Here is a 144,179-nt window from a genome sequence, read left to right on the forward strand (position 1 = left end):
CGCCACTCATTGGCCACTATTATTACCTACACCCTGCACCACAACTTGGCAAAGAATAATAATAATAATAATGATAATGATAATAATAATAATAATAATAAAGAACCTATGGCTTGAGCCCTGAACGCCTTCAAGATTCCCAGACCATCATTCGCTGAGAGTTCTCTCTTTTCCCCATGGACAAAGGCTATGTGCACAGAATTCTTCAAGGTAGTGTTCCAGGCAATGGACAAGGCTTCACTTAGTTTGCCAGAGAGAAGCTAGAAGAGTGAGATTCCATTTAAAGGACTAGAAAGTGCCAGCCAAAAGAAGAAACTGCTTCCTTCACAGAGGCAGCTACACTTTTGAACATGCATCTCTGGATTAGAGATCAGCTGACAACTCGGAGCCATGAGTTGAAGATAGCAGATCACATGTGAGGAGCCTGGGTCACTGAGTCACCACTGGAGGAAAGGTTCCCCCATCTAGGAATGCTTTGATTAAATGGGGGTAAATTGGCCCCAAAGAAAATCCATGAACTGTTAACACAATGCCAAGTTTGATACTGAAATCCAAGGCTGTTACTTAATACCTTTTTGAGGACCTTCAGGGCTCTGCCCCTGCACACGTGAACTGACCAAACACAAACCAGAAGCCTCCAGGGGAGAGAGGTCTCTGTGACCTTTGCAGCCAGGATTAGGCTTCCACCCTGTTGAAGGCAATTATAATTCAAGAGAATGAGCCTCACCCTGGGCTGTGGGCATGAGTCGTCTACTGCAGTGTGCCCCACCATTATGCCTGTCCAGCTCATGGGTAGAGAATACATAATGGCATGGAGCTGCTTTGATCTCAGAGGCTTCCTGCAGAATTGGGTTAAGATTAGAGTGGTCAGAGCTCATGGGTGATCTCTGGCTGCAATCGGTGTTTTCCACTTATCCAAATGCACTGGGCAGATAATATCACTATTTGTGCAGTGAGCAGAGCAAAGTTAGACAGTTCTGGTCTTCCCTCGTCCACTCACCCTGCCCCAGCCCTCAGAAGCAGTTTTCTCATTTTTGAGATAAGATGCAAGTCTCCACGGGTTTCCTGAGGAGGTTCTGATACTGTAAAGATGAAAAAAAAGCTAGCCAAAAGATTTTTTGCTCAAGTTAGTCAGTGAGAAGACCAGACTGATTGCACAAACCAATGAAGTGCTCAAGTCACCTCCAGGAGAGACCAGTTCTCTGAAGTTACAAACACTGAGTTTGGTAGTACTTATACATATCTGGACAGGTCCACTCGTCATTTGAGAACATTGTAGATCTTCTCCCAAAAGAACAAAAGTGAGCCCCCTAAACTCTCATTCCATGGCTTGATTTTAAGGAACAGTCACTTAAGGGCTTCCCTGGTAGCTCAGACGGTATAGAATCTGCCTGCAATGCAGGAGACCCAGGTCACTTAAAAGTTGCATCAAAATCCCTCAATCTCAAGTGACTGTCTCAGAACATATTATAAGCATTTCAGAAGGACACAGAACAACTTCAAAGGGAAATCATGGATGGTTTGAAAACACTTATTTTAAAGAAAGCCTAAAACTGCTATCCCAAGAAGCTATGGGTGAGATGGAGGAAAAGAGTGGAAAATAAAAGAACAGGAAAAAATGCTTGACAACTTGAAAACACAAATGAAAGAGGCTTTCCATGGTAAAGAGAGCCCATTAAAATCACTGAAACTGCACTAAAGACAATGTTTGACTGATTTCTCTAGAGATTACATGGTTGATGGCAACTTGAAATTAGATAAAGAAAAAAGCAGAAACTTGAGAACTCTCTGGACTGTCAATCAGAAGGATTGACAAACTGTCAATCAGTTTGAAGGATGTTTCGAGAGAACAGCATCGAAACATGTATATTATCTAGGGTGAAACAGATCACCAGCCCAGACTGGATGCATGAGACAAGTGCTCGGGCCTGGTGCACTGGGAAGACCCAGAGGAATCAGGTGGAGAGGGAGGTGGGAGGGGGGATCGGGATGGGGAATACTTGTAAATCCATGGCTGATTCATGTCAATGTATGACAAAAACCACTACAATATTGTAAAGTAATTAGCCTCCAACTAATAAAAATAAATGGAAAAAAAAAAACTCAATTAGCTATCTTTCTCACTAAAAAAAAAAAGAAAAAAAGAAAAAGAAGTCAGTTTAAAGGAATCCACTGACCCTGACAAATATTTCCTTAAAAAGGTTTGAAGGAGAAAAACCAACATGACTATTTAAAAAGTGAAGAAAATTAAATGAACAAATCACTTACAGTTCAAATGAATGCTCTCCAAAGGAGACAAAGTCTTTGCAGGCTGAAAATAGTTTGAAAGTGAAGTCCAAAAACTTCAGCTAAAACTTCAAATAGTGTCTGAACTATGTTAAGAATTAAGAATGTGTGATGCAAATTTGCAGAAAACCAATCAAGGAGAGAATTTACTGCATATAAATTGAGAAGAAATGTCCCAAAGTGCACAAAAATATTAGTCATATACATCAGAAGGATGATCCCTAGAAGGGATGGCCTTGAAAAAGAGCTGGAAAGAAGCACTTCCTTTTATCAAAGCTGGATTGTCTCCCATGAGAAAAAAAGCTCAAGAAAGTTGTACAGCAGCTGAAGGTACAAGTCCATCCCAAACTCCCTAACTACCCTTCCCTCTCCAACCCTCCCACCAGCAACCATAAATTCCTTCTCTAAGTCTGTGAGTCTCTTCCTATTTTGTAAATTCATTTGTATCATTTCTTTTTAGATTCCACATATAATGGAACTCTGCTCAATGTTATGTGGGGCCTGGATGGTAGGGGGTCTTGGGGGAGAATGGATACATATGGCTTTGTATGGCTTTGTTATTCACCTGAAACTATTACAACATTGTTAATCGGTTATAACTCAATACAAAATAAAAAGTTAAAAAAAAAAAGAAAGAAAGTTACTTAGCTAAGAAGATTAATTGGCTGGAGCAGTTTAAATCCAGCTTTTCCTAAGTTGCCCACACTGTTCCACATGCAGCCCTGGACAGAAGTAGAAGAGTATCAGGAGATTCTGAATCATCAGGTCCCCAAGGAAGGCGGAGGGTTAGGCTCAGAGGGCTCAGGCATGAGCATCATCTTAGGTTCAAGTTTACACTGCCAGCTCCTAAACATCCACAGCAGGATATCTGACTGTTTTCTCTCTTTAAAAATAATTTAATTAAATCTCTTTTCAGTTTAACTGCTTTTACTTAATTGATGCTACCTTTGCTCAAATTGAAGTTTGACAGAATTATAATTCCTAAGAGAGTGTTTTGCAAATCTAGATGAATATAATACAATTCTTATGGGCAACAGACCATTAGACTTTCTAGAATTAGATCCATATAAGAATTGTACTTAGATTGAACTAAATGTTCCACTATTATTTAATCCATAATTGAGTTTTCATATGATCAGGAAGAGATATTTAAATCAAGAAAGATCATTTATATATGCTATGAACTGTCAGAACAAATTAGTAAAAAAAAACAAAAAACAAAACATTCAGTAAGTTTAGATTTAAAAATAATGTAAAACAAGAACCCCATCAAAAACAAAACCCCAAACAAAACTGAACAAAACATCACCTTCAACTAAACCTATTAGATTTCCCATTAGTTTAGCAATAATTTCATAGGTTAATTTAGGGCAGATAATACTTTGTTCGTGGCGTTTTGCTTCTTAAATGTCTCTGAATTTTATAGTCAAAAGCTTGCCCTTAAAAAAACCCAAAAAACCCTTATCCTTCTCACCCTGAACAGTTCCCATTTTTTTTTTTTAACTCACCTCTCTTTTGCTACCATTACTGGGAGGTATCAGGTCCTCACATCACCTGCTCAACTCACCTAGTAATCAATCAGCCTTCCTCTCTCTCAGTTGTTGCTCAGTCGTATCTGACTTTTTGCGACCCTATGGACTCCAGCATGCCAGGCTTCCTTGTCCATCACCAACTACTGGAGCCTGCTCAAACTTACGTCCGTAGAGTCCATGATGCCATCCAACCATCTCCTCTGCTGGCCCCTTCTCCTGCTGTCAATCTTAGGAAGCATCAAGGGTCTTTTCCAGTGAGTCAGTTCTTCGCATCAAGTGGGCAAAGTATTGGGGTTTCAGCTTCAGCATTAGTCCTTTCAATGAATATTTAGGACTGATTTGCTTTAGGACTGACTGGTTTGATCTTCTTGCAGACCAAAGAACTCTCAAGAGTCTTCTCCAACACATTTCAAAAGCATGAATTCTTCGGCACTCAGCTTTCTTTTGAGTCCAACTCTCACATCCACACATGACTACTAGAAAAACCATAGCTTTGACTATACGGACCTTTGTTGGCAAAGTAATGTCTCTGCCTTTTAATATGCTGTCTAGGTTGGTCATAGCTGTTCTTCCAAGGAGCAAGTGTCTTAATTTCATGGCTGCAGTCACCATCTGCAGTGATTTTGGAGCCCAAGAAAATAAAGTCTGTCATTGTTTCCCCATCTATTTGCCATGAAGTGATGGGACCAGATGCCATGATCTTAGTTTTTTTGAATGTTGAGTTTTAAGCCAAGTTTTTCACTCTCCTCTTTCACTTTCATCAAGAGGCTCTTTAGTTCTTTGCTTTCTGCCAAAAGGGTGGTGTTATCTGTATATCTGAGGTTATTGTTATTTCTCCCAGAAATCTTGATTCCAGCTTGTGCTTCATCCAGTCTGGCATTTTGCATAACGTACTCTGCATGTAAGTTAAATAAGCAGGGTGACAGTATACAGCCTTGACGTACTCCTTTCCCAATTTGGAACCAGTCTGTTGTTCCATGTCCAATTCTAACTGTTGCTTCTTGACCCGCATAGATTTCTCAGGAGGCAGGTAAGGTAGTCTGGTATTCCCCTGGGAATATGTGGTAATCCCAGGTAAGGTGGTCTGGAATTCCCAATTTCCATCTTGAATTCCCCAATTCTCTTTAAGAATTTTCCAGTTTGTTTTGATCCACAAAGTTTTTGGCATAGTCAATAAAGCAGATGCTTTTCTGGAAGTCTCTTGCTTTTTCGATGATCCAGTGGATGTTGGCAAATTGATCTCTGGTTCCTCTGCCTTTTCTAAAACCAGCTTGAACATCTGGAAGTTCACCTTCACATACTATTGGAGCCTGGCTTGGAGAATTTTTAGCATTACTTTACTGGCATGTGAGAGGAGTGCAATTGTATAGTAGTTTTGAACATTCTTTGACATTGCCTTTCTTTGGGATTGGAATGAAAACTGACCTTTTCCAGTCCTGTGGCCACTGCGGAGTTTTCCAAATTTATTAACATTTACTATGTGGCGGGCATTATCTCACCTAATTCCCACAGCAATCATGAATGGTAATTTAATTATCTTCACCCACATTACTTATGCTTTCAAAGCTTCCTTAGCTTCCTAATTACTTTCAGCATATTTTTCAGCCCTCTTTCACCCAAACGCAAGTTAATTTTTAACCCTTCTTCATTAATCCTCTTAACCCGTATTATTCTATTCAAACCCAAAGGTTCTGTTCCCTCTATATTCCTTGCACTTTTCCTTTTCAAAAATTGAGGTACAATTGACATATAATCACTTTAACATTCCCTACAGTTAAACGATTTTTTCTTCTTGTGGTGAGAACTTTTCAGATCTACTCTTAGCCACTTTCAAGTATACAGTAGTGTTGTTAACTTCCTTGTGATTTTCTGCACCTTGAGTCTCTGCAGGCTGAATTCTAAACATACTCTTTTCTCTCAATACAACCACCTTGTGTATAAAACCTCTGGCAGCTCCCTACTAAACTCTTAGTTCTTTATTCCTCTGACATTTACTTTTAACTTGTTATATTCTTTTGATTTTTGTGTTGAGGACAGGGATGGAAACTTATCTATGTTGTTACTACAGCCTCTTTTGTATTATATTGTTCTCAATAAATGTGTAGAATGAGTTTATACAACTCTTCAAATTTGATTTTATGTTGAAAATTATGCCTTGAATTTATGTTGATAACTATATATATTAAGAATGATATTAAAGGGACTTCCCTAGTGGTCCAATATTTAAGACTCCATGTTCCCAATGCAGGGGGCCTGGTTCAATCCCTGGTCAGGGAACTAGATCCTGCATGCTGCAACTAAGAGCCTGCATGCCGCAATGAAGACTTAACACTACCCCTGTCAAAACAATGATATACATAAGAACACACATAGTTTTGGCTCTCTACAACTTCATATATTATTTTTAACTATAGATTTTTTTTCTATAGATTTGATTATAGATTTTCAGAGTCTGTCTCCCAGTTAAACTATAAGAACTGGAACCATACCATCCCCTTCAGCTTTCGTTAGTAAACAACCAAGCATCAAGCACCATGGTATATATAAATGCTTTTTGACAAAATGAGGAAAAATACCTGGGGCCTATTAGCGACAATGAGTCTTCAAGTTCAAGTGATGGCAAAACAACTTCTGGAATGAAGGTAAGTTGTATATCATTTCTGTATTACAGTACAGTATAACTTTTAATAACTAAACTCCCCATCATATTTTTTAGATCACTTTCAGATCCTGCCACCTTCTCAAGCTTTTAATATTAAATATTTCTTAATTCACTCTAAGTCAATGATAAACTAGATCATAAACATTTTCATTTATCTTAGCGTATATTATAGCCATCACTGCTTTGATCATAAAATTATTGATGTCAATTACATATTAAATACACCAATAAAATTAGACCCCTGGAATGAAAACAGAGATCTAAACAGCCACTTAGTATTTTATATATATACAAAATCACAAAGGAAAATTTTTTGGTAGGAAAAGTCATAAGGAATGAGAGAAAAGAGCTAATACATGAGAAAGAGGAATGTTATTTCAGCATGTTTTAACTTAGCATTTAAAATGATACTATATACTGACATCCAAATGGCCTATTAATTCAATACTAAACGTGGAAACATACTCTGCTAGGATCATGAAGTCTTGCAGGTAGCATTGCGGCGATTTTTCTTCCTTTACATGGACACTTTAATGGATGACCTTTAAAGAATACTAAATGATAACGGCGCAGAAATGCACCGGCTGCGACGGACTGCGCAGATGACACCACCCTTCTGGCAGAAAGTGAAGAGGAACTAAAAAGCCTCTTGATGAAAGTGAAAGAGGAGAGTGAAAAAGTTGGCTTAAAGCTCAGCATTCAGAAAACTAAGATCATGGCATCTGGTCCCATCACTCCATGGCAAACAGATGGGGAAACCGTAGAGACAGTGGCTGACTATTTTTTGGGGCTCCAAAATCACTGCAGACGGTGATTGCAGCCATGAAATTAAAAGATGCTCACTCCTTGGAAGGAAAGTTATGACCAACCTAGACAGCGTATTAAAAAGCAGAGACATTACTTTGCCAACAAAGGTCCATCTGGTCAAGGCTATGGTTTTTCCAGTGGTCATGTATGGATGTGAGAGTTGGACTATAAAGAAAGCTGAGCACCGAAGAATTGATGCTTTTGAACTGTGGTGTTGGAGAAGACTCTTGAGATCCCCTTTGACTGCAAGGAGATCCAACTAGTCCATCCTAAAGGAGATCAGTCCTGGGTGTTCATTGGAAGGACTGATGCTGAAGCTGAAGTTCCAATACTTTGGCCACCTGATGTGAAGAGTTGACTCATTGGAAAAGACCCTGATAATGGGAGGGATTGGGGGTAGGAGGAGAAGGGGACGACAGAGAATGAGATGGCTGGATGGCATCACCGACTCGACGGACATGACTTTGAGTAAACTCCGGGAGCTGGTGATGGACAGGGAGGCCTGGCATGCTGCGATTCATGGGGTCGCAAAGAGTCGGACATGACTGAGCAACTAAACTGAACTGAACTAACACTGAACACAAAGAACTGGAGAATTTGTCTTTGTACTCTTTGGCCAAGATCCCAGAAGTCCACATAACTTACCAAACTGGAGGCAGTGGAAAAACAATTTGACTTTTTTGATTATATAAATCCATTAATTTAGTCACATTTCTAGTAAAAATGGGGTACTACTTTTTAAAAAGAAAACTAGACCTTAAATAATATAAGCTAACCAGATTCCTCATTCATTCAACAAATGCATATTGAATACCTGCTGCCGCTGCGGCTGCTAAGTCGCTTCAGTCGTGTCTGACTCTGTGTGACCCCATAGACGTCAGCCCACCAGGCTCCCCCATCCCTGGGATTCTCCAGGCAAGAACACTGGAGTGGGTTGCCATTTCCTTCTCCAATGCATGAAAGTGAAAAGTGAAAGTTAAGTCACTCAGTCGTGTCTGACTCTTCACGACCCCATGGACTGCAGCCCACCAGGCTCCTCCGTCCATGGGATTTTCCAGGCAAGAGTACTGCAGTGGGGTGCCATTGCCTTCTCCCTTCTACTTACCATGTACCAAATGCTGGGGTGACAATGATGAAGATGACTAACAAGGTCTCTCCTTTTAAGGAAGACAGGCCTTAAATAATTGCATACAAAGAATTTTATTACAGCTTTGAAGGAGTTCCATGTACTTCTCACTCTGACCTCAATCTGAGTGAGTGCAGTAACATGATGCTGGCTGGCATAAGGAAAGAGAGTTATGTAATACATAATGAGAGCATATATAATGAAACATTAAGTCAAAGAGAACATCTGGGAAGACCGTGACGTCTTAAACTTTCTAGGAACTAAAAGAAAACTACAGTACAGAAAGTAAGGAGGAGGGTCAATTAAAATGAAGCTGGAGAGTGAAGCAGGCACAGACTGAAGATCCCTAAGTAGGAAGGAGGGACTTTAAGGTTCACCATACCACACAGAGCTTTGAAAATCATATTAGGATTTTGATTTATGAGTTAGAAAAGAATTGGTTAATAAGTGACAGCCTTCACTGGGAATAAAGTGAGTCATAAGTAATTAAGTAAATTAGTTTCGGGAAGTTGATCTAGAGAATTCTTCTCAGACAAAAGATGAACGGTTTTAGATTTTAAAAGTTGAGTAGGTAAATAAATCCATTTATTGCACACCTGTATGTATGAATACAATGCAATGTATTTAAACATCACCCACTTCTCCCTGAAATCCAACCACTGTTTCTAAACTGACAAGGAAATGGGGAAGGTGACTAGAGTACAACATACACATGATTAGCAGTGTTACTGCCTTAGAGTATAAATATAGGCTTTCGAGAGACTTTAACAACTTTCCAGGAATATTCTCACTGCCCTCTTCATTTTGATAACTAATAAATTTCAAGGTAGTTTCAAAAGAAGTCTTTAGGCCTACTCTTCCCTACCATCTTCAACCCTGGCCTATTAACTCCATGTGATGAGGTTTAATAATTTCACTACAAATGGAATGTGGACGAGTATACAATCATTATCCCAAATAAGATAATGGATACAAACATTGAGTAAGTATAAAATCTACCTTTTATTTAAGATGAGGCAAATCTGAAATACCATAATGTTAAACCCCAAGAGTAAGATGACCCATAAACATTGCTTTACCATGAAATTTAAGTAACTGCTCTGTACTGAAAAATACGCAAAAAAGGAGGGAGTACTCATAAATAATTTAAAAAGGTGCTCACATTTGTCACTCTAAACTAAAAAAAAATTCATGTTTTTAAATATCATTTTGAAAAAGCACTATGAACCAACCCCTCAATGTAAAAATAAATGTATTGGGGGAAGTTAGGTGAAGGGTACCTGAAACTTCTCATACTATCATTGCAACTTCTTCTGAATCTAAAATTATTTAAAAATAAAAGGTTGAAAAAAATATACTTGGCTTCAGATTACTTACTTTAATCAATGTAGAATTTAGTGGTAAATTAAGAAAAAAAAGTTAAAACAATGAAATCCAGAGTGAAATTTTAAAGCAGAAGTCATGTAAAGTTATGCAAAAAGGATTTAAAGCATTAGGTTCAAATACTGAATATACCATCTATTTGGAGAAGGAAATGGCAACCCACTCAGTGTTTTCGCCTGGAGAACTCCATGGACAGAGGAGCCTGGGGGTCTTAAGTCCACGGGGTCGCAAAGAGTTGGACATGACTGAAGCGACTTAGCACAGTACATACCATCCACTAGCTGAGTGACCTACAACACACCATTTAAGCTTTCAAGATTACTGTGAAAGTCAAATGAGATATGTGGAAACAAAGTTTGTAAATTGTAAAGCCTTGTAAAAATGCTGTTAGTGATTCAAATTTCCTAGCTTAAAATTCCTTTTCGTAAAGATCTGTCCTCATTTCATATCATGTTATCTTTCAACAGAACAAGAACGCACTTCAAAAATGGTATTCAAACAAGGAAATACAGCAACTCAGTTTATTACATGCAGATTCTTCTGCATTGATGCTAACAGTTCACTGGTCCAAAATTACTAAAATACTTAAAAAACTATACATTATGTAAACAAAACATAAATAAGACAGCATAGTTCTTTGTACATATAGTTTAGTACAGGTTGTTAAGGATTTAGGGATATGTACAATTTTACACAATGGACTGCATTTTCACAATGCATAAATATATATATATCTATTTTTTTTACAGAAACAAAAATATTATTCCACTAAAGACACAGAATATCGTATTGGAGATACACGCTGCAACAGTCCAAATTCAAGAAACATGTCAATGCAAGTGTGCAAAACCCTAGCTTATTCCAAACTAGTCAAACTTGACTGTTCAATTTATGTCATACAGACAGGTAAATCCTGTCTATTTTAAACAAATAACCTTTGAAAACATACTCATACCAATGAGTGAAATGGAACAGATTTTTCCCTCCCCAAGAAAAACAAAGCCTTGTTGCAAGCTAATGAAAAGATACATTAACACGCACACAAACTATGTATAGTATGTTTTCAACAGTATAATAAACAGTTAAAATTTTTATGGGAGTCAAAACAATGCCCCATTATTTAAAAACTGGCTCGTTTAGTCTAAATTCAAGATGCAGCTGTGTCAGGCTTCTCTAAGCCAGATGACTGAAAAGCAGGGAAGACAGAGGCAGGATTTCGACTGGCAGATACAATTTGAGACAGTGATGGAGAGGCTGAAGAAACCTTAGATGGTGGAGTATTTATGGTATTCAAAATGGCTCCTTCTGGGCTGACCAATAATTTTTTGACTGATGTGTCCAAATGAAATACTGAAGTGTTACTTGGCAGTGGAGGATTACTAGAACAAATGGCAGAAACTAAAGATGTCTTAGCCAAAAGAGTTGCTGGAGGAGACTTAATTACTGAAGTCAGTGACACTGTTGGTACAGGAGGTGGAACAGAAACTTTAGCAGTTGGGCTTATGATTTGTGGTGCTGCAGGTACTGTGGATAGAGAACTTGCATTCCCAAGAGAGTTTACAATTTTTGTAGAGCTTTTTAGATAATGTTTTACAGGTTGCCCACTTAAGGAATTATTTGATGCTAGTGTGATCTTCTGGGCCAGGTTATCTACTGGTGTAGGCTGAGTGCCTTGGCCATTATTAAGAACTAAGGGAGGTCCATATTTTGGATTAGTAGATATAAGAAGAACATGGCTGCCAGCTCCAAGACCTTGTGGTGGAACAATAAACCGGGCTCCATTAATCATGATCTGAGTACCAGGTGCCAAAGGTGTACTGGTATTGATGATTATTTTTTGCTGAATACAAGGTTCACTGAACTGACTCCCTATTACACTAGTTACATTTGATGGTGCTGTAGCAGTGTGAATGGCAGTGACACCTGGAGTAGAACTGTAACTAGGGGTTGATTTTAAGAAAGCAGGGGACATTTGCTGGTTTGGCAGAGAAGCAAAATTGGAAATGTTAATTATTTTACCTGGATTTGGTGAAAGGGACGGCAATTCAGTTTGAGGTTTATTTGTGTTTATATTTGTTGGCACTGTAGTTGAAACCCCTGGTGACTGCAACTGGACCGAAGTCCGAGATTGTCTTTTAGAAAGAGATACAGAACGTGTGGCTCCTGGTGCTGTTGCTGCTTGTGGAACTGTGTTGATTGTTTTAGGGGACACAGTCACAGGTGTAGGCAAGGCAACCGTAACAGGGATTTGCAAAGCTGATGTTAAACATTTCGGAGACACTGTTGGTTGTGTAGTTGAAATCAGAACAGATGATGCAAGATGTCCTGTTTTCACAGTTGATATAGCCACAGTGTTTCCGAGATTTGACGTGCAAATTCTGTTTGACAAACTAGGCATAATTCTTGAAGAGGTATCATTTCCACTGACTAAAACAGGAGGTCGTGTCCCAACTGAGGCAGAGGTTGAGGTCACTGAAACAGAACCCAAAGATACATTTGCTCCTGTTCCTGAAAACATGTTTACTGTTCTTGAAGCAGAAACCACTGATTCATTAACAGGAGTAATATTTTGACTCATAAAATTTGAGCTTACTGGAATTGAACTGCCACTTGTTGACAATGGTAAAACATAGCCCTTGCTACTTTTTTCTTCTCCTTTTGAGGTTACATTTTGCAGTATGTTAATTGATGGCAGAGCTGGCACACTGCCTGAAGTATTAACAATTGCTTGGCCTATGTTTAGCCCAATTTTCACATCTTTTATCTGAGACACAGTTGGTGATGAATTTATTTTTATTGGTGTTCCCACTGTAGATGGAATTAGTACTATCTGGGGCTGTTCTGGAGACTTAACATATGTTTTACTCAATGGAGAAGGAAGAGCTTGTTTTAATGGTTCTGCTACAATGGTTGGGGTTGAAGTGCCACTGGGAATTGCAGCATTTATAAAAACTAATTTCTGGGCAGAAACAGCTGGAGATGTTGGTGCTGGTGCCACATTAATCGAAGTTCCACTGCCAGAAGAAAGAACAGATGGAGCTGACACCAGCATAAGTTTCTGCACTGGAGTCCCACTGATAGTATCTCCACTTGCTGCTGCTGTTGCGTCTGTTCTTGTAACAGGGTAACTTTTTGTGACATAATCTACTTGTTGATGTTTCGCTGGTGTACGAATAACATTTGAACTGGTTTGTCCAAAATTTCCTGTTGATATGCTAATTACACTTACCGAACTATTTGCTGTTGATGGTAATAGAGTGCTGGAAGAAACAGAGGACTTTAAGGGAGAGGAAGGCATGGGTGAAGTTTTATCTATCGTATGGCCCAAATTACCACTGCAGGAAGGTTGGCTTAATGTAAATTTAAGATTTTTCCCCGTGGATGGATTAAAGCCAGCTGGAATGGAAACAGAAGTAGGTGCTTGGCCAAAAGATGGGAGACTAGATGTAGCAGTTGTTCCAGCTACCGACGGAAAAGCAGATGATGAGGAAGCTGATGACTTTGGTACCAGAAATGCCTGAAGCTGAGGAGCAATAGTAAAAACTGAACCTGAAGATAAACTGCTGGGTGAACTCTGATCTGGATTGGTCTGCACTTTTACAACTCCAGTGTTTCCACCTCGTGTCCTAACAAGAATTGACTGTGAATCTCTTATACACACAGTTTTCAGTTCTTGCTTTGCTTCAGAAGAATCAGCAGTTTGTTGTGCAAAACAGTTGAGGGAACTACCGGGATTTGTAGATCCATTTAGTGTTGTTGCTGATAACTGAGGCTGAACTGTTGAGGAAGTGGTGGGTGAAGCAATGGGCTGTGGGAATGCGGCGGCTGAAACTGTGTTCTTGACTTTTCCTGCCTCACTCTGGCTAGTCTTAACTGGTGGTGCTAACAAATTACTTATGGAGGTTACAGGTGTCAAAGACTGTGGTCTAGCACTACTCACATTTGACAAAGGGGTAACTGTCTTGTTGAAAGCTGTATTAGATAGTTGGGTAGAAACAGTTCCTGTTGGACTGACAAGAACTGATGGTAAAGAAGAATTTACATTTGCTGTCTGTGGGAAAGATGAACCATGTTGTTCTGTACCTTTTTGTTGAAGTGGTGGTATTTCTTTTGCAACTGCTTTCCCTTCCTTGTGCTGAATCACAAAACTCTTAGGCAGAATGAGAACCTGTTGCATAATTTTTTCTCCTGATTTAGGATCTAGCATAGGTTGCATCTGAATCTTTACAGAGCTGTTATGAAGATCTATGGGCAACCACTGACCACAGGGCATTTTGTATACCATCTGTAAAGGACCTTTTGTACTGGTGTGGCAGGTCAATGCTGGCTTTATGGGGCTTGCTTCTGGAGGAGACATAACTGGCTTTTCCACAGCAGGGGCATTTCTACCTGTGGAAGGGGGCAGTTGATTTGTTAAGGTCACTTTGTTCCCAATATTCTTTGCAAGCAAGGCCTGAATAGGTTTGGTCCCTTTCTGGAGAGTAGACAGTGGTGTTGAATCCAATGAGGCAAACGACTCCGGAAACAGTGGCTCTGTATGCTTTGATTCATTCAAACAGTCCATCTGCACATCACCTTCTACATTCTCAACCACTGTCTCATTTGTGCTTAACTTAGCTTTCTTCCTTGGGGAAAGCTCTTTTGTGCTATCATCCAGGTAACTAATTTGCTTGGACTGTCGTTTAAGTGTTTTAGGCAGTGTCTTTAGATCTTTAGAAGGCAATTCCTTTTTCAACAACTTACTTCTGGCCATAGGAAAAACTATTTCTGACAATTTCATATCATCTGAAAATGATAAAAACAAGCGTTTTGTTTATATAACACAACTGAATAGCAATGATAAGATCAATTATAAAAAAGAAAGTCAATCTTTGAACCAGTAATTTATTAAAAAAACTGTAGTGTGATTCAAAAGTCTCAGTACCATTGATGGAAATTAAGGTAAGGAGACCTTTGACATGGTAATCCTGATTTTGTAACCATTCCCAAGAACAACATATTATTAATGAGGAAATTATTTTTGGTCAGATTCTGCTGCCAATACAAGTGTAAAAGGAAACTTTACAACTTGAGATACTCAAGCCAGCAATTAGGGCTCAGAATTTAGAGTAGACTAGTACTCTACTAGTCTACTTTTCTCTTTCTAGACAGAGAAATCTTCATATCAAAGAGAGATGTTTCTCCCTATTTTCTTTTTTTTTTAGAGATAGACTCTAAAGAATAAAAAACATTCATTTTTTCTGCTGTTCAATTATTCCTACAGTAAAAAATTTATGTTCATATCTGGTCAAACTGGGCTGATGAGAAGTTATATCTTTTCAATTCACCAAAGACGTGAAATGTAATAGGTTAATACATTAAGCACAAATTTTCATACCTATTAGATAACTAAGGAAAGTTATTTAACTGGATTTACAGAATAATATAATCTGACAAATTGAAAGGAATTAAAGATAATCTTATCCAGCCTCCTTATAAGAATGAGGTGTCCACTCTAGTCTCATTAGGTCATCAACATAAAAAACAAAAACCAAAACCACTTCACTTTATTAAAGACTTGCCAAGTTTCATTTAAGCAAACACCAGATATATTGTTTCAAAAATAATAACAATAAAAAGAAGAGAGTACACCTATTTCAAAGGGATTGTATATTAACGATGTGTGGTCTCTACTGAGCAATAACATGCCTATAGTTTGGAGTCAGATACTGGTTCCAGAAACTCCTAGAACAGTAATAATGACTCCAAAGAACCTTTAATAAGACATTAGCACACCTTCAAACATAATAAATTTCCCCAATCAATAAACCTCATTAACCAGACTATCTTCTATCTCCACAAAAGACTAAAATTTCTCTTTGTGCCTGTAGTGTTCATTTAGAGAAAGTCTGAATGCCTACCTGAATCAAAATGATCCTTCTCCAGGATATCTAGAGGTTCTGTGGTGTCTATAGATTTGCTACTGATTTCTACTTTAGGGGTTTCTCTTCCAAGATCTCCTTCACCTTCTTCACTAGTCCACAGTTCTCTAGCAAATTTATCATGATCAGGCTGTCTTCTAAAGTCATCATAGTCTTTCTTTAGGCGACTCCTGAAATAAAATATTCAGCATAAAAATACATATGTGCTAATCTCTTGGAAGCTAAAGTAACTCAACATTTCAAACTATTTATTTCAGTATTTTCAATTAAGTCACTAAACCTATGTTTTAATCAAGTGTGTGTAAGATTTTTTTAGAGAGAGACTCTAAAGAATAAAAAACATTCATTTTTTTCTGCTGTTCAATTATTCCTGCTGTCCAATTAATCCAATGATGATTGTTCAAGAAGACACAACATAGGGTATAGGCATAGGAAACTTAAAGATTGTATCTGTAAAGTATTTGCACATACCACCCACTGTCATTCTAAAGGCTACTGGGAGACCTATTAAATGTGAAAATGTGAAAAAGATTAACTTTTTTTTCCAACTGCACTGACAGAAACAGACTTGAAATAGTCTTAAAATTCATTATAATATTGTTTAAAAGGTCACTTAAAAGTGTTAAACAAAAAATTCTAAGAAACAGTATCTATTATTTTTGACTCCTCCAAGGAGTAACAACAAAAATAATCCTTCGTTTAATACTGAAAGCAATCCTATCTAAACCTTGGGTCTCACTAGAACTTTTTTTTTAAATTAAGTATAGGGAAACAAAGCTGGAAAATGATTTTTCACATAAAAACATAGTACTTACATTTCTATGACATTACAAGAGATAGAAACATTCCAAGTGATTGCATGGTATTTTAGTAATCCTTTATTATTCATTTGCTTTCAATTGAGTTTCTCTATTCTACTTTAACCTCTGTTTATTTTGTTTGTTTAAAAAAAATCTGAACATACATTCTCCAATTTACTTTTGCTACAAATCCCTGTCTGTGCATACCGGAGTATAAATCTCACCTCTGTCACTTAACAGTTGTAAGACTTTGGACAAGTTTCTTAAACTTTCTAATCATCAGTTTACTTATGTGTACAAAGATACAAAGATACTTATCTTATAGTATGTGTGGCACATAAATATTTAACAAATGTTAGTTAATAATTACTCTCAATTTATTTATGTTTCAATGATTGCTTAAGGGTTTTACAGAGCAGATGATAGCTGTAAGATAATAGACTGGATTATCAAAGGATAACTAAATTTAATTTCCTTTTAGAACTATCTAAATGGGGATAGTACAAAGTTTCTCCTTTCTCAGTCTTCTTTCTCACCTTGGCTAAAGACTTTGCTGCTTATTTCACAGAAAATGGAAGAAGCAATCAGACAAGAACTTTCATATGTTCACACCTTGTCTGCAACTTAAAACCTTCATCTGTACTCATATTTCCCATCTAACCCCTCATATTCTCTAAGCTAACCCCTCCACAACTTATGCATCCTCCCTCAACTAGTCAAGAATCTCCAAAGTACCTTCCATTGTCTGATCCATTTCTGCCTCTCTATTTGATCATTTACACCAGTATACAAACATGTTATTTCTCCCAGGAAGAAAAACAAACAAGGACAAAATTAAAGCACTCTCTCTTGACTCCAACTTGTCCTTCCAGGTACTGCCCTATTTCTCTGCTCTACTTTTACAGAAAAACTCCAATTCCTTACCCCTCATTCTCTTCAAAAGACGAAGACTTTTACCCTCATTTTCCTCAGTTCATCATGAGTAGTTTCCTTTTTGAAACTTTTTACCTGTTTCTAAGACATCACTATTTCTCTTGGTTATGCGCCTATCTTGCTGAATACTCCTCCTCAGTCTCTTCTGCTGAGTCCTACCATCTCCACCACATCTAAACACTGGAATGTCCCAGGGTTCAGTCTCTCTTAACTGTGCTCATACACTAGATGATTTCTATTATCTCATAGCTTAAGTATAATCTATATCCTGACAACCCCCAAATTTATACCTTCAGTCTGGCTTACTCCCTTGAATTGCCACTCATATACTAAACTGCTTATTCAGTATCTCCAATTAGATGGCTGAAAGGCATATCAAACTTAATATGTTGAAATCCTAACTCCTCAATCCATCCCCTCCCCAAAATTCTTTGTTTCCTCTATCTCAACTAATGGCAATTTCATTACTCTAGCTGTTTAGATAAAAATATTGGGCACCACCTTTTTCTCATTTTTTTCTGACACTCCATATGCAAGTCTTAGGGAAATTCCACCAGTCCTACTTTCAAGATATATCCAGAATTCAACCACTCTTTACTGTTTGCATTGCTACTATTGTCGTCCAAGCCACTATCATTTTTCACCTGGACTACTGCTAAGCATAACTGATTTCCTGCCTGTATATTTGTCCCACTCTAATCTCAACTAAGCAGGCAGAGAGAATGCTTTAAAAAAAGTCAGATCATGTAATTCCTCTGTTTAAAACCCTTCAAAGGCTTCTTGTCTCAGAGTAAAAGCCAAACTCCTTAAATTCCTATATGGTCTGGCTGTGCTTTTGTTATTAAGTTATTTACGACTCTTCACTACCCGTGGACTGTAGCGTGCCAGGCTCCTCTGTCCTCCACTATCTCCCAGAGTTTGCTCAAATTCATGTCCACTGAGTTGATGATGTTATTTAACCATCTCATCCTCTGAAGCCCTGCTTCTGATGAAGGTCCAATACTTTGGCCACCTGATGCAAAGAGCTGACTGATTGGAAAAGATGTGATCTGGCTACCTTTCTCTGTATTTCTCTGACTCTAGACTCTTACCATTTCCCTCCTCATTCACTCAGCTTTGCTTATTCTCACCCCTTTGCATTTCCTATAAATGTCAAACATGCTTTCAACCTTAGAGCTTCTGCATCTTAGATATCCACATGGTTCTCTCCCCTATTTCCTTCAGGTCTCTTTTCAAACACCAACTCATCAAGGAAACTTTACCCAACACCCTGTAAAGAGCAATCATCATCCCATCTAAACCAAGCATTTCTTTCTTTTTTAAAAAGTATTTATTTATTTTTGGCTGTGTTGGGTCTTTGTTGCCGCACTTGGGCCTTCTCTAGTTACGGTGAGTGAGGGCTTCTTTCTACTTGTGATGCATGGGCTTCTCATTGCAGTGGTTTCTCTTGTTGAGAAGCATGGGCCCTAGGGTGTGCAGGCTTCAGTACTTGAAACACATGGGCCCTAGAGTGTGGTGGCTTCAATAGCTGTGGCTCATGGGCTTCACTGCTCCAAAGCATGTGAAATCTTCCTGGACCAGGGATTAAACCTGTGTCCCCTGCACTGGCAGGTGGATTTTTAACCACTGGACCACCAAGGAAGTAAAAAACAAGCTTTTTTTTTTTTTTTCCTGTATAGCACAGTGAACTATATTCAATATCCTGTGATAAACCATTATGAAAAAGACAAAAAAGAATACAGTGTATAGATGAGTCACTTTGCTGTATAGCAGAAATCAACACAACATTGTAAATCAACTGTACTTGAATAAAATACAAGTAAAACATTTTAATTATAGGATAATTGCTTTACAATATGGTGTTGGCTTCTGCCTTACATTAACATGAATCAACCATAGGTGTACATAAGTTCCTTTCCTCGTGAACCTCCCTCCCACCTCATCCCACCCCTCTAGTTGTCACAGAGCACCTGATTTGAGTTCCCTGCGTCATGCAGCAAATTTCTACTGCCTATCTATTTTACATATTGTAATTTATATGCAAAACAAGTATATCTTATTCCCTTAAACCAGCTTCATTTTTCTTCACAGCATTTATCATCATCTGACATTTGAGTTTGTCTGAATAGACATAACTAGTAAGGAGATTCAATCAACAACAACAACAAAATCTCTAGACATTTCTCCAAAGACAAATTGCCAATAAGCACTTAAAAAATGTACTCAATTTCACTAATTATTAGGGAAGTGGAAATCCAAACTACAATATACTATATATATATATATAGTATATTGTATACATGTATACAACATACAAATTGTATTTATTATACATACATATACATAATACATATTATACGTACACATTCATGTATATTGTATATATACAATATATACATATATACACAATATATACCACATTATACTCATTAGGATGGCTATTAAAAAACCAGAAAATAACAAATGCTGGTTAGGATGTGGAGAAACTGGAACTCTTGTACACTTATGATGTACACTATAGAAAACAATGTGGTAGTTCCTCAAAAAATCAGGTTTATGATGTCTATCTTCTTTGTGAAATGTACCTTCTATCATTTAAAATATTCATCTTTGTTTCATTTAGAAAAAAATTAAAAGTAGAATTGCCATAGTTCACTTCTAGGTATACATCCCCAACATTTGAAAGCAAGGTCTTAGACATTTGTACACCCATGTACACAGCAGCATTATTCATAATAACTAAAACATGAAAAGCCTCTCAAATGCCCATTACAGATGAATGAATAAGTAAAATGTGGTATATGCATAAAGTGCAATATTCAGTTCAGTCACTCAGTCGTGTCCGACTCTTTGTGACTCCATGGACTGCAGCTTGCCAGGCATCCCTGTCCATTATCAACTCCTGGAGTTTACGCAAACTCATGTCCATTGAGTCAGTGATGCCATCCAACCATCTCATCCTGTCCCCTCATCTCATTTTGTCCCCTTCTCCTCCTGCCTTCAATCTTTCCCAGCAACAGTGTCTTTTCAAATGAGTCTTTTTTTTTTTTAATTCAGTCTTTAAAAGGAAGTAAACTCTACAACATAGATGAACCTTGAAAACATTATGCTAAGTGAAATAAAGACAGTCACGAAAAGACAATTATTTTATATTATATGATGTACTTAGAGTAGTCAAAATCACAGACACAGAAAGTACAATGGTGGTTGCTAGGGGATGGGGGAAGGAAGATACAGAGTTTCAGTTTCACAAGATGAAGAGTTCTAGAGATAGATGGGCTGAGAGAAACACAACATTATGAATGTTAAAAAAAAGCGGTATTAAATATACCACTGAACCAAACACTTAAAACTAGTTAAGATGGTGAATTTTATTTGTGCATTTTACCACAATGAAAAAAACTGGGGGAAAAATAATATAAACCACACAGTAGGGGTTTTGTTTAATTAACATTACCTTGTCAGGACTTAGGAAGTGCCCTGCACACAGGCTCAAAAATATCTGAATTACAAATCAACGGGACACTACTAATTCCAGGACATCTTCCATAATCATAAAGTAAGAGTATTAAACTAAGTAAAACAGATAATAAAGCTTTATTTACCTGTTTCTTTGAAAAGCTTTCATTAACTTTGGTTCCCATGGCAACAATTCGTTTAAAAGACGTATCAGTGTACTATGTAATTCTTTTACAGCTTGCCTCCGATGATACCATTTGCCCTAAAAACACAATTTGAAAAGTAAATCCTTTAGATTTAATCTAGAAGTCAACACCAAGACTTATTTTCTGAGTAAAAAAACAAAACAAAATGCTGATACCCATCAAATAAGTAATATCTCTTCTTCAGAAGGTTGCAGAAAGGAGAAAAATGTCCTATAATAAATCTTCTTCGATATACTTCAGAGATTTTCAACTATACAGGAGAAATCTAAAACCCATTTAATCAAACCAGGACATAAAAAGTTTTTTAAAGTTTCTAACTGGGTCAATTATAAATATTCAATAAATCACGAAAATGCATGTAAAGATACAAACATTCACATAATTATGTCAATTATATGACTCATTTCTGTAATGTTTCTGTAATTTTTCCAAAAGGCTGGGGGAAAAAAGAAAGAGAAAAACCTAAATTGTTATCATGTCCAAAAGCAGTCCTCTTAACAAACTTCCTTAGGAAATTTTACAATTATTTTAAAATGTTTTAAAATGAAAAGCAAACAAGTGGTCACCATTTCCATTATTTTCATGCTATAATAGGGGATAACAATTTGACACCCCCCCCATCTGCTAAGTATTATCCTAAGTATTTCATTCATACATGGAGAGAAAGAGACAGGGAGAGAGATAGGGAGAGAGAGATTGAGTGAGCATGAGTGTGTACACGAAATAGCAGTTACAAAAACCTTCTAAAGTGTGTGCATTTTTAGTCTTACTTAACAAATGATGAAGCTAAGGGTCAGGGAGATTAAATGACTTGTTTAAAGGCTCTCTGACTTAAACCAATATCTGCCTGTTGGTGTAGTCCAAGTTCTAAAACTAGCTATATCACTACCTCTTAAAAACTGTATCACATAAATTCAGTCTGACACAGGTTACAAAAACCTCTAGTAAGATATATTTCACAGTACCCATAAAATTATCTGTATACCATAGGAACAATAAGATTATAGAAGTTATATCCTTAGGTAAGCAACTTCTCCACATCTATCAACATTACCACCACTATCATTATTATCATTTACTGTTATATAACCATGTTGTAATTTTTATTTGGTAAACAGCTTTGAGATATAATTTACATACCACACCATCCACTCACTTTACTTCTTTTACAACAAAAACATACAAGTATATGTCACAGATCACATTTAACCTGTATAAAACTAGATTTCATCCCACAGGAACTCTGAGTCATATTTGCATACAGGCAGAACATTAAGGCAGAAAAATAACCACTCCCGAGAGTAAAGCATATACTAATCTGTGCATAAAATTCCCAACTTTATTTGTGTCTTCTTAGCAGCATAACAACGGAGAAGGCAATGGCACCCCACTCCAGTACTCTTGCCTGGAAAATCCCATGGATGGAGGAGCCTGGTAGGCTGCGGTCCATGGGGTTGCTAAGAGTTGGACACGACTGAGAGACTTCACTTTCACTTTTCACTTTCACACATTGGAGAAGGAAATGGCAACCCACTCCAGTGTTCTTGCTTGGAGAATCCCAGGGATGGGGGAGCCTGGTGGGCTGCCATCTATGGGATCACACAGAGTCGGACACGACTGAAGTGACTTACCAGCAGCAGCAGCATAAGAAATCATAGTATGTGAAAAAATTTTAAGAAAAGTTAATTTTTATTTCATATAATATACTAACCTGAACAGGTATCTTGTCAAAAGCTTTCTAAAAGGATCCAACTAACAAGAAGTTCTACCTCAAGTTATTTTTCTCAAAGGAATGTTATGAGGTAGTATAAAGTGCTTATTCTAACCCATGAAAGTAAAACTATTAGACTATGAACAATAAAATTGAGCCAAAAAATACTTTTAACCTATGGAAAGCTATCTGAGGAAGATGAAAAGGTAGATGATAGTCACCCTAAATCCTTTTTGGAATGAGGCAAGATTTTGTTTCAATAAAAAATAGAAAACAGGTAGATGGAGAAGACTTTTCCCTTTAACAAGGCGTATTAACAACATTCCTTTTTCTACATCTCAACTTCTATTTGGTTCAAAAATGAAATGGTGAGTGTGGAAATAAACTTTACCTAAGCTAACGAGGGAAAGTCGCTTAGTCATGTCCAACTCTTTGCGACCCTATGGACTATATAGTCCATGGAATTATACAGGCCAGAATACTGGAGAGGGTGTTTCCTTCTTCAGGGGATCTTCCCAACCCAGGTATTGAACCCAGGTCTCCCGCATTGCAGGCAGATTTTTAACCAGCTGAGCCACCAGGAAGATGATGCCATTAAAAATGCTGCACTCAATATGCCAGGAAATTTGGAGAACTCAGCAGTGGTCACAGGACTAGAAAAGGTCAGCTTTCACTCCAATCCCAAAGAAAGGCAATGCCAAAGAATGTTCAAACTACTGCACAATTGCACTCATCTCACATGCTAGCAAAGTAATGCTCAAAATTCTCCAAGCCAGGCTTCAACACTACATGAACTGTGAACTTCCAGATGTTCAAGCTAGATTCAGAAAAGGCAGAGGAACCAGAGATCAAATTGCCAACATCCCTTGAAACATAGAAAAAGCAAGAGAGCTCCAGAAAAACATCTACTTCTGCTTTATTAACTACGCCAAAGGCTTTGACTGTGTGGATCACAATGAACTGTGGAAAATTCTTCAAGAGATGGGAATACCAGACAACCTAACCTACCTCCTGAAAAATCTGTATACGGGTCAAGAAGCAACAGTTAGAATCAGACATGGAACAACAGACTGGTTCCAAATTGGGAAAGGAATACCTCAAGGCTGTATATTTCACCCTGCTTGTTTAACTTAAATGCAGAGTACATCATACAAAATGCCAGGCTGAATGAAGCACAAGCTGGGATAAAGATTTCCAGGAGAAATATCAATAACCTCAGATACAGAGAAAATACTCACCCTTATGGCAGAAAGCAAAGAGGAACTAAAGAGCCTTTTGATGAAAATGAAAGAGAAGAATGAAAACATTGGCTTAAAACTCAACATTCAGAAAACTATGATCATGGCATTTGGTCCCATCATTTCATGGCAAATACAATGGGCAAACAGTAGCAACAGTGAGAGACTATTTTTGGGGGGCTCCAAAATCACTGCAGATGGTGACTGCAGCTGTGAAATTAAAAGATGCTTGCTCCTTGGAAGAAAAGCTATGACCAACCTAGACAGCATATTAAAAGGCAGAGACATTACTTTGCCAACAAAGGTCCATATGGTCAAAGCTATGGTTTTTCCAGTAGTCATGTATGGATGTAAGAGTTGGTGTGAGAGTTAGACCATAAAGAAAACTAAGTGCCAAAGAATTTATGCTTTTGAACTATGGTGTTGGAGAGGACTCTTGAGAGTCCCTTGGACTGCAAGGAGATCAAATCAGTCAATCCTAAAGGAAATCAGTCCTGAATATTCATTGGAAGGACTGATGCTGAAGCTCAAACTCCAATACTTTGGCCACCTGATGTGAAGAACTGACTCATTGGAAAAGACCCTGATGCTGGGAAAGACTGAAGGCAGGAGAAGGGGACGGCAGAGGAGAAGATGGTTGGATGGCATCACCAACTAGATGGATATGAATCTGAGAAAGCTCCCTGAGTTGGTGATGGACAGGGAGGCTTGTAGTCCTCAAGTCCATGGGATCATAAAGAGTCAGACATGACTGAGCAACTGAACTAAACTGAACTGAAGCTAAGGAGAGCAGAAAGAGGAAAGATACAAGGAATGAAGCAGGTGAGAATATGCTCTTCCTGGTACAATTAAGTGGAAAAGCGTTAAAAGACTAGCGGGTGCCAACATGCTGAATTCCTTATTGTGCGTGCAAGCTAAGTCACTTCAGTTGTGTCAGACTGTTTGCGACCCTATGAACTGTATAGCCCACCAGGCTCCTCTGTCCATGAGATTCTCTAGGCAAGAATACTGGAGTGGACAGCCATGCCTTCCCCCAGGTTATTAACTGGGAATTAATATGAAGAAGAATGACAGATTTAAGTTAACCTAGGCAGTATGGTTGCTGTATAAGTTAGCAAAGTGGTGGTGGAGTAGAGAATACAGAACTAACAGAATTGCAGGATTTCAGGACTAGGTAGTTGAGACATATGAAGTGGAGACTGTGTAACTGGATACTATTTAAAGACATTTATCAGCTCTGTTTGTGCCTTGATTAAATTACAATATTAATTTTTATAGGAAAGAATTTGAAACATATTAGGAAGACTTTACATTTTGATTTTATTTTGGTTACTAAATTTTAATTAATCTAATGCCCAGAAAATATATGACTGAACTAACAGCACACAGGGAAGGGGTCATATAAATTCAATAGAGAACAGAGTTCTAACTTTCGTATAAATCTGTTTCACCCCCTGACCTGTTTGTAAATGTCTAAAGCCTTTTAAATTTATATATTTTTTTGGTCTTTCTTCCCTTTCTTTAGTCTACATATTTCAACTTGGGGTAGTGATGGTGTGGCTACTAATTTATATTTGAAAACGCCTATTTAATCACTCTGTATTTGAAAAAAAGTTTATTATTTTCTAACACAAGTTACAGAAAGTAAAGGCTGATTAAATTTTTGACTAGAAGATACACATAAAGGATATAATGACCTCAACAAAAGGGCATCCCTATACCTGCCATGGGGTATGTGTGTTATCGATCAAAAGGTGGGACATGTTTTAAAAAAAATTCAGACTCACTGCTCTGGGACTGGTGTTTGATGCAGTAATGTACTTTAATCACTTGACAGTAAAAGAGAAACTCACACTGCTCTTTTCATTTATTATCTTATTTGGTCAATATAACCCAAACGGATTTAAAATAGTATGTTCTTTTCTACCCAGTGCTGATCTCAAAAGCATCACAGTATACAATGGAACTAATGTAGAGAAGTTATGAATTTTTAAATAAAGTTAGCCAAATGGTAATAATCTGACTTAACTTAGATCTAATATAAAACAAAAATCTATTTAAAATCAAACAAGTATTTCCTGAACCTTCAATCAGATTAACTGAAAGTCAGCAATAGCTTTTCTGACTGGCCAACTTTATATACACAGATAAAGGAAAAACTACCATGCTTCTAGGATGAAATTTTTAAAGCTAAAAGGGAACTTAGCAGATATAATTTTACATATGGAAAATGTCTAAGGTAAACAGAGAAGTACTTGTAGGTGGGAGAAGACTTTAGAACTTTAGATCTCCTGAATGCTAAAATCCACTTTCCTTCCACTGCACAAAGTCACTTCTCCTGGCCTGCATACAGACAGTTCCTAAAGAAGAGACTGTATTGTGTAATTCCTATATTTACATATCTCTGTGATGCAAATATTAAAATCTCTAAAATTTACTTTAATTAAAATAGTACTTAAAACTATGGTGATCTAAAGTTTAAAAGTGAATTAAAAAACAAGGAAAACAGCAAGCTCCCCATCTCTAAATACATGAGAGAATATTGACACAATGAAAATCAGAAAGGCTCTTACAATCTTCATCTGCACCGATCAATACAGAATAAAAGATAAAGATGGTAGGTAGACCAAAAATTCAGAGATGAGCTAACATCTATCCTACTCAAACTCTTCCAGAAAATTGCAGAGCAAGGTAAACTTCCAAACTCATTCTATGAGGCCACCATCACCCTAATACCAAAACCAGACAAGGATGCCACAAAAAAAGAAAACTACAGGCCAATATCACTGATGAACATAGATGCAAAAATCCTTAATAAAATTCTAGCAAACAGAATCCAACAACATATTAAAAAGATCAACATCATGACCAAGTGTGCTTTATCCCAGGGATGCAAGGATTCTTTAATATTTGCAAATCAATCAATGCGATACATCACATTAACAAACTAAAAGATAAAAACCATAAGATTATCTTAATAGATAGAGAAAGCCTTTGACAAAATTCAACATCCATTTATGATAAAAACTCTCCAGAAAGCAGGCATAGAAGGAACATACCTCAACATAATAAAAGCCATATATGATAAACCTGCTGCAAACATTATCCTGAATGGTGAAAAATTGAAAGCATTTCCCCTAAAGTCAGGAACAAGACAAGGATGCCCACTGTCACCACTACTATTCAATGTAGTTTTGGAAGTTTTAGCCACAGCATTCAGAGAAGAAAAAGAAATAAAAGGAATCCAGATTGGAAAAGAAGAAGTAAAACTCTGCAGATGACATGATCCTCTACATAGAAAACCCTAAAGACTCCACCAGAAAATTACTAGAGCTAATCAGTGAATATAGTAAAGCTGCAGGATATAAAATTAACACACAGAAATCTCTTGCATTCCTATACACTAATGAGAAAACAGAAAGAAACAATTCCATTCACCATTGCAATGAAAAGAATAAAATACTTAGGAATAAGTCTACCTAAAGAAACAAAAGACTTATATACAGAAAACTATAAAACACTGATGAAAGAAATCAAAGATGATACAAATAGATGGAGAAATATACCATGTTCATGGATCAGAAGAATCAACATAGTGAAAATGAGTATACTACCCAAAGGAATCTATAGATTCAATGCAATCCCTATCAAGCTACCAACGGTATTTTTCAGAGAACTAGAACAAATAATTTCACGATTTGTATGGAAATGCAAAAAACCTCAAATAGCCAAAGTAATCTTGAGAAAGAAGAATGGAACTGGAGAAATCAACCTGCCTGGCTTCAGGCTCTACTACAAAGCTACAGTCATCAAGACAGTATGGTACCGGCACAAAGACAGAAACATAGATCAATGGAACAAAATAGAAAGCCCAGAGATAAATCCACGTACCTATGGAGACCGTATCTTTGATGAAGGAGGCAAGAATACACAGTGGAGAAAAGACAATCTCTTTAACAAGTGGTGCTGGGAAAACTGGTTAACCACTTGTAAAAGAATGAAACTGGAACACTTTCTAGAACTAACACCCAAAAAAGATGTCCTTTTCATTATAGGGGACTGGAATGAAAAAGTAGGAAGTCAAGAAACACCTGGAGTAACAGGTAGATTTGGCTTTGGAGTACAGAATGAAGCAGGGCAAAGGATAATAGAGTTCTGCCAAGAGAACGCACTGGTCATAGCAAACACCATCTTCCAACAACACAAGAGATGACTCTACACATGGACATCACCAGATGGTTAACACTGAAATTAGACTGATTATATTCTTTGCAGCCAAAGATGGAGAAGCTCTATACAGTCAGCAAAAACAAGACCGGGAGCTGACTGTGGCTCAGATCATGAACTCCTTATTGCCAAATTCAGACTTAAATTGAAGAAAGTGGTGAAAACCACTAGACCATTCAGCTATGACCTAAATCAAATCCCTTATGACTATACAGTGGAAATGAGAAATAGATTTAAGGGACTAGATCTGATAGAGTGCCTGATGAACTATGGATGGAGCTTTGTGACACTGTACAGGAGACAGGAATCAAGACCACCCCCAATAAAAAGAAATGCAAAAAAGCAAAATGGCTGTCTGAGGAGGCCTTGCAAATAGCTGGGAAAAGAAGAGAAGTGAAAAGCAAAGGAGAAAAGGAAAGATATATCCATTTGAATGCAGAGTTCCAAAGAATAGCAAGGAGAGATAAAAAAGCCTTCCTCAGCGATCAATGCAAAGAAATAGAGGGAAACAATAGAATGGGAAAGACTAGATCTCTTCAAGAAAATTAGAGATACCAAGGGAACATTTCATGCAAGATGGGCTCAATAAAGAAGAGAAATGGTAGGGACCTAACAGAAGCAGAAGATATTAAGAAGAGGTGGCGAGAATACACAGAGAACTGTACAAAAAAGATCTTCATGACCCAGATAATCACGATGGTGTGATCACTCACCTAGAGCCAGACATCCTGGAATGTGGAGTTAAGTGGGCCTTAGGAAGCATCACTACGAACAAAGCTAGTGGATGTGATGGAATTCCAGTTGAGCTATTTCAAATCCTGAAAGATGATGCTGTGAAAGTGCTGCACTCAATATGCCAGCAAATTTGGAAAACTCAGCAGTGGCCATAGGACTGGAAAAGGTCAGTTTTCATTCCAATCCCAAAGAAAGGCAATGCCAAAGAATGCTCAAACTACCATACAGTTGCACTCATCTCACACGCTAGTAAAGTAATGCTCAAAATTCTCCAAGACAGGCTTCAGCAATATATGAACCGTGAACTTCCAGATGTTCAATCTGGTTTTAGAAAAGGCAGAGGAACCAGAGATCAAATTGCCAACATCTGCTGGATCATCAAAAAACCAAGAGAGTTCCAGAAAAACATCAATCTCTGCTTCATTGACTACGCCAAAGCCTTTGACTGTGTGGATCTCAATAAACTGGGGAAAAATTCTGAAAGAGATGGGAATACCAGACCACCTGACCTGCCTCTTGAGAAACCTGTATGCAAGTCAGGAAGCAACAGTTAGAACTGGGCATGGAACAACAGACTGGTTCCAAATAGGAAAAGGAGTATGTCAAGGCTGTATATTGTCACCCTGCTTATTTAACTTATATGCAGAGTACATCATGAGAAACACTGGGCTGGAGGAAGCACAAGCTGGAATCAAGAGTGCTGGGAGAAATATCAATAACCTCAGATATGCAGATGACACCACCCTTATGGCAGAAAGTGAAGAAGAACTAAAGAGCCTCTTGATGAAAGTGAAAAAGGAGAGTGAAAAAGTTGGCTTAAAGCTCAGCATTCAGAAAACTAAGATCATGGCATCTGGTCCCATCACTTCATGGAAAATAGATGGGGAAACAGTAGAAACAGTGGCTGACTATTTTTTGGGGCTCCAAAATCACTGCAGACGGTGATTGCAGCCATGAAATTAAAAGATGCTCACTCCGTGGAAGGAAAGTTATGATCAACCTAGACAGCATATTAAAAAGCAGAGACATTACTTTGTCAACAAAGGTCCGTCTAGTCAAGGCTATGGTTTTTCCAGTGGTCACATATGGATGTGAGAGTTGGACTGTGAAGAAAGCTGAGCGCCGAAGAATTGATGCTTTTGAACTGTGGTGTTGGAGAAGACTCTTGAGAGTTCCTTGGGCTGCAAGGAGATCCAACCAGTCCATCCTGAAGGAGATCAATCCTGGGTGTTCATTGGAAAGACTGATGCTGAAGCTGAAACTCCAGAACTTTGGCTACTTCATGTGAAGAGCTGACTCACTAGAAAAGACCCTGATGCTGGGACAGATTGGTGGCAGGAGGAGAAGGGGATGACAGAGGATGACATGGTTGGATGGCATCACCGACTCGATGGAGTTCACTCGAGTGAACTCAGGAGTTGGTGATGGACAGGGAGGCCTGGCGTGCTTTGATTCATGGGGCCGTAAAGAGTCGGACACGACTGAGCGACTGAACTGAACTGAGAACACTTTCTAACACCACCACAAAAATAAACTCAAAATGTATTAAAGATCTAAACATCAGACCAGAAACTATAAAACTCCTAGAGGAAAACATAGGCAAAACACTCTCTGACGTAAATCATAGCACGATCCTCTACGACCCACCTCTCAGAGTAATGCAAATAAAAGCAAAAATAAACAAATGGGACCTAATTAAACTTAAAAGCTTTTGCACAACGAAGGAAACTATAAGCAAGGTGAAAAGACAGTCTTCAGAATGGGAGAAATTAATAGCAAATGAAGCAACTGATAAAGAATTAATCTCAAAAATATACAAGCAACTCCTGCAGCTCAATTCCAGGAAAATAAGCTACCCAATGAAAAAATGGGCCAAAGAACTAAACAGACATTTCTCCAAAGAAGACATATAGATGGCTAACAAACACATGAAAAGATGCTCAACAGCACTCATTATCAGAGAAATGCAAATCAAAACCACAATGAGGTACCATTTCACGCCGGTCAGAATGGCTGCTATCAAAAACTCTCCAAACGATAAATGCTGGAGAGGGTGCGGAGAAAAGGGAACCCTCTCACTGTTGGTGGAAATGCAAATTAGTACAGCCATTATGGAGAAGAGCGTGGAGATTCCTTAAAAAACTGGAAATAGAACTGCCATATGACCCAGCAATTCCACTGCTGGGCATACACACCAAGGAAACCAGAATGGAAAGAGACACATGTACCCCAATGTTCATCGCAACACTGTTTACAATAGCCAGGACATGGAAGCAACCTAGATGTCCATTGGCAGACGAATGGATAACAAAGCTCTGGTACATATACACGATGGAATATTACTCAGCTACTAAAAAGCATGCATTTGAATCAGTTCTAATGAGGTGGATGAAACTGGAGCCTATTATACAGAGCTAAGAAAGAAAGAAAAACACCAGAAAAGTCAGAAAAGAAAAAGTCAGAAAGAAAAACACCAATACAGTATATTAACGCATATATATGCAATTTAGAAAAATGGTAACGATGACCCCTATATGAGAGACAGCGAAAGAGACACATGTAAAGAACAGATTTTTGAACTCTGTGGGAGAAGGTGAGGGTGGGATGATTTGAGAGGATAGCATTGAAACGTGTATTACCATATGTGAAACAGATCGCCAGTCCAGGTTTGATACATGAGACAGGGTGCTCAGGGCTGGTGCACTGGGATGACGCTGAGGGATGGGATGGGGAGGGAGGTGGGAGGGAGGTTCAGGATGGGGAACACATGTACACCCATGGCTGATTCATGTGAATGTATGGCAAAAATCACAATACTATAAAGTAATTAGTCTCCAATTAAAATAAAAAAGAAAAGAAACAGAAAAAAATAAAGATGGTAGGTAGAAAGATTAAGGAGTAAATGGTTATTTGTGGAACAGTGTTATAACTGTTTCTATAATAAAATTATATATATATAATAAAATTATAAAAAAAAATAATACATTCAATAAGCTTTACATATATGAGTTTAGTCCTGACTTTTCTTTATAAACAGGTATGTCAATATGGGGATAAATGAACCATTTCTAATAATTAGAATTCTATTTTCAGGAATAAAAAATGTTTCCAAAATAATCCCAATGTATTACATGAACTTAATAATCCAAATATTTACTGATGGTCACTTTAAAAAGAAGAGAGTGATATATCTTTCTTTTATAAATTTACTATAAAGTTTAACATAAAGTATGAATTCTAGCACACACCATGGAACCAAAAGTATACAATATGATCTAAATTTGAGGCTTACCTTGCAATATTTTCTCATCCAATGTCCACAGCAGCTGTAGATTGCCAGCTCCCTTTCCATGAGATGGCTCAACTGGCAAATACTAAAGGTTTTATAACCTGATAGGGATTACTACAACAAGGAGTTCGTCTATGGTCACAAGATAAGTGCTTTATTATATTATGCAGTTTTATAAGCTTTGTAATGTGATATGTTAATAACCTAAGGAACCACAAGAGAAAAGATACTCTGAAAAAACTTACAAAACTACACAATATTGTAAAATGGAAAGCTAAGTCTGTGTGTGTGAAATGAGTGGGGAGGGAAACTTACCTTACAACTAAAGAAAAACTCCATTCTGCTGCAGTAATCTGGGATGGGTATGACAGACCAGCATTAATACTGGCTGGGGTGTTGCGAGGAGAGGGAATTGGCAATCTACTGATGCTGGGGACACTGAACATCTAGAAGGAAGAAAAGAGGAAAACAAATAAATTCTAGATTTATTAAATGTCTCATCACTATGGATCTTTTGCACATTTAATAAGTTTAGATACTCTGAATATTAGGTGAAAGTAATTGGTTTATACAATTCATTCTGTTACTTATAGATTTTCTTACACCGATTTCTAAACAAAATCGATATCAACCGTTGTATGAAGAAAAAGATTATCGTATATAAATAAGTAAAGAATATTTTTTAAATTGAAATGGTATTATTGTGATGATAAAAATAAAATTTTTATTAAAAAGAAGAGTACAAAAACAAAATGTATATGAAAAAGGCATCACTGCTCTTTCTACATGCTTCTACTTACACGTGTTGTTGGAGCATAGAAACAGGGATCATAAAACAGAGCATTTTTTGTTATAGGCTTGGTACTTGTCACAGACATAAATCATATGGTGGAAAGGGATTATAATAATACATCATGCTTTTCCAATAAAATTCAAATAGCTTTTAGAAAAGTCAAATGGATTTATATGTAAACATGTCTTATTTAAAAACATTAGGAATATCCAAAGTTAGGTTGCAAATAATTTAATGGAAATGGACATAGCACAAATTAACTGGAATTAAGCATTTTAATAATTTAATTATTTCACATTCTCCTTAATCTAAGTAACAGTAAATGAAAAGGTAACAAGTATTTACTTTTTTTTCTTATTGCTCACCTAAAGACACTACCACTGTATTAATATATTCCTACATATTCACAGTTTTGGGGGTAAAATACCACATTCATCTTGGTGGTATACAGTCTCTTGAAAAAGCACGTTAGACAATACAGTGAAGTGTTTGAATATTAGCATGGAAGAAGTTAAAAAAAGCATTTTAACATTACCAGAGGTCTTAATATGAACTATTCTATCATATACTAGTGTTTGCTCTTTAGGAACTCTTAATACTAACTCAATAGGAAACATAAGCATTTAACGATATCCAACACTGCGCAGCATGTACAATGTTTCCATTGTATTTCTAAATGAGCATTTAACTAGAAAGCATGATGATAAACAACTACATCAGTGATAATACTGGAAGTTTCAATGTCACTTGACTTTGTAGAGACAGTGGACAGATCACATTCCCAGTGAAGTAGTCATTATTACCGGGGAAGAAAATCTAACAATGTGGATATAACTGATGGTATGTAACCACTTCCATTCATAAAGAAGAAAAAATCCTGGACTAGATATTAACTACTGGGTAGTATCTGAATCTGACCCTTTTTAGTAAATTGGTGGTAGCAAAGAGGTTAATAACGTTTAATCAAATCTATACCTGTTACAAGAAAAGTGGGTTCTCAAGCAATTCACAGCACAATCTGAATCACTAAGTAATGCTACATTGGTAACATCAGAGCATAAAAAGTTCCATGTAAGTGAAATTAAGACTGGGGATATACTAAAAGCAGGGTCAGTATTCTACTTATTTTTGCCTTCTCAGGCTCAATTACAATACCCAGCACACAGTAGGTCCACAGTAAGTATTAAAACCACAGAAGTAAATTTCTTAGCTGAGATTTTCTACTTAGCTGAAAAGATTTTTAAAAATTGAAAAAAACATTCCTAAAATACATGTCTTCCAGATTTTCTGAGCACACAATGAATATAATTTAACTCTTACTGACTTGTTCATCATTATGAACAAGCCACTGTTTCATATTTTAAAGCAGTGACGCTAGGGATTACAGGGCTATAACCTATATTCCTATACTAAGTGGTTATTGATTACTGTTAATTTTGGACCCTAAAATCTTCTTTGTTTTTTAAATTGTCTATCAGTATTTCATGCAATTAAATCTGCCTTAAAATACTTTTGTCCTAATTAACAGCACTTACTACAACTAGTTAGCATTGTATCTTCATTAAAAGAAACTGGTTCTGTACAAGGAGATATACATATATATATATATTTTCTTTTTCTATTTTAAAGTGCTGGAGATCCATATGTGGACTCTGTCTTCTATTTAGACTCATTTTTATTCTTTGGTAGATCTGGATTAATTTTCCTTTAATATATAGTGTATCACTTTTACCTTCATATCTATAGAGTATAATAAGATGGTAGGGAAGTTTTATTAGTGTTTAATCTTCTCTATTGTTTGGATAATATTCTTCCCTAGTTCACAAAAGGTATTAAACTATTCCAGCTTTAAATTTTGGGGGCTTTCCAAAGATTTTGATTTCTTCTGTAATATAAATAAACAGAATGATGTGAAGTTCATTTTTTGGTCTCAAGCACCTCATGGATTTAAATTCAATTTGTCAGAACTCTTGTCAGTGAAAGGCAGTAGAGTTAAATAGAAATAGATAAATTAAATAGAAAATAATAAAAATTTACTTGGGGCTTTGAAAAATATTTGGCATTTAAACTTACTTATATTTGAGTAAGTGTGTATGATATGTAATTCAAAACAGTTTAAGGCAAATTATAAAAGCTGCAATATGAAGCTCTAACTATAGAAGGATCTGTCACCTAGTTCAATTCTTCCTTGAAGTTCACTCCATGCTGAGAACATGCAGTATTAATTCTCTGGCTGATGTAAAAAATATAAAACACTTTACCTTTTTAATTGGAACTTTCATTGGGAGAAAACAGGTTCAAATATTACTTTTAAGAAAGCTTCCCTGATGGGATACAGACTACACCAAATTCCAGTAAGTGGAAACAGTAAGCACTATTAATAGGAGTTAATATCCAGTTCTCAGTTGAGCAGAGTAGTTATTAAATGTCAAAAAAAAAAAAAAAAAAAAGGCCCCAAAATGAGACCTACCAGAGATAAATGAAGATAATGCATTCTCAGATGATTTGGTGACTACAGTCAATTGAAGCTTTGTCTTACTAGCCAGTTATTGTTCTGGTTCATGTTTCCCATCATCTAGTTCTCTTTCCTTACTACTATTTTGAGTATGTCAGTTAATATCTGATTCTTCATAAAGTCCATATGTTACCTACCCTTCTACCCTTACTCCCAAATAATACATAAACATGTCATTAAATGAGTGAAGCAAGTGTCTAGAAGTAGTGACTCCTGAATTTAAAAATGGCTTGAAAATCAAAGATCAAGTCTTTTATAAAAAGAACAGGAGTCAACCCAACCAATCCTGATTAAAGATTTATCCTCAGGATTGGGGAGAAAAAGCTTAAGCTCTAAAGTGAATTCCTTGAGGATAAAGACTTCCAGTCTCTGAGTGTCTACCAAGTTCCTTGGTGTTATGTACAGTACAAGACCACAATGAGGAAGTATGTGCCTAATGAATAAGACTAGAATATGACAGGTAAAGGAACTTATTTATTATACAGGATTTCTAAAAGGTTATTTTAATTTTTTGAAAGCTTTAAATATAACTATTTAACAGCAAAGCATCTTTCCCCCTACACCTGAGAGTTTTTTTCAGTTCTGTTAACCTTTATCAAAAGATCTAGAATAAGAAAATAAGATACATAATGATGTAATCATAAAAAACTTATTTAAGGATAATTTAGATGTTGCTGCAATCTCTGCGTGACACTTGAGGCCAGATAATTCTTTGTTGTGGGGGGCTATCATGTGCATTGTAAGATTATACAATGTAGAATATTTTTAGTAGCACTACTGGCCTCTATCCATTAAGTGCCAGTACCACCTCTTCAACTATGTCAATCAAATATATCTTCAGACATTGCCAAAGTCTCATAGCTGGGGTGCAAAATCATTCCTCATTGATAACCATTGGCTTGTACAAAACTCTGACAAAAACTAGGGTGTAATCATCTTTGATCTAAGCTTCTGATTTCTCTAATGTTTGATCTATTAATGCATAGCCTTGGGTTAAGAGAAGTCCTATTATTATGAATTTAAATTATTTCAAGGACATAGTAAAGATTAATTTTATTCATGACTTGTAATTTCTTTCTAATTCTCTTAAAACATGTCTTACAAAAAAAACTATGCCTTTTGACATGCTGTAATTGTTGCATGTGTATTTTTGGATGTTTTTGAAAGTTAACAATGTCACAAATACTTCCATATAGTAACAATGATCTACAAATATTTTATCAGCCTTATGACATATCACTGTTAACATTATTGCTCTCTCTACTATGAGAGAGACATTGAACATAATATTGTGTAAGTTACTTTTGGGGGGATAGGGGAGTAGTGTGCAAAATGGGGAGGATAAAAGTTAAATACTAACTAGGACTACAGGACCAAAGAGAACAGTTTTACAGCTTTTATTACATACTGAATGTGAAATCTGGAAATATCTGAAGTCTTAAAACCTGCTCGGTGCTGAGGTGCTTAACTGCTAAAAGGTATATTAGAAAGATATGGTATTATATTTTAAATTTTAGTTTATCTATATTGATGACTATCATTTATCATGTTGTAGTCCAGACAAGGTTTCTTTTCTTACATCTTTTTGTTTTCTGCCAAATGTTCACTTTTCCATATACCCCATCTCTACACTGACTTTTCATTATCAAAAAGACTGAAAACTCTTTTAAGATCTAAGCAATAATATAAAACATAAGGAAATTATGCAAATATGAGAGAAAAGGGTCACATGAAAAATTAAGAAACAGAATAATCATTTCTGTATTAGTCTTACAAAAATCTATCAAGTTTGATTATTTATACAGCAAAAATGTTTAATAAATTTCAAATATAATAGGATCAGGAAAATTTATCAATATCTTAGGTGTAAAACTATCTTTCTGGAAAACAAATACATTTCCAAAGTACAACTTTTATCTCGTGATTAAACTCACGAAGATAAAAACAATAAAATATCATGATGTCTTCTTTAGAGCACTAAAAAAACCCCCTATAATCTAAATAATGATGAGACAGACAAAAATTAAAAGGATTTTGTCAAACTATATAATTCTATTTATCTCTGTCAGATGTCTCACTTTAAACAAAACTCAGGTGGGTAATTGGTATGGCACTGGAAGATGTAAAGGACATTGATTCCTCTTTGAATAAACCTTTAAATGAAGTAATGGGATCAAGTGAACTAAAGTAAACTCAAGAAAATTAAATCATTTATTTCTCTCTTCACACTATAAATCGTAAGTAGAATTAACTGTCCTGCAGTAATGAGTAAACAATCCAGATTTTAAAAGACTAACTCTTCCAGTACAATGGGCAGTTCAGGCAAAACCTCCAAGAGATTAAGAAAGCTTTTTTGATGGAACGCTGACCTGGATGAGGAAATGGGGTAATTCTTCCTTGTTGCTTTGGTAAGAAAAACATTTTGAAATGCCCTGTAGAGAAGCTTCCCAAAACAACCAGGTGTTTAAATGAATCCATGTTAAAAACCCTCTATCACATAAGTAATTTCTATCTTTAGTAATGACATTTATGACAACCAAAAGTTTATAGGGAATATACATCTTCTTTGTTATTGAAGCCATTATTATGGATATGAAAGTTGATGATGAACAGAGCTATTTTGACATTATTTTTCACAGTGATATCCTCTTAAGAAGAACAATATTAATAACTTCATTTGTCTGGCAATGGTGAAGGAAGCTCACTATGCAAGGAATAAACAAAATGGTTATCACTATCACCAAGTTCATACATTTCATTATTAATAAAATCTCTCAGGTCCTTACCATGAGCCCAATTTTGACAATATGGCTACTTGCTTTGCAACCGACAGTGTATGAGGTAGGGCAAGTAAATGGACACACAGAAGAAATGACAGACTGACAATGAAGAGACAGAACAAAAGCAAGCAAAGAAACAAAAACCTTCAAAATATATAACCTAAAGGCCTATCTGTGAATGTTTAATAAGACTTACTGACATCAGTAGAGTTTTAGGGTATGAGTACAATTATGGATATCCATAATGATCCCTGAGTTATCAAGAAAGGGTTCAATTATGTTCAGTATAGTACCAGGAGGCAGGGAAATCTTTTTCATTAAATGATTAAAGTAAGGATTTTAGTACTAAATGTCTAGGTTTTTTAGAAAATTCAGTCAAGTGGAACCTCTACTCCCAATGATGACAAACTAGTATTCAATACCAACATAAAAGTTCAATAAAGTTTACCACACTCAGTATCAGCTTTTGTAAAAAATAAGGAATGACACTGAGATGCAAACTTTTACTATTCCTTTATTCCTGGCCATTTCATTGATTAAGGTAAGTTATTCATGAAAACAATTTTTTAGTCAGTTTATTTTAGGGCAAGTAGCCTGTATACTGGTAATCTCAATTATTCCCAATAAGTAAAGTTCAAAGAATTTCTATTTCTTGAGGAGCAGAAAACATATTTTAAAACTAATATGCAAATACTAAGGGTTAGGACAAGTCAAAAATTTAGAGACACAAAATCTAAACAATTAAAACCCATACATAACCTAAAATTTTCTGATAAACATACCCCCAAGTACTATAGAGTCAAATATTTGTAATTTATATTTTCTTTTACTCTTATAATTACTTCTGTGAAGGAAGGCAATATGCTAATCCCTTATACTACCAATGGAAATGAGGTGGATGGCTTACAGAAAAACTCTAGGATGCTTGGAAAAGTCTTTTTGTCTGACACTACATACCATAAGTAAGCACATAAGCCTATTATGCTTTGAACTATTAATTAAAAACAAAATCCTAATTTATAATATGAGAACAAATTAAGATGAATGTTATTGTTTAACTGCAGTTAATAAAAAACAAATAACAAATTTACCTAACAGAATTCTGTTTAGAGTCATGAAGTATGGACAAGTCACTAAAAATAAATGGCTTCTGCAAAAAAACTAAATATCCTGATTAAAAGATTTTTTTTCCTATTAAATAATAGAATCAATCCTTTAAAAACATACACATAAAATACATTAAAAAAACACTGGTTGAGGAAAAAATATTTTAATATAGTTTGAGAAATATATCACAGAGGTTGTTTTAAAACAACACGTAGGGTTCATTCCACACCAAGAGATTGCTGACATATTCAAAACAAAACAAAGCAAAACAAAACAGATAACCTCTCACAGTCTTATAATGATCTAAACCATTTTTAATGGAAATAATTCTAAAAGTTTTCTGCATTCTCAGATTATATATTTTACACAAAGTGTACTGAACATGATGCTTTCTTAATGCATTTGATGGCTATCCTTATATTATCTCATCTCTTAGATTATAGCCAATAGTCTCAGGGGTATCATGTGAGAGACTTCTGAAATGCTTAAGGCTGTTTTACCTCTGTATTAAATGATCTCAGAGTACTTTAATTTCCTTCCTTCAGAGTGCTACCAATATGTCCTTTCTGAACAACATATAAAATGAGTATTACAAATCTGCTGATATGAATGAAGCTTGCTGTACCTCTAACCTTATTATCATACACAATTCTAGATTAACAGGTTCTGAACAAATTCCTAAATGTGGTTTCATGACATTCCTGAGGCATAAAATAAAGGGATTTTTAAAAATAGTGACTGATTTTTTTTTCAATGCTTAAAGCCTTCTCCATTTATTTATTGGTGTTTATGTTTCAAATCTATGATATAATAGAACTATAAGTGTCAGTTAAATGGGTACTACTGATTTAATATATAACATAACTGAGTATTTTACCAAGTGCTGGGTGAATAAAAATAAAGCCCTTTATACTGTATTCTCTGAAGAATAGTTAAAAGCGAAGGTAAAGATTAATTGTGAATTTAGTATAGTGAAAGTTAAAAGAAGACCTTTAGATGCTAAAGGTTCTTAAGATATACTGTTAAGCATGTATCAAAAACATCTGGGGCAAGATTAAATAATTTACATGTTATTTATGTCAGAGCTAATCCATTAAAAGCATATAATTATTAATTAAGAATATCTGTAAGGTAAACACTACCCCAAAACTACCAGTCAGAATAACAACCAACCAGTATATTGGGAAATACATAAAACTAAACCTGATAGAAACCAGGCAAACAAAATTAATTTACTTGCCCCAGCACCATGTTTGTCTATTAAAAGTGAAAACTAGACCACATAGGAAAAATAAAATAAACATCTTTCTATTTTTCAAGCAAATTTATATGTAATTCAGGACAACAAGATTTAAAAAGGCTTTAGAAAAAGCAGGAATAAATTTTAATGCTGACAATAATAGATAGAACTTTTGGATCAACACCTACCGATTTTTTTCTATTGTTTTCCAGATCTTTGAGTTCATTCTCGATTTTTGTGATTAATTCCCTGAGTTCATCAAGATTAGTGCAAATAAGCTAAAATAAAACACAAAAACACAGCTTGATAACACATAATATAAAACACCCAAAATGTGGTAACAGAAGTTGTTTTAACACACATTGAATTCACAATTATTTGTCTTTGTAACAGTAAAATGCAAAGAAAGCTCCACAGTTTGATATTTTAAAAGATATTTACTTGTTATGATGTATGAACTTCAGGCTTAGTATAAAATTAGCTGAAATTTCAACATTGGTGGTTTCATCCCACGTCCCCATCTTTCACTTTGCTTTATAATCCAGGTTTTGTTTTTTTTTTTAAACATTCTTAACTTTCAGCCCAGAATGACAAAGATCTGGAAACTCACCCTAGATTTCACAAGTTACTGGATCACCTTTATGAAATGTTTCATCAAGCAGTCTCCGAGCAGGTGAATAAATGCACCCCTGGAGAACTATTGTTTTACTTCTGCTTTGGTTGTTAACTATATAACTTAACAAATTGTATCATTGCTGTTGGGACTGCTAATAAAGAGGGGCTCCAACTATATGAATATATTGAAAGAAGTTAATGAAATTAAGTGTACATTCTTTATATGATCTTAGTAGTCTTTAATAAAACCAGATCCAAAGATAGCATCTATTGCCTTTCATAAGTGTGTGGTTCACTTTATTTCACTTTGGTAATATTGGCAAATGGTCAAAACAATTGGTCTTTAATTATTAATTAATAATCAAACAAGTTTGGCTTAACTGCTAAATATTTAAACAGTGAAGCATCAGCAACATAACAAAAATATTAGCAACTACATTTTAGTTCTTGTAAAATTATACTGAATGTTTCAATCAGTTTGATAATATTCAACTTTTTTCCTAAAATAATTTAAGCTTATATTTTTAAAAATCTGTTGTGAAAAAGAAATAGAAGATTTCTAAAACAGAACTGCAATCACACACAGGGGAAAAGTTTTAGATTTAATGAGAGTCTTATAATGTATATACTGTATAAATGAAAAATACTATACTTATAAAGCTATTAATTCATTAATTTTTTATTAGTTTCATGTTTTTTAAATTCATTAATTTCTGGTAAGGGCACTGTTTTCCTAAAAGGCATATTTTCTTTTAAAAGAAAATGAACAAAAACAACAAAGCAAAAGAGGATTACAACAAGATCATTCCTAGTGACTACTATGTGACAAAACGGGGAGACTAGGAGCCTCCACACTTTAAATTGAACCATATGAAATGTTGATATGCCTTTGATCTACAAAAAAGACAATATGGTTCAACCTAAAAGACTAAGAAAGAATTATCACAGATAATATAAATTATACTTAGTATTAACAATGATTAGAAACATCTACATAATTTCAAACTCACAGAACTGACACAGCAAGGAAAACGTGTATTTAAGTAACCCAAATTAACAATTTCAGAGTAGAAAACATCAGTATAACAACTAAATAGTAGGATATTACTGCTGACACATTATACACATTTCCATTTGCCAAATCTAGAATTATGGAAGAAATGCTGATGGTTAAGTAGTGAAGTGGCTAATTATGTAAGTGACTTTAGAACTAGATAATGTCTTCAACTTCTATCAGAACCATGTTGGCCATACACCAGGTTTCTAGTAAGTACTCAATGGGAACTAAACTTGTATAATCTGCTATTATGACTACCATATCAAATTTGCCATGGAGCTTGCAAATGGTTACATCCCTTTCACTGAACTTGGTGTACTAGTTAATGACATGGCATGGATTTCTCATTTGTACATATGGCAAAGCTCAGAGCAATTTTCACTTGCATTTTCACTTAGCTGTCTCATTATACATGGAGTAAGGGTACATTTTGTTTGTACTTTGTAGAAACTTACAGTAACAATGAAAATATATACCCCAATACCTGAACACATCCTAAAAAATTTAAGATCTTTTAACTAGCAATTAGTCATGAGATCAGAAAATATTTATATTTCATTTAAGGAAATAGATAACATAGTTTTGAAGTCAAACTAGGAATGATTTCTCTACCTTAAGAGCTATATATTTAAAAAATACTTTCCTAGTTAGTAAGCTGTATTAAATCAGTGCTTCTCAAATGTCAATGAGCAGTAGTCACTTGGGAATCTTGTTAAAATGAGGTTTTTGATTTAGTAGGTCTGAGGTGGGACCTAGGATTCTACATTTGTAACAAGTTCCCAGGTATGGGCTGCAAATCTCACATTTTTGGGCAATTATGTACTAAATGATTATGAATTACAAATCTGCATGGTCACAGAAACATTTGGTAGCATGGAGCTAAACGAGTACAAAATTTTAGAAGATTTATCTTTAAATAGGGGATGGAATACTGAATTAAAAGCACCAATGTTCAATGTTAATACACAAACGTTCCTTAAATGCCATGATTCAAACATAAATTTTATTGAATTGAGGGTTAAAATATTTTTAGCAATATTTACTTTGAACTTATCTTAAAGTGACTTAATACCTACCTAACAATTTATACTCTTTAAGTACTAATATATACCTCCCTCTACATAAATATGTAATATATATACTCCAAATATAGAGTCAAGGTATTAGAAAATTCTTGTATGGGAACATTATTCTAAATTTGTTACTTATCATTTTGAGGTTATATTTTGAGGGAAAAATAATTATGTCATAATTATCATTTTGAGGTTATATTTTAAGGGAAAAATAATTATGTCAATTCTGTCATTTATACACTCTTCTCTTTACAAAGTAAGGTGTATGTGTGTGTGGCTTTTTTTTGTGTGTGCAGGCTTTAAATTCAACTTAATTTCAAATGATGCTTTTAAAAACAAAATCAATCCAATAAAAGAAGTTCACTTTAACAAGGAGAACATGAATTTTTTTGAACAAAGCAAAAGCACGTTATTAAGACCTCCTTCTCATTACCTTAAATTTGGGGGAAAGAAAATCTAGGGCTAAGTGCCTCCAAGGGTGAAAGAAAGCTCCACAGCAGCAGGACACACTGCCAACACTCAAAGAGGTTTTCAGTCATATTGCAGAGGTTAACAAGAAGAGTTTTATCTCCCAGGAAGAACCTCTTCAAGGCTGTTAAACTCTCCCTCAAATTAATCTTTCGCTTGGTGCAATTCGTGACAGAGTCACAAAATCATAAATCTTAGAGCTGAAAGGGACCAAAAGGAAAAAAAAAAGTAATATGGTCCAAACCTTGGCCAAGGCTAAAGAGGGGTACCTCCAATTCACAAGCTAGTTTAACAGAGATGCAGTGACCAAAGATGACACACTCATAGAGGGATACCATGGAACCTAGGACTCCTCTTCCTCTTACATCATTTTCTTTAAGGGTTCTAAGCAAAATAAAACAAATTAAAAAAAAAACTAACAATAATTTGAACGTGTATTATAGTTATGAGCGTCACAGGTGGCGCAAGTAGTAAAGAATTCGCCTGCCAGTGCAGGAGCCATAAGAGATGCAGGTACTATTCCTGGGTGGGGAAGATCCCCTGGAGAAGAGAATGGCAACCCACTTCAGCACTGTCTGTAAAATCCCATGGACAGAGGAGCCTGGTGGGCTACAGTCCATGGGGTCGCAAAGAGTCGGACAGGACTGAATGACTGAGCACCACATTATAGTTTTAGGAATTAATTTATATCTAAGCTTTTATATCTATTAAATGTAAATATTAAAAGGCCCTCTCTCCAACTCAAGAAGCAGAAAATGTGTGTATGTAGTCTATAGAAATAAGTGTATATGGTGGAGAAGGGGAGGTCCTGTGGAGATCAAAAGAACTCCATAATCACATCTCAGAAAAATTACAAAGTAAATCACTATTTTAAGCTATATATTATGTCCTTCGGGTATAAATTTAATAGGTTTGAGAGATATTTACTTTATTTGTTCCAAAAAGAACATAAGTAAGATAACATACAAAAGTAAAATATGGTAAATTACATTAAAAAGCAAAGGGAAATGCAGAAGTCAAAATGAATATGTCCAAATAAAATGGATCATGTTCACTACCATTCTAATAAAACATTCCAATAATTTATTATAAAATTATAAGCAAAACAATAAATGCATGGTGTAAATTCAAAATCTATATTATATTTAAACTAAGATTATATTGACATCTGTTCAAACTATTAGGACAGGAACATTCCTTCTCACTTCTTATGATCATCATATCAGCAATAATGACTACTTCAAAACCTGCAAATAAAGGTATCATGTGCAACATGACAAGTCTGATTAATAAATCAAAACATTTTTATACCACTATATGAGTAAAAACTGGTGTTTCTTTCAAGGCACAATATATAAAAATGGAAAAAAATTTCAGGGGGAAGTAAAATTACATGATGTTAAAAGTGAAACAAAAAGCTGAAGCTGAAAATGCTCATCATGAGAGGCAGCAATTCAAAATAACAATATAATCAAAAGGTCCTTAACTCTGTGAGGCAGAAAATTCTAATTTTAATTTTGATCCCAAATTGTCACATTGAGGATAGTATTTTATCTCATACCCCTTAGTTTCTCCATTGGTTAAATGGAGCAACAGAGTTTTTTTCAGAGGTATGTTAAGGATCAGTGAGTTTATGCTTATGCTAAAAAACAATACTTCTATATAAATCTTAGTCAACACCTGGATTCTGGATTTCCTCTGCAAAGAAGCCTTTAGACTAAATCACACACATGGATAGGAGCAAGCACACATGACATGGAAGATTTCCGTTACCAATAAAAAGCAGAGTCATGGTAACTAAGGCTCTTAAATTATTTTAAAACTGTATCTCATTGAGACTTGACAAACTACATTTTAGGAATATTTTCTATGACTCTGTTATAACTGTGCACAGAAAGAAAATTCACATAATATTAGACTTCTCTTTCAAATATTAAACATATTAATATTCTTGGTAAAAGCTAATTTTATTAAGAAAATCAATATTTACTTTTCAATCTAACAGTCTTCCTTGTACTAAAAAAACTACAGTTTTCTGTACTGATACAGAAAAACAAAAAAATAATCTAGTGAATTTAACAAAGTAATCAGTAAAATTGTTAAATCTGACACAAAAGCTTAAATCACCCACATGCTGAAGACTAAAAATATTTTCTGACTTTTTGCAACTATTGCTAAGCAAAAACATGGCAACTTCCCCTATATGCCAAATGTATAACTCTCGATAGCACTATAGTAAGAAGGGCTAAGCACAGGTTTTTCCCCCTAATATAATGATGCAAATAATACTAATTGGTTTTTCACTTTTCAAATACTTGCAGGCTTAATGATGAAATCTGACCAAATCTGAGACTTATTCCAAGATCTTAAGTTGCTGGGGAAAGTGGTAAAGGTCAGTAATAGATGCCTTTAAACCAATAATTAATTTTCCTACTCATAAGTACAGTACTGTCTGAAGCATCTGACATGCTTGTTTGAAAAATAAGATAATAAAACATTAAGTCCTATCACTTAATCCTAACAACAACCTTATGAGGTGGGAACTATTATTATTACTCCACTGTACACATGAGAAATTCGAAGCTTTGAGCAGTTAAGTTACAGAATTAATGCTAAGGTGGCGTTCTAACCCAAGTAGCCTGGTTCCAGAATCCACATGCTTAAGCACTACCCAGATTAGTAATATTTATCTAGACCCTCTGAATCAAGGATGGACGATTAGAGGATGAAACCCAGGATTTTTCATTTTTAATAAAAGTATAAGTTTCTTTTTATGCCACTGAACATTTGAGAACCACTGATATAACTCCTAGGAAAAACTGGTACAGATATGGTCAGTCTCATTATAATATACACACAAATATAAATACAACAAGCCTTTGACTGCTTACAGTGTATACTTTAAATAGGGGTGGGATGATTATTGCCTTGTCCTGAAGTATAGGTATCACTTGTTTATATGAATAAACATGGATTCTTCCTGAAGCAAACAGGCTTACACATTTCATCTAGCTAAAAAAAAATCAACAACTATCAAATTAAAAAGTATTTGAAGTCAAAGACAGGGTTTACTTTTTCAATTCACCAGAACCTTAAAAAAAACAAAACAAAACAAAACAAAACAAAACAACTTCATGCAATTTAATCCCTGGATATGTTTCTGAAGTGCTAGATGTCATATTGTTAAAGCTTTTTGAGAATGAAATAAATTCACTTCTTTGTTTTATAATAACCAGTCTTCTTACATGTGGGAGACTTTCAAATAATTGAAGAAACTATCACAGAATTATTTTGAGAGGCAAAACTGTAAGTTCTGCATGTAACAAAAAACTTTACTAGTGACTAATATTATCTCCTATTCTTTGCTTATTTGAAGCAAATGACCTATATCTTGGGAGACGGCTGTCAATTTTCTTTCTCAATACTACCATGGTATTTAAATTATAAATTAGGCATAAGAACCCCTGTTCTCATAAGTCTATTCCCCATCCCTAGCCCCTCCCCCTGCCAACACACAGCCCTGCCCTCTTTCCAGAACACCTTAAGAACCAGGAAGAGGACGTTGTTTATTTTAAACAGTTCAATTCAGCAAAACATGTACTTTTGACCTTCAGTTTCTGAATGGTAAGCAAATTGTCAGTAACTAACTAAAAGCATCACTTAAGACAATGTTTTTCATACTTTTTTGCCCAGAACTCATGGTCAAAAATACATTTTACACTGGATGTCAGTAAACACACACAATGCAAACCAAAGTTTTATGAAATAACATTACCTTTACTATATTTGACACACTCTTAAAATTTCTATTTTAACTGTGTTACCTTAAAAAAGAAATGCTGGCCATGTAATATCCTAAATTAATTTTCATGCCTCATTAATGAGTACCACCTTCAATTAAAGAAAAACAATACTTTATGCAGTGTTACTACATATAAAAATCATTCATTTAATATAGTCATGAAGGCAAATATCAACAATGGACCAGATTTGTCTTGAGATTCATATTCCCAGGATGAATACTTCGGGGTATTAAGGAAAAAAAAATAAGTGGGAGAAGCACAAAATCAGCAGAAGAATGAATAACGATATACTATTGTAGCATTAAATAAGGCACACAAGCAATGGTAGAAAGGTCTCTAAATAAACAGTAAATACTTTTTTTTTCTTTTTACTGAATATGCTGGAACCAGGGTTACTTTATATAAAAGGATTCTGTAGAAATTATTCATCCTAAGGATGTCATTAAAAATATTCTAAAATACTAAGAGAAAAACGTGTCTATTTTCTTTATTGTTCATTTAAAAGTATTAAATTTGACCAATTAGTAACTTCCATTAAAAAAAAACACTTCCAAAATAGAAATTTTACTTAAAAAAAAGGATGTGTCTACATTTTTGGATATATGTAATTGCTAAACTCATATTACATATTACCAATATTTTCAGTTATTGCTCCTTTATTTTCTTCTTTGTTATACTCACAGAAATTCATTTTAACATCACTTATATTTTTTGGAACTGTTAGTTTTATAACCTAAACCAGAAATAGATAGGACACACTACTACAAGAAAATTTTTAGAGAGTCATTTGTTGTAGAAAACTCATCTTTTATATAAAGTAGAAAATAAAAGTATTATTTAATTAAGGTAAACTTCTCTGCTTATTCCAGTATCAGCTTCAAACAGAAAACTCTTCACATAATCACCCAGCAGAACATAAAAGTACTTTTTTCTTTTTGCAGAAATGTTTAAAAACCATTCAGTTAATATTCTCTCTGAAGGTCATATATAACTGTTAAGGAAAAAAACCTGTTTTTTAAGTTAATAAATCTATCATTTCTACAGTGCCCAAAGAAATTAAAATAGATTACCTAGGCAATATTAGCATGTACAAACTAGAGTTTGTTCTTGGAAGACTTTCATTCACACATTTATATATATGTGTGTGTATATATATGTGTGTATATATATACACACATACACTACATGCTATACTGTAGTTAACAGTTTAACATATTTCTCTTAAACCCCTTCCATAAGATAGCATAGCATAAAAAAAACACAGATTTTTTTAATATCAAGAGACAAAAAGAGAGGTAAAAATTTCTGAAATACTAGCAGATTAAATCATGGCTATGTCTGCACTTGCAGGGAAGAAGCCATAGTAGGAAATATTTCATTGAAGTATCGTGTCTTACGGCAGAACTTGGCCAGTCTCTTGAGGAACAATGTAAATACCAATACAAAAAATTAAACTAAAAAACTTTGAGACAAAATTGAAACATTTACCTGAAATTCTGGTACAGTAGGTGACTTTGTGACAGTTTTCCTCTTCTTTGTGATTGCTTTTTTAGATATGGATTTTTTTCCTTTCAAGATTAAAAGAGAAAAGCTTCATAATGCTGTTTATAGCATTTCATTAACAAAAAGCAAATTACATAGAACCTTGAAAGTTAAATTATAACTAACAGATGGCTTCTAGTGAGTCAAATAAAAATGATGAATCAAAACAAGCCCCAGCAAAAGCAAACATCAAACTATAACTACCCATAACAGACATATTAACAAATGGTGTTTTCTTTATATAAAAGCCAAACTATTATATAATCTCTAATGTGTTGCACGGTACCAGAATTTATTACAATAAGGTTTGGAAAATAAAAAGTCATATTACTACTGCTTAGTTAAAATATAACTCACAACTTAAAATGAGGTTACATAAGGGGGAAAAAACCTTACCTTTAACGACTTCTGTAGTCAGGAACTTGCACAGAACTATACTCTGAAGACTATGGTCTTTATTCAACCTAACGTGAAAATCCTCTCAGTAGCTTAGGAAACAAGATTTTCCTTCTATCTCTTTAGCTCTGCACTCACCTAATGGGCTGCTCTTCGCAGTATTCAATAACCAGTTTTAAAACAAGGTAAACATTTCCCTTTAAAGTGCACCTCATCATTTGTGCAATCAGAAACCACAGGGAAAAATAAATCCATAGTCTTAAAGAATTTCAGTTTATAGCATAAAGTATATATAATCTACAATATCTATTTAACCAGACTAAAGAAATACATGCATACATACAGCCTCTATCTTATTTTAGTAAGGAACATATTAAAATAAATGTTTTTCCCCCATTTATAATTGGAAAATCAATTAATAAATTATTTATTTAACAAACACGAGATACAGTACAATTTATGGGGACAACAAAGAATTATAAAATGGAAACCTTGCCCTCCAAAAGTTTACAATGTAAGGGGATAAAAAATTAAAGTTAATTTTAGCTCACAATCATTTGTATGCTAAAATCAGTTTAAAAACTACTATTTTTTCAAAAGAGAAAATTGCTATACTACATAATCCCTATCATTCTTTTCTAAATATTTTCTTAATAGATATGATGATTTTGCATGAAAACAATTTGATTGCAGCATTTTATTCAAGTCATAAGCACATTCTAGTTTACAATATAACTGTATTTTCTTTTGTATTTTTTAAATCAGATCACAGAACTGTAATTTGAATCATTTCTAACTTTGACTCAATAGAATCCAAGTATACCACACTTGAACTACTGCAAATTTTCAACTGCTGAGATTCACAAGGGTTTTAGTGTTACCTGCTACTGACTTTTGCCTTTAATTAAATTTAAGAACCTAACATATATTTTCTTTTCTCATTACTCTTATTTGCTTATGTGCTCACACAGTACAAATATTAGAACTAAATTTAGACAAAAATAGGTAAGTGGGTGGGCTGCTTCAGCAATATCCAAGAAGTGATTCCTAGGTGGTGCTACTGCTAAAGAATCCACCTGCCAATGCAGGAGATGCAAGGGACGTGGGTTCAATCCCTGGGTCTGGAAGATCCCCTGGAGTAGGAAGTGGTTACCCACTCCAGTCTTCTTGCCTTGAAAATCCCATAGACAGAGGAGCCTGGCAGGCTACAGTCCATGGGGACCACAAAGAGCTGGACATGACTGAGCACTATCATACTATATAAATAAACAGCTAATAACTGATTTCTAAACTGGGGGCAATAGGTAACTCTCAAGTGGACTGATGAATCTGAACACCAAAATGTCTCTCCTCTGAGACACGCTACCTTTACTATTATTGAAAGTTTATAGGAAAAGATTTAATTGCTTGCTGACTTAAGACAGTTTGAAGAAAATGAAATTCTTCCTCATTCCTATTCCCCACCCCTCAGAACTCCTCTAACTAGTTTTTTAAAAATAATTTGATTTTGTATTTACTTATTTGTAAGCACAAGAGGACATTTTTGATATTTCCAATCAATTTGATATTGTTGCCACAGAGACACTAAACGTAGGTAATAAATTCTCAATTAACTCTAACAACCACTCTATTTGAATAAATTAAGCAGCTGAGGTGGTTACTGGGTACCTCTTTTCATCATGTCATTTAGATAACTTAAATGTTATTAAGAAACTGGAAGTAGTATTGGGTAGTAGTTTTAAGAATTGAGTTTTGGAACTAAACTACCTGGATTGGAATTTCAGCTCTAACCACTTACAAGCTGCAAGACCTTGAGCAAATTATTTTATTTCCTTGTGCAGCTTCACTAAAACAGGGATAATAATATCACCAACTTTGTGAGTATTATACAAGTTAAAGCATGCTAAGAGTTTAGACTACTATTAGGCAGAGGGTAAATTATCAACACATGTTAGTGGCTTTCATCTGCCTTAGACACATTGTGATAAGAGTTTAAACAAAATGTTAATTATTTTTTAAACTTCTTCAATTTATTTTATTAACTTACTCCTTCATTTTAATTCTTCTTGCTCTGATGTTCTCTATGTTACCACTCAACTTTGTACATATATCAATTAATGTAACACCTACTATACAGTGTTACAATTATCTGTTTACATGTTTCTCTTCCTTACTAGATTAGGAATTACTGATAACAAAAATCCCATTATTCATTTTGTATACAAGTTAAGATCCTTAAATATAAGAATCCTACTCTTCATCAGAAACATTCAGGCTGGGGGTAGGAAAAGGGAGGCAGGTAACTGTTTACAATTCTGAGTCCACTTTATAATGAGGAAAACACTGACAAAGAATTTAAATAATTTACACAATTTAACAAAGAGTTTCACAACATGACCTAGGAATGGTAGTAACGAAACTAACATTTATTGAGCACTTACTATGTGTCAGACACTTAGTAAGGTGATAAATAAATTATCTCAGTTAGTTCTGAAAACAACCTTCCAAGGTAAGCAAACCTCAATTTTAAAGTGGGATAAATGAAGATCAAAACGTTACTTAACTTACTTAAGTGTTACACTATAATAAGTAATCCCCACAGCCAGGGACTCTTAACTCCAAAGTTCATGCTCTTTCCATTATATAATTCTAACCTCTTAAAAATCATAGTTACCTATTGATTCCTACCATGTGCCAGGCACCATGCAAGGTATCATGCATTTGCTATTCCATTAATTTTTGTGAAACTACAGCAAGATAAGTATTAGTTCATTTTTCACAGAGAAATAAACAGGCTATAAGCAGATAAATCAATTAACAGAGAACTTATAACTAATATGCACTGAAGCACCTATATGTACTACATATGTCTCACTTCAAAGCTGTGTTCTTTTTATGGTATAATACTGCATTTCTTCAGACTTTCTGCAGGGATGTAATTTGTATTTGACTGGTTTCAGAACATTCCTTTAATTAGGGTTATAAGATTTGCATATTCACTATTACTTAACATCTTTGTCCTCAATGGAACAATATGAATACAAAGTTTCCTGTATTCATCAATAAAAACTAACTGCTACTGTTCATTAACTATTGCTTTTAAAATGGAGAATGGAATACTATAAAACCACATAGCCTTTATTTGGTAATCTGTTTTTGCTCCAGGGCAACCCACTCCAGTATTCTTACCTGGGAAACCAATGGACAGAGAAGCCTTGCAGGCTACACAGTCCATAGTGTCACAGAGCTGGAAATGACTAAAAAACAACAAGCTAAATAGAGGGCAAACTTGATCATACCAGAGTTTTATACACCCACTGCCCTAAGTCACCTGGTCTCATAAAATATAACTGTCAGAAATCAATTTAAAACATATAAAAAATTTCAACACAATTCCTGAGCCTAAAACATAGACATGGCAAAAAGTATTAACATGCACCTCAAAATGGAAAAGGAAACCTAAATATGGCCTCCTAAATAATGATATAAGCACAACCTAATGAAGATTTTAAAAATTATGCTTAGATCAGCTCTAGAAGGAAGCCTAACTTAGCAGGGAAAGACAGAATTAAAAATATAGATTTATACTATAACATAGTCATAGAATTGTAGTTGTCGAGAATAAGGAGATACACTTCATCAGAAAAATTAAGGTGACTATCATTCCCAATCCAACTCTTTCCTCAGTCTCTTATTCTTCATTTTTACCTTCACCTGGTATCGCTGCCTGTTATTCACTCCTTGGCTCCTTGAACTACTCAGATTTCCACTTCAATGCTCCTAGATTCAGCATTCTCATATTTAAAAACTATTCAACACATATACTTCTGTCTCAGTACTTTTATTTTAGGGATCCTGATGTGAATGAATACTAAGACATTGATTACTATACTAAGACACTGATCACTGTTAAAAATAGAAACCCAATGGCATTTGTATTATCAGCAATTCTGGCAAGTGCCTGTTAGACTATAAAGTCACAGGAAGCCTAAATATGATTTTTACTTACTAAATGTCCGTATCTTGGCTAATATATTATTTTTTTAAGTTGGCATTTTACTTTTATTTATTTATTCTAAGACTTAGACGAGACTTAAAAGGCCTAGAATAGTGCCTGGTACACAGTAAGCGTTATAAGAGTACGGGCTTTTTGGGGGTGGGGGAAGTAGAAGGCATTAAAATAAAAGGCCATGGAATATAATCAATTCTTTCACTCCTGTATCTTATTATCTTGAGTTGGTTCTCTAAGAATTTTCTCCATAAAGACACATATCTATAGTAATATTAGCACAGAATTATACAGATGTTTCAAAAATACGGGCCTGGGCTTATTTGATTATACAATATAATCAAATATTGTAGATTACATTACTTTCTCAATCATTCCCTAAAAGCAGCTCATTACTTTTTGCACATTTGATTTATTTTATTTCAACCTCATTTCCCAGACTGTATTCCTGATTCAATTATCTAAAACAGCACCACAAACCCAGAAAGACATCACCCCCAATGGCATATTTTCCATCATTCAAACACCTTCTAAACCGTCAACTTTTTCCTTAAGTTTTTCTCTAATTACTCTACTTTTTCTCAGTGACACTTTGCTTATTTATACTCCAGGTTTTGCTCACTTATTAACTACTTTTCATCTACCCAATCCCCCTTATTCTTCAAAGTCCTTCATCCTCTATAAAATCATACTATAGAACACATTGATCTATCCTCTCTGACCTTTGATTGTATGGTCTTTACCATATACTTAACAATTATTAAATGAGGTTATTTACTAATTTTGAATCTTAATTTCTTCACCTATAAGAAAATAACAACACTTACCCTGTTTATTTTAATTGGTTTAGATGAACTACACAAAATGATCTGGTTGAAAATAATGACCACGTAAGTAGGGAAAAACCTTCCAAGCCAAACTGGTTGAAATAAATGACTTAAAAATACCACAAGCTTTTTCATAACAGTCAGTGTATTGTGAATCATTTCTGTTTAGTTTTTCAGGTTTTATAAAAAATCCTCTCATTTTAAAATTTATAACTCATTTCAGTCAACTCTATTTGCTCTATACAATCTACAATATTATGTTACTGAAAACAACCAAAATGTCCATTAAGGAGGCTAGTTAAATGAACTACACAATACACGTAACAGAATCCTAGGCACTCATTTAAAATGATGGTACAGAGATCTATTTATTGCACAAGATGTTCATGGTAAACTGTCATGTGGCGAAAAAAGCAGACAGCAAAATGGTATGTGTAGTATAATCCTATTCAAAAATAAAAGTGTTTTGAAAGAATATGAAAATACATGTTAAACAGTAAATCTTAGTTATTAATATATCTTGGAGAATCATATCATGTGTGTTCATTGATTCATTCAATAGATTCCTACACAATGTGTCAGTTACTGTGCTAAGTATTAGGGAGCAAAACCAAAAATAATCCTTCTACTCTCAAGGATGTTATAGAAATGAGGGGAGACAAGCATCAAAATAACCTAGAAATAAATGCAACTATTAAGAATAAATTTTATAAATAAGTATTATGAATGAGAAGTATCTGGTGCTGTAAGTATGCACAACTGGGAAAAATGACAATGTTTTTATTTCTATAATGTTTCTAAGAATAAGGAACAGGTTTAAATAATTGAAAATAAATTCAAAATTTACAAAGCAGAAGGAGGGCTCCCCTGATGGCTCAGTGGTAAACAATCCACCTGCCAGTGGAGGAGACACAGGTTCAATCCCTGATCTGGGAAGATGCCACATGCTGCGGAGCAACTAAGCCCGTGCACCACAACTACTGAGTCCATGTGCCCTAGAACCTGTGCTCTGTAACTAGAGAAGCCAGTGCAATGAGAAGTCGGTGCACTGCCACTAGAGAGCAGCCCCTGCTTGCTGCAACTAGGGAGAAGCCTGCACAACAATAAAGACCCAGAACAGCCATACATACACAAATTAAAAACAAAATTATATTTTAAAAAAGCAGAAAGAAAAGTCTAATTCTGAAAATAGACTAAAATGTTTACAGGTCACAAAACTGCCTCAGTGCACTAAAATTGGCAAATCATTTTCACCCAATTTGTCTTTGTGCCTTCTACTAAAAATCATCTGCCATTACAATAAGAAGGTTTTACTGAACTGAAGATTCCACCAAAATTTTAGGCATGTGTAATCAACAGAAAATGGACCAGGTTGACTACATAAATCCAGACCAACCACATTTAGTCCACCCTAAGTAGAGGTTCATAAATCAGCCATGGATGACACAGCTTATCCCAAAGCATATTCTACAGCAAGGGTCCCCAACCCCTGGGCTTCAGGTTGGAACTGGTGCAGGGACTGGTACTGGTTCTTGGCTTGGTAGGAACTGGGCTGTACAGCGAGTGGCAAGTGAGAAAAGCTTCATCCGCCACTCCCCACCCTTCCTTACCATGTGAACCATCACCCTCCCCAGCTACTCCCACCCCCAACCATGGAAAAAGTGTCTTCCCTGGTGCCAAAAAAGCTTGGGAACTGCTGTTCTACAGAATACTATTACATGAAAAAAAAGTTCTATATTCAAGTAAACTTGAAAAATACTAGGTTAAACAAAATTAAACAGTTTTCTTCAAGATTTTCTGGAGTCCTTAATACACCAGCTTAGAATCATATATGTGTATTTCTGAAGTCCAAGTTTCTGAAAACTAAAATTTTAAAAACAGTTTATATTATATCAAAACATGATAAAGTGTTATGAGGTTCTTTATAGTCTTCATCTCATTTAGACTAGCCATACATTTTCCTGTAGAAATTATACATTTGATTACAGAGGTTGCCCTAAGGTCCACTGGGGATGTTATTGAATAAACATTACATGCATTAGTATACCCTTCTAAAATCTGAAAATTTCTGAAATATCAGTACAAAGTTTTGTAACCTGCATTGTGGACCTGTATTAATGCAAAATGTGAATCTATAAGAGGAAGAGTTCCCAAACCTATGACCATGAGGCTCACTTTTAAAAAGAGTAAGAAAGAAAACACTGGATTAGGATATGCCCAAAACCAATTATAAAAGGCCCTGATGTCACATATCTAATACAAAAAAGCTCAGGGCAAAGTCTCAGGAAGACAAGTATACAGAATGATGTAAAACAAATATTTTGTTGTTGTATCATTTTACGTAATACTGTTATGACAGTAAGAAGTTTAGTGTCCAATGAAGAAAAATAATTGGTCTATGCTTACTCAGTATTAAATTAATAAGGGAGAGGAAAACTGTATTAGCCAGATCCTAGTATTTCTGTCATTGAAAACTGACTTTCTAAAATTTGCTCTGAAGAAAACAAGAGAAAGTGTATAGGCAAGTGCATTATTTTCTTCTACTTCATGCTCAAAGCCTTTTCTTCCCAACAACAGGCTCTGAGAGCATGCAAAAGTACTCACTGAATTTGCTTTTGAGTTTTTTTCATATACTTGTCTAGAACTGGACATGCAACTCCCACAAATTTTATATCTGACCTACACACACTCCGAACTTTCATTTAAAAAATGTAGCAACACTTTGTGTGTTTACATTACAAACTCCTTTTAATTCAATCCTCAGGACCTAATATTTTTCTTCTGCGATTGATAGTCTGTATAGGAGCTACATCAATATCTATTCTATAAACCATCATAAGTCATAACTACATTTGAACACATGAATAGTAAGTAGGTCATAAATGAACACGTAAAAGGTTTTAGGTGACAATTGGTATTAATAAAACAATACTACATACTTTAGAACTGAAAAAAGTTTTTAAATTTAAAAATATTACTTACTATTTTAGAGGCTAACATTTCAAAGAGAATTTGGCAAATCAGTCAAAATAAATTTATATAGCCTAATGGATTGCTTGTAAAATTTAATGGATTTATTGCTGAGAGTTACCTTAAAAAAACGGTACCTTTTTATCATATAGATCATTGTGGATCACTCTGCAATTTTTAGTTCAACAAATTAAGCCTGTTCTTGATAGTAAATTTTATACTATTTCTTTATCAATTATATATTACATACACATTTTAAAATATTTAATTGTATTTAATGATTTAAACAACTAAGGTATAACAGCAACTATATCAACTAAACAAAATTCACTTCCCTCACTTGCCAACTCATTAAGTTATTGTCAAATCTTAATTATCTCTGTTAGTGAGGGAAGGAGTAAAAAACTGAAACCCACAAATGATGATAAACCACAACTCGTTTCAGTAAAACATTCAAGCTTTTCCCAATCCGGCAACATTTTCTTAGGGTTAATAAAATAAAGCTTTTATCTCATCTATTCTATTGGTAATCGAGACAGATATTGATTAAATGGCAAACAATAGGAAAAGCAAAAGCACCTGAGTAATTTAAAACGCAGCACAATCACTCACTGAAAACTTTATTCCTAAGATTTTCTTGTTAAAGTTCAAAAAGGCTTGTGACAAATACAGTGAGTACTTAAAATTTGATGTAAGACAAACTTACAAATCCTTAAAACAAATAAGCTTCGTAAGTTATTAAGTTGATGTAATTTTTTTCCTTATAGATAACATTTTTTCCTGGATATGAAAATATATACTAAGAGAACTTTTCATGTGGGAAAAAACTAGGACCCAGAAAGATAATCTATCTTGCCTTGGTTTAAGAAGCTAGTTGCTATGAACTTTAGTTCTAGGAATGATATCTCCTGATATCAGTGCTTTGTCCATTGCATGGAACTGCCCTTAAGCTGGGGAAAAAACACTTCTTAAAAAGAATGGCAAGGATCACTTACGGAGAAGTGATCGGTCCAGAGAATGTTCAAAGATTTTCAACTGAGAATTAAATTCAAATGTATTACATCGGTATTTTGTTGTTGCTAGTATGTAAAACCTCTTCTGCTCTGGGTTTTAACTATGGGGACTAATATAAAACTTGACATTCAAACACACACACACACACTCAAAATATATTTCATTTCATCAATCAGAGCCTTCCATGATGCCTAATTGAAAGAACTACTTGAAGTATGCTAAAATGTAATCGTTGCCCATCTGTGTCAGCTTACCAGATTTGTGCTTCTTGTGTTTTGCTTTCTTTTTGATGATCAGTAACTTATTCTGGATCTCAGGTTTGTAAGACTTGAATGCAAGGGAATGAAGACTTTCACGCTTTCTCTGTAAGTTTTCATTCAAAATATCTTTCAATTTCTTTTTTTTCTTTTTCTTCTTTTTTGCCCTCATTTTAGTTAGTTTGAGTTTCTTGTGGCTCTGCAGTGACTGTTCTAATAGAATATCCCTTACAACTTTGTGGCAGTTAATGTCTGGATGATCACTGTGGCTTCCATTTACATGTATCTGGCAAGATTTCAGAGCATTTTCTTTTAATGGACTGGGTTCAGGCTTTACTCTGGAAGCTTCACCATATTTTTCCTGATTTTCTATAAACCTTATTTCACCTGGACTGAGAGGCTCTCCAAAGCTAGTAACCTCCCCTGGACTTCCTGGTTTCTCTAAATTTTCTTTACAACAATCAGTTATATTCATTTCACAGGGCCTGCGAATTCTAATTTCACAGTTAGATTTCACTTCCGTTTCAACAGAGATGTCATGATTATCTAAGTTCATTTTAGCAGGGCAGCAGGTTGGATCAAAATTAATTTCCTGCTCTTTTCTGAAGGCAGAGGGCAGGCCTTCTCTACTACACCTATGCTCTCCATTACTTGCACTAACATAGTCACACTTCAATTTCTCCAGTTTAATTCGAGGTACTCTTTGTATTTTAATGGGTGGAATTGGAAATTCTGGGGCCTGAAAAGGTCTTTGTTTGTAAATCCGTACATCTGCACCACAAAACTGTGGAAAATGTACATAAGCATTCTCCAAATAATCATAACCAAGAATAACTTCCCTGCATTCATGAATAGGCTGCCCAAGAACAGCATCTTGAACTTCCTTTTGTGTTTCATACACAAAGTCACAAAGACCTTTAAGTAGCCACACTTTTTGGTAGAAAGGTAGTTCATGAAAAGGTTTTTCTTCCAATGGATTAACTTCTCCAAGAACTTTAAAAAACTGAGGACACAACCCAAGTTTTTCGGCACAGTTGTCAGGATTTTCTGTCTGCCCTACAGCCGTGTACCACTGCTGCACTTTCTGCCTCAGTGCTGCTTCCCAGGTCCTATAAGGCAAAGTAGGTCTTCGATGTAAGGTAGGTCTGCGATGGGGAGGACTTAATAGAGAAGTCATTATTTTAGATAGAAAAGCATTACATTGAGGCATCAGAAGACAACGTTCCAGTTCGTAAAAGACTATTTCTGGCAAATTTAAAATTTGCTGGGCTAAACAAAGGAAATGCCCAATGGCCGGAATTTCCCACATGGTCTCCATGCAAGCTGGAGCTGCTTGAGCTAGAAGTTTCCTTTCCCATTCTTCTATTTCCTTTTGACTAGCTTCTTCTGCTTCTTTCCTTTCCTGCTCCCGAAGCCTAAAAAAATTTAACAAATTACATTATTACTATTTAAAATAGAGGATACCATAAAATACTGAATTTTAAGTATGTCATATTTATCTTCAGACAACAAGGCTTTCCAGTTTAGATGTACTGCTATTTTTTCTTTCTTTCTTTTTTTTTTTCAGATGAAGAAATACACACACAACTTGATACTGAGTTTTATGGATGGAGGATTATCACTGACCTTGCCACTCAAAGTAAAATTCAAATCGCAATGTCCATCAACTTCAAAATCAATGGAAAAAAATTTTAACTGTTTACTAAACAAAAGCACAGTTTAATGTTTTCTGGAAGAAATATGACATCACGTAAGAGTTATAAAGATGCTTACATCCTTTAATCCCGTAATTCCATTCCTAAAAAGTTATATGAGGAAGATAATTCAATAGAAGCAAAAGTTACATGTCTGTCAGTGTTAACTGGAGTTCTATATAAGAAAAAAAAACTATAAAGAAGTTGTATTACATAGCTGGGAAATAAGCTGGCTATGTTATATAGCCTTTAAATTAAAATTATGAATATCATCTATAAACAAAAAAAATATCAGAACACAGCATAGTACTTAACAAACAGTATCAATAATAAATATATGCACATACTAAATAAGGAAATGACAATATTCCAAACATAAATGACTCCTAGGTCAATGAGATTATGAGTGTTTTTTTCCCCTTTAAAATTTCCTCATGTTGATTAAATTAAAATTTCCTCAGCCATTAAAAAGAATTCATTTGAATCAGTTCTAATGAGATGGATGAAACTGGAGCCCATTATACAGAGTGAAGTAAGCCAGAAAGATAAAGACCAATACAGTATACTAACGCATATATATGGAATTTAGAAAGATGGTAACGATAACCCTATATGCAAAACAGAAAAAGAGACACAGATGTACAGAACAGACTTTTGGACTCTGTGGGAGAAGGCGAGGGTGGGATGTTTAGAGAGAACAGCAAGAAACATGTATATTATCAAGGGTGAAACAGATCACCAGCCCAGGTTGGATGCATGAGACAAGTGCTCAGGGCTGGTGCACTGGGAAGACCCAGAGGGATCGGGTGGAGAGGGAGGTGGGAGGGGGGATCGGGATGGGGAATACATGTAAATCCATGGCTGATTCATGTCAATGTATGGCAAAAACCACTACAATATTGTAAAGTAATTAGCCTCCAACTAATAAAAATAAATGGAAAAAAAAAGAGATAGTACAGAGAGCTCCCATGGTGATGAAAACGTTTTGAAACTAGATAGAAGCAATGGTTGCAAAACATTTGAATGCCACTGAAGGTTACTTTAAGGTGACTATTGGTTTCTACTTTTTTTTTTTTATTGTCAGTTGCCTTTCAGTTCAAAGAGGTTTCCTCCTCCAATAAAAAATACATTTAAAAAGAAAAATAAAATAAAATAAAATTTCCTCATGTTGAAACTGTAAAAACAAACAAAAATTTTTCTTTATGGGCACTGCTTTAAATTTTCTTAAATGAAAAATTAAATTAGATAAAAAGATAGAAGTCTTGTGATTTTGCATTAGGCAATGTGTTTTTAGATATGGCACCAAAAGCACAGTGACAAACGGAAAAATGATGAAGTGCATATCATCAAAACTAAAGCTTTTTGTGCTTTTAAAGGACATCATCAAGTGAAAAGACAACGACAGAATGGGAGAAAATTTTTTTCAAAATCATATATCTAGTAAGAGATCTGTATCTAGAAAATGAAAGAACACATATAATAATAAAAAAGGATAAAATAGCCCAACTAAAAATGGACAAAGGATAATTTCTCCAATGAAGACATACAAATGAATAATAAGCAAATAAAAAGATGCTCAACATCATTATCCATTCAAGAAATGTAAATCAAAAACCAAAATAGGATACCAATTCATGTCTACTAAGATGATTATTCTAAAAGAGATAATAACAATTATTGGTGAGAAATGTGGAGAAACTGGAAACTTCATACACTGTAAAGGGTACAGAAGGCAGTCTGACAGTTCCTTAGAAAGTTAAATATGTGACCCAGGAATCCTTCTCCTTGGTACATGTCCAAGAGAAATGAAAATATCAAAAACCTGTACATGAATGATCATAGTAGAATTACTCAAAATGGTCAAAGAGTAGAAACATCAAATGTCCATCAACTGTCCAATGGATAAATAAGAAGTGGCATATCCATACAATGGAATATTATTTGGCAATAAAAAATATACAGTGCTGATACATGTTACAATATGGATGAACTCTGAAACAAAATACTACGTGAAAGAAGTCACCCACAAAATATCACATATTGTATAATTTCACTTATATAAAATGTCCAGAAATGTATGAGACGGAAAGTAAATTAGAGGTTTCCTAGGGCTGAAAAGGTATGGGAAATGGGAAGCATCTTAATAGTCTTTCTGTCTTGGGTGATGAAATGTTCTAAAACAGTGAGGGGTGTACAACTCTGTGAATATACAAAAAACAAAAGGATTTTATATTTAAATATGTGAATTCTATGGTGTATGATACAATAAATCTGTATTTTAAAAAAATGAAGCATATAAGGTTTTCGTAGAGACATTAGAATATGACAACAAAGGGGGGAAAATGTAATAAATTCTCTTATTCCTGAATTTTCAATAGTGAACTCTTCCTCTAGAACAGACATATAAAGATGTGACTAATTCATGAACTCTAAATGAAAATTGAGGTATAATGTCTGACATTGGCTATTTTTCTGTACTATCATATTATAATCTGTTAAAACACAGCAAGAACACTATTTTAGCAGTATTGGGACTTTTCATTTTACCAAAAAAGCCTACTTTTATATTTCTGGCTGAGAGGTCACACTATAACTACCTTGCTATTACTGATAAAACAAATTATCTGATCAAATAGTCTGGTTCATTAAAGAAGTTAACAGAGGAACATAAAATGTTGGTGTTTAAGTATATTAATTACATCTATATATCCAAACATTAGAGATTTTAACAAAAATTTTTTTTTTCATAAGTGCTTATGGTTTTGAGGAGTTTCAGTTTTTTATTGAATGGGGGTGGTGGTGGGATGGTAGAATTTGGCTTCCCTAGTACGAAGCTGAGATTCCAAAAGTTCACAGAATTAGCAGAAAGGTGTACTAGCAATAACAGTCCCTTCTTCTGGCCCCAGCTAAAGGCCGGAAAGGAAAACTGTCTTCACAATAGGACTGGTGGACGGAAAAAAACAAATTCTCTTCTAAGAATTTATAACTGTAAGCTGACTAATGTGGATTTATTGCCCACATTCACATTTCCTGGGTGCTCAAAAAAGTTTAACGTAGTCTCATGTCAAAATGTAGTCCCATGACTTGAACAGAAAAAAATCAAATCGCTAAGGCAATACACTTTTTAACTGGATCTTAAGGAACCCCCACACAGATACAGTGACAAGGAATGAGTTAAAAAAAAAAACAAAACGCAACACCCAAAACATAAAAGGAAAGAAGTTATTGTGAGGCTCAGGAAAAAAAGTATGACTTCTAAAAAAACCATAGATATGGGAAATTTAGGAGGTGGAAAATAGGTTTGGTGAAAAGAAACTGAAAACATGGGTAAAGAGGAGATTATTTTAAAATGACAAGGTAGTACGAAAAACAACTGAGGAAAATGAGTAAATATGGAAACTAAGAACTTAAAAGATTTACAGTTAATTCAACAGAAATCATGGAAGCCAGAAGACAATGGAATATCTTTAATGTACTTAAGACAAAAATAAAGATATTTTCAAACAAAAAATCCTGACAAAATACATAAAACAATGGTTTGTAAGAATTTAAGTATCAAGCAAAGGACAGTGATCTCAGAGAGATGCGAAACAGAAGGTGAGACCAAAAACTACTGCAGTTTGTTGCTTTCAGAGAATTTTCAGGCCATGATGCAGGAAGGGAAACCCAGGTAAGAGTCTAGCAGACTCCACAAGATGAGAAGCCAAGAGTCCAGAGACACCAAGGCAGTCAGAGTCTACAAGAGAGAAAACTCAAGAGCAAAGAGCTGCATAAACTGAGAACAGCAAAATTTTAGAGTCCTCCTCAACTTCAGAGCAATGACTAGTGTATGCATGCAAGGAAATAACCCAAAACTAGCACGCAAGGAAATAACCCAAAACTAGCTGAGGGGAAAATAACCAAAAGATTAGAAAATAAAGTGTTTATTCCCATAAGCCACACTGGAAAAATTCAAAATTCAAAGGATGTTAGACAGCATCCTTTGCACAGTCTTGCACAGGTAGTAGAGAACAATTAGCCCTAGACTGAGCATTGCTTTGGACTCAAGTAACAAATCATAAAAGATCCAAAATGACCAAACTGTTTCAAAACAATTACCTGCATTTCAGAAAAAAAAGCTCTAGAAGACCTATAGAAATATAAAAATATCTGGCACCCTCCAAGATAAAACTCACAATGTTTGGCATCCAAACCAAAAGTACTAGGCATACAACAAAGTAGAAACACATGATCCATAATGAGATAAATGATCAATCAATCAAAATAGACCCATAAATGAAACAAATGATAGGATTAGCAAATAAGGTCATTAAAGTAGTAACTGAAACTGTAATCCATACAGTCAAAAAGTTAAGTAGAGACATGAAAAATTAAATAGTGACATGGAAGATATAAAACAAGTTAAACTTTTAGAGATGAAAACTACAATGTCTGAGATGAAAATATACTGAATGGGACTAATGGCAAATTAGACATAGCAGAAGAAAAGATTAGTGAACTTGAAGACAGTAATAGAAACTATCCAAATTTAAATATACAGAGAAAATACTTCTACAGTATGTACTTCAGGAAAAAGATGATTATAGAAGTTCTAAGATGAAAGAAGGACTGAAGAACAAATCAACTGTGAACCATGTGGGTAAATAAACATTATTACAAAAAACAGTAAGAATAATGTCTAGTCTGGGGTAAAAAATGAGATAGAGCTGAATTTTAATCAATAATACATAAGACAAATGAGGCAGAAAAGATCCATATTAACAGAAGGAGAGCATGTAACTTGCAAATAAGTGGAAATACTTATAAGTGAAATAAATCTTGACTTCCACAGATGGATGTCAACAGATAATGCCAAGCTGAAAAATCGAGAACTATTAATAGCAACATAAGCATATATTAAGAAATATGGAAATAATTACTAGAAAAATTACCAAAAAGTTAAAGGTAGATGTTTCGGAGTCATGAATTTGAAGATGAGCTGAAATAAGGGTTGCTGTCTTTCATTAAAAGTGTGCGTGTTTTATTCATGCCTGTGTTTTCCTGAAGCACTAATTCTGGAACAGCTACTCATGGATCCATCCCTAGTCATGAAACACCTTTGCCAGTTCCAATCAAGTCAATTCTGTTTAATAAATGTTGAAAAAAAGTAAAAAAAAAAAAAGCCTCAGTAGTACTATGTGATTTTTAAACTATACAGGCAATGAAATAAAAAAAAATTTCATAAATCAACTTTTTAAAAGCTAAAGAATATTAGCCAGGAGCTATAAAAGAGCCAAAACGAGAAAGATTTATAGATACTGTATTTCTTACCATGTTAGATTTATGTATATTTGGTATCTTAACATGAAATTGAGTTTCTCTACACTTAATATATACTGAGAAGGGTAATCACTTATTCAATGTTCTGTTAACTAAAGAAAAGGTTTTCAATTTATTTCTCATGAAATCTAACTCAAGAGTTTAAAGGTTTGGTATAGGAAATTGTATCTGTTTGAATATCAACCATCAAAAAGTGCATTTCGTATACTTGGCACTGAAACTGATTTTGGTCAACCATGTCACAATCAATTATGCTCTGCTTCTGTACAGGTGAAAGAATAAAAACTAGTGCTCAGGGAAGAAAATGAAACGAGGAGTTGGAGCAGACCAAAACACTTTTACGGACTTGTTTTTGCCTAAAACAGTGTTAGCAACCTTTGGCCAATAAAGGCTAGAGATACGGCAATTTCAGACACTGTTCAACTTACATATGGGGACATTAAGGACATAGAAGGACAATGAGGTAATTTCCTTAGGCTTACATAGTGTATTAGTGTAAGAATCAGCAATATAAACAGTCTGCCATTGGTAGATTAAAGTTGCACCAACTGGCTTACTCTGGGAAGAAGAAAATTTAGGCAATAATTCATGCATTCTGCAGGATCAGGTACCTGGAAAGGCCGTGACATAGTTGTGTTATGATGCAGCCAAATATGGACATTGCCTGAAGTTATTCAAGGGCTGCTACTCATGCTCATGTTCCCTATAAACTAAACCTTTTAGGAAACAATGATGGATTCTAAATTCAAACCATCAGTACTGAAGAGGCAGGAGGAAGAGAAAGTCTGGTCTGGTACAGGCCAGCGTAATGTGGAATAATCCTTTAGAATCGGAATTGTGAGTCTCCATCCTGTCCTCAGCAGTGTGGTACAAATGGAATGGGAGCTTGCCAAAGACCTCTAGAGTCAATATCTATAATCTGCCAATGAAAAAAAAATTAAACACTTAAAATATATGTAAAACATTTAAAAAAACACTATATTAAAAAATGCTGAAGCAAACCATAGTGTGCTCACAAGGACAGATTTAAAAAAACAGCTTTCAAAGTTATTCCCAATTTAAAAAATTGTTCTGAGGTGTTCTACTAAAATCAGATACAGTGCTATATGTTTCTAAAATGTTAGCTCAAAAAATTAAGCCTTCAGTATTTGGGAGATGCCTGAGGATACTTATAAAAGCCACATTCACTAATGGGCAAAAGGAAAGTTAAAGAGAGTAGATCCTAATAGTTCTCATCACAAGGAGAAGTTTCATCTTTTGATTACATCCATATGAGACGATTGATATAATTAAACCTACTGTGGTAATCATTTATGTAAATCAAACCATCATGCTGTATATCTTAAACTTATACAGTGATTGATATATATCAATCATTTCTCAATAAAACTGTTAGTAAAGGTAAACACTACAAAATAAACAAATTTTTTTTTTCCTGGACAAGTTCTTGATTGTTCCTTACTGGCTTAGAGAACACTGATCTGTTACTATGTAAAATACTAATAGAAGCTGTGCCTAAGGTTATTTTGGTCATATATAACTTGGCAGTAACATCATTCATGAGTAAATAGCTTTACAAAAAAGTTATTATATGTTTTAAAGTATCCTAATTTTAGTAGTTTCATAAATTTTACCTAATGCCTATCATGTATAAGAATACAAAGAGGTGAAAGTATGGGCCACACACTTTACAATCTAGTAAGAAACATACAGGAGCTGCAATGCAAACCATTATAACACAATGTTTAAGCTGGTTGAATGAAAAAGGAAAGCAAGAGAGTTATTTACATTTTCAATATGAAATATTATATTTTATGAAAAGCAATCATTGATATTGTTTAGTCAAGCTTTTTACTTAGCTAGAAACAAGAATCTCTTCCAGCTAAGTAGAAAAGGAATTAAGCTCTGTTAAGGGTTTGTTGTTGTTACGAACCAAACTTAACAGATATGAACCGCAACTACACTTTGACAACTTCTCCAGGAAAAATTAGACTGCCACTATTATTTGGCACTTCTGATACTAGGAACCTAGAACAACTAGAGGCTACCACCACCACCTTTGTTAAAAGATAAACTTCCCTGCCTAAGACTGCCACCTCATGTTGGTCCCAAGCAATTTCAAGTGAGAAGAGTATGACTGGTCATGGACCTTTTTACCTTAAGTTGTGAGGGGGTATGAGAATACAGATTTCTTGGCAACTGCTTTGCGAAGTCAGGAAGGCAGGAGGAGAAGGGGATGACATAGGATAAGATGGCTGGATGACACCACCAACTCGATGGACATGAGTTTGAGCAAGCTCTGGGAGTTGGTGACAAACAGGGAAGCCTGGTGTGCTGCAGTCCATAGGGTCGCAGAGTCAGACACGACCGAGCGACTGAACTGAGCTGAACTGCTTTGTGATGTTAGGGCTTATAACATGGGAAATTACCAAAATGTAGGGCAACTGTTCAAAAATGCAGGGTGGTCACAAATGACAAATGTTTACTTCATTAAGTCATTGTTACTTTAGGTTATTAAGAATTTGAAAATAAATCAAATGTAAGTCATAATTTCTAAATCACAAAAATGTGGAAAACATTTTTACTTTTAACTTCAGCAATTTCCAGATCAATAAAATACCAATAAGTTTATACAACTTAAAAACATGCACACTACTTCTGGCAATCCAAACCGTTTTGCAAAGAAAAGAACGGTGCAGTGGTCCAATATTTTTAACATGGCTATTTGATTGAAACTGCTACCTAATATTGTCTGAAAGTAACTGAAATTTACTTGAGGAAAGCTAGCTTTCAATTTTAACAATTTTATTTTTTAAAAACAGTTATCTAAAATATATGACATACATTCTGGCTTAATAAACAAGGAACACAAAATATAGTTCAACCTTTCCTTAATGATTCAACGTCACCATTATTAACAAAATGCAGTGGTCACGAGTAGCTTAAAGACTATTCCAGCAACTACACATTTTCATCAGCCCTTCATTCCATTTTCTTAGAACTTTGACTTAATAGTGCTCCTGGCTTCTAAATCAACGGTGCCTCTCTACTCTAATCAGCTCCAAGACTGGCTGCTACCCTAACAGCATTTACCTGGAGAAGGCCAGACTACCAAACCCCTCACTCAGTTCAGTTCAGTCAGTCAGTCATGTCCAACTCTTTGCGACCCCATGTACTGCAGCACACCAGCCTTTCCTGTCCATCACCAACCCTTACTCAATGTTTATTTCTCTCTGTTAAATATGTATCATCTGCCATCTCCTTTGCATTGTTTCCAATGCATCTAGGTAAATAAAGATAATAGTATAGGAATGTCAGGATTTTTGTAATCTGATCTAAGAAACCATGGTTTTTATGGCCTATACTGTACAAGCAAGGAAAACGACCTACTGTATAAAAATCAAATACAGAGTAAGAGCTCCCTTCCTTTAACTGAAATAGATCACAAATCAGAGACCTAACTGTTGGACTTAAAAGATTTTTAAAAATAGTTTACTTTTAGGTCTGTGTCTGCCCAGATGATCACCTAAAAATGATTAGATACCTGTCAGTTAACTGAAGTATTGCCACATTACCATAATATGGACTAGAATTATTCAGCTTGCTGCCAACTTGAATTTCCACTGTATCGAATAAAAAGTTGTTTAAAGCTAATGAACAGGAGGAGAACATTATTTTCCCACTTCTTATACCAGAAGTTTTAATCAAAAAACAACAAAGAGAAAGTTATACTCAGGTTATAAGCACAACTACAGTAACCATATGATCTCTGCAACCTTCCCTGTCTTTCAATCTGACCTTTCTTTATGATGTTTTCAAAGTCCCTTTCAGACCAAATTTTTCAGTAGCCATATTCTCAGCTAGTCTCTGACTAACTCTCGACAGGATAATTAGACTGACAGAATTGACAGATTGATAAAATCATGATAGCTGGTAGAATAATTGTACATAGGGAGGCTTTGTTTAGCACTCCCATGTACCACATTACATGCTGCTGATTAAATGTCATATTTTCCTTCTGAAGACATATCATATTTTCCTTCCTTTTTTTCCCACCAAAAAATCTTGGGAAAGGCCCAAAATATGTTAAAAAAAAAAATAACAAAGACAAAAAAACCTGTTTATCCCACTAGTTAGGTTGCACTTTATAAATTTTAATACTTACTGCATTTTCAATTATAAAAGAAAATCATGCTTATGTTAGAAAATTTAGAAAACAAAGGTTAAAATAAAAGGTGTTAACTATTCCTGATACATTTCACATGTTTTTATGTAAACTCTAAATTTAGATGCACATAAAGTTAACAATCTCTTGGCACACAAGAGAGAAAAGGGAGGCTAGCGTGGCAAGGATAGCAAGAATGTGGGGTAAGGGGTGTAAAATGGGGTTAGAAAGACAGGATGAGGTCAAAAGCTGAAAGCAGGGTCTTATAAACTACATTATGCCATTAAAGTTCTTGTGTGTACCTGGCTTTGTTTTGAGGAGGTAAAAAGTAATGGGAACAGGGAAGCGGCATGATCAAATCTGCACTGGGAAAAGTTCATTCTACTTTTTAGACACGAATCTGAGCAAATTCTGGAGACAGTGAAGGACAGGGAAGCCAGGCATGCTGCAGTCTATGGGGTCGCAAAGAGTTGGATATGACTTACCTACTGAACAACAACAAAATTCTACCTTTAAGGTGAAAAACAGAATAGAATGAGGGTAAGCATGGACACAGTTTCACTAACAGAGAAGATTATAGTCATCTAGGTAAGAGATTAAGGAACCGGATGGAGACAGAGAAGATAGAGGGAAGCAGATTAAAGAGAGATTTAGGAAATAAAACATCAATATTTGGGAGTGAATTTTGATTTGTGTAGAAGGGAAAGGAAGATGTCCTGAATGAATCTCAGATTTCTAATTTAAAAAATCTAACAGATGGTGGTGCCATTCACAAAGATATGGAGCACCACAGTGAGATCAAGTTTTAGGAGTAAGCATTAGGCTTTTATAATTAATTTTTGATGTAATAATTTTGAAGAAGAGATCTATGGCAAATATCTTTTGTTTGCCTCCAGATCTACTCTCTACTGTATAGTTTTATCTGTTATCAGTAGGCAACCTCATCCACTAGCTTCCCTTAGGTTTAGTCAAGAGAGTCTTGGGAAGATAGGAAAGTAGGGTAAAGTATTTATTCCCTTGGCCGCCTCTTTGTGAAGTTTTTGGTATTTGCCTAACACGCATGTGCTATACAAACAATAACAGGGAAATAACTTGAGATGATGACTAGCTCTGTTTAATGTCCTGTTAAATTTTCATGAATAATGTAAGCATAACTGTTAAGAACGTGTGTATTAAGTTCATGTAAGCGGAATAAAACTTTTATAAAAGAACTTAAAAGTTTTGTGGGGGGAGCTGTGTCCGTCAACAAGAAGGTATCAACTCAATAGTCTCTTCTCTGTACTCCTCTCTGGGGTACCAGTAACTAATCCCCCTTGTTTCCTAACAGCCTTATGTCTTTTTTTTTTTTTAAGACACATTTATTCAGAGTCATGATCAGACTATTACATTTAGCAATCAACAGCATGGGTGCAAAAAAAAAAACTACATTAAAATACTTTGTTGGAATGCTTTCCACAGAACAGAAATTAAAATTACCTGTTATACAATTAATCACAAGTACAGTCCTCGAGTTGTATTGTCTAAAACATGTCTTCTTTGTAGCAGCTAGGCCCTGCTAACACTGTGCTTGGCTGAGTTCACAAATCTGTTGTAAGCTGTAGTTTCCCTGTCACTTCTCTGGCTCTCCTCTCCTGCTGAGTTTTGTCTCCTGCTAGTAATTAAAACATTCCATCACTGCCATAGCTACTGCTACTACTGAACCACCAAAGTGACCTTGGTTTCATGGTTTGTTGAAGTATTGGCCTCTACTGCCACAGGGGACAGAATTTCTGCCTCCCAAGTTTCCACCTTTTGTGGGTCCAAAATTTGAAGACTGATTGCTGTAACTGCCAAAATCATTGTAGCTTCCACCATCTCCAAAATTGCTTCCATCATTACCAAATCCATTATAGCCATTCTCACAGCCATGATATCTACCACCATGGTTGCCACCAAAGCCACCTCAACCACTAAAGTTTCCTCCACGACCAAAGTTGTTGTTCCCACCAAAACCATCTCCATGACCACCACCGAAGTTTCCAGAACCACTTGGACCTCTTTGGTGGATGAAGCACTAGCTATCTCTTACTTAGTTAGAGCTTTTCTTACTTCACAGTTGTGGCCATTCACAGTGTGCTTTTTCTGAATGACAATCTTGCCTATGGAGTTATGGTCATCAAAGGTTACAAAAGCAAAGCCTCTCTTTTGCCACTGCCTCAGCCAGTCATGATTTCAATCACTTCAATTTTCCCATACTGTTCAAAATAATCTCTCAGGTAATATTCTTCAGTGTTGTTAAGGTCATCAACAAAAACTTTTTTTTACAGTTAAGAGGGCACCAGGTATTTGAGAATCTTCTCTTGAGATGGCCCTCTTTGCTTCCACAACTCTTCCATCCACCTTGTGTGACCTCACACTCATGGCTGCATCCACCTCCTTCACAGGCACATGTGATACACCTGAAGCCTCTGGAGCGCCTGATGTTTGGATTCCTCATTACCACACAGTCCAAGAGCGTTTTCTATTGCTCAAAATGGCTTCTCAGACCCTCAGTGGTTGTTTCAAAGCTCAGTCCTCCGATGAAGAGCTGCCACAGCTGTTTGGGCTCTTTGGGAGACTCTGACTAGACATGACAGCAGTGGAGTGGGGAGACGTCGATGATGCTTATTGACAGCATCCATGGGCAGAAAGGAGTAACCTAATGAATGTATCTCAGCTTCATGTCTTAACATTCAGTTATATTCCAACTTCTTTGGAAATAAACCCTCTTGAATTATCCCATTTTGAATGTGCCACCTATTTCCTGAGAGATGAGATACACTGATACCATCACCAATAGATTTTACATCCAAAGACTATATTAAGTATGCAATTAGGCTTCAAACTTAGAGAAGTTTGGGCAAGAGACATATAAGTCTTCTATATATAGGTGGTATGGGAATGAATGAAATCACTTATGAAGAAAGTATAACATGAGAAAGGAGAGAATCTTAGAAAAAAACTAGAGCTGTGCCAACAGTTGGGCAGTTAAGAACCAGAAAGAACTAAAATATTGAACAATGATGGCACTTAAGACTGAGGGGGAGTGTCTAGAGTTAAAAAGTTTAAATCTTCATGTGTTCTTGGGAAGGAAAATAGGTATATTAAATTTACTCTTTAAATGACACTTTATTATCATAACTAATTAAATGCTTTATATAAAACCAATATAATGGTAACTACTTTATCAATATAACTTCCCTACAACTTTAAGAACATATTACTGTAGTTATTAGTGTAGCAACACTCTTTAAAGCACTAAAGAACTTGCCATGACCATAAGATTAAAGGCAGAATGAATATAGAATTGAATGAAAAGAGTGAAGTACCTAGAAGGTGAAAGACCAAACAAAGCTGGGTGCATCATGCTCCCCGACTTCAAGTGATGTTACAAAGCTATAGTAATCAAGACAGTTGGTTACTGGCACAAAGACAGACTCACAGGTCAATGGAAAAGAACAGACAGCCCAGAAATAAACCCATGTATATGTATCAACTACTTTATGATAAAGGAGACAACAACATACAGTGCGGAAATCACAATCCCTTCAATAAATGGTGTTGGGGAAACTGGACAGCTATATGTAAAAGAATGAAATTTGACCACTATATTACAACATACACAAAAATGAACTCAGATGGATTAAAGACTTGAATGTAAGATCTTATACTATAAAACTCCTGGAAGAAAAAGACAGTCAGTAAGCTCCTTTATATCTTTTCAAGTTAGTGTTTTCATTTTTGGATCTGACAACAAAAGCAAAAGAAAGAAAATTAAAAAAAAACTAAGCGTGACTACATCATACTAAAAAGCTCTCTACAGCAAAGGAAGCCATCAACAAAATGAAAAGGCAAGCTATTAATGGAAGAAAATATCTGCAAATCATGTATCTGGTAAGAGGCTAAAATCCAAAATATATAAAAAAATTTATACAATCCAATAGCAGAAAACAGACAATTTGATTAAAAAATGGACAAATCAGAATGTACATTTTTCCAAAGACACAGAGGGTCTACAGGTACATGCTCAACATCACTAATCATCAGGGAAATGCAAATGAAAACCACAATGAGATATCACCTCGTACCTGTCAGAATGACCATTATCAAAAAGACAAAAAATAACAAATCATTGGTTAGGATGTGGAGACAAGGGAACCTTTGAGCACTGTTGATGGTAATATAAACTGGTGCAACCACTATGAAAAACAGTGTGGAAGTTCTCCAAAAAATTAAAAGTAAAACTACAATATAATCCAGCAATTCCACCTCTGAGCTATCTGAAGAAAATGAAAACACTAACTTGAAAAGATACATATTCCCATATTTACTGCAGCATTATACACAACAGCCAAGATATAAAAACAACCTAAGTATCCATCAATAGATGAATGGATAAATTGTGGTATTCATACACAATGGAATACTATATAGCTACAAAACAGAAGGAAATATTGCCACTTCTGACAGCATGGATGGATTTTGAGGACATTACAATAAGTGAAAAAAAAGTCAGACAGTGAATGATAAAACTGTATGATCTCTCTTATATGTAGAGTCTAAAAAAAAAGAGAGAGAGAGAGAGAGAACAGATTGGTGGTTGCCAGAGGAGAATGGGGAGAGTTGGGGAAATAGGTTGAGTGAGTCAAAACATAAAGAAAAACAAAATTAAAAACAAAGTAGAATGGATATACAGCCACACATCTATCCATATCCTCATCCTTAAAGAAGACACGTACATGAATGCTTACTGTAGCATTCTATAATAATGCAACTCTAGAACTAATCCAGAATGTGTATCATATCAGGTAAATGGATAAACTGTAATACAGTCAAATAATGGAATATTATACACTACCACTGGAAATAAAATACAATGAAATAATTCAACACAGCTAAATCTCAAGACACATAATGCTGAGTGAAAACAGAAGACTGCCATTTATATAAAGGTTAAAGACATACAAAACAATGCTATATTATCTATTAGTATATACATAAAAAATGCCCAGAAATGATCTCCTTTTCCTGGTCATGATGCAGTAACTGAACCAATCTTACCCTCACTTTGTAAACAACTACAAATTGAATAAAATGCATGAAAAAAATGTTTTCAGACATTGATTATCAAACAGTACAAGACTGTGATCCCCAAGAAATGAAACAAATGAGGTGATCCCTACAATTGACTGATGTCCTAACTAAAAGCCATTAATTTCCAGACCATGAGCAGAGACAGCAGAAAACCAAATAGTCCAGTGGAGTTGAGTGGGAGATGAAAATCAGCATTAGGGGAGTAAGGCACCTAGAAGTTGTGATATAATTCTAAAAACAAGAAAGTTGTGCAGAAACGAGCTTCAGAACTCTATACAAGAGTACAAAGTAGGACAAGAATGACTAGAAAATTGTAAGAACAAGGAGTTCATAGACACAGTAGGAAGACCAGAGGAAGTGCAGAGTTCTGTCATCACTTGGGGGCATTTGGTGGAGACTCCAGAGAGGTCAGATCTTAGTATGTGCTTAGTCGCTCCGTCGAGTCCAACTCTTTGCAACCCTATGGACTGTAGCCTGCCAGGCTCCTCTGTCCATGGGATTTTTCCAGAAATAATAATGGAATGGATTGCCATTTCCTCCTCCACGGGATCTTTCAGACCCAGGAACCAAACCTTTGTCTCCAATATCTCCTTAATAGAAGGAGGATTCTTTACTGCTGAGCCACCAGGAAAGCTCATTAGATCTTAGTTCAGTTCAGTTCAGTTCAGTCGCTCGGTCGTGTCCGACTCTTTGCGACCCCATTAATCGCAGCATGCCAGGCCTCCCTGTCCATCACCAACTCCTGGAGTTTACTCAAACTCATGCCCATCGAGTCGGTGATGCCATCCAGCCATCTCATCCTCTGTCGCCCCCTTCTCCTCCTGCCCCCAATCCCTCCCAGCATCAGGGTCTTTTCCAATGAGTCAACTCTTCACATGAGGGGCCAAAGTACTGGAGTTTCAGCTTCAGCATCAGTCCTTCCAATGAACATCCAGGACTGATCTCCTTTAGGATGGACTGGTGGGATCTCCTTGCAGTCCAAGGGACTCTCAAGAGTCTTCTCCAACACCACAGTTCAAAAGCATCAATTTTCAGTGCTCAGCTTTCTTCCAGTCCAACTCTCACATCCATACATGACCACTGGAAAAACCATAGCCTTGTCAGATGGACCTTTGTTGGCAAAGTAATGTCTCTGCTTTTTAATATGCTACCTAGGTTGGTCATAACTTTCCTTCCAAGGAGTAAGCGTCTTTTAATTTCATGGCTGCAGTCACCATCCACAGTGATTTTGGAGCCCCCAAAAATGAAGTCTGACACTGTTTTCACTGTCTCCCCATCTATTTCCCATGAGGTGATGGGACCAGATGCCATGATCTTAGTTTTCTGCATGTTAAGCTTTAAGCCAACTCTTTCACTCTCCTCTTTCATTTTCATCAAGAGGCTTTTTAGTTAGCAGCAGTGCTGAACTGGAATGAAGGTTATTCCAGACCCATCCTGTAAGAGCTTAAAACCCAGAGATGAAAGGATCATCAAACTTATCCACAAGGAACTTAACTCCCTGGAAGAACAAAGCTCAGTCCTCTTTTAAAAAGGTAAATACAAATCTAAATACTCAACAAGGTAACATTCACAACATAACAATTTCTAATAAAAAATTATTGGACATGTCAAGAAGCAGAAAAATGTTACTTATAACAAGGAGAAAAATTGGTCAATTGGCTTAGCAAAGACAAAGATGATGGAGCTAGCAGAAAAGGACATTAAAAGGAACATAATAAGAAATGAAGATATTAAGAAAAACAAATGTAACTTCTGGAGCTGAAAAAATACAAACTCTGAAATTAAAAAGTTCCCTGGATTAGACACTACATTAAAAAAAGATTAGCAAAACTTCCATGCAATCTCAATCAAAATTCCCTCAGGTGGTTTTTTTTTTTTTTGGTAGGATTTCCAGTATGATTCTAAAACTATACAGAAATGCAAAGATCCCAGTATAGCCTAAAAATTTTAGGGGGGGAAAAAAAAAACAAAAAACAAAAAACAAAGTTGGAATATTCACACTACCAAATTTCAAAGCTTATTATAAAGCCACAGTCATCAAGTCAACATAACTTAAGGACGGACCTATAGATGGAAAAGAAAAGAAAGTCCAGAAAAACTCACAAACATATGTTCAACTGATTTTTAGCAAAGATGCAAAAGTAACTTATGAATAATAAATAACAAAACTTAAAACTGTTTTAAATACTGCTGAGTAGTGGGTACCAAGGCCTTTGATTTTATTCTTTGTTCCATGCTTAAAATATCCCTAGTTAGAAAAGGTTCATGCTTTACCCAAAGAGCAAGCTTAATTCATATTAAATTATCATAGTTACTAGACATTTAAAGGAGGGTTTTTTCCCTATGTCTTAATTCACCCATGTTTATTTGATGTTAAGCACAGGACACACACACACACACACACACACATATATATATATAACTGGAGAAGAGAAAAGGATTCTCATATTTCCAGATTCTTACTAACCACTCCTACTTACTTGCTTAAATGTTTCCCTCATCACTTCAAACAACTTATTAAAGTCTCCACACCGTGGACTCAAGCTCTTTTATTTTCTTTGATGATTCCATCATTTTTAGGGCACAGGGACAGTATACTTCTCAGGAGTACAAACTCTATAACCACAATGCTCTGGTTCAAATCTTAAATTTACCATTCAAAAACTGCCTGTCTTTAGGCAAGTTACTCGTCTATCTGCCTCAGGACAAATACTGAATACATATGAGGTACTTAGAGCTGAACCTGGCAAATAGTCCTGCACAGTAAACGTTAACTATTCTTTTTTATTTTCTTCTTATTGCTACTATTACAACTATCTCCAGACTCCTCTTTGTCTCTTCCTATGTTCCCCCTATATCAAGGAAGGTACTAAGTCTTGCTGATTGTTTCCAGAACAATCTGACCTTCTTCCTATTTCTGGTCATCAGCAGTGGAGCACTAGACTCCTACAGCCTTCTTCCTATAAGCCTTCCTTTTCTTCAATTTCTCTCTACACTAATCTATTACATACTATTATCAGATTAATCTTTAGCCCCATCCATACAACCCCCTTTTCTATAGCAGGAGTAGTTTTATGAGTCTCTATACAAGGAAAAGAAGTGGGTTTTTTTTTTTTTCCTTCGGCGAACACTGTGGGTTCTCAACTAACCACTATTATTAAAAAGTATGGTGGTACAGAAAGCCTCAGGTTGAATTTTAATCTTACAAAGCAAGCTAAATTTATTATTACAAGAGGAGTAACAATATATTATAAATTGACTTTGACTAGCATTAGTAGTTCTCTATTACATCAGCAATTGCTCTTAATATAGTTTGAGATATGATTTAATATAAAAATTATCAGTCTTTTCTGACTAATCACTTACCTCTCTGGGCCCTACTCTCTTGCTAAAAAACCTTATAGATAGGTCATCAATCTCTGTACCCCCGACCCTAAAAGTTAATACTAATTGAGCACAACATTCTTTCCTGATGAGTTCAGAGTAAGCATAGTTATCCAGGAAATTAATACCAGTGAAGGAACTGGCATAAGTGAACTTCAAACTACATTATCTCCAGAGGTTCTCCTAATTTTAAATGTTAGAGGTCTGTGCTTCTATTCTAAAGTTCTACAAATCTATTCAAAATTCTTCTCCTTTAAAATTTATAATTCAATTGAGACTACTTCCAGAAGTATAGAAAGCAACCTGAAATCTTTCATAAAAATTATTTTTGTATAGCTTTAAAATAATTTGGTTTAATATTTAAAACTGTACTTTGAAACAAATTCCATTTTGATATTTCAGTATTAACTCATATTTAGGGCCCAGAAATTTGATATGGGCACACAAAAGTTACACAGCTACTCTCTGAAATGTAGTTCTTGAAAATTTAAACAACATGAAACTTAACTGTTTTTTGTGTGTTTTTTTTTTAACATTTACCTTTTTTCTTCTTTTGCTCTCAGCTGTTCTTCCTGTCTCAAAACTTGAACCATTACAGATTCAAAAACTCCACTTGTCAAGCCTGCCAAACTTCGTGGTGTTGACCGACGCCTTGTTGAAGTACATGCAGTTCCCTTCTCATCCTCCAATCCATAATAGCCTCTAGATGTAACTGCTATCGTTGTCTTTTCTCTCAAGTGCCTTGGAGAAGAATAAGTCATTCACAGGTCAAATCTTCTGGGTAAGCAATAAACCCCCTCAACCAGCATCTTAAGAAGAATCCTTTTTGCTAATAACTACATAAAACTTAGTTAAACCGTGCTTAGCTATGTTTCAGATTTTTATCCTTGCTACATAATTTCTAATTTTCCTTACTCATGTCATAAAATCAGTCTAAGTGATAGTGTCTTCCCTACATTAAAAAATATAAAACTGAAGCAGTAAATTAAGAATTAAATATTTAATTTAAAAATTTGTAAAATTAAATGTAGCACATCTTTACATCTCTTTATAGATTTCATACTACTTATCATCAGTATGGGAAAGTATATAATAATAAAAAAATATTTGGGGAGAGAAAATTTATGATACATAAACATGTTGAAGAAATTATAAACAAATGAAGCATTATAATATATAAATATTAAGTGGTAAGCATTATGATATATAATTATAAACTTAGAAACTTTCTGACTAAACTATATAAAGAACTTAATTTAGCGTTCTTCTTCAACCTCACCATAAATATCTCCCTTACCCTATATTTAGTAATACAAACTAACCTAATGCTTAAAGATAATGATGAAAAAGTTTCTCAGCAGTTTGCTTAATTACCCATAATTGAATAAAAACTATTTATTTACACTAAAGAAACACTAAATTAATCTTATAAATTTTTAAGCCTAGACCAAAAACTGACTTCTGAATTTATGAGCTAATTGTGAAAAGCATTAGGGAAAATAACTGCTGTTGTACCTTTGCAAAACATGCCAGAGCCTCTGAAAGCTTTGTACAGGTTGTTTCTACAATGGTAAAATCAAATCAGTCTTAAAAGTAAGCATTCATTATGCTGGAAAGGAATGTATATAAATTTATAATAGAAGTCGATCCTGTAGTTGTTATTTCCCTACTGTCCTACAGGCATAGCTTTCTTCAATACAAATAAGCTGAAGGATCACCAAAACAAGATGTTATGGCATGAAATAAACTCCTGTACGTCTTGGACTATATCCACAGTGGTTTATTACTCTAAGTTAGAATAACTTTATAACAGTCTTACTCTCAGGCCATCTAGGTCCCATGAATAGTATGACTGCAAGGGTCTACTGAACTGTGGCACTGTTACGTGTTTTCTTTACTATGAGGAAATAACATTTTAATTAATTCAGCTTTTGGCAGGGCATAGACTTTTAAACTGGTTTTCCAGTGTTGCTAAAGAACTTGAGCTAATCTATCCATACTATTTCAGGCTGTGATCTTTTAAGCACAACAGCATACATCTGCATAATAGTTAATTGGGCTGGGAGTAAGAAATGTGGGCCCAAGGAAAATAAACTGGCAATAACAGGTACTGAATGAGTATATGTGGGTTCATTTTAGTAGTGTGTTCACACTGGCAGACTGACTAGTTCTGTAATTTTATTTATCTCCTCATCAATACTAATGGAAGAGGACATTAATGGACAATATTATACTAAAACATGAAGACATGTCAGAAGTCACAGGGCATGGAGCATGGGGGCGAAGAAGAGATAAGGGAAACATTAAGTCATATGCTTAAACTGTTATGTAAACAAGTCAGAAACTAAATTTTATCCTTTAACTTCAGTCATTTAAGTACAGAAGATGAAGTTTCAAACTACTTTTTTAAACATTATTTTCTCAAAACAAAGAGAAATTAATATCCTTTATACTCATCAGAAATAAGAATTTATAAGCTTTGATAGTTATCATTCATAATTCAAATACAAAGAAAACTGTTTGTCTTGTATCAATATGTAAAGATAAAAGAGTCTAAGGAAAAAATTCTTATCCAACGTGAGTGGGTATGTAAAACTCTCACCGCCTTCTCGGAAGTCACTTTGGTAATAATCATTAAGATTTAACGTGCACATATCCTTAGACCAATCATGCTTCCAGGAATTTAGCCTACAGACATATATCCATGACTGTGAGCAATAATACACACATACAATTACATTTGTTATTCAAAAAGAACAAACATGGAAACAAACATCTTTCAGTAAGAGATCAAATAAAGTCACAAACATCACACCGGAGAAGGAAAGGGCAACCCCCTCCAGTATTCTTGCCTGGAAAATTTCATGGACAGAGGAGCCTGGTAGACTATAGTCCATGGGGTCACAAAAAGTCAGACATGACTGAGCACGCACATCACACCACACAATATCATCATCTATTAAAAGCAACAGGTAAATCTGTATGTACTCACTATAAAAGATGTCCTTATTATACTGCTGAATGTAAAAAAGTTGTTTCTGGACAAAACATATTTTTTTAACCCAAAGGAATTATATACAAGTATATTCATATGTAAACATACATATGGCATCCAGTAGTGGGTGTTTGTGTACATGTTCACACTCTTGCCTAGATTATTGCAGTCTCTCTGTGACAGTCTCCTGGCTTCTACTCAGATTTCTCTCCAGTCTATCCTTTAGGCAACAAACCAAGTAATCCTTTTAAAAAGGTAATTAGATTAAGTCAATGCCCTGCTCTGCCTCCTCCAAAGCCTTCCAGTTATACTTAAAATACAATGCTAAGTTTCGATGGTCTACAACAGCTAGTGTGATATGGCTTTCATTTACCTCTGCAGACCTTATCTTCCATGATTCTGCCTTTAGCTTTTTGTGTTCTGGTCACAAATGTCTCCTTATGATTCTCAGTCACATCAACATTCGCTTTGCACTTGTTCTCTCTCCTATAAGGGCACTTTCCCCCTAGATATTTGTATGGCTAGGCATTATTACTTTATTCAAATCTCTATTAAAATGTCACCATATCTGAGAGGGCTTTCTTGTCTGTTACCACAACCAGTAACAGATTCCCTGTCATTCTCTATTTCCTTGCTCCAGTTTCTTTTTCTTCATGTTACTCATCATATACTACATGATATAATTATCTATTTACTTGGTAATTATCCATCTCCTCACCACAATGAAAGCTCCAGGAGGATAAGGACTTTGTTTTGTTAATGGCCATTGCCTTCAGAGCCTCAAATACTAAATATACATAGTATTTGAAAGGATACAAGCCAAAAAAAAAGAAAGAAAGGATACAAGCCAAACTATATTTTAAATTTACACACATAAAGTTGAAAAATTCCAGTCGTCTTTTCTGTTGTTCACAGTAAAAGAATCCTTATTAAACATCTCTTGCTAACTAGTAGTTTTCATTTTCATTCATCAGAGAATAAAAGGCAATAAAGTAAGATGAAAATAAGTCTCACTTCCAAATAGGAACTGTCAGATAGTTAATCAACCTTCAAGTTATACAAAAAATAACTCCCCTTTTCTAAAATTGAAGCTTTTTCCTTCCTACTAGGAAAATTATTCTATGAAATCAGTCTGGCAGTAGTTTTACTGTTAAGTAAAAGCTAAGCAACAATTATAGTTGATTCATTGACTTTTATAGTTATCCTTTTTTTCCCACTCACAAAGCATGAAAGGTCTTTTCTGTGCTGTTGATGCATTCCAAATTTCAGAATTCAGAGGTGCAATTTTGTTTAAAATGACTAAAGTAAACATTAAGATGGAAATGAGCTGAGTTTTACTTAATGTTAACATATGGACTAACACTGACCCTCTACTAAAAATAGATATTTGGAAACGTTTCCACTATTACATGACTTTAGGTTACTAAAACAATGTAAAAGTGACACCTATAAAATTTTGTATACTTAAAAGTTGGAAACAGAATGATCTAATCTGCTTAAAAATATTCTATATGAAGAGTTTCAACCTTTTAAACCCATTTACTTAAAAATTTTTAAATGCAATACAGCCCTCAGGGTTTGGACAAGGAAGAGCGAATACTCAAAAGGAGGTGATGTTTAATGAAGAATCTATTTACAAATGTGCAACTAAGCTTAAGGGAAACTAGGAAGGGATGGAGAAGCATTTGTGGACCAGCCAGAGAGCATTTGATCACTCTAGACTCAATAGGGGAGGGAGTAGTTACTGGAACCAAGAAGCTGCCATTGTAGGAGAGAGCCACACACGATGATGCACAGTTACTGACAACCTGCAACACAGCAAAAAAGAAGCCGTTAGAATAAATATTCCTATCTCTGTCAGTGCCTCCAATTCACTGAATCCAATTAGAAGCCAGAGAACAAGGCAGACAAACTGAAGGAGTCCTTAGAGATCAGCCTCCCAGGACACACAGCATAGTGCACAAGGGTAGAGGATAGATTTGAAGGGGGCTAACTATGGTGTTGGAGAAGACTCTTGAGAGTCTCTTAGACTGCAAGGAGATCCAACCAGTCCATCCTAAAGGAGATCAGTCCTGGGTGTTCATTGGAAGGACTGATGCTGAAGCTGAAACTCCAATACTTTGGCTACCTCATGGGAAGAGTTGACTCATTGGAAAAGACCCTGATGCTGGGAGGGATTGGGGGCAGGAAGAGAAGGGGACGACAGAGGATGAGATGGTTGGATGGCATCACTGACTCGATGGACATGGGTTTGAGTAGACTCCTGGAGTTGGTGATGGACAGGGAGGCCTGGCCTGCTGCGATTCATGGGGTTGCAAAGAGTCGGACATGACTGAGCGACTGAACTGAACTGAACTGAACTGAATATATGCAGATCAGGAAGCAACAGTTAGAACTGGACATGGAACAACAGACTAGTTCCAAATGGGAAAAGGAGTACGTCAAGGCTGTATAGTGTCACCCTGCTTATTTAACTTATATGCAGAATACATCATGAGAAACGCTGGTCTGGAGGAAGCACAAGCTGGAATCAAGTTTGCCAGGAGAAATATCAATAACCTCAGATATGCAGATGACACCACCCTTATGGCAGAAAGTGAAGAAGAACTAAAGAGCCTCTTGATGAAAGTGAAAGAGGAGAGTGAAAGAGCTGGCTTAAAGCTCAACATTCAGAAAACTAAGATCATGGCATCCGGTCCCATCACTTCATGGCAAATAGATGGGGAAACAGTGGAAACAGTGGCTGACTTTATTTTCCTGGGCTCCAAAATCACTGCAGATGGTGACTGCAGCCAGGAAATTAAAAGATGCTTACTCCTTGGAAGGAAAGTTATGACCAACCTAGACAGCATATTAAAAAGCGGAGACATTACTTTGTCAACAAGGGTCCTTCTAGTCAAGTCTATGGTTTTTCCAGTGGTCATGTATGGATGTGAGAGTTGGACTTATAAAGAAAGCTGTGCACCGAAGAATTGATGCTTTTGAACTGTGATTTTGGAGAAGACGCTTGGTGTTGGAGAAGAGTCCCTTGGACTGCAAGGAGATCCAACCAGTCCATCCTAAAGGATATTAGTCCTGGGTGTTCATCGGATGGACTGATGTTGAAGCTGAAACTCCAATACTTTGGCCACCTGATGCAGAGAGCTGACTCATTGGAAAAGACCCTGATGCTGGGAAAGACTGAGGGCAGGAGGAGAAGGGGACGACAGGATGAGATGGTTAGATGGCATCACCTACTTGACCGACATGGGTTTGGTTGGACTCCGGGAGTTGGTGATAGACAGGGAGGCCTGGCGTGCTACGGTTCATGGGGTCACAAAGAGTCGGACACGACTGAGCGACTGAACTGAACTGAATGAAGACTAACCAGCACAACAGTTTAGTACTGGTTTTCAAGACCAACTGACTGAAATTAGGGAAGGTAGAACTTTTTTTGGTGGATTTGAACACAACCTTTTGCATGTTTGATAGATAAGCATCATTATGCAGTTAGCTCAGCCTGTCATGCACTTTTTCCATCTGTATTTGTGTATCTTTATGAACTCTGAAATGAGCTTCCTTGATAACTCAGTTGGTAAAGAATCTGCCTGCAATGCAGGAGACCCTGGTTCAATTCCTGGGTCGAGAAGATCCCCTGGAGAAGGGATAGGCTATCCCCTCCGAACTACAACAGTCTTTGAAATCAAATACGAAAAGAACCCCAACTTAAAACAAACCTTCAAACAGCCCTAGAGCCAAGGATTAAAACAAGATGTTTAAAAACTAACAAAATATCAAAACATCCTACAAAAAATAACTTCATATTGGTATTTTTTAAAAAATTAAAATATGCTTAATCTCTTATTTCAATTATGTAGTTTAATGTTATATAATGTTTTACAATATATACAGCACAACTGTACAGAAGAATCCATACATAATTTATAAATAAATATGCATACAATTGGGGTGCATAATGGAAACTTGGAAACTTTTTCTGCTTGAGGAGCCAGACCATAAAAATTTGGAGACTTCTCTCATCTCAGGTATATATAATATATCTGATATTTCAGTTTTCAGAACAAGGAAATCTTCATCCACACACACATTTATCACAGACTGTTAAATCTGTTTCCTAATTGATCTTCTTTACTTTCTGTTCTCCCAATTGTTACTCTTATTCCCTGTGCATTTTTAACTTCTCTTTATCCAACCCTCCAGTTCCTTGTTTTGAGTTCTTTATTTGCTCTATTTACTCTAACATAGTTCAGCCTCATGTAGGTAACTAGTTGGGGTCCACTGATCCATCATTTATGACTAAACCTCTCTTTTTCATGTTTTTGTTTCAGCTGCACACTGCAGCATATGGGATCTTAGCTCCCCAGTTATAGAACCTGTACCCCTTGCAGTGGAAGTGCAGAGTCTTAACTACTGGACTGCCAGAAGTCCCATGACTCACCTCTTTTTTTATCTCACCTCCCTTGCCCAATATATCTTTCTGTCTCAGGCACCCTATCTCTCTCTTGCATCTCAGCTGAAAGGTCCTTCATTTCTATACCTTCACTACTAAGGACAGTAGAAAAAAAAAAAATCACCCCTTTCTAGTCTACTGTCTAACTGTAACCTACACTGGACTCACCTAAGATGACTTCTTTGAAGGAAGCAACTCCCTCTTTGGTTCTCCATAACAGCAACTTCAAATGTCACCATTATTCAAAAGCTTCACCTCACTATCCATTATCACATAGTAGCTGACTTTGCTTACTACTATTTCACACAGAAAATGGTAGTTTTAAAGAAAGAGTTCCATTAACTTTCTGTTTCTCAAAAAAAAACTTATCTGAATTCAAACAAAATTTATCTGAATTTTAAGTTGCAGTGAAAAAAGTGCTTATCAAAAACTAATCCAGCAGTAGGTTTTCAGAATTTGTATTTCATTATTTCCTGCATTTTCAGCCTGTCCCTGCTAGTTGCCTTTAGCATATAAACATGTCCCAGTTTTTATTAAATACAAACCATTCCCCTCATGAAGTACCACATCTAAACTCTTGGTCTGTTTCACTTTTCACACTTCAAACTATCATTTGCCTACACCTACTCCACTGAAATCCCTCTTCCCAAATGACCTCCTACTTATGTAATTCAAATGATAATTTTTCATTTCTTATTCATTCAACTTCTCTATACCATCCAATTACTCTTCTGTCAAGACTTTAATCTGGACTTTACAGAAAGAATAGTTTTAGATGGATAGGCAAGAGTGGAGAAGCAATACTAATTAAGAAGAAAAATATTCATTCATAGTATTCAAATTCATTCATTCAAAAATATTTACTGAGCAACTGGGATTCAGCAAGGACAGGCTGACAGTTTGCATATAATCAGGTTGAAACAATGGTGACACCACTGGGTGGGGGGGGGGAAGTGAGAGTTGAAAAGAAAAACAGGAAATCTGGGAAGCCTGGGTTAGAAACACACTTAGTTTTTAACATTTTCACATAACAGTTACACAACCAGCTGTGAAAGTTCTATGGACAGAAATAGGAAACTAAAACAAAAGGAAAGGCTGAAGACATAGATGTAGAAGTCTTAGCGATAAAGTCATAAAAAACAATCTCTCCACAGAGGAACAAATATAGGGAGACATGATCTAGAAGCATAACATTAGGGATCATCCATAATTATAAAGAAAAACGTAGCAAAAGAAGAGGAAGATTCAAAAGATAAGTTATTTTTAAGACAAGAAATAGCACAATAACCAACAAAGAGAAAAGTTTTATTATCAAGTGATCCAAACTACTTAATCCTCCAAGGAGATGGAGAAAGTACTAAGTAGAAGCCAAGGATTAAGCAAGAAGACATTCATTAGTAAAATTCAAGAGGGCAACTTTAATAAGGGAATAATTAGAAATAACTTTGTAAGTTAAAAAACATCTCAGAATTTTTGCTCATACCTGAAGTGGGCATCAAAAAAATTGACGATAACACCCCTCCCCCAAAGAAGTACCAAAGACCACCACTGAAAACCAATCATTTTGCTTAGAATAAATTTCCATTTCTTGATTTTCCCTTTCTAATTTAAGGAAGGCACAAAGGTAAATGGCAAGTTTTTATTTACATAGGAAAGTTCTGAGAAGTGCCTTACCAACCTTGAGAGCTCTGATATGCATTTTCCATAAGTTAGGGCTGCCCTGTTGAACATTTTACTAACTTTATAGCTATTCCTTATCACACAGAAGCAGTCAGTTCTCAGTACAGGCAGAACAGAGGGCTCCCTAGGTCACTATCTTTCAGAGACTGGTTATGCTATTTTTCCCTAGAAAACACTAAATCTGTGACAAGTCTGCAAAGTGGGCAGGCAGATACTCTGGCTTCCTTTTCTTGGCTAACGCCTCTAAATATCTGCCAAGTGTTGATGAGGATTTAAAGTGGGATACTGTAAATTCAGAATACCTTCAGATGTGACAAAGACACAAAGAAGAAAACTGGGAAAGTTAGAGTGATTCTTGCCTCTACCTACTTGAAATAACAGATCATAAAAAAGACATGTAGGGACCTGACAAGAGCTGAAGACTTAAATGAAATTAGGAAGATGTAGAAAGTGGATATCATGGTGTTTATAGAAAATAAGTAATGCTACCAATTTCTCTATTGTTCATTTCAAGAATGGGAAGAACGTCATTCTTACTCCCCACAAACTAGTAAATTCCTATTGTTCTCTCATATACTTTTAATTCAAAACTGAACATTTTACTTCCCCTACTTTTATGGAGATATAACTCACATAAACCAATGCGTAAGTTTAAGGAGTATGATGTGTTGATTTGACACACATATATTTTGCAAAATGATTACCAGATGATTTGATACACAAATATTTTGCAAAATGATTACCAGAGGGTTAGCTAACACCTCCACTGGGTCACATAACTAAAAACAAATATTTAAAATTTTCATGTCTGAATTATATTTTTCTTCTGATTTAAAAAATCTTCAGTTGTTTTACCTTGCCCTCTGGGTTTTGCAAGGTTTAGCGTGTGTTACAGGACTCTATCCGGCTGTACTGCCTCTCATTTACTCCACAAACATTTAGTGAGCACTGCTGGGTCCCAGGCTCTGCTTTGGGAGCTGGGGATTCAGAAGACAGTGGTCTTTGTCTTCCAGGTATTTATGCTCTCTTGCATTTTTCCATTCAGATATGCTGCTTGGTATTGCACCTCTGCACCAGTTTCTCTCTTCTTTCTTCCCCTCACCATCTGGTGAGCTTGTTTCTTCAAAACCCAAGCCAAATCTCTCCCTCCTTGGAGACTTCTCTATCTTTGACAATAATCATTCAACTCCATCTCATTGTGGTTTCCCCTTCTTTATGTCTTTAGTTACAGAAGATCTTTTCTGGGAGGTCCTGGTCTTTTTCATTGAAGGCTATTCTGCAAATAGTTATGATTTTGGTGTGCTTGTGAGATGAGGTGAGCTTGGGGTCTTTCTACTCTGTCATCTTAGCTAATCTCTCCACCTTTCACTTATTTCTTATGCCAAGTGACCAAAAAATGAGTGGCTCAAATGTTGATTCCACAATACTATTAAAAAAATATAAAAAGTACCTTATGTAAAAATAAGAACATAAAAATTTCATTTCTGAAAAACTAAGAAAAAATAATTTGACAGAGGACTCATCTGATCAGATATTAAAATGGATTTTAAAAGTCACAGTAATAAAGAATTTTAACGCCAGAAGATGAAGAGTTAAACATACCAAGAGTATAGTGAAGAGTTCAAAAGTAGATCCAAATACTTTAATATATTAATATTACAAAATAGTATATCAAAGCAATGGAAAAAAAAATGATGCTGTGACAAATAGCTGTATGTGAGGTAAAAAATAAAGCTCAACTTCAACCTCACTCCTTGACCAGACTCATTTATTCCTTTTTTCAACACTAAGTTCTCATAGATACTGAGTTAGGTGTAGGCATCAAAAGTTACAGGCAAAATTCCTCCTTGCTGAGTTTACATGCTAGTAAGAAGAGACACAAAAAGTGAGTAAACAAATATATACACATAAGTCCTAACTATAAGATACTGTAAGTTCTGTGAAAGACAGTCAAGAATGATTTCTCCGAGGAAATGACAAGGAGCCGCCAGCCATGATCAAAACAAAGAAACAAAAAAGGCAAACCAAAAAGCCGAAGAAAACTTTGGGGATAAGAGTGTTCTAGGTAAAAGAAAGAGCAAGTATAAAGGCCCTGAGGTGAGAAATGGCTTGGCAGGTATATAAAGAAGAGTAAGCTAAACTCCTAACTATAGCCTAAGTGCCAATGAAGTGCTTGATGCAAGGTACTGACATCTCAATGCACATTTTTTTTTGAAGTTTACCCTGACTGCTGGGTAGAAAATGGACTCTAAGAGAAAAAAGCAGAAGCAGGAAAAACAAATTGGCAAACTATAGCAGTATTCTAGTCAAGAAATAATAAAGTTTGTACTTAAGGGGAGACAGTGAAGAGAAATGTGCAAGATTTAAATATACTTCAGAAGAAGAAAACTCAGAAATTGTTGATATACTTAAAATGAGAAATAAGTGAAAAGGAAGAATCAATGAAAAGAGCTAGTTTTTTGGTCAGAGCAACTTCACAGATAGTGGAATCATTTGCTCAGAAGGCAAGGATAGGCTTAGAAAAGAAAAAAAAAACCTAAAGGTAAGTGGTGTGTGTTTTTTTTTTTTTAATTTCAATACTTTATTTATTTGGCTGTGCCCGGTCTCAGTTGTGGCACTCAGCATCTTTGATCTTCACTATGGCATTCAGGATCCTTTTTACTTTCTGCAGGCAGGATCTAGTTCCCTGGACCCCCTGCACTGGGAGCACAGATTCTTAGCTACTGGATCACCAGAGAAGTCCCTAAAGTTCAGTTTTGAATGTGCTAAAATTTGGAATGGCTAACTTTTATTCAACATAGTATTGGAAATCCTTATCACAGCAACCAGAAAATAAAAAGAAAATAAAACAAAATTGGAAAGGAAGAAGTAAAACTGTCACTGTTAACATATGACATGATACCATACATAGAAAATTGTAAAGACACCACCAAAAAACTACTAAAGCTCATCAATGAATTCAGTAAAGTTGCAGAATACAAAATTAATATACAGGAATCTATTGAGTTTCCATACACAAACAATTAACCCTCAGAAAGAGAAATTTAAAAAAAATCCCATTTACCATCAAACCAAAAAGAATAAAATACCTAGGAAAAATATCTAGGAATAAATCTAAGGAAATAAAAGATCTGTACTTGGTACAGTGTACATTATAAGACTAATGAAAGAAACTAAAAATGATAAACAGATGGAAAGATACTCTATGTTCAGTGAATGGAAGAATTAGTATTGTTAAAATAACTATTCTACCCAAGAAAATACAGAGAGTCAATGCAATCCCTATCAAAATACCAATAGTATTATTCACAGAACTAGAACAATGAATTTGAAAACTTGTATGGAAACACAAAAGACACTGAAGAGACAAAGCAATCTTGAGAAAAAAGAAGACAGATGGAGGTATCAGGTTCCTTGACTTTACTACAAAGCTACAATAATGAAAACAGTGCAATACTAGCACAAAAGCAGACACACAGACCAATGCAACAGAATAGAATACAACCCCCCTCCCAACTATGGCTAATTAATCTGTTAGAAATGAGGCAAGAATATGCAATGCAGAAAGGGAGTCTCTTCAACAAATGGAGTAAAATAATGAAATTAGATTATTTTCTTATACTATATACAAAAGTAAACTCAAAATGGACTAAAAAACTAAACATAAGATGGAAAACCATAAAACTACCAGAAGAAAACATAGGAAGAGCACTCTCTGATATAATTCATAGTAATGTTTTTTAAATATTTCCTTTCCTGTAGTGATATTTCCTTTTCTAAAGCAAACAAAAGCAAACATTTAAAAACGAGGTCTTACTAAACCAAAAGCTTTTGCACAACAAAGAAAACCACCAATAAAGTGAAAAAAACAACCTACACTGGGAAAAAATATTTGCAAACAATGCGAATAATAAGAGATTACTCTCCAAAATATACAAACAGCTCATACAGCTCAGTATCAAAACACCAATACTAATTTAAAAATGGGTGGAAGCCCTGATAAGACATTTTTCCAAATAACACATACAGATGACCAACAGGCACATGAAAAGATGCTCAACATTGCTAATCATCAGAGAAATGGAAATCAAAATCACCATGAGATATCATCTGATACCTGTCAGAATGGCTATTATCAAAAAGACCATAACTAACAAATACTGGCAAGCATACTGAGAAAAGGGAGCCCTTACCTACTGCTGGTGGGAATGTCAACTGGCCCAAGTACCGACAGTCCCCAAAGACTAAAAACAGAACAACCATATGATCCAGCAATTCCACTCCTGGATATACATTCAAAGAAAATGAAAACACTGATTCAAAAAGATACATGCATCCCAATGTTCACAGTAGCATTACTTACAATTGCAAAATATGACAGCAACCTAAGTGTCCATCAACAGATGAGTGGATTAAAACAGATGTGGCTTGTGTGTATGTGTATAAAATATACAGAATACTACTGTAACAGATACTAAAATAAACAGAATACTTCTGAGCCATAAAAAAGAATAAATTTCACCATTTGCAACAACACAGATGGACATGAAGGGTATTATGCTTTATGAAATAAGTCACACAGAGAAAGACAAATACTGTGTGATATCACTTATATGTGGAATCTAAACAATAAAACAAATAAATAAAACTAGCAAAAGCAGACTCACAGATATAGAAAACAAACTAATATTTACCAGTGGAGACAGGGAAGTAGGGAAAGGCAATCATAGGGGTAGGGGATTAAATAGATGGCAACTATTAGGTATAAAATAAATAAGCTACAAGGATATATTGTACAACATAGGAGATATAGCTTATATTTTATACCTTTAAATGGAGTATAATGTATAAAAATTTTCAATCAGTATGTTGTACACCTGAAACTAATATTGTAAATCAATTTATACTTCAATAAGAAAAAAAGGAAAAAATGGTAAAACTTCACAGAAACAGAAAAAAAAAACAAAACTGAGACATCCAAATGAATATAGGAAACTAGTGAGAGTATTAACCTATTTTAGTAGGGGACCAGGCAAATGAAGAGGAGACATTTTTACTGTAATACTTCTCCTACCATTTAATTTTTTGCCACCAAGATGTATACATTATTTTTAAAATTAATAAACTATTGACAAAACAAACACTACTGAATTGCTAAGCAAAGTCAGTGTACATCAGTTACACTATTTCCTTTAGATTATCACAGTAGTTACACTTTATATGCATCAGTTCATGCATCATTCAGTTCAGTCGCTCAGTCCTGTCTGACTCTTTGCGACCCCATGAACCATAGCACGCCAGGCCTCCCTGTCTATCACCAACTCCCGGAGTCCAACCAAACCCATGTCCGTCAAGTAGGTGATGCCATCTAACCATCTCATCCTGTCATCCCCTTCTCCTCCTGCCCTCAAGTCTTTCCCAGCATCAGGGTCTTTTCCAATGAGTCAGCTCTCTGCATCAGGTGGCCAAAGTATTGGAGTTTCAGCTTCAATATCAGTCCATCCGATGAACACCCAGGACTAATATCCTTTAGGATGGACTGGTTGGATCTCCTTGCAGTCCAAGGGACTCTTCTCCAACACCAAGCGTCTTCTCCAAAATCACAGTTCAAAAGCATCAATTCTTCGGTGCGCAGCTTTCTTTATAAGTCCAACTCTCACATCCATTCATGACCACTGGAAAAACCATAGACTTGACTAGAAGGACCCTTGTTGACAAAGTAATGTCTCTGCTTTCTAATATGCTGTCTAGGTTGGTCATAACTTTCTTTCCAAGGAGTAAGCGTCTTTTAATTTCCTGGCTGCAGTCACCATCTGCAGTGATTTTGGAGCCCAGGAAAATAAAGTCAGCCACTGTTTCCCCATCTATTTGCCATGAAGTGATGGGACCAGATGCCATGATCTTAGTTTTCTGAATGTTGAGCTTTAAGCCAACTCTTTCACTTTCATCAAGAGGCTCTTTAGTTCTTCTTCACTTTCTGCCATAAGGGTGGTGTCATCTGCATATCTGAGGTTATTGATATTTCTCCTGGCAAACTTGATTCCAGCTTATGCTTCCTCCAGACCAGCGTTTCTCATGATGTATTCTGCATATAAGTTAAATAAGCAGGGTGACACTATACAGCCTTGACGTACTCCTTTTCCTATTTGGAACTAGTCTGTTGTTCCATGTCCAGTTCTAACTGTTGCTTCCTGACCTGCATACAGACTTCTCAAGAGCATAGTTTTTAATAATTTATGCTGCAAACACATACTGTCAATCTCACCACCATAAGTATCTAAATGCTCCCTCCACCCTGAAATCTCTAATGATCCTATTCTCTCCAGTTTCTCTTTCAGGTAGAAAGGCTTCTTTCTCTCAATCTCTATAGCTCTAGATCATAAACAGCAAGCACTGTGATTAAGCACCTAGGCTTTGGAGCTAAACCGATTCAAATCCAGGTTCTGCCACTAATTAGTTTGTGTAAACTAATTTTCCTGTATCTCATTTCTTCATTTGTAAAACAGGTTATGTAAATCATTAATTACTTCAAGAGTTGTGAGGATTAATAATTTAATATAGATAAAGCCTATCAAACAGAGTGGAAGTACTGGCATAATGCAGCCAAGGCAGGTTGCTGCTAATCCCTCTTGTAAACTGGAAAATTAATCACATGTATTGTTTAAAAGAATAGCTATACAGTAATGAAAATATTAGAATTTGTGTGACTGAAAACATTTAAAAATAGTTTTAATATATATTATTATAAATTTCACAAATTCATCATGCCATCACTGATAGCTTCAACCTATTTGTTAATAAGTTATGCTAATTTTTAGTGAAAAGCAGTTTGCATTTTTTTGTTGGTAGCCTTTCAAAGCACAAGATGGCTAATCCACATGATGAAAAAATAACCTTAGAAGAAAAAACTACAGAGTCAAACAAAATAAAGCAAAACAAAACCATCACTAAAGGAAAGGGTCCTACAGTTGCTATCTGTAATCTGACATGTAACAATATACATACATAACAATCAAATAACAAGTAAAATCAAATCTAGTAAGTGATAAGCAGAATATATGGCAAAATACATAAACTACATGTGGTAAATTCAAATTCTATATTGAACTTTTTGTGAGTAAATGATACATACATATACAGATGAGGTAAAGAAGACTAATAAGTGATATCTGATGGGATAGGTGATTTTGTATTTTTATTTTTTGACAATTTTCCATTTGTTTCCAGTCCTCTTCAAAGAGCACACAGAATGGTTAGAAAAGTATTATAATCAGCATATACAAAGAAGGGATAAATGTTAACTATTTGTAAAAAAGGATTTACATGCTAATTCGGTGGTGGTCTGCTGCAGAGCTTGGGGTACTGAGTGCAGCATTGCGTGCATGGGACATTTTGAAGGAGGTCACCATTATCTTCATTACCTCCACCGTAGTTTGAAGAAAAGTGAAGTTGCTCTGTCGAGTCCACTTTTGTGACCTCATAGACTGTAGCCCACCAGGCTCCTCTATCCATGGAATTTTCCATGTGAGAGTACTGGAGTGGGTTGCCACTTCCTTCTCCAATGCATGAAAGTGAAAAGTGAAAGTGAAGTCGCTCAGTCGTGTCCAACTCTTAGCGACCCCATGGACTGCAGCCCACCAGGCTCCTCCATCCATGGGATTTTCCAGGCAAGAGTACTGGAGTGGGGTGCCATTGCCTTCTCCGTCACCATAGTTTGGCCCCAGGTGAAAAACTGCACAGCCCCACCCATCAACAGAAAATTGAATTAAAGATTTACTGAGCCTGGCCCCGCCCATCAGAACAAAACCAGTTTCCCCCTCAGTCAGTCTTTCCCATCAGGAAGCTTCCATAGCCTCTTATCCTTCTCCATCAGAGGGCAGGCAGACTGAAAACCACAAACACAGAAAACTAACCAATCTGATCACATGGACCACAGCCTTGTCTAACTCAATGAAACTAAGAGCCAAATTGTGTAGGGTCACTGAAGACGGACAGGTCATGGTGGTGAGTTCTGACAAAACGTGGTCCAGTGGAGGAGGGAATGGCAAACCATTTCAGTATTCTTGCCTTGAGAACCCCATGAACAGTATGAAAAGGCAAAAAGAGAGTTCACTGAAAGATGAACTCCCCAGGTCGGTAGGTGCCCAATATGCTACTGGAGATCAGTGGAGAAATAACTCCAGAAAGAATGAAGAGACTGAGCCAAGGAAAAAAAAACACCCAGCTGTGGATGTGACTGGTGATGGAAGTAAAGCCTGATGCTGTTAAAGAGCAATACTGCATAGGAACCTGAAATGTTAGGTCCATGAATCAAGGCAAATTGGAAGTGGTCAAAAAGGAGATGGCAAGAGTGAACATCAACATTTTAGGAATCAGCGAACTAAAATGGACTGGAATGGGTGAATTTAACTCAGATGACCATTATATCTACTACTGTGGGCAAGAATCCCTTAGAAGAAATGGAGTAGCCATCATAGTCAACAAGAGAGTCCAAAGTGCAGTAGTTGGATGCAATCTCAAAAATGACAGAACGATTTCTGTTCATTACCAAGGCAAACCATTCAGTATCACAGTAATCCAAGTCTATGTCCTGACCAGTAACGTTGAAGAAGCTGAAGTTCAACGACTCTATGAAGACCTACAAGACCTTCTGGAACTAACACCCAAAAAAGATATCCTTTTCATTATAGGGGACTGGAATGCAAAAGTGGGAAGCCAAGAATTACCTGGAGTAATAGGCAAATTTGGCCTTGGAGTACAAAACGAAGCAGGTCAAAGGCTAACAGAGTTCTGCCAAGAGAATGCACTGGTCATAGCAAACACCCTCTTCCAACAACACAAGAGAAGACTCTACACATGGACATCACCAGATGGTCAGTATCAAAATCAGACTGATTATATTCTTTGCAGCCAGAGATGGAGAAGCTCTATACAGTCAGCAAAAACAAGACTGTGAGCTGACTGTAGCTCAGATTATGAACTCCTGATTGCCACATTGAGACTTAAACTGAAGAAAGTAGGGAAAACCACTAGACCATTCAGGTATGACCTAAATCAAATCCCTTAAAATCATACAGTGGAAGTGACAAATAGATTCAAGGGATTAATATGATAGACAAGAGTGCCTGAAGAACTATGGATGGAGGTTCATGACATTGTACAGGAGGCAGGGATCAAGACCATCCCCAAGAAAAAGAAGTGCAAAAAGGCAAAATGGTTTTCTGAGGAGGCCTTCCAAATAGCTGAGAAAAGAAGAGAAGCTAAAGGCAAAGGAGAAAAGGAAACATATATCCATCTGAATGCAGTGTTCCAAAGAATAGCAAGGAGAGATAAGAAAGCATTCCTCAGTGATAAATGCAAAGAAATAGAGGAAAACAATAGAATGGGAAAGACTAGAGATCTCTTCAAGAAAATGAGAGATACCAAGGGAACATTGCATGCAACGATAGGCCCATTAAAGGACAGAAATGATATGGACCTACCAGAAGTAGAAGATATTAAGAAGAGGTGGCAAGAAATCACAGAAGAACTATACAAAAAAGATCTTCATGACCCAGATAATCAAGATAGTGTGATCACTCACCTAGAGCCAGATATCCTGGAACGCAAAGTCAAGTGGGTCTTAGGAAGCATCACTACGAACAAAGCTAGTGGAGGTGATGGAATTCCAGCTGAGCTATTTCAGATCCTGAAAGATGATGCTGTTAAGTGCTGCTCTCAATATGCCAGCAAATTTGGAAAACTCAGCAGTGGCCACAGGAAAGGAAAAGGTCAGTTTCATTCCAATCCCAAAGAAAGGCAATGCCAAACAACGTTCAAACTGTCGTACAATTGCACTCATCTCACAAGCCAACAAAGTAATGCTCAAAATTCTCCAAGCCAGGCTTCCACAGTACGTGAACTGAGAACTTCCAAATGTTCAAGCTGGATTTTGAAAAGGCAGAGGAACCAGAGATCAAACTGCCAACAACCGTTGGATTATGGAAAAAGCAAGAGAGCTCCAGAAAAACATCTACTTCTGCTTTATTGACTACGCCAAAGCCTTTGTTTGTGTGGATCACAACAAACTGTGGCAAATTCTTAGAGAGATGGGAATACCAGACCACCTGACCTGCCTGCTTAGAAATCTGTATGTCGGTCAGGAAGCAACAATTAGAACTGGACATGAAACAACAGACTTGTTCCAAATCAGGGAAGGAGTACGACAAGGCTGTATACTGTCACTCTGCTTACTTAACTTATATGCAGAAGACATCATGTGAAATGCCAGGCTAGATGAAGCACAAGCTGGAATCAAGATTGCCGGGAGAAATATCAATAACCTCAGACATGCAGATGACACCACCCTTATGGCAGAAAGCGAAGAAGAACTAAGAGCCTGTTGATGAAAGTGAAAGAAGTGAGTGAAAAAGTTGGCTTAAAACTCAACATTCAGAAAACTAAGATGATGGCATTTGGTCCTATCACTTCATGGCAAACAGATGGGGAAACAATGGAAACAGTGATAAACTTTATTTTGGGGGGTTCCAAAATCACTGCAGATGGTGACTGCAGCTATGAAATCAAGACACTTGTTCCTCTGAAGAAAAGTTATGACCAACCTAGACAGCATATTAAAAAGCAAAGACATTACTTTGCCAACAAAGATCCATCTAGTCAAAGCCAAGGTTTTTCCAATAGTCATGTATGGATGTGAGAGTTGGACTATAAAGAAAGAAGCGCACCGAAGAATTCATGCTTTTGAACTGTGGTGTTGGAGAAGTCACTTGAGAGTCCCTTGGACTGCAAGGAGATCCAACCTGTCCATCTTAAAGGAAATCAATTCTGAATATTCATTGGAAGGACTGATGCTGAAGCTGAAACTCCAATACTTTGGCCACCTAATGTGAAGACCTGACTCATTGGAAGACCCTGATGCTGGGAAAGATTGAAAGCGGGAGGAGAAGGGGATGAACAGAGGATGAGATGGTTGGATAGCATCACCGACTCAATGGACATGAGTTTGAGTAAACTCCAGGATTTGGTGTTAGACAGGAAGGCCTGGCATGCTGCAATCCATGGGGTCGCAAAGAGTCGGATATGACTGAGTGACTGAACTGAACTGAAAAAAATTAAAAACAGATCTCAGTTATCCTATCATTTACCCACTTGCCAAAAAAACTTTAAAAATAACAGTTAATTTCATTTTCACTACCAACCAAATTTCCTATCGTGGAATTAGTTAAGTAGAGGAACTTACTAATATACAGGAAGTTGTATCATTATCAGGGATTCAGATAAACTGGAGGATATTAACGGTTCTCATACTTGTTGAGTGCTCTTTGGCTCATCATGAAATAATGTCATATTTAACATAATTAGTTTTTTCCAAAAACCTTTTATTTAGCTTGTTATGATGTTTAAGATTATGTTCTTATAAATACCTATCAGTTACAAATATAGGTTTGGGTTTATAAAAATCAAGCTGACAAATTAAGCATAACTAGCTGATATTGTCAATATGTACTTGCAATATAATAATTATATTTGTCCTATGCATTTTTTTTTTTTTTGGTTACTGGTAAACAAAGTTGTAGAAAATAACTTGGAAGATATAATTATTTAAATAGGTAAAATTCTGTACTTAACATATTTTTCCCCCTGAAAACTGGAAGACTGAAATTATCCACTTAAAGAAACAAAACTAAGTCCAACTTATTTAGATATTTAAACATGGCATATTATCCAAGTTATTTAGCAAAAGGAAATATTGTCTCTTCCTTCTAGCATTATTCTAAGATTTTTGCTTAATAAAAAATCCTTTTCTGTAATGTAAATGGATACATTTCTATTTAATCCTTCACCAAATCTGCTAAAAGAAGCAAAGTCAAATGTAAAATTAAAACCTATTAACTAAGCTTAAAATTAAGGGATGGGAAAACAACAAACTGATGTTAGTTTTCTCTTCTAATTCATCCCATCTATGTGTCTCTTGTAATTCTCTAGTTTAAAACGTTTTAACTTAATAACTCACTAACAAGGACTATCAAACTCTCTATTAGCACAGCATGTCAGACCCTTTAAGATCTGGCTCCATAGTCTGGCTCTTTCAGTCACAGCTGTCATTACTTTTCTATATATAACTAGCACTCTAGCCAAACTAAACTACTGACCATTCCCTAACTACATACAGTGACTTTGTTGCTCTGCACCTTGGAGTATGCTATTCTTGTTGCCTGGAAAGACCTCCACATCAACTCAGTTTATCAGCTTTCATCTTTCCATTTTCACCTTGAACCCCTCTACACTGCCAATCAAATAATAAGCATTGTAAATATATGTTGACTGTAAGGAACATTACCCATCTTTCTACATTAACCACACACTACCTTCTATCATGCTTTTATCTATTGTAGCCATCCTTCAAGAGAGGATATGGTATCTGAATTCAACTTAATTAAATATATGCTGAGTTTCTCTGCCCTTGAAGAGCTGGTTTCTAGAAATACAAAAGCATCAGAAAATCTTAAACTTGGTGGGGCAAACAGATAGCTTCAATATCATGATATTCAAAAACTTCAATACAAATCATATGAATACAAAAAGTGGGCTAAGAACAGAGGAATATACCTAACTCAAGCTGAAACAGAGGAGGAAGAAATTGTGCAATTCTCCTTATGAGATAACAATTTTGCTGAATATTTTTTAAAAAGCAGCAATTCTGACTTGATATAACTGAGCATTTATTTGATTTTGATAAGCTCATTTATTTCATTAACTGAAGAATTACCAATTAATATCACAATACAGACAGACACATAACTACCATACAATTTTTAAGTGTTATAACCAAATGCAAAGTGAAGAATCATGGAATGCAGTGAAAAAATAAATCTGTATCAGACTTCATAGAGGAGGTAAAATCAGAGCTGAGCCTCAGACAATAATTAGGATTTTACTAGACATAGAAAAAAGAGAAGAAGACACTCCTGATGTTTTGAAATTGCACTGAATTTGATGACATTGATGGCAACAACTGGAAACTGAATTCCAGAGAAAGTCAATGTCTAGTTCAACACAAGTGTTGGTGGCAAAACCAGAATTAAACTCACTTTACTCCCAAAGTTAAGACATCTTCAGTACAGTAAGTCATATGTTAACGCTTTCAGAGTTCTAGAATACCAAGGGGGCTATTTCTAAAACATTTTTCCTCTCAATTTAATGCAGAGCAAAACTACTATTTAATAAACAAGTCTCTCTGAACACCAAATAGTATAAACACAGGCATAATGTAAGACTATCTTCAGGTACTATTCAAATTCTGTTATTTCTGTTAAAAGCCTAATTCTTCCTTCATTTAATTGGAATTTGCTATACTTTAACCAAACATCATCATAACTTATTGAATGTTTGTTAATTCTGTGTCTTAAAATTACACTTCTTAACTTTTTTTTGGTCTGTGCTCCTCTGCTGACTTAATAAAAAGTTTTGTACCCTCTCCCTAGATAAAATGTAGGCACCAGTCCACAGTCCCACACACACTTCTGCATACAGTATGGGGTAGGGGGTTTTAGAACTCTAATTTTTAAATATCATAAAGGCTTGGAACTCAAACTGAACTATAAAAGAGAAATACAAAATTTAAAAAATAAAAGACTATAAGGTCAACTAGTACATTACTTTGCCTGATATAGTGCAGAGCAAAGCTATGACAGCTAACCTAGATCTCTTTTCATTGCTCCCCAAAATCAAATAAGAAACACAAAGAATACCATTACTATCCACAGCTGATTTTTGATGTAAGATCACACAAATAGGCTTAAATGCATAAAAGTGACAGGAATAGAATCTTGGATCTTTAATTTCAGGCTTTTAAAAATTCTGGTACTATTTAACACAGGAATTACTCATAGAATATTTTAATTCTAAATTAGAGATTGCTCTGTGTAATATTCTATGATAAACATGTGACTTTCAAGGTCTCTCCATTCTTTTTCAAAGGAATAGAAATGCAAACACCTAGTATCCTGTGTCCCCAGCCCTCCCCCAACACTATCCCTCACTTGTTACCACTTCTTCAAGCTCTATGTATTTCACAGAACACATGACTATATGAAATCTGCTTCTTAATTCTCTCCTACCTTCCCTTCATTCTGCCTAAAGGCTGACAAGTATAAAAGCAGTGATTAAAAAAAAATACTTCAATGAAAGAAATTTCAAATTCTGAGGTGAAATCAGTCATGAAACAGTGTTACTATATCCTGAAGTTATCAGTCCTGGAACTTTATTTTGCATTAAAATCATTTAGGAGTTTATTAAAAATGTAGCTTCCTTATCCCCACCCTGAGATACTGGGTTAACAGATTTAAGTATGCTATTCTGGGGCCAAGGTCTCTGCCTTTAACACAATTCTAATGCTGGTGATTTAGGAAATACTCTTTGAGAGGCACAGCCCCAAAACCTTTTAAAATGACCGGTACAACTTATAGCTACCTACTACTTAATTTTCAATTAACATTTATAGAAGTCAATAGTAACAAGTCAAGCAGAAAAAGTCCCTGCCTGCATAAGTTTTATATTCTAGTGAGACAGGAGAAAAATATATATAATTAAATCATATTATACATTAGGCTGCAATAAATGCTATGAAGGAAGACAAAGAAGGTTAAGAAAGGATACATACTGACCAGACAGAGGGAAAGACTTGCATATAAGGTAGCAACAGAGTAGAAAGTGAGGGAGACAGAAAATGAGCTTATCTGTGCGAAGAGTCAAATTTAAACTTGCTTTTCCTCAAGCACAAGTATTTGAAGATAGATATAAAATATGCCTTCTATTTTGTTTACGGATTATATTTTAATATTTTTATCTTCCAATTTTAGTAACTCACATGTTAAAAATTGGGCTCGTGGGCGAACATGGAAACAATCCACACTTATGTCTATGGGGAAACACTTCTATGTAATATAAGTTTTTGAAATGATCTGTTTCTCTCCTCAGTGCCAAATGAAATGGATTTGTTCTTATTTTATGAAGACACAAGAACAGACCCTGAATTCACTAGGAATTATATATTTAGCAGAATCTTGGTGTACCTTACTGCATTTGTTAAGTAAGCTACCACTGAAATTGAAAACAAGTTTAAGAACATAAAGCATGAAATGCCGCAGGGAAAGTAATTCCAATATTCTACCTGCATGCACATTTTGTAAGAGAGATTTTCTTTCTAATCTCAACCTTAAAAAACTGAAAATGTACATACATCATTACCATAAATGTCAACGTACTAGGTTAGTATAAATTGTAGAACTGAAACCAAACTATTTACATTTAAATTTTGCAAACTTAAACTGTAGTAATTATAAAACGGCATGTTACCATTTGAAAGAAACCTTATGTCTAGCAGATGAGACATATCTGAAGGAGAAAGGGGGCTATCTTTTGGAAAGAGAAGCTCTCCAAAACACTTCATGTGCTAAATAGTAGTTCAAATACTTTCTGCAATTATATCCTGGCAAAATTTTTTTCACTGATTGTAACTTAGAAGGCTTAAACTTCCACAAAAGAGCAACATTAATAAAGTAGTACTTACAAAGTATAACAAGAGGTAGTTTCACCTTAAACTAGTTTATCTCAATCTGTATTCTCATCTTTCTTTATCTTTTAGAGGGATGCCTAGAGAGAAATGAACAAGCCTGAATCTCCAGATATACTACCGTTGAAGAGATATAAAACAAGCTATCAGAAGAGTTATTTTTGTATGAAGGTACATTCAGATGGCTCTACTCAAAAGCTTTAAATATGAAAGCTTGAAATGAGTTCTTAGTACTAGCTATTTCAAGCATTTCAAACTGCACCTACAAAATCTGAAGATTTTATATTTTGAATGATATTATAGGGAGGTGGGAAGGGGGTTCAAAAAAAAGAAGAAAAAAAAAAGATATTATAAAAAGGAACAACAATAACACACGATCAGGGATTCCCAGGTGGTGCTAGTAGTAAAATAACCTGCCTGCCAGCGCAGGAGACGTAAGAGACACAGGTTTGATCCCTGGGTCCGGAAGATCTCCTGGAGGAGGGCATGGCAACCCACTCCAGTATTCTTGCCTGCAGAATTCCATGGACAGAGGAGCCTGACGGGCAACAGTACATGGGATTGCAGAATTAGACGTGACTGAAGCAACTTAGCATGCATGCACATATTGTAAAAAAAAAAAAAGTATAAAGTGGACGGGAAAATTAATCACCCACAGTCACACCACCCAGTTACAGCATCTAACATGACTGTACTGTCTTACAACTCTGATAATACATATTTTTAACCCAATTCTTTTCAAAGTTGTAGATTCTAATTTCCTTTAAATATAATCTTTTATTAACTATAAAAGTAATCTGCTTATCACAGAAAATCTGACATAAAGAAAATTTTAAAAGCAAAATGAATAACCACTATTAACACTTTATTGGTTTTCATAAGTCTTTTTTTTCAAAGTGTATGTATTTAATATCTTGATTTTAAGCACAATTAATTGTGGAACATTCACTGGTCCCAAGTGGAAGATGATGTAACAAAGGGCTTGGTTATCAGATAATACCACCACTGGGGTTTATTAGTGCTTCCCATTAAAAAAGAAGAAGAACAACCTCTTCAAGTAATTTAAAATACATTTTAAAGATTCATATTATTATGGAAGCTCCTTGGAAATGAAAACAGCTATTATTTGTTCTCTACTCTTGTGGAGAGAACCTAGAGATCATTGGAGAGCTAAAACACAAATACAAAAAGAACATAATCTTCTCTCCAAAAACATGATTTATTACCCTTGCTCTACTTTTTTTTTCTTAGAAATAAAAATAATTACAAGGGCACAAATACAATGAGAAACAAACTTTGAGGCAAAACACCTTACAGTCTATTAGGGCATTTTTTTTACTGTATTATATCTAAATCATTTTCAAATGGAACAAAATCCCCTAAAATACTAAAGCCTGTAACTTTACTATATTCCAACTGATACCTTTTATTTATTCCACAACGTTTTGTTTTTTTTTTTTGGTGCAGAGGCTTATTAGCTGCTTCATGGCATGTGGGATCTTCCTGGACCAGGGACATAAATTGTGTTATCTTGCATTGGCAGGCAGATTCTTTACCACTGAGACACCAGCGAAGCCCTTATTTATTCCAGAATAAACTCTTTTCAGCTTCATTAACTGCCTTTTCTCAATTAAGCATTTCAACTTTTAATATAAAATTATACACACTTTAATTATATTTTTCTAATCTTTCCAAATTGAAGACAAATCCTTACACAAGGTTCTGTCTTGGATCCCCTTATATTTTTACTAGACTCTATCCTGGGCAATCTTATTCCCTCCCATTTCTTCAACCATTCTCCTTTTGCAGGTTAATTCCTAATTAAACACCTCTAATCTAGCACAAGTCACTTCTGAGCTCCGTATTCAGCCTTCTAATAATTCTCAGCTGCGTATCTTCAAATGCATGCCTCCTTTCACATTCCCTCAACATCACCGTCACTTGGGCTCAAATTTATTCATATTTTGGACATCATCCTCTCCATCACACCCACATCCAGTAGCTTGTTACTGTACTACTTTTACTTGCAGAATTTACTTCTCTTATAGCTTTATCCACCAATTTATTTCTACTGCTTATTATTTTTTGATGGTATTAACTCAAAAGCCTTTTAATAGGTTTCCTTCATTCTCTCTTCTTCCATTTTAGCCTTCAAACCTTAAAATAGTAGTACAATCATGTCACTCCCTTAGCTAAAAACTGTGATGAATCCACAATACCTACATTATAAATTCCTTAGCAAGCAATCAAGGTCCTCCATAATTACTGTTGCTGTTGTTCAGTCGCTAAGTCATGTCTGACTCTTTGTGACCCCCATGGACTGCAGCACACCAGGCTTCCCTGTCCTTCACTATCTCCCTGAGTTTGCTCAAATTCTTGCCCAATGAGTCGGTGATACTATCTAACCATCTGACCCTCTGTCACCCCCGCTCTCCTTTCGCCATCAATCTTTCCCAGCATCAGGGTCTTTTTGAACGAATCCGCCATAATTAGTCCCAGCTTATCTTTCTAGACTTATCTGCCACTACAGGATCTCATCATTCTATACACTAACCAACCACTGGATATAAACCACTCCTCCGCAATATACCCTCTTCTGCCTCCATACATGTAATTGTTTGTTTACGTACCATCTTTAAGTAAGGGATAAAGTCATGTTTATCATTGTAACCACAGGGCTTCACAAACTACATCATAGGATAGGTCAAATAATTCTTCCATGAACTCTTCAACTTCACCTATCAATAGTCTACTCACCTTTCAAAATTATGACCTCTAAAATAAAATCTAACAAAGTATTTTTTTCAATTCCAGCTTTCCCACCTCCTTCGAGTAGTTGATCCCTCCTCTGTACTTTTATAAAACTCTATAATAAAGCTCAATAATAAACTCTATAACAAAGTAGTCCTCAAAGAATGCACCCTTAGAATATATAGTTAATCCTTGAACAACAGATGTTTTAACTGCTTGAGTCCACTTAAACACAGATCTTTTTCAACAGTAAATACTACAGCACTACACGGTCCTCAGTTGGATTCAGCTGGTTGAATCTGCAGATTCAGAACCCCCGATAGAGAGGAACCAAGTACATGCATCTGAACTGTGGTGCTGGAGAAGACTCCTGAGAGTCCCTTGGACAGCAACGAGACCAAACCAATCAATCCTAAAGGAAATCAACCCTGAATACTCATTGGAAGGACTGATGCTGAAGCTGAAGCTCCAATACTATAGCCACCGGATGAGAAGAGCCGACTCACTGGAAAAGACCCTGATGCTGAGAAAGATTGAGGGCAGGAGGAAAAGTGGATGATAGAGGAAGAGATGGTTGCATGGCATCACCGACTCAATGGACATCAGTTTGAGCAAACTTCGGAAGACCGTGAAGGACAGGGAAGCCTGGCGTGCTGCAATCCATGGGGTCCCAAAGAGTCAGATATGACCGAGTGACAGAACAACAAAATATATGGAGGGTCTACGCAGGGTCAAGTTAGATGCAGATTTTCGACTGCATCAAAACCAACATATACCACCAAAAATCCAAAAATGATTATGTCTTCCCAGTTTGTAGGGAGAAAAATCTGAGGAGCTCAGCAGAATCTCATCATTAAGGGTTTCCTCCCATAATTTGTTTTAAGCCTTTTTTATCCCTTAGCAAAAAATCATACAACTAAGTATATCGATATCTCAGGATGCACTGTAAACAGCCCCATGACTTCCAGGTGTTTTGACAATGGATCATGTCTGAAAATCAGTTTTAACATATTTTAACCCTTTACCATAACTGTGTATGTAAACCTCTTGGGCCAAAACTGTCCAACTGTCCCTTAAGTCACAGAACAAAGCAGGAGCTCAAAAAATGTCTTGTTAGTTGAAATTCTTCCTTCATCCTTTTATCACTGCACTTAAAACATTTTCTAAATCTTCTTAAACAGCACTTTTTTAAAAAAGAATAATAAATTGAACTACATGGCGTATCAAGCACTAACATTCTATAATTCTGAACAAGAAGTAAACCCAGATTCTATTACCAAAGGTATTCAATTTTTAAAGATTTACATAAAAAAAGATAGAATTACACATTCCAGTGGGAGTTGAACTACTAGGGAATAAGAAACGCCTTGTTAAAATCCCCAGTTAATTTCTGGGTTTTGATCTTAGCTGAGAATAAGCAAGCCAACAAATTTCAAATTTAACTAAGAAGGAGATTAAAATCAATGTACAAAATCCATATGTAGTTCAGTTACTACTTGTACTTGGAAACCTCTGTTTTCAAATTTCTGAGGCTTCATAATGATGCTTTTGTATGTTCATGTCTGACTAAAAAGCAATTACAAAACTAAGTTATCTTTACCTATATTTTAAGGGAGCCTTTAAAAAAAAAATAACCCATTATATGTGCCTCTAACAGCAACTTAACTCAGAAATCAACAAGGATATATCATGTTCAAGCTTATTTTCACCAAAATATTATTTTAAATGGCCAAAACTAAAACTTCAAATTCAGCTCTGTTGGGGTCACTAGTGATGCCTATTCTGTAATTGTAACTTATTAAAACTACATGGCAACACTCTTAAAACTTTCAAAAATACTTTAAAATTTAAAAGCATTCAAAAATATAATTTAAAATTCAGAAGAGGCAAAAATTCTTATTAGGCATAACTTCTTATTAAGTATTTTCTATTCCTTTCCACTTATTAGATGATTTTCTCCCTATTCCTTAATGCTAATTGCTATTTCCCTCGTGGGTGTGTGGGCGTGTTCAGTTAAGTCTGACTCTCTGTGACCCCATGGACTGTAGCCCACCAGGCTCCTCTATCCATTGGATTTTCCAGGCAAGAACACTGGAGTTGGTTGCCATTTCCTACTCCAGAGGATCTTCCCAGCCCAGAGATTGAACCATATCTCTGGAGTCTCCTGCACTGGCAGGTGGATTCTTTACCATTAGCGCCATCTAGGAAGCCCTCAGTTGCCTCAGATACATAAATGAGATCCTTTCTAAAATATCTAACTGTGAGACTAGAAATGTTAGTCTTAGTCGTAGTTCTATCACAAATATTATATATATAAAACATATTGTTATATATTACCAATATAATTACATTATGATAAAATGTAATTTGTAAATCATATACATGTAGTGCTATCATAAACATAAGACACAAACCAAAAAATTTAGAAATGTTAACAGGATAAAATAAAAATAAAATATACTAATGTTGTAATGTTTTCTTTCTTCTCCCCAGTTGATCATCCTGCATACCTGCTGAAAAGCAGACACTATTCTGGAGACCATACTGTAGCCAGAGGAAGTACCTGTAGTTCCCAGAAACACCTTGCTATCCCATGCCTTGCATTCACTGTAGTTCAATATTCTGGAATGTTTCTCTCAAACCCTCTAAGAAAATCCAGAAGCAATCTTCAACTTCTTTAAGAAATAGTTCAAGTATAAGCTTCTCTATGCCTTTTAACTCCATTATATTGTAGAATCATCAGTGTTTTTAAGTGTCTTTTCCCCTACTCAACTATATACCACTTAAAAGAGTAGAAAACCTCTCTTTTGATATCTGAATGTCTAGATCTGAAAGATACACATTTGTGCAATCAATACTTTCAAAGCACAGATGAAAACACTGAGATTCAAGTTATACAATCTGCCCAAGGTACATGCTACTGGACTGCTCTGCAATAATGTGACACCCTCTCTATCTGATATACCTCATTTCTTGCTCAGTAATATATGAAGCAGCTGTAAAATTCTCCTTAAATTTGAAAATAAGGGTTAATTCAGTATCTTACAAATACATATGAGAAGACAAAAGAGAACAAATTTAATATCTAAGTGTTTTTTATTACTAAAATATGATAAATCACTTATTTAGAAATAAGGTATCTGAATCATCTATTTGCTGAAAATCACAGTCACATGGACAGCCCATTATAATAGAGTATTTTTCTGGAGCATCTATATATTCTAATTGCATACCAAACAGTTATAATCTATGCTTTTCTTGAAGTGGTGCTCACTCAAAGCATTTATTAATGACTCGGATTTTAGGTTAGTACAGAAAAAGAAATGATTTCCTAGATCTACAACTGTGGTTTGTCAAACCTATTATTTACAAAATGTTTGTACATATCAAATACAAAAAAAGTGAGGCACTCAAAAAGCCTTAATTATCTCTTTGAGATCATCATGTTACTATTTACTACTAAACTGCAAGAATTTTATCTCTCCTGGACTAAGAACATCAGAAATAATTATTATGTTTATAAACAAAAGAATATTTTAAGTATGGATGCTGTTAGATCATAGCCTCATTCTAAATCCCTGTTTCTTTTTTTTTTTTTAAACATTTATTTTTATTTATTTGGCTGCATAGAGTCTTAGTTGTGGCATGTGGGATCTAGTTCCCTAACCAGGGATCAAACCCAGCCCCCCTGTATCAGTAGCACAGAGTCTTAGCTACTGGACCACAAGGGAATTCCCTAAATCCCTGTTTCTAATCTGTAAAACTAGATGCTTGGACTAGATAAACACTTTAGCTTCTTCCACATCTAAAATCTTGTGACTTCAACTTGGAATATACTTTACTACTTAAAAATAAAGTGAATGGACTTTTTCTTATGTGAGTCGTAGCTATGAAACACTGTGAAGACAAGGGTAACAAACACACTACACAAAACACCACTAAAGTATTAAAAGTAATATACAAATTTGTGAATTATTCTATTACCAAATAATTCAGTATTAGAAAAAGATTCAAGAAGAGGTTCCTTAAACAGAGCCGCCCTAATGAGTCAAGCACTAAGTTAACCATTGTTTTCAGTGAAAGAAGTCACTGGTAGTCTCGAAAACAGCGTAACTGGAAGCCAGCGACAGATTAGATTATTTTAAAACTACAACTATAAATCAAGGACAGAAAAGTTAACACAACTTTTCAGGTGCTTTTGGATAAAAGTACTCGCACACGTCCCAGTTTCAGATATGAGAATATTCATTTTATTCAACTACCACTACTAGTATTATAATGGTTAAAACTTATCTTGAGCTAACTATATGGGACTGGCACATTCGACTTTACATTTATTAATGCATTTAATAAACAGCAACCCCATTAATCAGGTACTGTCATTATCCTCATTTTATAGATGAGGAAACTGAGGCCAAAAAGGTAGAGTGATTTGCAAGTTCACTTCCTCTAGTAAAAGGTCAAATAACTGGATCACTTTCAACCACAATTTCCAACAACTTTCAATTACTTTTTTATTCCTGACGAATTTCCGCTAGAGAAATTCAATTGACTCCTATCAATCACAGAGATATAAATTAATATGTTTATTTTGGTAGCCTCCTGTGTTACATTATCACTTCTTACAAAGGAAAAATAATTGAGTAGATATACGGGTGGAGTATACCTAAAGTGTGAGGAGGGCAAGGCAACCCACTCCAGTATTCTTGCCTGAAGAATCCCCATGGACAGAGGACCGGGCGGGGTACAGTCAATGGCGTCGCGAAGAGTCGGACACTACTGAGCGACTAAGCACACCCACCCACCTGGAGTGTACCGAGGGCGCACACACCCACTCACCCTCTCACCCACCTACCTAGAGTGCACGAGAGAGCGTCGAGCCACCTGACCTGCCTATGACTTCTGGGAGAAAGAATACCAACATCCTAAGCATATTAAAATGTTTGTGTTGATACCAAATTCAGTCCTCTCAGATGAAGCGGAGAGAAAAAACCAAGAATATGCCACAGTAACTGTTAACCACTTAATAACACTATACATCTCCAATGACCGAGCTGAATACTAAAACGATATAACCTTAAGTTTGAAACCAGCTTTTACAAGCGCCAAAATAAATTTCTAATGATATTTCATTCCAAACACGTTTAAAATTTTCTTGCCAAAACTGTCTAATAAAAGTTGAAAAGCCAACTTCCATCCCACTAAAACTTTTTCTCTCCCTACTCCTGTAATTCTTCCTACGGGCACCTTTTCACTTTACTTCCACAAACTTTACCTGCTCTTCAGCGCTCGGTTCTCGGCTTTCTTGTCTGGTTCTTTCCCGCCTGGGCGTGGGGTTCTTTCGGCCCACACCCACCACACCCCTGCGGGCCCCCGCCCAGCACTGCTCCTCCTCCCGGGGTTCTGACTCAGCACCTATCAGCGACGCCCCCCGGCCCCTGGCCCAACCCATCCTCGGACACGTGCGAGGGTGTGTTTGTGTCAGTCCGTCAGTCCCGCCGGGAACTGGGCTCACTCACCGAGAAAGAAGCGCCAACTTCTGCTCCAGCATCATCTCCAGCTTCTGGCCCTGTTTGGAGATCCAGTGGTCCACTCCATGCTGGCGGTAGCACGTCTCCAGCATCAACCTGAAGTCCGCCACGAACTCGGTGATGCCCCCGTACTGGCCGCTGGCGAACTTCTCCTCCATCTTCAGCAGACACATGCCCTGACCGGGCTGCTGCGGGAGGGCGCGACTGCCCCGGCCTCCGCCGCGCGGCCCCTCGGCCGCCTCCTGTTCCCTGGTGGCAACGCCCCCCAAGGGCTGGAGGAATGGGGCGGTGAGGCCTCGGTGCTTCTCCTGCAGGAACTCGCCCAGGATGCGGTAGCCCTGCTGCAGCTCGTAGGTCAGCTCCTGCTCCTTGCAGCCACCGCCCCCGACCACCATCGCCTCCTCCTCTTCGTCGTCGTCCGCGTCCTCCCTCGAGGAGGCACTCCTTCGGGTCGGCCGTGAGGCCGGGGCCGCTGCCACCAACTCGTCGTCGTCCTCTTCCTCGGCCGCCGGCAGCGGCCGCTCCTCTTCTCCGGCCGGCTTCATCTCCCCCGGCTTCCCCGGCACGCTCATGCCTCCGGCAGGCCCAGGTTGGGCGGTGTGCAGGGGCCGCTCGAGGCGCCGGGGCACGCGTGAGCGCGGACCGCTTCCTCAGGGCTCAGGGGCGTCGCGCAGCCTCAGCCGCATCGGGCCTCGCTCTCCTCAGCCGCCGGCTCGGCTCGGTGCGCGCGGGGGTCTCGAGCTTGCCGCCGGCGGGGCGGGGTTACATGGGGCGCGGGGGAGGGGGGAGAGAAGAGGAGAGCCTAGGTGCCCTCCTCTCCCCTCCCCCCGGCGGCGGCGCGCGCGCACGGCCCTAGCCTGCCTCACCCCTTCGCGCCCCGCCCGGCCGCTCTTAACCCGCCAGGCCTGGCTTGGCCTCCGCGCCCCACCCCCTCCCGGGCCGGCCTGAAGGCAGGGAGGGGGCGAGGAGGAAAGTGGGCTTTTTCTCTAGCCTCCCCGGAGGGCGCCGAAACGCCGGGCCACCGCGGCTCGGGCTCCTCCTTCTCTCCCTCACACCCCCTCCCGCCCCTCTCTACCTGCGGGGGACCCAGGCAGGAGGAGGCGGCGCGAGGACCGGGCCTGGCGACAACTGTCAGTTAGAAGCCCTACTGGGCGGGGGGAAGAGGAGGGGCCGGGAGAGAAGGGGGAGGGCACTCAGCCCCCCCCCCTGCCCCGGCTCTCCAGGTTGGGGCGAGCTGTGGAAAAAAGCAAAGAAAGAGGCACCGTCGCCGTCGACGGTGAGCATGCGTAGTAGAACACTACCACCCCCCACCTCACGTACCGCTACGTGAAAGCCAGGACTTCGTCTCAGCTTCAGACCCTGAGGCCTGGTAGGTTGCGCGGAGCAATGATGTCATCAGTTTGTAGCCAACTGGAAGGGGCGGAGTGAAGAGAGAAGCAAAGCGGCCGCCGGGCTTTGCTCGCCACCTCCTGAGTGGGAGGCTGAAAGGGTTTTAGAAGTTGGCTGTGCTAAGAGGATAGTTGTTCCGCGAGACACCAATTAGCGCTAAAAGCTAAAATTAATCCTGCAGGCGCTTGCTAGACAACTTTCGTTGATGGAAAGTGAATTGTAAGTAGACATCGAGTGTAAATCCTATCCTGTTGTTAAAAATTTCCCTTTGCACACTGCCTCCCCCCCGTGACTGCTATTTTTTCAACGTAGAATTGGCATTTTGTAAAGTTTAGAAAGGTTCAAGAACTCGACTAATTGGAACATATGTTCACATGCAAAAGAAAAAGAGATGTGTAGAACTCGAATTTCTAAAACTCCTGTCCCCAAGTCTTAACATAAGTTCCTGTTTTGGAAATTAATCCCATGTTTTCCGTTATAATGAAAAAACATCCCCACCTTCTCAATTTTTGACATCTGCTAAGAAGAGTAAAGGAAGGGAATGGAACCTTATTTAAAGTCCTTGGGACTTAGTCTTCAAATATTTCAAATCAGAACTGCAGCATTTAACAGTCGTTGGCATGACCTTTCAATCTCACATTTTAAAATTACTGTTTAGGGAATGTCTTAAGAAGAGAGGTTATCATTCCATTAGTTGACATATTGCTTAAAAATGAGGAGAAAGTAACTAACGAACGGTTCCTTAATGAAGATATTACTATTTTCTCACGTTCTTTTTCAAAGATGCACATATTCCTTTTTCTGCTTATACAGGACGCTCTTGCTTGAAACGTGGAATTACTTGAATACAAAATCAAAATTTTAGAAAGTAAACATTTTAAAAGTAAAGATGTATAACAAAATGATTGGGATATTTTGACTCTTAAGACTTTTACTTCCCATCAGTGTGGACCTTTAAAGCACTGATAAATTCAAAACTAAAAAGCTTTTTTCCTTTTTGGGGGGGCAGGGGTAGAGGGGTCCAGTATGTTAGATAGCAGTCTTAGGTAAGAGTTGAATGGGGACGCTTTTAAGGTTTTAGGGTGTTGACAACCCCCCCCACACAAACACACACCCATCATCTAGTTTATCTAGATCTCCTCTTACCTCATCAGACATTTGTAATTTATTAGGCATTTACAGCATTCTCTCTCAGAGCCCATGAGTGAAAGTCGCTCAGCCCTGTGGACTCTTTGGGACCCCATGGACTATACTTCTATCTTAACTTCTATCTTAACTATTAGGAAAGTAAAATTAGGTCTTTGAGCTTTTAGGAAGTACAGATAAATGAGAAGAAAAACTGCCTTTCAATCAGACCGTCCATAGAAAACCTCTATTGATACTTTGTGGTGGGGTTTTCCTATTTATTCATGTATACTTTTAAATTTAATCTTATTTAAATTATGACTATACCCCAACAATGTCCTTTTCTTTTTTTCCCTTCATTAACAATAAATAATTGCAGGGAATGTGTAGGAATTACATATTTAAAATCTCAATTTCGTATCTCTGTCCACAGTGGCCTAGATGGCCTGCTCATGAACTAGTAGGAGGGGAAACAGGGAGATTTTAATGTAAAAGGAATTCCAGACCATAAAAGAGAACACAGAAGAGGTACAAACACCAACAGCAGTAACAGCTACCGTTTATTAAGCACTTACTAGGTCTTAAATACTCACTAAATACTTTACATACACAGTACTCATAACAGCCCCAGGAAATCCATGACAGATGTATTTGTTCTTAAATTCTGGATAAATAATTTGCTGAGTAGAAAGCTTTTTTTTCTACCCTACAAAAAGCCTGAGATTAAAGACCAACATTGTAATTAATATAAGTAACCCCAGATTTATAGAACTGTTTTCTTAGAATCCACGCTTACTGCTAAATCAATGGCTGTCTCAAAGCTGTTTTCTTTTTCATGTTTAAAGATTAATTTTGCTTCCCTTTCATGATCACAATTGAATTCTCTTTAATGCTACTATACAACTAAGAGTTTCTTCAAAATAGAAATTTAAGCCCCATTTTGAATCAGGGCTTCTCTTGTTGAACGCTTTGCAGGGAAAAATGGCATACATACACAATGCAATATTCTTCTCAAACACCTAACAGTGATTGACTCCCACAAATAATCATTTACTCTTTGTCAAATACTGTATTACAGTACGTTATATGCTACCAATGTTAGATGTACCAGGATACCCTTTACAGTAACTGTGGTCCTTAAGAGTCCTTGAAGAGTCCTGTGGTCCTGGATAAGTTAAAAAAGACAGACTGATCTGGCCAAGATTTTAAAGTTCTCTTAACTATCAGCTGGACACCTTGGGAACTAGAATATGGATATGTCTCAGCCTCAGGAGGACATTATTAAAAAGTTCTTTGATTATGGAGAAAACTCGCCACATCCTCTGCAGTATCGCAAAACTTTTCCAATACCAGTATCCTCCCATTACTATGAAAACTAGGAGTATCATAGAGGAATAAGCCTGCCACTATATTCTTCATTCACAATTCCAAAGAGTTTGTCCTGGAAGTTCTTCTATCCCATCTTTGTGCACTCTTAACATCTTGTGTTAGGCAGCACGACACCCTGAACACCAAGCACACTGCCTGCCCAGCATCAGGAATTTAGACAAATAGCAACAACATACATACTTCACATCAAATAGAGAATAGGCGACAAACATTTTAAGACAACAGAAGCACAGGTTATCACCAAGGTCTGTGTTTGATAAAACATGCGAGGTAAACAGAGGCTATAACACTGACTAATCATGGAGAAACACTGGGAAGGAATATAAACTGCTTAGCAGGGAGAGAACAGATCTCTCAACCATAATGGAATCCACTCACAACACTTATTTGGAGTTACTTTTATGGGGGATGACATTCAAGTAATATTAAAGTGCTTCAAGCAAAATTTAGCAATTCCTGTAAGGCTTCCTGCTGCTCATCATCAAGATGGGAAATGCATTCCAACCATAATTCTTCAGAAGTCTGTACCTGACGTACAACATTAGCTAGGCGTTTGGCACAAGGATCTTCATAGTTAATAGTCTCATTAATTTTTCCTTCTGCAATTATACTAATTATTTTTGGAAGATTGGAATTATTTGGACCAAGTACAATGGGGTGGTTACTTTCAATTAAGTCACAGAGAAAACTCAAAGTCTGAATAGCTTCCTCTTTATCCTCATGCAATGGAAGCCATGACAACCAGTGTGGAAGAACTTCATCTACATTTACACAGTTAGGCTTAAACCTCAAAATCTTCCCTACTGCTGAGATACAGTTCTCTGTAGCAATGACATTTTTTTTGGTTTTGGAATTTGCACACTTAATAACTTTTACCAGCAGCGGAACAGCTTCTGAACATAAAGAACGATAATCATCTCCACCAAACTGTGCCATAACACCCAGGCCATAAGCAGCAGCTTGCCTGACTTCAGGGTTGTTGTCTCGCATATTTAGTAGCATTGGCCACCGAAAATATTCAACATATTTAAATGAGGTTGGACTGCAGTGCTCTATGATATCATCAAATATGCACAATCCCCACTGTCTGTCTGGCCACGGCCTATTAGAACAAATTAGATTTACAATTAATGGAAGTAGCTGTTCAAACCACGGTAAAATCTTTTCCTTGTAAGTACTAAATAATGAGTGCAAAATATCTGATACTTTGGTCAGAATATAAACATCACATTCATCCTCATCTTGCAGAGACATTTCAACCTGTTGATCATAGTTTTCTTCCTGTCTTTTAACCTGTCTTAGTTCTTGGTTTTTAAAGTGCCCTTCAAGTTTTGCTTTCAGTATTTCTCCCAGTTCTTCCAAGTGTTCATCATTAAGGCACCCATCTCCCATTACTTCAATGGATTTTGCAAAAGAATTCATTATTTCTGAGAGTACATCTGTATCAGGTTCAGTCCCAATAGCCTTGATTAAGGGATCACATATGAATTGCCACATCTGTGCAAGATACTCTGGCCCACGAATTCTTGCACATTCCAGGAGAAAAGGCAAGGACTCTGCAGCTGCCACTCGAACATTGTCATGGAAATAAAATTTCAATAAAGGAACCATCAGTTTTACAACTTGTTCTGTATAGTCCACAAATCCTTCTCTTAACTCCTTAGCATAATAAACCAACATCTGGCAAGCAGTTGCTTTTGCTTCAAGTCCTGAAGTTTTAATTCCAAAACTTTGCTGGTCTCCAAGATTTACAAATTGCCATCCATCATCATCACTCATATTCTCCACGTCTTGTGTGTCTAAGAGAGCAACGTCAGGTTTAGCTGAAGCAGTCTTAATAAGAGGCTCAATAACCAGTGGAAGGTACTGTTGAAAATCACTTCCAAGAATTTTACACATTCTAGCCCATGCTGAAACCATGTAAGAGGTCTGAGGGTCATCATCTTCCATATTATTTAAGTCTGATTGTGTCTTCAACAATAACTGCATCACATTTGATGCATCTTGCATAAATTTTTCCTTACCAACAGCAAGACCAACATGGCTAATGCATTCAATAGTCTTTCCTTTCAGAAGTTTGAGTTCCTTTTGAACAGCAAGCTCAACAGTATGCTTTAGTGAGGGCATAAATATATCATAGTATGGTACAAATTTTTCTTCTATTGTATCTGCAACTGAGGCAATGGTTGTCACAAGCTGTTCTAAGGCCAACTTAGTTCCATTGCGAATCAACTCTTGAAGTTTAATCACCAAGATGGAATGTAGATTTCTTACCATACTATCCAAATATAGAACCAGCAATGATTTGGGGCAGTCTTCAATAAAAATAATAAGTGCAGAAGCTGCATGTGACTGTACACGCTGATTACCTTGATTTTCCATAGTACGCAACAGAGCTGCAATCACAGTTTCATGGAATTTCTTTTGGAAGTTAGGTGCAAAATCTGTAGCCATCTGTCCAAGTGTAGTACAGGCTGCTGCCCTCACCCTTGGATGAGGATCCTGAAGAAAAAGCAAAACAGAGTTAACTGTTTCATCTAAAATTGATTCCATTTGTTGATGGCATCCTTCTCCAATAGCAGATAAGGCCATTAATCCAGCATGTCGGTATTTCCAGTCAGGGCTCTGTAGCATCTGCATGATATGGTCCTTAGTCATTGGTAAAACAAGTTTTCCACCGAGCCCACAAGCCAGTCTGTCTAATGCACTCTCAGCAGCAACTGCATTGCTGTCAAAATCATCTTCTTCCATTTCATCAGCATTTACCCAGTCCTCGTCATCTTGTAGATCAACCATCATTGCTAATATATGAGGAACTGCCTGTGCAATAATATTTGTATGTTTTTTCAACATTGGGGTGGCAGTTTCAGACAAGGTCACTATTACTTCAAGTGCCAGCTGGCGTTGCAGATTACTAAGTCTAGAGTCTCCACATAACTTTAGACTCAGTTGCAGAGTATCTTCTAAATAAGGACCCAAATATTTAGGTACAGTATCTGCAATCTCCACAAGGGATTCTAGCACTGAATCATCATCCTGGTAGCATGAATCATTCACAGCCTGTAAGATTCCAGGAAGCAAGTCTGCAAAGTCTTTGAAAAGACCAATATTATTCTCATTAGCAAGTACAAATGCAGCTGCAGCTCTAGCAGATAATGTCCTGATTGCTGGATGTTCTTGATCTTGAATACACTGGTCCAACAACCGTTTGATGATATCCAAATCGTGCCGCTCCTGGTTCCCAAAAATCCCCGGAAAGTGCCAGAAAACGTGAAGTGCAACTTCCCATAGAACCACATTTTTAGAGTAGATTGAATCAACAAGGAACTTCAGACCTTCAGGCCAGTGGTTAGTGCCATCCTCATCTATCAAATTCCTGGCCAGCACTGCAAAAATGTCACAAAGTTTTTTCCTCATACTAGCATGTGTTTCTAACTTAACAGCCAGTATCAGTTCAATCTTGACGTCCCTCTGAACATCAGAAGGCAGATTTGGATAGACTTCCTCAAACCCAGAGGACAAAAGCCGTCGTAGCAGGGCGGCAGCCATTTGTCTCACCTCATAACCCGCTCTTCTATTTCTGACGGCATCTAAGAGGAATGTAGTCTTACACAGACCTGGGATATTTTCATAGATTTCCTCTGCCTGCCGCCGCACCATACAGCTTGGATTGATCAGGTTCTTCAGAAGCTGGTAAAACTCTTGCTTTCCCGACACGGTCGCCGGTACTCCGGCAGACCCGGACGCCGCCATCGCGTTCTGTCAAAGCAACCGCGACGGGGAAGGAGGGCGGGGGTCTGCGTCCCGGAGCAGTGACGTCAGTGAGGCGCCGGCGGGGAGGGGCGGGGCAGGGCCGCTTTTTCCTCCCCTGCCACGGCTCCCCTTGGTCCGGGCTTTGGGAGGCTGGGAGTCCGGTGGCGCGGGATTCGTGGGGTCGTGGTGGGAGCGAGGGTCGCTCTCCATCTGTTTTCCAATAAGATGAAAATGCACCTTCAGAGGGGAAAAAATAAAAGTATGATAATGACTATTAGAATGGGATTATGGGTTTTTTCGTCTTATTTTTAAACTATATCTACGGTTGATACACTGATAATTTTAAAAGAGAGCGTAGTCCTTGAAAATCTGCTAAGTGAAAGAAGACAATCACAAAAGGCTACATGTTATATGTTTCCCTTATATATGAAAGGTCTTAAGTGGAAAATCCATACAGAAAGTAGATTAGTGTTTGGCAATGGCTGAGGGGAAGGGAGAATACAGAATGACTGCTGTCCGGGAAGTTCTTTCTGGGTGATGAAAATGTAAAATTGATAGTGGAGATAGCTGCACAACTCTGTGATTATACTCAAACCATTGAATTGTACAATTTAGATTGGTGAATTGTATGCATGTGAATAATGCCTCAATAAAGCTTTTTATCAAATAAGTACAATAAAAGATAAAGACAACGATCACCACCCCACTATTACACCTAATGCAGTAGAGCAGAGGTGCTCAGATTCAGGTGTGTGTCGGAATCACTTGCTCTGTGGATTATAATAAAGAATGAGAAAGGTATTTGAGTAATGTATGATGAAAAGTGACGTGGGTTAGTAAGATTAGAATCCTGGTCTTGTCTCAAAATTGATTTGAATCCCTGGTCTTGTCACTCAAGATTTTCTTTGCAAACATAAAATGTTTTTACAGTTTTCCTTTTCGTAGAGAGCAGCTGAGGTTATTCTAAGAAATAAATGCTCCTGAGGCTAAATATTGTTTCTTTAATTCAGGAAGGGTTGCTTCCCTGGAATTACCAGGCTCATTAAGTACCCAGGCTCAGCGGTAAACAATCCACCTGCCAATGCAGGAGGCACAATTTTGATCCCTGGTCCTAGAAGATGCCACATGCTGTGGAGCAACTAAGCCCTTGTGCCACAACTATTGAGCCTGTGCTCTATAGCTGGGTAAACAGTAACTGCAACTACTGAGCGCACAAGTCACAACTACTAAAGCCTGTGTGTCCTAGAGCCTAGTGCTCTGCGACAAGAGAAGCCAGTTCAATGAAAAGCCTGCCCACTGCAACAAAGAGTAGACCCTGCTTGCTGCAATGAGAGAAAAGCCTGCACAGTAACAGAGAACCAGCACAGCCAAAAATAAATAGCAAAATACATAAATAAAATAATACATTAAAAAAAAAAACAATCATCATTACTTTAACAATGATTAGATCTTACTTTTGTATGGGCCTTCCCACTCTATCATTTTAACCATTACACAGGTTTGCAAGGTTGGTAGGATAGGTTTAATACTAATTTTAGGTGAAAAATGGAAACTCAGGAAGGTTAAGGGATTTGCCTAAGATGACACACCCTGAGTCTCAAATGCACCTCTTCTGAAAGCAGCACCAATGCTCTTTCACCATACCACTTCCCCATAATTACTCTTGATTTTGCAACACAATCAGAGGTTTTCGCTTATTGCAGGGTATATTTTAAACTTCTTTAATTTTGTTCCCTGGTAGTTCATCAGTAAAGAATCCGCCTGCCAATGCAGGAGATGAAGCTTTGATCCCTGGGTCAGGAAGATCCCTTTGAAAAGGAAATGGCAACTCACTCCAGTATTCTTGCCTGGGAAATCCAACAGACAAAGGAGCCTGGTGGGCTACAGCCAACAGAGTCACAGAGTCAGACATGATTTAGTGACTAAACAACAACAAAAACAACAACAAATGCTTGTTTAGGAAGAAACCTTATTCTCTAAACAGTGCTTTTTATTCTGTGGACTGAAAGTCAACTGCATCAGAATCACGTGAGAAACTTATTTTAAAATGTAGATATTAGGGCTCAGTCTCTGAACTACTGACTCAGAATTTCTGGGTGATACAACCCAAGAATGTTCAATTTTAACAAGGACACTGGGTTTTCATGTGAATACATGAGAAGCACTGCTGAGATAAATTTTCGTTCTGATTCCAAGATCTTGACTACAGTTCTGCATCTTGCTCCAGAGTCAATGGCTTTCCCACCATTCTTTGAAAAAGTCTAACTATAGGGACTTTGCATTCACTCTTTCAGAAAATCTTAGTAAGTATTACATGTTGGGGGGGAAAAGCTTGTCTTAAAACCATATCTATTAGCGTATTAAAGACACAAAAACTAGGGTGAGATACCACCACAGGCCGAATACAATGTTTTAAATTTAAGTCTAAGACTATCAAGTGATAGTGAGAATATGGAGTAATAGGAAACTCAATGATACTTGTGGTGGTAGTATAAGTGAGTTGGTAGAACCATTCTGTAAAAAATGTTTGGAAAATGCTGGGTTAAGATTACGAAGTTATTGGAGAAGGAAATGGCAACCCACTCCAGTATTCTTGCCTGGAAAATCCCACGGACAGAGGAGTCTGGATGACTACAGTCTGAGGAATCACAAGAGTCGGACATGACTTATCGACTAAACAATAACAATCATTTTAACAACCCTAGAAGAGCTATAGCAGGATGGACACTTCCAGCAAAGGTCTCGTTATCAGTGAATACGATGAAGACATCGGCAGCTGTATTTGTCTTTTGAGCCCAGATCATTGGAAGAGAGCAAGCAGTTTCACCTACTGGGATGTAAGTCAGAATAAAAACATGGTTAAGAATAAAAGAAAATGCTCTCATTTCCGTACTGAGATGTCTGAAGTAATTAAATACTTAAAAATACTATTTTACACGTTATCACCTTGTTTAGTGCCAATGTATATGCCTCCTGAAAGCTTGTAAATATATTTTTGATTTTGTGCTCATAAAAAAAAACTGAGATGTAACACAATGTGTTCTCATATATTGATTAATATCAGGCAAGACATCAATACAAAATTATTATAAAATACATGTTAAATAAACTACAAAAAAAAGATTACGCAGTTATTCATTTATTTTTTCAGCAGACATTCATTGAGGGTATACTCAAGTATGGTGCTGTGTGCTGGGGATAAAGATTAAATACATGAGGATGCCCAGGAGAGACAGTAAATGCCATATAGTATAGTGATCACTGCGGTGATGCAACCACATGAGGTTGTGGAGGCAGCTAAGGGAAATCAGGCAAGGCTTCCCAAAGGTGGTGATACCAGGGCTGACTTTTGAATAAAGAGAAGAAATTTCTGAGTAAAAGGAACAGCTGTGTTCAAATGTGGAAAGGTCTTAGAGCCTAGTGTGGTGAGTTCTGCCAGTATTTCTTGCTGGAGCATTGGCTATGTGACTTGAGGGGACTTGGGGATGACATAGGAAGCAGGAAGGAGGAAGACAAAAGTTCTATAGAAGACAGATCATGAAGGGTCTCATATTCCATTTTAAGAAATTTGACTTTTTTCCCCCAAAAGGTAAAGAGGAGCAGTTTAAGGATTTTAATCTAAAGCTGTGAAATGATCCACATTTAGAAAGATTACTTTGATAGCAATGCAAAAACTGAAGTGTGAAGACTGGAGGCATTTAGGGCTTTCCAGGTGGCAGAGTGGTAAAGAACCCACCCGCCAATGCAGGAGATGTAAGGGACATGAGTTTGATCCCTGGGTCGGTAAGATCCCCTGGAGTAGAAAATGGTAACCTGCTCCAGTATTCATGCTTGGATATTTTCATGGACCAGAGGTTCCTGGCAGGCTACAGTCCATAGGGTCACAAACAGTTGGACAGGACTGAGCACACATACAACCTTAGTTCAGTTAAACTGAAAGTCTAAATCATTGCAGTGGTGGAAGGAAAGAAAAGAGGGCAAGGACTGGATAGGTCGAAAGAAGTCATATCGATAACACCTTACACAGGAAAGAGAAGCCTAGGAAATCTCCCCAAGTTTTGACCTGGATGTCTGGCTGGAGATGCTGTAATTTACCTATTTCTTTACCTACACACGAGGAAAGAACAGTATTAATGCAGACCAAAAGACTGCTAACTCTTTCTAGAAGAATTCCCTAACTAATGAAAGTGTTAATCCCTCAGTCATGTCCAACTCTTTGTGACCGCATGGACTGTAGCCCAACAGCTCCTCTGTCCGTGGAATTTTCCAGGCAAGAATACAAGAGTGGGTTGCCATTCCCTTCTCCAGGGGACCTTCCCAATCCAGGGGTTGAACCCAGGTCTTTGGATTTCACACATATTCACTGTCTGAGCCACAAGGGAAGTCCTGGCTATGTACCAGGTGGTAGGTACTCAGTGACATTTTATGAACAAAGATGGAGTTACTCCCAGTCTTATCAAAACTCTCCACTATCTAGTGAAAGCAAAAGTGAAAGTCGTGTCCAACTCTTTGCGACCCCATGAACTATAGTCTATGGAATTTTCTAGGCCAGAATACTGGATAGGGTAGCCTTTCCGTTCTCCAGGGGAATATTCCCAACCCAGGGATCGAGCCCAGGTCTCCTGCATTGCAGGGACGGATTGTTTACCAGTTAAGCCACAAGGGAAGCCCAAGAATACTGGAGTGGGTCTTCCTTAAGAAGATGAATCCATATTCCATATTTTGTTCTCTAGTTGCTCCCACACTCCACAGTGACAGTCATTGTTACATAAGTAAGAGCTAAACGGAATCCATTTTAGGAAAAATATTTATATTCTTAGTTTAGAAGAACATGCACAGATTTAAAATCTTAAGGTACTTCCTCTCTAGATTGCATAATTCAATTCTATTTACCTTTTGCACTGTTATTTCCTCCCCGCCCCCCCCCCCCCCCCACCAAGAAGCAGACATAATATTCAAGATTTCAAGACTGGACTTGAAGATTTGGTTAAACAACTTTATTAAACTTTGTAATTAAAATTGGATTTTAAGTTTGTTTGCACTGTTGAGAAGCCATTTAAAAATATTTGCACAAGGTGTAAGGTGGCTCAGAAGTGGACAATTCAAGTTATTATTAGCACCTTGCTAAGTGAAGAAAGGTGAAAAATAAGTTGCAAATTTCTTCCAAGATCTGAGAGATTTAGAATCAAGTGGGAGGAGGTAGAATTAAATTGGACATTCTTGACATTTTTGCAAGAATAATCCATAATAAATAAAAGTATAGAAAACAAAAAATACTATGAAGTCTCCCACCGACCTAAATTAAAACAATCAGAATATCAGAAAGAAGAATGCTTTTGATGAATTAAAAAGACTTTAAATATAATCAGCAAAAGTTCCAAGTGTCTAATACTAACAAAAGTCACAACTCATTGATCATCTTTGGATGCTAGGTCAGCAACTGAAAATTAATAATAATCAAGATTTTTCCTGCCTTTCCTGTATAAACTGTATTTCAGGATAACCTAACAGTTATTCACATTCTTTATAGAATTCCATATAAAAAGTGCACAAAAATGCTAAAATCAGAAAATAACTGTGTTGTAACACAAATGAAATAATGAATGTAGGCAGCAATAATCAGTGGATGCTAAAACCTTTAAATGAAACATTGATTGGGATTTGATAATAGAAGGATTAGGCTGAAACCACCTGACGTTCCTGATTAATCTTAGTATTATTAAAAGTGGGATAAACCAGAAGTGTCATTTATGTGTTATCTTTTGGTTTCACATTCTTATTTTCTCTAATTTGTTCTCTGATGCTGGAAGCAAAATTTCTCCTTTCTTGGCTTGGTCCCTGAGAGTTTCCACCAATAGGAGCCGCTAGAGACTGGAGGCTAGAAAAGAGACAGAAAAGAGATTGCTCCTTCTTGTTTTTCCTTTTCTTGTCTGGATTGCCCCAGCAGTGGCCCATCCTCCTGGTGACAGTAATTTTCTCTTAATCCAATCACTTCCTGCCTCTGCAGAGATACCCACAGTAGCCTGGGGGCACTCATTCCTCTGAGGTTTCACCTGGAACTCTGAGCTCAAAGATGCCAGTTCCATTTTGTTCCTTCAGCTTTAGGGATGGTAGCAGGTCCTTCAGTTACCATTTTTTGTTACATCAATGTTGTTTATTCACTCTTTCAGGTCTCTCACACCTATGTAACCAATCTCTTAAATCTCCTCTTGAAGTACTTAGTGTGGTTTCCATTTTTCTACCTGGACCTTGGCTTATTCATACATCAGGCATTAAGTGATGCAATAGGAAGCACAACTATAAAGTATTTTTATTTCAAATCAGGTTTACTAAGGTATAATTTACATGCAATTGTTGTTGTTGTTCAGTCGCTAAGTCATGTCCAACTCTCTCATAGACTGCAGCACGCCAGGCTTCCCTGTCCTTCACCAACTCCTGGAGTTTGCTCAAACTCATGTCCATTGGGTCAATGATGCCATCTCTGTCACCCCTTTTTCCTCATGCTCTCAATCTTTCCCAGTGTCAGGGTCTTTTCCAATGAGTTGGTTCTTTGCATCAGATGGCAAAAATATTGGAGCTTTGGCATCAGTCCTTCCAATGAATATTCATTGGATTAATTTCCTTTAGGATTGACTGGTTTAATCTTGCTGTCCAAGGGACTCTCAAGAGTCTTCTCCAGCACAACAGTTTGAAAGCATCAATTCTTTGGCGCTCAGTCTTCTTTACAGTCCAACTCTCACATTGTACATGACTACTGGAAGAACCATAGTTTTGACTATATGAACCTTTGCTGGTAAAGAAATATCTCTGCTTTTTAATACACTGTCTAGGTTTGTCATAGCTTTTCTTCCAAGGAGCAAGCATCTTTTAATTTCATGGCTGCAGTCACCATCTGCAGTGATTTTGGAGCCCAAGAAAATAAAGTCTGTCACTGTTTGCATTGTTTCCCCATCTATTTGCCATGAAGTGATGGACCACATGCCATGATCTTAGTTTTCTGAATGTTGAGTTTTAAGCCAGCTTTTTCACTCTCCTCTTTCCCTTTCATCAAGAGGCTCTTTAGTTCCTTTTCACTCTCTGCCATAAAGGTGGTGTCATCTGTATATCTAAGGTTATTGATGTTTCTCCTAGCAATCTTGATTCCAGGTTGTGATTCATCCAGTCTGACATTTCACATGATATACTCTGCATATAAGTTAAATAAGCAGGGTGACAATATACAGCCTTGACATCCTCCTTTCCTGATTTGGAACCAGTCTGTTATTCCATGTCTGGTTCTAACTATTGCTTCTTGACCTGCATACAGGTTTCTCAGGAGGCAGGTAAGACGGTCTGGTATTCCCATCTCTTCAAAAATTTTCCACAGTTTGTTGTGATCCACAAAGTCAAAGTCTTTGGCATAGTTAATAAAGCAGAAGTAGATGTTCTTCTGGAATTCTCTTGCTTTTTCTATGATCCACTGGATGTTGGCAATTTGATCTCTAGTTCCTCTGCCTTTTTGAAATCCAGCTTTAACATCTGGAAGTTCTCAGTTCAAACACTATTGAAGCCTCCCTTGGAGAATATTGAGCATTACTTTGCTAGCATATGAGGATGAGTGCAATTGTGAACATTCTTTGGCATTGCCTTTCTTTGGGATTGGAATGAAAATTGACCTTTTCCAGTCCTGTGGCCACTTCTGAGTTTCCCAAATTTGCTGGCATATTGAGTGCAGCACTTTCACAGCATCATCTTTTAGGATTTGAAATAGCTCAGCTGGAATTCCATCACCTCCACTAGCTTTGTTTGTAGTAATGCTTCCTAAGGCCCACTTGACTTCACATTCCAGGATGTCTGGTTCGAGGTTAGTGCTCACACCATTGTGGTTATCTGGGTCATGAAGATCTTTTTTGTATAGTTCTTCTGCTTCTGAGTTTCCATTTCCTCCTCGATGGGATATTCCTGTCCAAGGGATCGAATCTACATATCCTACATTAGCAGGTGGATTCTTTACCACTGAGCTACCTGGGAGGCCCATAAACATACCTTAGAGTATTGTAAAATCTGGGATCTTGTGCTCTGGAGCATGACAGAGGAAAGCAGGAAGATAGTCCTCTGGGGTCTCTGAAGAGGATTACAGTCAGCCCTTAGATGTGTGTTTAATTGCAGTCTTTCCCCTTAGGCTGTGGCTATGAAAACAAGGCATCTGAAGTCTGTGTCTTGGCCCAGGGTCACACAGGTGGGGATAGATGGCAGCAGCACATATCCTGGACAGGAGTGAGGGAACTGCTCCCAGACTTTACTTCCGTTAAGGACATCCAGACTCACTTACGCACCACAACTTCCTACCTGAATCTATGGGGAGAGGTGACATGAAAGAAAGCACCTTAAGCTTAAAGGCACATAGTGAAAGTCTCAGTTCTCAGAAAAGTGGTGAAACCTCATGGGGAGAGGAATGTTATGCATAAAAGCATGTGGCAAGTTTTGCATGAGACCCCATAGCAGGTGAACCTCTGGATAATCCAATCTTTCAACAGTAGACTCTACTATCAATGATACTAGCACCTTAGATGAGACATCTTAGAGTGCTGATTAAGCTATCACAAGTCATGGACAGCAGAAACCTACCACACAATCTCCTAGAGATTAGCCAACACAACAAACTTAAATATAAGAGAAAGTTTTTTTCTTTTCTTTTTTTTTTTTAAAGTTCATTCTCCTGGAGACTTCTCAAGCAAAAGTTTCTTTCTTTGAAAATGAAGCACCCAAGACAACAGATTTCCTCAGGGAATTTAAATCCTATTTTAAGAAAAGAATCATCTAGATAGAATTGCATGTGGAATTTTCTCCCTACCATGATAACTATGTCAACAATATTAGAAAGAGCTACTCTGCTTTGGACTAGGTGAACCTTCTTAAGGGTCCTTTCCAAATTCCCACGCTATAGTTTTGGGAATCTTTTAATGGAAAACTTTTACAGAAATAGTAATCAACTGCATTACAGTAGGTTTCCTATTATTCCTTCCTCCTGGTTATTGTTTTAATAACAATAAAGTGACAGACTGATGAGAAAATATAGGTCTAGGTTCTTTGGGTTCTTTTCTGTTTTCCTGTAAAGTTTCTAAGATTTCTAATTTATTTTAAAGATGTTGATTTACATAGAAATTTAGTACAACATTCTATGTTTGTGGGCACTTTCTTGATCTTTTACCTGGGCATTTTTTTTAAATGAAGAAAATGATATATTGACAAAAGTGAAGAAAATGTTATACTAAGAGACAGAATAATGACTAGACCAGTGAACGTTCTTTCAGTTTTCAGTTCAGTCGCTCAGTCATGTCCAACTCTTTGCAACCCTCATGGACTGCAGCATGCCAGGCTTCCCTGTCCGTCACCAATTGAGTGTTCTTAGAGGACAATAGAAAAAAGCCTTTCAGATTACTTTCATTATAAATCATTCACTAACAATGAGTACAGACCCTTTCCTAGGATCAGAGAACTTAGGTAACTTGTCTGAGATCATACAGCTAGGAAGTGCAGAACAAGACTGGAACTTAGACTTTTTAGCTCTCACACCATCCCTGATGTGGGAATGTACAAGTAGAGGGATAGATTTTAAGGAAAAGAATGATGCTTCTGTTGCAAAGAAGGAGAGCCTGGAAGAGAATGCACCTGAGGTAAGCTTGCAGTTGTGATGGTAGGTACGCAGTGATTGAAGGACTTTTCTTTTTTTAAAGATGAATGAATGATGAATAAAGATGAATAAAGATCATCATATTTTCTTGGTGAGACCATTGGTCTTAAGTACAGCAGTGAGGGTTTGAGGAAAAAGTCAAAGGTTTTGGAGAAGCCATGGGAGTGAGGAGTGAGGTATCCCTCGTTGAACAAAGATAATTTTAGGAATTGAAACAGGGAAAAAAAAGAATTGCAAACTTTTCTTCAGTTGAGATTAGAAACCAGGAACCCACAGTGGCAAAAATCCATTAATTATACTCTAAGGTGAAAAAGGCAGGTTTTGGTGTCATTGGTTCAATTCTATTTTGTAAAACACCTGCTGCTGCTGCTAAGTCGCTTCAGTCCTGTCCGACTCTGTGCGACCCCATAGATGGCAACCCACCAGGCTGCCCCATCCCTGGGATTCTCCAGGCAAGAACACTGGAGTGGGTTGCCATTTCCTTCTCCAGTGCATGAAAGTGAAAAGTGAAAGTGAAGTCGCTCAGTGATGTCCGACTCTTAGTGACCCCCTGGAGCAGCCCACCAGGCTCCTCCATCCATGGGATTTTCCAGGCAAGAGTACTGGAGTAGGGTGCCATTGCCTTCTGTATGTGTGTATAAAACATGTGTAGGAAAGGGTTTAGTGTATATACCAATTTGTTATAGTGGTTACTTTTTTTTTACCCCCCAGTGGTTACTTTTTACCCATACGTTTCTGTGTGGTTTAAATTTTTATAGCAATATATTTCTGTATTACTTGTATCAAAAATGGGGAAAGTGATGGCCTGGTCAAGGCTTTAGGCTCCTGAGCATGTCTGCATCTCCACAGAGATCACCTAGAGCCAATTGTATAGTGATTGAAGCCTCAGAGCCAGGAAAAGTCCTACCTGGAGCCTCGTAACACAGTTCACAGCTGCTGCATAAACCACAATGCTTAAACCAGAGCCAGTACTCGAGGATTAGTGGTATCCAGTCCCACGGCTGCTGTGGTAGAAGACTCCAGCTTCCCATACAGCTTGCATCTGTCCATTAAAAGCATTCAGACTCAGGGAAGATCTGGAAAGGTTCATAAAATTATATTTTCCAGCTGCTTAAATCTATGCCTGTAAGGAATCTCCCTCCAGCTTGTGGGAGAGGTTTCCAGATTCTGTTTTGGCATTTGTGATGAGTGACAACTGCAGAAATTCCTTGGCTGGTCCAGATTGTAAGTGCTTTTCTATTTATATTTGTATGTCAAGATACATCTAAAGCAGCATGAATTAATTTTTTGAAATATGTCTAGTCAATACAGTCTCCCTGTGAAGATTAATTCTATAAAATAAGACAAATGAGAGATAGCAATGACAAATAGAAGAACATTCAATTAAGCAAGATTCTTTTTGTGATAAAGAAAACAGAAATTGAGGATTGAAGGCCAAAAATCAAAACAAAACTGTTCATCCCGATAACACAGCACTAATACTGGAAATGACTTGGAAGGTAGACAGAGCTAGATTCAACTTTGTGCTTTACCACGTTGAGACTCTGGGGAGAATTACTAAACTTTAAGCCATCTGCTCATCTTCAATGGGGAATAATAAGACCTGATTCACTGGGTAATTGTAACATCCAAATGAGACAAAATATAAATGTAGAAATTTGTTTTGCAATATTAATTCATGTGGGGTTTTTTCCTCCTATTTTTTTCCCTTCTTCATTTTCCAAGAAGGTCATTTGTGCATCCCCTCCTTGGGAGTTATTATAAGGAAGAAAGCTGTTGTTTGAAAACAAAGTTGCTTTTCTTATGTTTTGTGAAAGCTTAAACTCATCAAGGAAATTGTTTTAGGTATGAGTGGTGTGGGAGGGGAGTGAGTATTCTTACACGGAATGAAATAGGATCAGAGAGGAAGTGGACATTTCTGCCCAAATTAAGGAAAGGATGGAGGATATTCCTTTAGGATGGGGGAACTACTGTTCTTCTGGAGGTTGGATCTCCACAGGTGTGTAGTGCATAGGTAAGCCTACATGCTCGTACCTGATTCCCAGATCTGTAAATATACTGTGCCCGAAAAGGGCATGCTTCCATACTTGCAAACCTCCAAGGGACTATTTGAGCTCAAGTAATGAGCATCCAGTTGGTGGTGCAACCAAAGCCTGGAGTGGTTTCTCCATCTACTTTGTTCTTTATAAGCCCCGTTGAACCTTCTGTATAACTCAGTTGGATGGGAGTGTGTCTGCCGGTATTTCCTTGAGATGACAGCTTGAGACAAAAGCTGGGGCGTAGGTAATCTGAGACGTAATCCCATGGAGTAGGAGTTCAGCACAGAAAGTGAGGGGAAATCAATATCAGGTTGTATTATTGAGTTGGTTACTGGCATCGGTTCAAATCAGAATTGTTCCCCCAGTGAGGACTAGGAGAAAGAGGAAGAAGCATTTATTCTTCTACTCCTGCCTGTAATCAGTTGGGACATAAACCTCTCTTGTTTTCATGTATATATGAGAGCTGAGCAGGCACCTATGGGCACTTACAACAAGGAATCAGAGAAGCCCTGAGGCAGGAAGTGAGGAAAAGTAGGCACAGCTTGAGGGGAGGTGCTTTCATGCTGAGAGAGAGGAAGCCTGCAGGAAGCTGTTTGCACAGCCATTGGAGTTGAAGGTTTGGGAATGTGAAGTGGGGCTCCAGATGTCTGATACAGAGAGAGGCTCAATAATGACTGAGCAATATGGGCATAGAGATTTTTAAAATTTATTTTCCTCCTGATTAAAAAGTAATATATATTTTTGGAGTAGACTCTAACTTAATTCGATTAAATACAATTATTTTCTTTCTGATATATCCTTAGTTGGGGTCTAAAATTTAAACCTGCCATAGTAGCGCAATGCCTAACAAAACAAGCACTAAAAATACACTCAATGACACAAACAAAAAAAGATAAGTCACCATCCTCTAATCACACATGAATATACATAGGTGCACACACACACACAACAATATATATATATATATATACACAGCCTTTTCTAAAATAATAAGTACTGTGATTCTATTATGAGTTTGCACCTGTGTGATGTTAGCATTTGGCTCTGAACCTGCAAGAAACTGACCAATAGCCTCCCCTCTGACTGGCATCAGAGTCCTCACAATGCCTTCTAATGGTACCTAGAATTACTTCAATATCCCTGTGAGCAACAAATTAATTCTGAGCAGAATCACCCAGCAGAGCTGTATCAGAGCATCAACTGCTCAGCCTGCCTCACTCCATGGGTCTCATGAAGGCACACAGGGTGAGCCCTTATTCTCCAAGGCCACCCCTTCAGAAGCACCCTGTGAAATCCATCCTTTCTTCTTGGCAAGGGTAACTAAATTTCAAGTATTTAGAGGACCTGGATATAAAACCCAACATTTTTTTCACTGTTCAGACTACAATCCTACTCATTCTTATAAAGCATATAAATATTCATAAAGATTAAGGAAAAACCATTATATGATACCTAAAGACCTACCTGCAAACACAACTAAAATTACAACCCACAATTACAAGAATAATAGAGAAGAGTTGCTTCTGAAGGAAACATAATTTCATGTTCCTAGTCTCCTACTCTGGCTTCTTGTATAAAAATACAATAGTATTTTCACATGAGCAGTTCTGTTTGTAATTCTAGGTACTGTATTTTGTGTATTTACAAATATTAATCTGGGAAGGCATCCAAAGCTTCATCAGAGTGCTAAAGAGTTATTTGGCATGTTAAGAACAGCTGTAAATATGTGTAAAAGAATGAAATTAGAATACTTCTTAACGCCATTCACAAAGATAAACTCAAAATGGATTAAAGACCTAAATGTAAGACCAGAAACTATAAAATTCTTAGAAGAAAACATGAGCAGAGCACCCTTCAACATAAATTATAGCGAGATCTTCTATGACTGATCACCTACAGTAACGGAAATAAAAGCAAAAATAAAAGGGAACTAATTAAACATAAATACTTTTGCACAGCAAAGCAAACCATAAACAGGATGAAAAGACAACACTCAGAATAGGAGAAATTAATTGCAAATGAAGCAACTGATAAAGGATTAATCTCCAAAATATACAAGCAGCTCATACAGTTAACATCAGGAAAACAAACAACCTAATCAAAAACTGGGCAGAAGACCTAAACAGACATTTCTCCAAAGAAGACATACAGATGGCCAATAGGTACATGAAAATATGCTCAACATCACTAATTATTAGAGAAATGCAAATCAAAAGTACAACGAGGTCTCACCTCACTCTAGTCAGAAAGGCCATCATCAGAAAATCTACAAACAATAAATACTGGAGAGAATGTGGAGAAAAGGGAGCCCTCTTGCACTGTTGGTGGGAATATAAATGGATACAGCCACTATGGAGAACAATACAGAGATTTCTTAAAAAAAAAAAAAACCAAAAAACTAAAGGAGTCAAGGATATACAATGGAAAAAAGACAACCTCTTTAACAAGTGGTGCTGGGAAAACTGGTCAACCACTTGTAAAAGAATGAAACTAGGACACTTTCTAACACCATACACAAAAATAAACTCAAAGTGGATTAAAGATCTAAATGTAAGACCAGAAACTATAAAACTCCTAGAGGAGAACATAGGCAAAACACTCTCCGACATAAATCACAGCAAGATCCTCTATGACCCACCTCCCAGAATATTGGAAATAAAAGCAAAATTAAACAAATGGGACCTAATGAAACTTAAAAGCTTTTGCACTACAAAGGAAACTATAAGTAAGGTGAAAAGACAGCCCTCAGGTTGGGAGAAAATAATAGCAAATGAAGCAACAGACAAAGGATTAATCTCAAAAATATACAAGCAACTCCTGCAGCTCAATTCCAGAAAAATAAATGACCCAATCAAAAAATGGGCCAAGGAACTAAACAGACATTTCTCCAAAGAAGACATACAGATGGCTAACAAACACATGAAAAGATGCTCAACATTGCTCATTATCAGAGAAATTCAAATCAAAACCACAACGAGGTACCATTACACTCCAGTCAGGATGGCTGCTATCCAAAAGTCTACAAGCAATAAATGCTGGAGAGGGTGTGGAGAAAAGGGAACCCTCTTACACCGTTGGTGGGAATGCAAAATAGTACAGCCACTATGGAAAACAGTGTGGAGATTTCTTAAAAAACTGGAAATAGAACTGCCATATGACCCAGCAATCCCACTTCTGGGCATACACACTGAGGAAACCAGATCTGAAAGAGACACGTGCACCCCAATGTTCATCGCAGCACTGTCTATAATAGCCAGGACATGGAAGCAACCTAGATGCCCATCAGCAGATGAATGGATAAGGAAGCTGTGGTACATATACACCATGGAATATTACCCAGCCGTTAAAAAGAATTCATTTGAACCAGTCCTAATGAGATGGATGAAACTGGAGCCCCTTATACAGAGTGAAGTAAGCCAGAAAGATAAAGAACATTACAGCATACTAACACATATATATGGCATTTAGAAAGATGGTAACGATAACCCTATATGCAAAACAGAAAAAGAGACACAGAAGTACAGAACAGACTTTTGAACTCTGTGGGAGAAGGTGAGGGTGGGATGTTGTGAAAGAACAGCATGTATATTATCTATGGTGAAACAGATCACCAGCCCAGGTGGGATGCATGAGACAAGTGCTCAGGCCTGGTGCACTGGGAAGACCCAGAGGAATCGGGTGGAGAGGGAGGTGGGAGGGGGGATTGGCATGAGGAATACGTGTAAATCTATGGCTGATTCATATCAATGTATGACAAAACCCACTGAAATGTTGTGAAGTAATTAGCCTCCAACTAATAAAAAAAAATAATAAAAAATAAATAAAAAAACAAAAACAAACAAACAAACAAAAGCTAGGAATAAAACTACCATATGACCCAGCAATCCTACTATCAGGCATATACCCTGAGAAAACCACAATTCTAGAAGACACATGTATCCCAAAGTTCATTGCAGCACTATTTACAATAGCTAGGACATGGAAGCAATGTAGATGTCCACCAACAGATGAATGGCTTAAGAAGTTGTGGTACATACATAAAATGGAATATTACTCAGCCATACAAAGGAATGAATTTAAGTCAGTTCTAGTGGGGTGGATGAACTTAGAGCCTGTTGCACAGAATGAAGTAGGTCAGAAAGAGAAAAACCAATATCATTACCAAATATTAATGCACATATATGGAATCTAGAAAAATATTCTGATGAACCTATCTGCAGGGCACCAATAGAGGCACAGACATAGAGAAGAGACTTGTGGGCATAGAGGTGGAAGGAGAGTGTAGGACGAATTCAGAGAGTAGCATTGAAACATATACATTACCATATGTAAAATAGATAGCCAGTGGGAATTTGCTGTATGAGGCAGGGAGTCCAAACTGGTGCTCTGTGACAATCTAGAGTGAGATGGGGTGGGAGGTGGGAGGGAGGTTCAATAAGGAGGGGACGTATGTGTACCTATGCCGATTCACGTTGATGCATGGCAGAACCCAACACTAGGTTGTAAAATAACTCCGTGGTGGCTCCAATGGTAAAGAATCTGCCAGTAATGCAGGAGACCCGGGTTCGATCCCTGGGTTGGGAAACGGCAATCCACTCCAGTATTCTTGCCTGGAGAGTTCCATGGACAGAGGAACCGAGCAGGCTACAGTCCATGGGGTCACAAAGAGTCAGACACAACTGAGAGACTTTCACACTTCACACACACACAAAAACAAATAAATTTTAAAAATAAATTGTCAAACACACACACAAAGAGAACAGCTGTAAAAAGTTGTATGTGCTTCTGTGAGGAAGGCTTGCAAAACTCAATGAGGCTATGAGCCATGCCGTACATGGTGACTCAAGACAGTCAGGTCATAGTAAAGAGTTCTGACAAAAAGTAGTCTACTGGTGAAGGAAATGGCAACCTACTACAGTAGTCTTGCCTGGAGAACCCCATGGACAGCATGAAAGGCAAAAAAAAGACATGACATCAGATGATGAGCTCTCCAGGTTGGAAAGTGTTCAATATGCTACTGGGGAAAAGCAGAGAGCAATGACTAATAGCTCCAGTAAGGATGAAGCAGTTGGGACAAAGTGGGAACAGCTGCTCAGTGGATGTGTCTGGTGGTGAAAGTAAAGTCCAATGCTGTAAAAAACAATACTGCATAGCAACCTGGTATGTTAGGTCCATGAATCAAGGTGAACTGGATGTGGTCAAGCAGGAGATGCCAAGAGTGAACATTGACATCTTGGGAATCAATGAACTAAAATGGATGAGATTGGGAGAATTTAATTCAGATGACCATTATATCTACTACCATGAGTAAGAATTCCCTAGAAGAAATGGTCAACAAAGGAGTCCAAGATGCAGTACTTGGTGCCATCTCAAAAATGACAGAATTATCTTATTATTTAGAATAATCTGCTTATTTAACTTACATGCAGAGTATATCAGTCGAAATGCCAAGCTGGATGAATCACAAGCTGGAATCAAGATTGCCAGGAGAAATTTCAACAACCTCAGATATGCAGACAAAACCACTCTAATGGCAGAAAGTGAAGAGGAACTAAAGAGCTCCTTGATGAGGGTGAAAGGGAGAGTTAAAAAGCTGGCTTGAAACTCAACATTCAAAAAACAAAGATCATGGCATCTGATCCTATCACTTCATGGCAAATGGAAGGGGGAAAAGTGGAAGCAGTGATAGATTTTATTTTCTTGGGCTCCAAAATCACTGCGGACCGTGATTGCAACCATGAAATTAAAAGATACTTGCTCCTTGGGAGGAAAGTTATGACAAACCTAGGCAGCGTATTACAAAGCAGATACATCACTATGCTGACAAAGATCCATCTAGTCGTAACTGTGGTTTTTCCAGTAGCCATGTATGGATGTGAGAGTTGGACCAAAAAGAAGGTTGAAAAAAAAAAAAAGAAGGTTGAGCACCGAAGAACTGATACTCTTGAATTGTGCTGGAGAAGATTCTTGAGAGTTCCTTGGATGGCAAGATCAAACCACTCAACCCTAAAGGAAATCAATCCTGAATATTCATTGGAAGGACTAATGCTGAAGATGAAATTCCAATACATTGGCCACCTTATGTGAAGTCGACTCATTGGAAAAGATCCTCATGCTGGGAAAGATTGAAAGCCAAAGAAGAAGGGGGTGGCAGAGGTTGAGATGGTTAGATAGCATTACCAACTCAGTTGACATGAATTTGAGCAAACACCAGGAGATAGTGAAGGACAGAGGAGCCTGGAGTGCTGCAGTTCGTGGGGATCGTAGTGTTGGAGTCGACCTAGTAACTGAACATTTTTATCTTACCACAGGGTGGTGCTATTGCTTTAAGAACAGGGAGACTAAGGCAAGCTCCTTGAACAGGCACACAACTTAATTCAGAGAAACTTGACAAAGGTGTGACGTGGTCACAGAAAATCACAATAGTCTTAGTCTTTCGAGAAAGTTTCAAATTCTTAGCAGATAAAATGCAAATCCATTAACTAAGACATCGTGATCTAATATCTTTATGTGATTTAATATATAAAATCTGATTGGGTTTTACTGTTTTAAAAGAGTATGTAACATAAAGCCACAAGGTTTTACAGATCTACTGGCTAACCAGTTCCCTAAGCATTTATTGTACACAAAATTATAGATTCTTTTCAACACACAGATGGCTCACTGTGGTACTATTTTTCTTGCCATGTTCTCTAGGTTTTATTTTTCCCATTAGCTCCGTTCTGGATTTTTGTGTGTAGTATGTGTGTGTGTTAGTCACTCAGTTGTGTCCAACTCTTTGCAACCCCATGGACTGTAGCCTGCCAGGCTTCTCTGTCCATGAAATTCTCCAGGCAAGAATACTGGAGTGGATTGCCGTTGCCTTTCTCCAGAGGATCTTCCTGACCAAGGGATTAAACCCTGGTCTCCTGCCTTGCAGGAGATTCCATGATCTTTGTTTTTTTGAATGTTGAGTTTGAAGCCAGCTTTTTCACTCTCCTCTTTCACCCTCATCAATGCTTTTAACCATGTGAACTACAGACATCATATTTAACACGCACTGAATTCCAGCTAGATCTAAACATTTATTAGATGCAGATAGAAAGTTCAAATAGAAGATACAACTTTTGCACAGGAATTAAAAACTCCTTAGTGGTTTCTTTTATGGTTTGTGCCTTTTGTGACCCATCTGAAAAACCTTTCTCTGTCCCAAAGATTGAAAAGATTTTCTCCCATGTTTTCTTTTAGGGATTTTATAGCTACTTGCATTTTAGGTTCATGGGAATAACTTGTCACCTAGTTTTCTATAAGTGCTGTCTAAGAGGTTTTTGTTCACTATTTACCTGCCCTGCTCTATGTGGGGATTAAGAGAGATTCAAAAATTATGCTACTACTACTGCTATATTTTCATAATGTCCCTATAGCATCTTGTGACTCATAAATCTCTTATGTTTCCTGTAGTAGTATCTGTCTTTGTTTTTATTTGCTTGGTGTTCCCTTCACTGTCAATATGGACAATTCCTATTTTTCTCCTTTATAGACTTCTTAGTTCCTGGGTACTATGTTTTCTACTTTTTTTCATTTACTTTTTATGAAGAGAGTGATGGTGGCTTGCCTACTTAATATTAATTATCCCCTATTTCCAAGCAGAATCTTGATTTATTTGAGGGTGGCAATCTGTCCAGCAAAAATCCATTCTTTCTTAGCTGACCTTGTGGATAAATAGGTCATGGGACATGGTTCTGGTTGGCACAATAGAAGTAGAAGTTGTTGGATGAGTCTTCCTTAAAGCTTCTCTTAAGAAAGTTGGGGTAGGACTTCCCTGGTGGTCCAGTGATTGAGAATCCTCCTGCCAGTGGAGGGGACATGGGTTCAATCCCTGGCCTGAGAATATTTCACATGCCACAGAGCAACTCAGCCTGTGTGCCACAAACAACGAGGCCGCACTCTAGAGCCTGTGAGCCGCAACTGCTGGGCCTGTGGGCCACGACTGCTGGAGCCTGGGTGCTCTAGAGCCTGTGCTCTGCAACAAGAGAAGCCAATGCAGTGAGAAACCCATGCCCCACAACTAGAGAAAGCACTTGTGCAAGCAGTGAAGACTCAGCTGAGCCACAAATAAATAAATAATTCAAAAAGAAGCAATGTAAGAAAGAAACTTAAAAAAAAAAAAAGAAAGTAGAGGTATAGGCGTACACATTGTGCCCTTTGTCTTTCCCTTTCTTCCTCTATGGAATGAAGCTATGAGTCTTCTCACCAGGAGAAAATATGTTACGTGGACTTAGTAATTTAAGTCCCCACTATTTTTTTTTCTTTCATGTTTAATGGTTTATTTTTTTTCATTTCTTTTTTTTTTCTTTTTTTTTTTTATTTATTTATTTATTTTTTTTATTATTTTTTTTTTCCAGTGGGTTTTGTCATACATTGATATGAATCAGCCATGGATTTACATGTATTCCCAATCCCGAACCCCCCTCCCACCTCCCTCTCCACCCGATTCCTCTGGGTCTTCCCAGTGCACCAGGCCCGAGCACTTGTCTCATGCATCCCACCTGGGCTGGTGATCTGTTTCACCATAGATAGTATACATGCTGTTCTTTGAAATATCCCACCCTCACATTCTCCCACAGAGTTCAAAAGTCTGTTCTGTATTTCTGTGTCTCTTTTTCTGTTTTGCATATAGGGTTATCGTTACCATCTTTCTAAATTCCATATATATGTGTTAGTATGCTGTAATGTTCTTTATCTTTCTGGCTTACTTCACTCTGTATAATGGGCTCCAGTTTCATCCATCTCATTAGACTGATTCAAATGAATTCTTTTTAATGGCTGAGTAATATTCCATGGTGTATATGTACCACAGCTTCCTTATCCATTCATCTGCTGATGGGCATCTAGGTTGCTTCCATGTCCTGGCTATATAAACAGTGCTGCGATGAACATTGGGGTGCACGTGTCTCTTTCAGATCTGGTTTCCTCAGTGTGTATGCCCAGGAGTGGGATTGCTGGGTCATATGGCAGTTCTATTTCCAGTTTTTTAAGAAATCTCCACACTGTTCTCCATAGTGGCTGTACTAGTTTGCATTCCCACCAACAGTGTAAGAGGTTCCCTTTTCTCCACACCCTCTCCAGCATTTATTGCTTGTAGACTTTTGGATAGCAGCCATCCTGACTGGCGTGTAATGGTACCTCATTGTGGTTTTGATTTGCATTTCTCTGATAATGAGTGATGTTGAGCATCTTTTCATGTGTTTGTTAGCCATCTGTATGTCTTCTCTGGAGAAATGTCTGTTTAGTTCTTTGGCCCATTTTTTGATTGGGTCATTTATTTTTCTGAAATTGGTCTTTCCCTTTCTTCCTGTAAGGAATGAAGCTATGAGTCTTCCCACCGGGAGAAAATATATGTTACGTGGACTTAGTAATTTAAGTCCCCTCTATTTAAAATTTCTCATTGTAAGTTGATAAATTAGTATTCAGGTTTGTACATCAGACTCAGTGGGCCTGTTTAATTGGATTTTACCTTGAGAGATAAACCCAAGACTGCAAGACTGAGAAAAGAGACAGAGAAATTCATCACTTTCTGTGAAGCTTCTTAGGCTTTAAGACACCACCAGCCTTCCCAGGCAACATCCTAAACACATTAAACATTTCTTCTGAACATCAATAGATTATGTATCCTCTATATTTGTACTGATATATGTAATGTTCCACTGAACAAGGAATGGAGTCTGCTCAGAGGCAATCCATGAGGAGGCATAAAAGATTTCTTCACAAGGTGATGCTATATTGGCTAACAATTTATTTAACCAATCAGATTCTCTCTAGAGAATTTGAATGTAAGACATATACAGAAGGACAGAAATGGTTGAGAAACTCAGAAACAGTAACATGGAGAAAACTGTAAAAGCCAAAACCATGAGGTAGGGAAATCATAAGTGAATAGAAATTATAAGTCAATTGAAATAATATCAAATTGCATGAGTTGTATCATGTTCTGATAATGACTTATTTCTCTACAAAACCTGCTGAGAATACTTAGCTTCATATTTCTTATTTCCTCATCCATCTTTCCAATCTATTATCTGAGATTATCTGAGTGAGTCAATGTGCCTTGAAACTTGGAAAAAAAACTAGCATAACTATTTCCCAAATCTGTTTCCTCATTTCTAGGTCTACTGCCATGCTTAGATCAAGCTTTCATTCTTACTCACATAGACGACTAGAATAATAATTTATACCTTCCAAGGTTTCAATCATCCTTCATGTAACCTTTCTAAAACACAAAACTTATTTTGTCACTCTCTGTTCATAAATAATGCACATGTGAGCATTGGCACATCATAAAACAGTAAATCATAGTGTTGGCTCCAGAATGGTTCTGCTGTCTCTGTGTACATGTGCTGGAGGTTGAGAGAGGAGCATTATCATACCATTTAAGAAGGAAACTGTATCTCAGAAAGGCTGGGTGATTTAATTCACTCTTTTGGCTTGCATCACCAAGTATATGCTGAAGACCTCTGCTTCACTCCACCTTCTCCTGACCTTAGGATGCATATAGGCAACTGTGAAGACTTACAGAGAGCTGAATCTGAACTTGTCTAGAGCAAAACTCATTCGCTTTTCCTTCCTGTGAGAGTGATTTAATTTCTTTCTTTAAAGACTGTTATTACCACTTGTCCAGGTCAAAAAGCTTGGGGTCCTCCCTGACCTCTCCCACTTCCTCATTCATATTCAAGAAATCACCAAGTTCTCTTAATTCTGCTTCTTAAATATTTTAAAATCTAAACTCTTCTTTCTATCCCACTGAATTACCTTATTCTAATTCATTTCTCTCAGGTAGGTAACTTTACAGGTCCTCCCCACCTACTCTAGTGCTCCAACCCTCACCTCCACCAAGCAAATCCCATTCTGTAGTCTGCATTTGTCCATGGAGTGTGTGCATGTGTGCTAAGTCACTTCAGTTGTGTCTGACTCCTTGCAATCGTATAGACTGTAGCCTGCTAGTCTCCTCTGTCCATGGGATTCTCCAATCAAGAATACTGGAGTAAGTTGCCATGCCATCCTCCCGGGCGTCTTCCCAATCAAGGGATCAAACCCATGTCTCTTATGTCTCCTGCATTGGCAGATGAGTTTTTTCCTAATAGCACCACCTGGGAAGCCCATTTGTCCATGGATGAATACTTAAATAAATTGTAATAGATTATGGTACTTATATAGTGTATTATTGAATAGCCTTTAGAAAGAATAAAGCAGATTTGTATGTGCTAAATAGAAAGTTTTCTAGAATATTTTCCTTAATAAAAATGCAAACTACTGAACAGTATCTGTGATATCATCCTTTTAGGCAAACTAATTCTAAAGTATAAAAAATGTTGTCATATGTGTGTATAGATTATTTTTATTATTTTTCTAACTATTCCAAGATACTTTCTAACTATTCCTCAGATACATAAAATAGCCAAATAAAATGGCTACTTATAAGGAGAAGTACTAAGGGCCTGGAGTGGTAAAGGCAGAAGTATGGAGGCTTTATTACTTTTCTACTATGGAAAATTTTAAACATACATGTATGTAGGGAGAATAGGTCATTTCTTCCTTCCCCATGATCCAGCTTCAATAATGATCAGTTCAATTTGTTTGTATTCCTACCCACTCTACTTTTATCTTACACTGGATTATTTTAAAGCAAGTTCCAGATGTTATATTATTTAATTAGTAAATAATACAGTATTTATGGCTAAGACAGAGCTGTCCAATAGAACTCTCTGCAATGATAGAAATATTCTACACATGTACTGTCCAATACATAGCTAGTCATACACGGCTACCAAGCACTGAAGTGTGGCTGATGTGACTGAGAAACTAAACATTTTAACTTTAAAACTTTAATTGACCTAAATCTAAATTTAAATAGCTACATGTAGCTAGTGGTGACCGTCTTGAAGAGCACAGCTCTTAGATATAAAGGCTCTTTAAAAATATATATAATTGTTATACATCACATTAAAAATTACTACTTCTTTAACATCATCAAATTTGAAATGCCAGGGCTCAAATTTCCTCAGATACATTACAATTGTTCTTTTACAGTTAATTTGTTTGAATCTAAATCCAAACAGATTATAGCTGGGTTGATATATCTCAAGTTCTCTTAATCTAAATTGAAGAAAGTAGGGAAAACTACTAGACCATTCAGCTATGACCTAAATCAAATCCCTTATGATTATACAGTGGAAGTGACAAATAGATTCAAGGGATTAGATCTGATCGACAGAGTGCCTGAAGAACTATGGATGGAGGTTCATGACATTGTACAAGAGGCAGTGATTAAGACCATCCCCAAGAAAAAGAAATGCAAAAAGGCAGAATGGTTGTCTGAGGAGGCCTTCCAAATATCTGAGAAAAGAAGAGAAGCTAAAGGCAAAGGAGAAAAGGAAAGATATACCCATTTGAATGCAGAGTTCCAAAGAATAGCAAGGAGAGATAAGAAAGCCTTCCTCAGTGATCAGTGCAAAGAAAAAGAGGAAAACAACAGAATGGGAAAGACTAGAGATCTCTTCAAGAAAATTAAAGATACCAAGGGAACATTTCATGCAAAAATGAGTACAATAAAGGACAGAAATGGTAGGGACGTAACAGAAGCAGAAGATATTAAGAAGAGGAGGCAAGAATACACAAAAGAACTATACAAAAAAGATCTTCATGACCCAGATAATCACGATGATGTGAGCACTAACCTAGAACCAGACATCCTGGAATGTGAAGTCAAGTGGGCCTTAGGAAGCATTACTACAAACAAAGCTAGTGGAGGTGATGGAATTCCAGCTGAGCTATTTCAAATCCTAAAAGATGATGCTGTGGAAGTGCTGCTCTCAATATGCCAGCAAATTTGGAAAACTTAGCAGTGGCCATAGGACTGGAAAAGGTCAGTTTCATTCCAATCCCAAAGAAAGGCAATGCCAAAGAATGTCCAAACTACCGCACAATTGCACTCATCTCACAAGCTAACAAAGTAATGCTCAAAATTCTCCAAGCTAGGCTTCAACAGTATGTGAACTGAGAACTTCCAGATGTTCAAGCTGGATTTCGAAAAGGCAGAGAAATCAGAGATCAAATTGCCAACATCCGTTGGATCATTGAAAAAGCAAGAAAGTTCCAGAAAAACATCTACGCCTGCTTTATTTATGTTAAAGTCTTTATGTGCATCACAACAAACTGTTGAAGATTCTTAAATAGGTGGGAATACCAGACCACTTGACCTGCCTCCTGAGAAATCTGTTTGCAGGTCAGGAAGCAACAGTTAGAGCTGGACATGGAACAACAGACTAGTTCCAAATTGGGAAAGGAGGATGTCAAGGCTGTATATTGTCACCCTGCTTATTTAACTTATATGCAGAGT

General features: G+C 36.7%; 2 protein-coding genes across 8 annotated transcripts; both read right to left on the reverse strand.

Annotated features, from left to right (window-relative positions):
- Window positions 1-9,396: 9,396 nt before the first annotated feature.
- On the reverse strand, window positions 9,397-114,347 carry KIAA2026 (KIAA2026 ortholog). Of its 5 annotated transcripts, none has more exons than XM_043486476.1 (8): window positions 111,425-114,347; window positions 78,996-79,196; window positions 58,779-60,196; window positions 49,255-49,334; window positions 40,939-41,028; window positions 21,056-21,171; window positions 15,697-15,887; window positions 9,397-14,581 (listed from the first exon to the last, which is right to left on the reverse strand). In XM_043486476.1, exons 1-8 carry the CDS (start codon window positions 112,006-112,008, stop codon window positions 10,944-10,946), a joined length of 6,318 nt encoding a protein of 2,105 aa, XP_043342411.1. In that variant the 5' UTR covers window positions 112,009-114,347; the 3' UTR covers window positions 9,397-10,943. The 5 variants fall into 5 exon arrangements, with proteins under 5 accessions (XP_043342411.1, XP_043342415.1, XP_043342414.1 ...); XM_043486480.1 differs by lacking the exon at window positions 111,425-114,347 and adding an exon at window positions 111,181-111,261; XM_043486479.1 differs by lacking the exon at window positions 111,425-114,347 and adding an exon at window positions 81,559-81,780.
- A 144-nt stretch (window positions 114,348-114,491) lies between these two features.
- RANBP6 (RAN binding protein 6) lies at window positions 114,492-119,108 on the reverse strand. Of its 3 annotated transcripts, none has more exons than XM_043486483.1 (2): window positions 118,957-119,108; window positions 114,492-117,841 (listed from the first exon to the last, which is right to left on the reverse strand). In XM_043486483.1, the coding sequence occupies exons 1-2, from the start codon at window positions 119,090-119,092 to the stop codon at window positions 117,771-117,773; spliced, it is 207 nt and encodes a 68-aa protein (XP_043342418.1). In that variant the 5' UTR covers window positions 119,093-119,108; the 3' UTR covers window positions 114,492-117,770. The 3 variants fall into 3 exon arrangements, with proteins under 3 accessions (XP_043342418.1, XP_043342417.1, XP_043342416.1); XM_043486482.1 differs by having other exon boundaries at window positions 118,898-119,108; XM_043486481.1 differs by having other exon boundaries at window positions 114,492-119,108.
- Window positions 119,109-144,179: the final 25,071 nt, after the last annotated feature.

Source organism: Cervus canadensis, chromosome 14, assembly GCF_019320065.1.
Source record: "Cervus canadensis isolate Bull #8, Minnesota chromosome 14, ASM1932006v1, whole genome shotgun sequence".
NCBI classification, from domain to species: Eukaryota; Metazoa; Chordata; class Mammalia; order Artiodactyla; family Cervidae; genus Cervus; species Cervus canadensis.

Excerpts from the sequence above, each read along its gene's own strand:
- KIAA2026 (XM_043486476.1), bottom strand. The coding sequence starts at position 112,008 with ATGAGCGTGCCGGGGAAGCCGGGGGAGATGAAGCCGGCCGGAGAAGAG. Across the intron at positions 60,197-78,995 it reads AGAGCAAAAGAAGAAAAAAG|GCTTCGGGAGCAGGAAAGGA; the intron begins GTAAATGTTAAA and ends AAATTTTTTTAG. Across the intron at positions 21,172-40,938 it reads AAAACAATAGAAAAAAATCG|GGCAAATGGTATCATCGGAG; the intron begins GTAGGTGTTGAT and ends TTGTGTTTTTAG.
- RANBP6 (XM_043486481.1), bottom strand. The coding sequence starts at position 119,092 with ATGGCGGCGTCCGGGTCTGCCGGAGTACCGGCGACCGTGTCGGGAAAG.